The 121,896-nt window shown below is 34.2% G+C and overlaps 16 protein-coding genes across 23 annotated transcripts; 7 read left to right on the forward strand and 9 right to left on the reverse strand.

The window, feature by feature from the left end:
* Positions 1-54,101: 54,101 nt before the first annotated feature.
* Positions 54,102-59,305, reverse strand: Zip88e (Zinc/iron regulated transporter-related protein 88E). Its single transcript, XM_076374979.1, has 5 exons — positions 58,938-59,305; positions 56,187-56,214; positions 55,875-56,111; positions 54,909-55,076; positions 54,102-54,311 (listed from the first exon to the last, which is right to left on the reverse strand). Exons 1-5 carry the CDS (start codon positions 59,303-59,305, stop codon positions 54,102-54,104), a joined length of 1,011 nt encoding a protein of 336 aa, XP_076231094.1.
* A 1,611-nt stretch (positions 59,306-60,916) lies between these two features.
* On the forward strand, positions 60,917-66,120 carry LOC143177158 (putative ATP-dependent RNA helicase DHX34). The gene is made up of 15 exons (XM_076374969.1): positions 60,917-61,641; positions 61,725-61,891; positions 61,952-62,158; positions 62,235-62,367; positions 62,444-62,592; positions 62,673-62,905; positions 63,001-63,187; positions 63,261-63,455; positions 63,531-63,740; positions 63,820-64,188; positions 64,261-64,436; positions 64,518-64,628; positions 64,714-64,835; positions 64,915-65,173; positions 65,237-66,120. The coding sequence occupies exons 1-15, from the start codon at positions 60,951-60,953 to the stop codon at positions 65,511-65,513; spliced, it is 3,486 nt and encodes a 1,161-aa protein (XP_076231084.1). The 5' UTR covers positions 60,917-60,950; the 3' UTR covers positions 65,514-66,120.
* On the reverse strand, positions 65,796-67,954 carry Pig-v (phosphatidylinositol glycan anchor biosynthesis class V). The gene is made up of 2 exons (XM_076374970.1): positions 67,825-67,954; positions 65,796-67,514 (listed from the first exon to the last, which is right to left on the reverse strand). Exon 2 carries the CDS (start codon positions 67,269-67,271, stop codon positions 65,796-65,798), a length of 1,476 nt encoding a protein of 491 aa, XP_076231085.1. The 5' UTR covers positions 67,272-67,514; positions 67,825-67,954.
* On the forward strand, positions 67,920-68,671 carry LOC143177160 (succinate dehydrogenase assembly factor 4, mitochondrial). The gene is made up of 3 exons (XM_076374971.1): positions 67,920-68,175; positions 68,236-68,325; positions 68,405-68,671. Exons 1-3 carry the CDS (start codon positions 68,073-68,075, stop codon positions 68,572-68,574), a joined length of 363 nt encoding a protein of 120 aa, XP_076231086.1. The 5' UTR covers positions 67,920-68,072; the 3' UTR covers positions 68,575-68,671.
* Positions 68,672-72,438: 3,767 nt separating this feature from the next.
* On the forward strand, positions 72,439-79,950 carry LOC143177083 (DNA-binding protein D-ETS-6). Its single transcript, XM_076374860.1, has 4 exons — positions 72,439-72,583; positions 73,194-73,439; positions 77,971-78,235; positions 79,641-79,950. The coding sequence occupies exons 1-4, from the start codon at positions 72,439-72,441 to the stop codon at positions 79,948-79,950; spliced, it is 966 nt and encodes a 321-aa protein (XP_076230975.1).
* Positions 79,951-80,841: 891 nt separating this feature from the next.
* Positions 80,842-82,114, forward strand: Rps12 (ribosomal protein S12). The gene is made up of 4 exons (XM_076374785.1): positions 80,842-81,022; positions 81,259-81,393; positions 81,616-81,820; positions 82,019-82,114. Exons 1-4 carry the CDS (start codon positions 81,006-81,008, stop codon positions 82,085-82,087), a joined length of 426 nt encoding a protein of 141 aa, XP_076230900.1. The 5' UTR covers positions 80,842-81,005; the 3' UTR covers positions 82,088-82,114.
* A 137-nt stretch (positions 82,115-82,251) lies between these two features.
* Positions 82,252-84,156, reverse strand: Zmynd10 (zinc finger MYND-type containing 10). The gene is made up of 8 exons (XM_076374786.1): positions 84,059-84,156; positions 83,874-83,982; positions 83,515-83,801; positions 83,211-83,416; positions 82,971-83,140; positions 82,763-82,900; positions 82,434-82,666; positions 82,252-82,358 (listed from the first exon to the last, which is right to left on the reverse strand). Exons 1-8 carry the CDS (start codon positions 84,154-84,156, stop codon positions 82,274-82,276), a joined length of 1,326 nt encoding a protein of 441 aa, XP_076230901.1. The 3' UTR covers positions 82,252-82,273.
* A 608-nt stretch (positions 84,157-84,764) lies between these two features.
* Positions 84,765-86,286, reverse strand: Tango2 (transport and golgi organization 2). Its single transcript, XM_076374784.1, has 4 exons — positions 85,873-86,286; positions 85,417-85,666; positions 85,099-85,317; positions 84,765-85,021 (listed from the first exon to the last, which is right to left on the reverse strand). The coding sequence occupies exons 1-4, from the start codon at positions 86,012-86,014 to the stop codon at positions 84,805-84,807; spliced, it is 828 nt and encodes a 275-aa protein (XP_076230899.1). The 5' UTR covers positions 86,015-86,286; the 3' UTR covers positions 84,765-84,804.
* Positions 86,287-88,467: 2,181 nt separating this feature from the next.
* On the reverse strand, positions 88,468-90,303 carry LOC143176999 (solute carrier family 35 member G1). Its single transcript, XM_076374705.1, has 2 exons — positions 90,123-90,303; positions 88,468-89,763 (listed from the first exon to the last, which is right to left on the reverse strand). Exon 2 carries the CDS (start codon positions 89,759-89,761, stop codon positions 88,715-88,717), a length of 1,047 nt encoding a protein of 348 aa, XP_076230820.1. The 5' UTR covers positions 89,762-89,763; positions 90,123-90,303; the 3' UTR covers positions 88,468-88,714.
* A 1,457-nt stretch (positions 90,304-91,760) lies between these two features.
* On the forward strand, positions 91,761-97,700 carry LOC143177210 (terminal nucleotidyltransferase 4B). Its single transcript, XM_076375047.1, has 9 exons — positions 91,761-91,875; positions 91,960-92,369; positions 93,523-93,693; positions 93,960-94,317; positions 94,490-94,636; positions 94,786-94,979; positions 95,066-95,219; positions 95,337-95,475; positions 95,598-97,700. Exons 1-9 carry the CDS (start codon positions 91,840-91,842, stop codon positions 95,795-95,797), a joined length of 1,809 nt encoding a protein of 602 aa, XP_076231162.1. The 5' UTR covers positions 91,761-91,839; the 3' UTR covers positions 95,798-97,700.
* A 272-nt stretch (positions 97,701-97,972) lies between these two features.
* Positions 97,973-99,923, reverse strand: LOC143188808 (cytochrome c oxidase subunit 4 isoform 1, mitochondrial). The gene is made up of 4 exons (XM_076393258.1): positions 99,810-99,923; positions 99,095-99,307; positions 98,748-98,940; positions 97,973-98,197 (listed from the first exon to the last, which is right to left on the reverse strand). Exons 2-4 carry the CDS (start codon positions 99,299-99,301, stop codon positions 98,088-98,090), a joined length of 510 nt encoding a protein of 169 aa, XP_076249373.1. The 5' UTR covers positions 99,302-99,307; positions 99,810-99,923; the 3' UTR covers positions 97,973-98,087.
* An 832-nt stretch (positions 99,924-100,755) lies between these two features.
* Positions 100,756-110,752, forward strand: Polybromo (protein polybromo). 7 transcript variants are annotated; one of them, XM_076393002.1, is made up of 27 exons: positions 100,756-100,893; positions 101,542-101,656; positions 101,737-101,982; positions 102,062-102,190; positions 102,277-102,456; positions 102,539-102,983; positions 103,079-103,191; positions 103,260-103,358; positions 103,429-103,491; positions 103,590-103,742; positions 103,806-103,973; positions 104,065-104,231; positions 104,353-104,647; positions 105,865-106,070; positions 106,168-106,507; positions 106,581-107,165; positions 107,251-107,408; positions 107,480-107,652; positions 107,761-107,933; positions 108,063-108,134; positions 108,925-109,107; positions 109,349-109,471; positions 109,630-109,873; positions 109,954-110,104; positions 110,194-110,243; positions 110,328-110,445; positions 110,521-110,752. In XM_076393002.1, exons 2-27 carry the CDS (start codon positions 101,552-101,554, stop codon positions 110,735-110,737), a joined length of 4,956 nt encoding a protein of 1,651 aa, XP_076249117.1. In that variant the 5' UTR covers positions 100,756-100,893; positions 101,542-101,551; the 3' UTR covers positions 110,738-110,752. The 7 variants fall into 7 exon arrangements, with proteins under 7 accessions (XP_076249117.1, XP_076249120.1, XP_076249122.1 ...); XM_076393005.1 differs by having other exon boundaries at positions 103,590-103,739; XM_076393003.1 differs by having other exon boundaries at positions 100,800-101,036.
* On the reverse strand, positions 110,335-113,049 carry LOC143188644 (uncharacterized). Of its 2 annotated transcripts, XM_076393015.1 has the most exons (5): positions 112,943-113,049; positions 112,717-112,810; positions 112,560-112,658; positions 112,367-112,491; positions 110,335-110,463 (listed from the first exon to the last, which is right to left on the reverse strand). In XM_076393015.1, the coding sequence occupies exons 2-5, from the start codon at positions 112,781-112,783 to the stop codon at positions 110,452-110,454; spliced, it is 303 nt and encodes a 100-aa protein (XP_076249130.1). In that variant the 5' UTR covers positions 112,784-112,810; positions 112,943-113,049; the 3' UTR covers positions 110,335-110,451. The 2 variants fall into 2 exon arrangements, with proteins under 2 accessions (XP_076249130.1, XP_076249129.1); XM_076393014.1 differs by lacking the exon at positions 110,335-110,463 and having other exon boundaries at positions 112,159-112,491.
* A 166-nt stretch (positions 113,050-113,215) lies between these two features.
* On the forward strand, positions 113,216-114,829 carry LOC143188642 (nuclear speckle splicing regulatory protein 1). Its single transcript, XM_076393010.1, has 2 exons — positions 113,216-113,431; positions 113,524-114,829. The coding sequence occupies exons 1-2, from the start codon at positions 113,406-113,408 to the stop codon at positions 114,653-114,655; spliced, it is 1,158 nt and encodes a 385-aa protein (XP_076249125.1). The 5' UTR covers positions 113,216-113,405; the 3' UTR covers positions 114,656-114,829.
* A 251-nt stretch (positions 114,830-115,080) lies between these two features.
* LOC143188643 (serine/threonine-protein phosphatase Pgam5, mitochondrial) lies at positions 115,081-116,975 on the reverse strand. Its single transcript, XM_076393013.1, has 5 exons — positions 116,638-116,975; positions 116,088-116,266; positions 115,785-115,999; positions 115,595-115,725; positions 115,081-115,522 (listed from the first exon to the last, which is right to left on the reverse strand). Exons 1-5 carry the CDS (start codon positions 116,802-116,804, stop codon positions 115,372-115,374), a joined length of 843 nt encoding a protein of 280 aa, XP_076249128.1. The 5' UTR covers positions 116,805-116,975; the 3' UTR covers positions 115,081-115,371.
* Positions 116,976-117,406: 431 nt separating this feature from the next.
* Positions 117,407-121,264, reverse strand: Sas-4 (spindle assembly abnormal 4). Its single transcript, XM_076393009.1, has 3 exons — positions 117,891-121,264; positions 117,613-117,808; positions 117,407-117,535 (listed from the first exon to the last, which is right to left on the reverse strand). The coding sequence occupies exons 1-3, from the start codon at positions 121,262-121,264 to the stop codon at positions 117,407-117,409; spliced, it is 3,699 nt and encodes a 1,232-aa protein (XP_076249124.1).
* Positions 121,265-121,896: the final 632 nt, after the last annotated feature.

A 121,896-nucleotide genomic window follows, 5' to 3' on the forward strand; every position in this document is an offset into this window, starting at 1 on the left:
AAATATCAGTGGATCCTGGCAACCACTTGCGCTTCGAAGTCGCTTCTACTTTGACCTGTTAATTCCCTGCCAACTGTTTTAATTAATTCGAAGTGATTTCCAGAGGAAAAAAGCGAATTACCGAGGTCTGATTTTCGACCGCTTTTCCGAGCGAAATGTGACATCCTGGATGCTTCTTTTCTGGCGTGATTAAATTATTTAATAAATGAATTAATATAATTACGTAACTACTACCACATGTGCCTTTATAGTTCGCATGCAAATGTGTTCTAGTTTTAATTTTGAGGAAGAGAGGATTAGGGACACTTCTTGTCGTCCCTTATCCCTCGTTTTATAGAAGCAATCGATCCAAAGAGGTGAAAATGGATGTATGTGTATTGTCAATTGTATAAATGGGAGGCTATGTATATGTTACTTAAGTATCGTGCTAATTAATCGAAGCAATTAGGTTTTTAATAGAAGTGGACTCGTCTACCTTAATGAAATTGTATTTTAATGCTCGACTTATCTTTCCCTGTGTTTCAAGCTGTGTTTATATTGTTATAATATACTGTAGAAGAGGAACTTCTGCAAATTTTAGGTATTTTAATAAGAGATTGTGTTTTAAAAATTCAAAAAGTTTCCTAATTAAGTAGAAACTACTTACAATATTACTATTTACTATTATTGATACATGAAAGAAGTTGTAAAAATTAGTGACAGTGGATGAAAATTTCTGAAGCTTGATGCTCAATGCCTACAAAAGAGTCAGATGCTGAAACCAATAAAACAGTAAAAATATTCTATCAATTAGGAAATGAAGACTGAGTGCATTCGACGGAAAGATAAAAAGCATAGTATTGTTATCAGTATCACTGCAAAGCGTCTTATCGAGGAGACGTACGCAGCGCGGCGCACTCGAGGGAACTTAAAGAACCTTCCAAGGTAACACGCTAATTGCACTCGAAGTTCCCTCGTTGCCGAGGATAAAATCCATTAAGCTCGTATTGTTTACACGACAATCTTTCCTCCTTTCTGGTCCTATTTCGTTAACGAACGACGACGCTAATAACGAGCCAAGAAAAACCATGGAAATGAATGATAATAAACGTCTCATAAACTCTTAGAGAAGCCGTGAAGTGTCCTGTTGCTCGTAAAGTGGATCGCTTGGTCTTTTCTCGTGATTTCGTTTCGCAGTGCAGCTCCACTTTTTAAATTGGTATCCTCCGAGAACAGTTCCTGGATATTCAAATAAGGGGTAATTATTTTATCGTCTCCAGCTTCCATTTTACATCTGGAACAATTAGCTAGCTTAAATAGAGTAATCGAAATTATGATATCTACGTGGAAATTTGTATCTTCAGTATTTGTGTTTTATGTTTGCTGTTAGTGACTTCTTAATATTTTCAATTTCTTAGATTCTTTAAAACTAAGAACCTCTTTCTTGAACTTCGATCGACATAAAATTTCTGTTTCATTTCTTTAAAGAACATAACTCAGCACAGTGTCCACCTCGAAACTAGTTTATGAATTGAAATCAGTGGTGAACATTCTTCAAGGTTTCCCAAGAAACTATCTTCTACGAACCAAGTACCTGTCACCTACACTATAACAAATTAACTTCCAAGCTTATATGACTAATCACTTGCTTAATTCTTGATACAAAATTCGTCTCAAGCTTCTCTAACATAAATTCTCAACCTTAACGACTCCTCAACTAGTTCACGCACATGTAGTAATCTCCAATTCACAGTCCCACCTTATCTCACGATCTTAGCTTACGTACATTCGCATTATGAGAAGACGCAAAGTAAGGTTAAACCTGACGGACGATGCATGGGAAACGAGGTCGTACGTAGAGGCAATCGCGCGGTAATCCGCCTTTACCGAAGACGATGCTTTTCTGATACTCGAAGACATCAATGTTCTCGTGTTCGCGCCGCGTGATTCGTGACATCGCAACACGATACGTTTCGAAATGAGATCTGGGAGCAGGTGATCGAGCACCCGATCCACAACTCGCAAACAAACCCATATGACTCTTGCTTCCCTCCTCTTGGCAAATACACGCGACCCGTCTGCACCGCGCTACAGATGGGTAGATGTGTGATGTCACGCCGCGCGTATGTAATTAGTAACGTGCTGCTTGTAGCTGCTTGCACAGTGGAAAGGCATGATGTCGCGAGAGTCGCCATACATGTGCCAAACACTGTATATCTGTTAGACGAAGCATCGAATATTGTCGAGTGAGACAGTCATGAAGCTGATACAGCAAATTTGTTCCTATTGTGAACAGCCATGCATAAAAATATTGGGACTCTACTATAAATATATAGAATGAGTCGCGTAACTGTAAATTATAACGTGTAACATACAAAAATTGTACAACATTACAAAAATTGTAATTCAATTAATTCCAGATACATCTATTGGAAATTGTGATCTAGTCATTACTTTTGAGGGATGGTACAAATTATAAGGTTGAGGTAGTTTGAAATTTTTCTTCGTAATCTTCTTTTCTTCTCCAAAGTCACCGAGGTAGAAAGCAGTACTTACTGTTTAAAATACCGATTCTGTACTAAGGTTGAAGATAGTTAAGTTCAACGATCCTGGAAGCTTGCAGAGGGAAAAGAAAGAAAGAAGTATATCCTAGGTAATATTGTTAGACGGCTTCCGCGATATAGGCTAGCTCGTTCAGTGTCTCCGCGTACGTAGGTGGATATTCCTCGAGTGGTGACAGGAACCCTCTCAAGAATCTGATTATTGCAGCCTTGATGTTCGCCAAGGTTCAACCGAGAATTCGAAGCGAATACTTCAAAAGTTCAGCTGGTAAATGAGATTCGTCGTTGATCGTTCACGTGGCTTTTATTAAAATTTCTACATGAGTATTGATCCTTTTTACAGTGGCTCCTTAAGCAATGTTTACGTTCCATTTATTTTCCCTAGCTTTGTTATACAACACTTAAGAAAAGATAAAAAATGGAATTTGGAATTTTTGAAAACAGAAGAGCTGAATTAAAATATTGCAATAAAAATTACAGAAAGATTGAAGAAATACGATATTGTAAAATTTAGTACAAGCAATAAGTTTTTAAATTCGTGTATAACAATTTTGAAATGAATATTAGTTCTTCATACCTTCAGGTACAAAAAGAATATATATAATTTATAAAAATCCACTTTTTATCAGGCATATATATGATAAAATCTCTCTTCTTTATCGCCATATAAAGAACTATGTAATAAATATTCAGTCAATGATGAGATCACTTTGTCAATAATAGATATTCAACTAGGATAAAAAACATATATAAATGTTTTCAAAGATATTAATCGTGATACGTGTAAGTTTGATTATATTCTAGTTAGTGTACATTGAATTGCATATGTATCGTGAAACATCCATCGTCGAATGACTGAATTAAATCTGTCAGTAGAGACGGTAAGATATATGGTCAGACATCCAGCAGCTGATAATTTACCGACCTGAACTACTGTCGAGGATCCTCAACCACAGAAAGTTTCGAAGGAATACTGGCGCCAGCTAGGCAGTCAAAGAGGGAAACCTATAGAAAATTATCGATTTTTCTTCGCGAAGCAATGGGTTTTTAACTAAAAAGCCCAATAATGCAAATCTTATCGAATCATGATAAAAACTTCATACTTTTCCCTCGAGAAATCATGTGAAGAGATATTCTTTCATTCTTGTAAGACCTTCTCTTTTGTTGATCAATGCAAAACGAGTATAAGAAATAAAGTATCAAAGTATAATTACATAGATAAAATATAATTAAATAAATTTATGGCAAGAGAATTACAAACAGTACATAGGTCACATATGGTAAAAAATATCATGAAAAAAGTGAAACTTGATAATGGATATAAAATATGCAAACATACTAAAAATCAAAATTTCATACACAGTTTACAATATCAATCGCAATATTGACTATAAAAAATTCTGAACCTACTTCATATTTTCAGTATCACAAAATTTGCGTAACAGTACTCGATATCAAGTTATACACTAACACATATTTCCCACTTAATTATATTATGTATCAAACTATAACACAACATTTACATTATTCAGGTTACATCCAGCAAGCAAGACTGCTCACAGTGTTCCACTAACAAAAGCCAGTCCTTCACCGCAGGAGAGATTCTCTGACAAGGACGTGATCCGCGACAGAATCGAAGTCGACATAAAACCGAACATCGTCAGAAAGTTCCGTGTATAGAATACACCAGCAGGAATAAACCTACGAAGCTGGAAAGGCGATGCAGCCAAGGTAAGAGAAAAAAAGTGCTCATTACGTAGTCGCTCTGCAAAGTGAGGCACTTCGTATGAGCTGTCGGACGCTTAACGTTGTACCACTGCAAGCACGATTACGGACTCGTCATCGTTTCTCGCGATTTATCTCCATTCCGAAGTACAGTTTATGGATAGCGACTTAAACTCGCGGATCAACTATGCTTATAAAGGGGGATGCTGGAACGTGGAAGTCTGTGAATTGATTCTATTAGGATTTGCAAGAGTAGAGAAGTACTTTCGTAGTTGAGAGAATATGGTGTAGTAGAAGACTTGGAATGATTGTTTTTGCGAGGAATTTTTATAGATGTTCAGTCTCAATGGTGTATTCAGTGCTTTTTTTATATTGATTGATTTTTTTATATTGACCCAATTTCACAGTTTTTTAAATTGTAATTTTGAGAGGAATCTGAGGTAAGAAGGGGTTGAACTTGATCAGTAGTTTTTTTTCTAAATGTAATTGAGGTACCAAGTAGTAAGTATTTCAGTCAAAACAATGGAAAATGGTGCGGTTAAAAGAGATAAGAATTTAGTTTTTCAATATTTGCATCTAAGTCCAAAATTTTTGTTTATTAAAATCACGTTACGATCCCATAAAGAAGTATTGAAGCTAAAAAAATAAAATTTGAATCATGACAGTACTCATAATTCGCTAACAATCTGAAACACTAAAAAAGTAGAAAGGTAATGAAGAAAAAGTTTAGTATTGAAATTCGATGACTTTTTCCTATAAAATTCCTAAAACTTATTAAACCTTCTCTTCTGTACCACTACATCTCACGCACCACAATTTTAGTACAATCGCCTGCCTAGAATTAAACATAATAGCCACGGTACTATTCAGCGCACCAGTAGCTTCAGAATATTCGCTTGAAAAGCCCATAACTACCTCAGTCGGTACTTTTGCATATGAAAGAACTTAATCTCTGTAATCAGCAACCATCTCCAGCATTTGCATCGCGACAGGACGACCCAGTGCCATTCGTAGCATCAAAGTTAAAAAAAAAGGAGAGAAATAAAAAAACACGCCAGAATTGGTTCACAGAATCACGATCCAAATATTCGATTGCACTAAATCAGCGTGTTTGCTTTACGCATGGATTGCTCAAAATTCATTTTCAGATTTATTTTTAACATGCCCTTCAGGGGTGCGTTCGATTCACGTCGCGGTTGAAGAAATTTCCACGCTCCACGTTCGAAAGTTCTGCGAGCACGCGGGACTTTCGGAGCATGAAAGCGCAACGAGTGTATCTTCGTGCATTACATGCGCCGCATAATCGAACCATTTGCCGCCGAGGGCGCAATATTAACCGTAATTAGTTTCCGCGATGTTATTTCATTACGTCAGGGGAAGTTCGAGTAATTACTCTGTGAATGCACATGCCGAACGGTGGTGGTTCGATTGAAAACTTTGCTCTTACTGGCCATCAATATCCATTAAGAAACATAAAGGACAGAGGGTGCATTGGGCTCGATAATTTGTTTCGTTTGCCTCGCCTTTTTGGCCTGGCCCTTTGTAAACGAGGAGTTCAGAGAAGTTAATTCGATTAATAGAGGATCTTACATTAAGTGGTCAATTAGTTGACGATGTTAGAAATGGCGTTCGACTATTTTTTTTTGAAACGATACGAAATTTATTGCATAATGTAGCTACGGTGTACAGGTACACTTTGTACTTTGACAACAGGTGTTAGAAATTTGAAAGAGTGATTCTAAGTGTTAAAATAGAACGAAAATTAAGAATGATAAAATTCAGTTTTAGTCCTCGTTTTAGAATTATTTATTGCTGAGGAAACCCTTGTGTCTGACTCGTGACTTATTCTACTGGCTACGCTGTCCCTAACTTGGCTAATGCTCGTCGGCAGTAGAATAGGTCTCAAGTCAGACACACGAATCTGAAGCGTTTCCTCAGTAACTAATAACTCTGAACGAAGCATCGAACACATTTTCATCCAGAGTTGGCAATTTTAGAAACGTAACTTGAAGTACCAGCTTTTGATCTTTTTAGTCTATCCACTCCCGATCGGAAACGAAAAGTCATCTGTTGCAGAATGAAGAGGGAAAGGGGTTCTTTTACAAACGGATGTATCGAAAGTCTGTCATACCTCCGGAAGCAAGCTTTTACGATTCCTTACAAAGCAAATGGAAACGTGAGCGCAAATACGAGTTTTTTGAATATGCATTCCGTGCTAAAAGCACTGACCTCCTCCTGTGAATCGCGCGTTCAGAAACGCGCGTACAGAGACAGACCTAGCTTTGTGCAACGTCTCGACAGTTGTCAAACGTGCTTTTCGTGAAACTGTTCCGCGAATTTTCTTGTTTCCTTCGTGTGGTCGTTCAAACGATGTTTTGTCAACGAAGGCTTCCATGATAAATAAAACAGTAGCGCTACTTTTAATTTGTAAAAATTGATCGTGATACTCAACTGGAGATCTGATACTAGAGGCACTTGATATTTTATAGAATTCAGTGGCTAAAATTACAAGCATACACTGTTCGAGAAAATTATGACAAAAAAGTTTTGAGTAAAAATTGGTCGACTTTGACTGACGCTGACTCCATAGAAATCGTCATAAGATAATGATTTTTTTCTTAAATTAAAGCTTGAAAGCTTAAGTTTAAAGTGCCCCTACCACTGTATCCCTTTAAATCTGGAAACATGTTTGTTATATCAAAAATTGCAAAGTTTGATAAGATACATGGACTTACCAAAATTTTCCTAGTAATACACTTTGCTTCACTTTTCTAGATTAATTTGCTAGAATTTGACTCTTTTCTGAAAACTATCTCATTGAATAAAGTAAAGTATTTCTAAAAAAGAATGGAAGATGAAGCTTTACGTCGAGGAATCTCTCCTTCAGGTTTCCCAAAGTTTCTGAACAATCTTGACGATTTCTTTATCGTCACTTATTGGTGTAACACTCGACAATTTAATTGAGGCAAGGCATAGGTTGGATCCCTTATCTTCGCGAAGAAAGAACAGAGTCCTTTAGGAGGGAGTTACTAACCCAGATTCTCGGACGGTAGGTTCAGCTGGCCACCTCGAAGATAAGCTCTCTTCTTTCACAGAATGCAGATTAAGCGCCGATAGACGTTTAAGCAAAGCAAATTTGAAATTCATACCAGCCAAGATCGTTGAATACTATCAAAGGCTTCTAGAACGTTCGAATCATCCTCTTTTTCTTTAGACAAAATGAATTCTTTTAAGTGAAACGTATTTCGTACTTATAATTAACTATCGAATGCATAGATCACTCTTTGTCGCTTCTGCAAGCAAAGACGAGAATTACATCGAGAAGTGTCAAAGGAATTCTAATTTTCCTTGGTACGGAACTGTTCTCAATTCACGATATTACAACTTAATTTACATGATTTACAATGAAATTGCAAAATACATAACACAATTGCCAATATGCTTTTATAACTTTTAAACTCTTGTATTTTAAACAATATTAAATTCTGCTTTTATTTTTACGCAGTCTCTGCATAAAATTCGAATAGCAAATAATATCTCACGATTTATTCGACAAACAGTATCATATTTCTTCTTCAACGAAAATAAATTTCATTTCTCCTCGGTACAGTGAAATCCTTGTATCTAGACTCAATTTCCACATGAGAAAGATTATCTTTTTATTATTGAAAAATATACGTTAACATCCATTACTAGCGACTCAATTATTTCATACAAATTCTACATAAATAAATCTCTCTTTTCTTCCATGATATAATTTATTGACAGAGCGTAGAAAGACCGTGGATGTATAATCAAATGAAACAAAGTCAGTGGTTGTCGATATTCACGTGAAATTGTTAGCTGCATATCGTTTCGAGGCTACCCTCAATTCTTCCTGCGTATAATTGCTTCGTTAACTAGTCCACGATAACAAACTCTGTTCTGCCAAACTCATTATACAATTTGTCGAACTTGATAGTACGACAGTGTTCTGTGGTCAAGCGTAGCAAGAACCGGATACAATTATTGTAGCATGTGGAAGCCGCAATCTGTCGAAGTTGATGCGCGTTCGGTCTCGAATATGGCACAATATCGATCTCGATCAAGGACAGCCATTTACGACGTATAATTTGTATTAATGAAATGTTACCACTTCCGCCACGTGCTTCCGGTTCCATGTGGCGCAGCTGTCCCACCAATCTAAGACATGTAATTCTCGAAAGATGTATAGGTACATATTCGATATCAGGAAATGTGGCGACTATGGTCAATCAAATACAAATTGATATATAATACAAATTAAACCAACTACAAAATTTATTTAGAAAAATTGTTAAAGCCATTATTCTTAACAAACGTAATTTAGTGTTTTTCGAAATATACGTTTTTAGTAATATATTCAGATAGATGAATTTTTCTGAGACGAAGATATGCAATTTCACGTAAACAAAATGTGTACACTCGTTTTTTGTCAAAGGGCCGCGTTTATAGGAAAACTTGCATGTAACCTGTAACATAGAATGACTCTTTTCTCGTTTCTCTTTTTTGTACCTTCAGCCTCACAAAAAATTGTCTCTCGACTGCATTCTGTGTATGTAAAAGACCATATAAATTGGAACCAACGTTACATTCTTTTCTGAACTTTCCGCGAATTAAATTCTTGCTTAACAAAACAGATCATCACAAAAACTGATCATAAAAGAAAAAAGAAAATTATTTAGTATTTATTGAGCTGCGAAATTTCTTGTTTCATTATTCCTTCTTACCTCGTTCATTCATTAGTTATAATTGTGTACTGTATTGCTGGTTCGACTACTCTATTCGAGCAAAGACAAGGTTTATTGGAAGTATTCTATAAATAGTGGAATATTAGAGAAACTATCGGGACGATCGTGTAGATATTGTGTCAGTACAGTTAATCGAGCCAAGGATATCAAATTTTCCATTGGACAGATACGAAACGCATTGCTCTTGAATATTTTATATTGTACACGAAAACGTGAAACCCGCGAGTTCGATTATAAACGAACCATTCGACGAATGTTTTATTAAATGATGGATAAACTTCATCGAACGAAGTGTAAGATATCACGGAATTTATTATTTCATCCAGTGTACACGCAGCAAGAGAAGGAAAAATATCTATGAAAAGATTGGCGACTGGGGAGTTATAAAATGTAAAACGAGGGAGTAGGGAATTTATAAAATATTCTGTTTTTTTCTAGAGTGATTCATTACCGACAGTATATCCGAAGATTTTTCGTTTTTTTTATTTCGTGAACCATTAAAGTTTTGCTACGTGCTTTATTCCCTTCAAGGACCAGAAGATTTAAAAATTTGAAAATATAACTGTTTAAATATTCGACGTTTCGAACATTTAAAAATTTGAGAATTTAAAAGTTTGAAAATATAACTGTTTAAATATTTGAATATTTAAAAAATTTTTTTGAAAATTTAAATATTTGAATATTCGAAAATTTGAAAAATCCAACATTTGAAAATTAGAATTTTCCACATCCCTTTAGAGAGATTTAAGTTCATTATAATCGTAATGGCTACAGCTCGCTACATGTAATCCTTCGTCGTGATAAAGAAAAAGCGAATAAGAAGTGACAATGAGTGAAATAGCTCTGTGCATAATCAGACGCGTACCAGCGCGTGTGGTACAGGGCCACGGAATACAGGGAACAAGTAATCCAATAATCGCAGTACGAAGCCGATTCACCCCTCTAAGAAGCTTAGTTTTTACACGAGGGTGCTTCCATCTCGCTAAACTGCGTCCGCTTAATTGGTTTTTTGCGCATATGTTTATTAAAGGCCACTGTTGCGAGCTATCGTACCTCCACTGTGGCTCCTCTAACAGTCTGCTGGACAAATACACGGCGCAGTAACGAAAATTGACTGTTTTTGCGAAATCTGACAGAAAAAGTTATTACGCCGAGGAACAAGACACAATTTCATCGGGACGTGAAGTCTATTCATCAAATACATTCAAAGCATTCCAGGATATGGATTAAAAAAATATATGAAACCATCAGAAGGACCACTCGAAAGTTCTTCAATTAATTCGCAAAATGAAATATTGAAAAATCTGACAACATTATACTATTTTTCTCAATTTAAAGTGAAAGGGAATCAGTGATGAATGTTCCAGTTTTGCTTCTAACAGTCTCAAATATTAATATAATGAAAAAGAAATAGAAAATCTGGAAAATATAACGATCAAACTTTGAGTTTATATTCGATTAGAAAATGAAAGTTTGAAAAGGTCTATCGACAAAATTTAATTGCAGGTGGTTAAAATCGATATAAAGTAATTTTCTGAATTAGAATATTGATGTAATCAACGAGAAATGCCAAATTATAATGTTTGGAAATCATGAGCGTTGAAATTTCCCCTGAAAATGTCATGGATAGGAAAATGCAAAATTAATTAGTCGTAAATGTTAATGACACAGTGGGAGAGGTTTTAAAAGAGCAGGCAAAGAGACGTAACTAAGGTATTTATTCAATATTACGTCAAGGATTAGTGACGATGGAATACAGTTTCCTGTGAGTGGCTCGTGGCATTTGCGTGGTACAGCAAGTGTTTGCACTTGCAAATGCGAAGAAGTGCAACAGCTATTTCGTCGAAATGTGTTTGAAAAGTAAATTGCATTCGACAAACAATCTCCTAATGTTTACCTCGTCCGACGTGAATTAAAAGAATACATTATACCACCGTGATTTCTAATTTTCTTTGTTTTCCATTAAATAGAGAAATAAGTACTTTCACGCTTTGCTTAACAAAGTTCCCTCTAGCACGTGGGCTGCTGACCATGCACAATCACTAATGAAAAAAGAGCAAACAGTTTCAGAAAGAAATGAAAATTTTAATGAAGGGTTCAACTAAAAATGTGAAATGAATAAACTAGAATTGACTATTAATTTTTTCCAAGAAAATTAAAAATTTCTTGGGTATATTAAACAAGTAGATATACTTGAACAATAAATAATATCTTCAACTTTTCGTCAACCTTATTGAATGCCTCTCAGAAGTTAGTCATGGTAGCAAACAAATTTGTCACCAATTTTTACTCGAGATAAATTTATAAATTGTGTTACTTATGCAGCTACTCGATCCTCTACTTGCGCGAGCGGAATAAAAATGCGCGACAGCGCAGCTTCTCGCTGCATTTTGCGAGCAGAATAACTTGGGGGATTGCGACAATGCACTTGTTTCCTTATGCTCCACCTGTCATGCATTCAAATTGCGAATGCGACCTACGATACAAGTCGTCCACTGAATTTTCATGATGAGAACGACCTCGTTAATGAAACCATCCACTTTGTGACATTTTTTATGCTCTTAATAGCCTTGAAAAAGTACTAAAGTGTGTCGCATACTTTAACACCTTCGTTTGAAAGTGTATAAATGATGTAATTCGTTTTTATACAAAGGATTATGAATGATTTTATTACAATAATTTATGTAGTTGCAAATAATGTGAAATCCTTTTAAATTTAAGAACTTTCTAGTGTATACAATTATGAATGTTAATGATTTTATTATGCAATAGTAATTTACGATCATATATAATTGTGACTATGACGACGAAGGAAAAACAATTACTTATAAAGAAAGTTTTTTACAGAAATAGAATTCCTATGTTAGTCCTGGTACAACAAGTTAAAGGTCTCTCCACAGTACTCTTATCTATGTATAGACTATAGACTATCAGTACTTGGTCACAGTTCATCGAAGTATACATTTCTTAAAGAGCAATCGGTTCTAGCTTATAAAGCCTCATAGTGTTTTAATTTTTCTCTCCCGATGCTAATAGAATAAAAAATATTAAATACTAAAAGAATCATGATAAATCCATTTTTCTAAGCTTTCTCTAACAATGATCCACCTGCAGATAATCGTACCACCAAGATATCCATTTAACTCGTTTGCAGAACTCGCAGGAAAAGTGAATCACACTAATATGATGTACTTCAACACACGTTACATCTATATATCTCTTCCGATTCCACCATTTGGTCAAATACTCGAATGCAAACATTATGCAAACCAATGCAAATAGCGTATTGTAACCTAAACAATTTAATTCGCTAGAGGGTTTAGCCTCGTTTATCCCCGTGATTAAACAGTACGACTGGAGCTGTTCTAGGCATTCGCGTATTGTATGGCATTAATCAACGATTACGCTTTACCGAAACGCCTCGGTGTAATTCAATCAGGACCTGACGTGCTCCATTAGAAAATAATTGCGCGACTTCCAGCTGAATCGTGAAAGCTTCGTTCGGCGATTCTTTTCAGTTTGAGTGTCGTTCGACCCATTTCGGCTCGGTAATGGATCGACCTTGAACTCTGCCCTTTAAATTTCGAGCGAACGAATTATCGTATTGTGGACCGATTATGTAACTAAATAAGAGCATCGACAATAATATGTTATAATAATTCTGTGGTATTTCCAGTGAGAGTAGCTCTGCTATTTAAGATAGAAATCTTGAGCAGCTTTCTGCCAAGTCACTATTTGTTGCGTTCATTCATGAATATTTGGCGTTTAGATAATTCATATCTCAAATTTTCTTTCCATTTGGAGTGAGTGTAGTGAGTGAGTTTAAAAGTGCAAATGATCTCTCTTCTCTCGCGAGTCGTGATCTCTCCAGATATGTACCATAAGTTCATTTACGATTGGGACCAAAGTGCTCGCGAAGTAATTTCCCCAAATCTTCGAGTCACTCGTGCAGACGTTCTATCGCACTTGTCAGAGAGATTATGGACCCACAGTTTCGCGGGTGCCTGTTCAATCTTCCTTGAAAATGCGAGCACTTGCCTCTTTTACAGCCGACTTATTAAAATCGATTTTCCTGCTTGCATACGACGGCGATGATTCGCGTCCTACTCTCTCGCATCGCGCGCATGTCCGTCATATTTTTCTGCGGGAAATGAAGTACTTCGAGCTTGACGATTGGAATCCTATATTTCTTTTAAAAAACGCGAGAAACTACGGGGAACCTGGCGTGACATAAACCATGCTTTCAAAAACAAACTTGGTTAAGGTAAAAAGTAGAAAGAACCAGGGAGCCTGCGTTATTTGTTATTCTTATCTGAACTATACTATTTTTCACTGTGTAGTTTGACTGCTGTGCTGTATTTGCTAGGGAACTAGAACTTCTTGCTTTGGATTTTCACTTCGCCTTCGTATCTTTTTATTCAGACCATAAACTTCTTATTTGTATAACAATCTCAGTGGAGAAATTTGTTCAAACATTTCAGTCTTTCCAAAAACTCGAAATTTCAAGGCGAATATAAAAGAGTTCATTAAAAAATCTATAAAAGCACAATTTCAACGTTGCACAAGCTTTATTCTCTTCTGTTTCATTCAGTAAGCTTTTATTTCTCATTTTTCGTTGAAAATATTCTGCATACTAAAATGACATAAAATATAAATCATGAATTCCTAGCGTTCCGCCAGCTTTAATTGAATGTCGTAGGGGGTGAAATTTGGAGCGCATTATTTGTAAGCATATGCAATTGTTTTAGCGCATCTGCTCCTTCATTAATGAAACACGGTAATAGGAATCGTCCAGGCGTTCTAACTTCCAAAGCGGAATTTAATCTCGTTGCTTTGCCTAGCACGTGCTCTTCCGATTAAATGGTGCGCGCGCACCAGATAATGTGTGATAACGTAATTTACGGTATAGGGAAATACTGACATAGCATCATCTTGCTCGATTGAGAATTCATTATTTCGTTCATCTTCTATGCGTGGACATTGCTCTTAATTAATAAGTTAATTAAAGAAATTACACTGGGACGTAAATAATATTTTATCAATTCTAAAAACAATATTATTCTTTATTGCTACAGCATTCTCGATAACTACCTTTATTTTCTCGCTATTGTTACAATTACACGCTCGATTATTATCAATACGATCGTACGTAGTTCTTTATAGGTAATTATCCGCGACACACAATTGTGTCCACGTATGTACTCGTAAAATATTTTTCAACCTGAAATTATATCTCACAATGAAGCGACACTGAATGGGTAATTGCTAAAATCGAAAACAATTGAAGTTTTTTGTGAAACACGAAATACATCGCCTGAATGGCGTTTAATTTATTGTCCCTGTGTAAAATATAGAAGAACGTTTTAGAACAGTATTTTCGCTGTCGACGTTTGCTTCAAAACTGTTTGTCGTAAATTCATTCTTTACAAGAGCGAAAATGTTTGATGTGACTCTTGTGCCCTATTACCTGACTAAATTATTTAATCAAGATACTTTGAATATTAAACTAACTACGCAGATTTTCGAATTTAAAAATAACTACAAAGTAAATTTGTTTTAATTATTTTTTACAAGGGTAGTATGAAACATTTTGAAAATTTTAGTATAACTGTATTTATATCGAAAAAGTGGATATTCTAGATTTTAGTAGTGGCAACTGAAATTGCATTACCTTACAAATATCAACGCTTCTGGTGTAATAATGTAGTTGTCACAAGAGACATAATCGCCTGTTATTTGTCATTAAAAATGACTTACTTTCACACCAACGAATGTTCCAATTTTATTACCCACTATTGTACTTATTCAGCAATACAAAAGCTATTGAAAAATATCTAGAATACTACACATTATAGTTTAAAAAAGAAAACCCTTTTGCAATCGAGTCTCCTAATAGGAACACCCTTTACCATTTCAACTTCCAGTCACGTCTATTCCCACACAGCCTAAGGACTATTCATTGAGCTTCCTGCCTCCTTATCGTCGTGTTCGCCGTAAAGTCGCTTTATCACCGACCATTACAGATTTTCGTCTCCGCCACTCGACGTTTAACGTCTATCCATCTATCTCGGCTCGCTACGTCAAAACCTCCCCCTCGAGGTCTGGGTATCATGACTTATCGCCGCGATTTAATGTCGCATTTGTCGACCTCACCCCCTGCATCTCAATCCACTAGCCCCGATTCCTTCGTTGCGACGTTCTATTTTTATTGTCTAGCATACTTCGCAGATCTCTTCTTGCTCAGCCCTCCCAGCAGCTATTGGGGTCGGTTCTGTCGTGTTCGTCGCGCCCCGTCGGCGAACAGGGCAGCTTAGATAAAATGCAATTTCACGAGCAGGTGAAACCACAGGCCTTCGACGTGCCCTTCGAGGTAACCGAGTTCTTGAATTTCAAGGTTGACCACGCTAACGTTGCCGCGAGCCTGGTCCAGGGAAACTGATGTTTTGGATCGGGAACTGTCGATCGAGTTTCCAACGAGAAATTAGGAAGCCTTGATGGACTTTAACTATGCTGATCTGGTGGGATCTACAGTACCATTAAGTATTTGAAAAGTGTCATAACAGAAGTAACAGAAGTTTGAAATAGATAAACATACAAAAATTTGGGTTAGGTATTCATGTTACAGCTGTGAGAAATTGAAAATTATTTTCAGCTGAATTTCTGATCTTTAATTCCAACAAAACAGACTAAATCCATTTTTTTCGCTTTTGTATTTGTTTCGAATGGTGTATGTATGGTAATGTAGTACTTTTTAGTGAGATAGAGAGTCGTGAGTGATCGCTTGATGACTCTGTAATGTTCTCTAACAACTTTAGTGTCAAGTTCATTTTAGGTATATGATGCACAGTGTGTTTTCTTCCATGTGAATGGATTTACGGTGCAGAAGTAAGTTTGGTGTTAAACGAGTTTTATCGAGAGGAATATGTGAGAGCTAGCTTTTTATATGAGTCATATAAACCAGCCTTTAAGAAACGTGAATGCACTGACGTAAAAAAGCATGGGAACTATACTGTAGAACGCTGAACAGTAAACATGTTATTATTTCTTTACTGAGATATAATGTTCTAATATTGCAAGCTTATCTAAAGTGATTTTTACCCAATTGCTGGTAAATATTTTAAAATATTTTATGATAGTGTATCGAGATTCCAAGAAGAAAATAGATATCAGAAAATAGAGATTCAAGGCTTGCAAATATTGATAATGCCCTTTATATTTTGTTACCATCGTACCTATCTTTATCAGAAACTAAATGACATGTCGATACAGCATCATAATGGAACTAGATACAATAATAGTAAACGTGGAAATACTTTTCCTGGAAGATGTGACTTCTATTGGAAACCCAGATTCTATTTTCTTCTTGTGTTACTTGATATACTGCCACAGATATTTTTGATAAATATTTATTAACAAATAAATAAAAATCAGTTTAAGTAGACTTAAACCACTTCAAGTAATAATATAACAGAATATTTCTTTACTGATTCCATATTTAAAAAAGACACAAGCAATCATTTTGCATCTACTGATTCAGGGTCCTAAAATTAAGAATACTCAACACTGTTCTATGATGTCACCAATTATAAGTTATCCAGGTACTTCATACATCAAACTCAATATTCCTGTCTTCCCCAATTGACTCCAAAACCACAACATAGTGGCCATGTCCATCCTTCTCTTCCACCAAATCTTCTCCATAAAATCTCAAAACTCCACAGAAGCCCCAAAAATCCCAAAACTTCACCCCATCCAGCAACCGACTTAAAATACTTAAAATACTTGAAATACTTAAAATCCACCTTCGAATTTCACCCAATCCCCAAATATCAGTCAGCTAATTGTAAGAAATCTTTCCAATCCCCTTCCAAAAGAATGAAGTTCCTCAGACACGGTTACTCTCTCCAGTTCCCCATTTTCCAGCGAAAGAAAAGAGTCTCGCAGAACGAGCGAACTTTTCAATTCTCCTCCACGAAGCTTGGGATTCGTAGGCGTCGGTGGATCTTGGCGCGCGAGGACAGAGTCGAGAACTGTGTCGCGTGCTGGATCCTGTTTAGCCGAGCTCACAATGGACGAAAACAGAGGAGAAGGGCGGTTTCATTCGGCCTGTCGGGGTCGTCGTCGCGAATCGAGCCTGATTCAGGGAGCGAATTTCGTTCGTCGGGGAGCAGGGATGGGCGCGATGTTCGGTCGGCCATTGATTCGAGCTTATCGAGCCGCGCTAAAAGCGCTGACTACCCAATAAATCCCTCGCCTCGTCTCGCGACCGTTCTTTCAACCCCTTTCATTTGCAAGTCTGAAACCCTTGTCGATCCAATAGACGCAATTTCGGATGATTTCGTTCTTAATCGTGTCGTTTTCGAGTACACTTTAACGCTGGGACTACCAGCAATCGATGCATTGTTTTTCCTGTCCTTTCTATTGCGATATCTGGATTCTTGGTAGGTGCAGTTAAATGCACTTGGGCTTCGTTCTGGTTTTATTGGTCTAAACGTGGGATCTGAGAAATAGTGTCATTCATTTGTTCTCGTATGGTATTTATATGTATTTTATCTCGCTAGAATTGGACAGAATATCTTTGACGTTCTGACACAACTACCATCGCCAATTTAGCTATTTGCAAACTTTGTAGCAGGTTGATTGGACAAACAGTAGATTGAGTTACTAGCTATGTATTTTTACTACAGTAGAAGATATTTGTTGGCTCACTGCACATAAATCCGAAGTAATTTTCTTCAGATTCTATAGTTCACTGTGTGAACAGCTTTAAAAAGAGGATACGAGAGAGAAATTAGTGATTAAAAATCACGAAAAATCCTGGAAAATTGGGTAATATAAATTTAAATTTTGTTTGAATCCTTCCAGATCAATTATTTGTATCATTCTGATAAATTCTAGTGTTGTAACTATGTGACAATAAGTTCATTCTAGTGTCTTCTCGTGTTTGTGTCAAAAAGTATATTTGTAATAAGAAAATTAGAATTAGTAGAATTCGTGTATACAATATGTTCAAATTTGTTTTATCCAAGGGGTGAAGTTGTTCTCTTTGAATTCAGCATACACTTTTTACAGAAGATGGAAAGTGCAACCTTTGACAAAGTAAACAAGATACAATCCCAGTGGGTGTATTGACTGACAGCTATTTCTAGTACGATATTACAATCTGATGGGTAGATTCTAGGATTTACTATTGTTGCCATAACAGCGTATATTAGTAGCGTAGAATGGATGAAACGATTCGTTATAATACCATGATATTATGCAATCAAACAAAACTAATTACCCGAGAATATTCATTGGGAAAATAAATTGAATGATATAAGTACGTGGGAACATTTAATTCTTCAATTGTGTTTATACGTATTTGCATAATACCAGTATATTGATCACATTTCGATCATTATGAACACAGAAAGATAATAATGAAGAATAAATGCTTTGGGGGAAAAAAGAGAAATGAATAGAAACGAGATTAAAAGATTAGGTTATATGGTACAGTTGTTTAGTTCCCAAGGGCCCAAGACTTGTTCTCAATCGGAGCTAATACCTTCGAGGTAGCCGAGTTGGTACATTAACGCCAAGACATCAGCGCAAGGAGTTGGTCTGGGGGCAATTCTGTTTGTGAGTTTTGGGAGCTCTAGTGTAACATAAAGGGAGTTCTAGCATCATCTCTATGAAAATTAAATTCTATGTTTATGTTTCGCTCAAAGCCAGAGGAAAATTGCGTAACTTTCTACAAACTAGGAGTGAAAACGTTCCATTATATGAATGGTTAGCGAGAACGGTGCAAAATTACATCAACACAAAATGTAATGTATCCATTATTAGTGCTCCACAGATTAACATATGTTTGTTACATATTGGTTGCATTTGAACCTGAAATTTTAATGGACGGTTGTTATATCTATACATTAAATTACTGATGTTATTAATATTGATTGGTAACATGTTACACGAAAACCATTTTCAGAGTAATGAAGTTCCCAAACTAATATGGAAGCTGTACGGGTGAAATTGTACAAGGGGTTAAAGTGGACACCTTATCAGTATGATGGGCAACATGCAAGCTCTTTGTCATCCTAGGATTAAACCCCTAGGTGCTAGAACGCCCAAACTGCAAGCGCCTCGCTCTGTGTTTAATTTATAGGATTTCAGGAGATAAGGTTGACTCTTTCCTAGCATCCCCTCGAATCCCAGATAAGTGGCTCTAGGCTTTCTTAATCACCTACCCTATCATATATCGTCTTCTTGCCATCCTTCTTGGCTTAAGCTGCGTTTTACCTTCTGCGAGGCATAAGTAGTTATTACAAATTTATAACAAAATGTAGATGTAGATAAAATAGAATTTTGGCATGTAGAATCTCTTAAAATTTCTGATGCTACAGAATTCTGAAAATTCTGTTAAGGCACTTGAATCGAGCATACAATGTCTTATGATACTCCTGACATTCCATAAAATATGTATGAACATTAATACACAATATTTCAAAGTTAAAATCACTTGCTATAAGACTAGTGTATATTTTTTATCCCATGTCTCCTAGAGTCAAACATCCCACGTAGAACATGTACCTAACGCAAATATCGCGGAAATAATTGACGACATCGAAAATCGTTTTAACGTCGATGTTAAAGTGCTCGAATGACGATGCATTAATGTTGAAACGGCCTGTATAAACATGACCATTTAATTCAATTGCGCCGATGAACTTTACCGCGAGTCAAATTTAGTGGAAACCGCGGATTACATTTACGAAGGGAGGTAGACGAATGTATGTGCAACGATATCGAATGAAATTTCATCGTTATATCAGAACCATTCTCTCCCCTGCCAACCGATAAACTATTTACGAACTCATTCCAACGAAGATACGTCGCTAACGAGTTCCATTGGAACAGGCAATCTGCATAAACACGCGGCGGTTGCGGACCAGCGGGATTCGCGCGGGAAAAACCTATCAGGCCGCAAAATCGAGTGCTTAACGCGGCTGGGAACCGTTTCGACGAGAGAAACGGAACAGCTAATACATTCCTTCGATCAGAGTACCCTGGAAAGCTTCTTAATAGGATTTTTTCCCATTTTGCGAGGACAAAAGTTTCACGTTTGAGAAGAAGGAAATGTATCGCAGTTTCCATTAAGAGATACGTGGAATGAGCGAGCGAATTAGCATACCTAAAGCTGAGTCTTCACAACACGGTTTTAGGAAATTATTATTATATTTAAAAAAAAAAAAGACTATGTATATTTTTTTATGTAATATATAGTGTAAACCTAGCTTAAGAGAAGAGCTCCCCAAATGTGATGCATATTTTGTAAAATTTTTTTCATTTTTAAATATTCAAATATTCAAACTTTCAAAGTTTCAAATTTTTAGATATTCAAACTTTCAAATATTTTAACGTTCAAAGATTTAAATTTTCAAATGCTCAAGCCTTCAAATATGCAAACCCTTCAAGCTTTTCACGTACGAAAGACGCATTAAATTTTATTTCGATCAATAGTATGTGGCGATCGATTGAATCATATGCTATTTCTATTTTTATTTTTTAAGGAAGTACAAATTGCACTAATCGATATATCAAGCAGTGTACAGGTAGACAAAGGACCCCTATTATGAGACAGGCAACAGGAGACAGGTGAAATTGAGTGGACGGATTAATTAAATGTCAGGGGAGGATATATCACCAGAACCTTAGCCCCTCTATTCGCTCATATTCGCCAGGAAACGCTTGCTTTCGTCACGATGCTTAAACAGAATTTACTCTGTGGCGTGTTAAACACGTTTCTACCATAGGATTTGCAACGAATAATGGGTGACGTTTGACTTCATATTACCAACTGAATCTTCCGATTACCCATCTGGGTACATTCGTGAAAGACGAGAACTATGTGTCTCCTGTTATCAGAGAATTGAATTCGACTGAATCCTACACAAATCGAAATTAAAATCGCAATATTTCTTAAATAAGATTTTCGAAAAGTGTTAAGTTTCCAGAACAGATTCTTAAACCTTAAGCTGGGTCTACACTACATGTTATATAACAAAGTTATATAGCTTCTCAAAAAACAGAAAAGAGGAATATTATACATATATCTTTTTTCAATACAATTATCGAATGAAGTCTTTCATTCATCTACAAACACTAAACAAATGAACGAAATCGTATCACTGACCTGAATAAAATGAGCCCTTCTTAATTCTGAGAAAGCGCAGAGTCAGCTAACTCGGTGAAAGAAAGAAGACGTAACTTGAGTAAAAAGTTTGGATGAAAATTCTAATCGGAGCACGTGCGTTCTCCTCTCTCCTAACAGTTCCGACAAATTAGTTTCCAGAGAGGAAGTTTGGAGGTTTCCTGCCACCTCGGACACCATGCAATTTATGAATTTTGATCGGGTCGACCGTTTTAAGTAGAACAGCCAGAATTTCCGCAGACAAGGATCAGGAGATCGGATCGAGCAAAAGCGTCTGAAAGTTCGTCCTCGAGTGAAGTGGAAGCCCACTGAATTTACAAAGCTCGCGTCCTGGTCGATTTTACGATTCCTCGTTCGAGCACCGTCTCGAAATAAATCGTATAAACTAGCGCGCGACAGATTGTCGAGAACTTTTCTACCGATTGGAGATCGGGCTTCTCCTTACCCTGTTACGCCTGATTCTAGTGTCGTTGGGCGACAGATAATCGATATAGCTCACCATTGTTACGTTGTATCGATCATTTATATCCTGTCGACCTGAATTATTTAGTGTTTGTCACGTACGTGAAAGTTCGGATGGCTGGATACATCTGAACGTTCGACGCTGATCGGGCGTCGTAAAATCTGTTTCGTGAGGCGCGAAATGTAACTCGGAAGATGACTGGCATAGAGGAATAAAAAGAAAATCGTATCAGCATCCGTCTTATCTGACCCCGTTTCTAGGTTACAACGCGTTTTTATGGTAGAATCTTCTGAGAATCTTTGGGGCGGCGCTATTAAAAATTTTCTACGCGTACTGTTTTTATGAAGCAAGAGGTAATCCGTAAAACAGGACAAGAATTAGGGTGGGTCAGTTGTAAATCATATAAAAGAATCAGTTGTATCTAGAAGGTTTAATTAAAAGCGCAATTTAAAAGGAAATTAACTGGGAGGAATCTTTGTATCTCTTCTGGTTAAAGAGAATAGTAAGCTGAATTAACTTTAATAAAAGGTAATAGAAAATAATATCCAGTTTGCGTGAAGCACTTCATACTCTTTAGCAAATATGTGGCTCCATGTTGCATTTGTAATTTGATTATGCTTTCTGAATATTTGGTGCAGTCTCGAACAAGTTTCACGTACAGCTCCTACCTCTTAATAGATACTATAATTTGGTTAATTCTGAAAGGGGAGCTTCAATTTTTTTAACTACATTAAAATCTGTCGTTAATCGTCATACATATCTAGCGAATACTTTCAACAGTTCGCCCTTAATTGAACTGGATAATTGATTTTCCAGCATCGCGGAGCATATGGACGCGATGAGTTAAACTCTTCGACTAATGAATTGGACTTAGGCTATTAAATCTTGAACTGACGGAACGAACTTGTTATGGCGGTAAAATTAATGTCGAAGGAAGGAAGTTTGACTCTAAATGGGTTCAGAAATGCTTCCCTCGTTGTTCTTATTAGGTAACGCATCTTCTTGTTAACTAGTTTTCGTCAGAACTCCTGCTGGCATTTCTGTTTTCGGATTTTCGCTAAAACATTCACTTCAAGACGTTTCTGCCCTCGTGCCTGATTAAGACACATTTCAAACTAAAAACTAGAATATTTTTTATTCAATTCTATTTAAAAATATTAAATAATTCTAGAATTAGAATCTAATAATTTCACATATCGCACATGTATTACAAAAGTGACACAACTCAGAAAAGTATATTTTCCAAGGGAAGCAAAACATTAAATGAAAGTTATCTTACTCTAATAATTACTCTAAAAAATAGTTAAGCATTGCTTGCATTAAACAATTTTCTTGCTATTATTTAAATAACTTGTAATATACATTTGAACAACTCTTTAAATAAATTCTATAATTTTGATCTCTAACTAGTAAACCCTTTATAATGAACAGAGGTACATTTACAAAACTAATTTATAGCTGTAATTTGAAACTCACATTTTTTGAGTTACGTCACTCTTGAAGTATATGTACGATATCCCCATAGTACTTTTATGATGTTTTACTGGCTTAGAAAGGAAACTCGCGGAACCTTTTTATCGGAATGCAATATCGATTATTAATAAAAATCTTTTCGAACGTGCCTTGGGGTCAGCGGTTAACCTAGAGCTCCCTATTTAACTGAATTAGGGCTCCTAAGTAACTAAGTAACAAGGGTGTCCTCGGTGTCTGGGGAATCGAGAGAGGCAGACCAAGGGGATGGAAAATGGTCTGCTCGCGGAAAGGATTTTTCTTACCGAATACGGGGAACAGAATGGGAGTTTAACGGGAGGAAATCTCGGATCGTGTTATTACGTAAGGAGAAATGGAACATCCTCGATTCCGCGGAGGCTCGTCTTCCAAGAAAATCATTTTTCACAAACCCCGCTGTTCCTCACGCGATTGAAACATGAAGGCGCATTAAATTCGCGGCTGTTCAGTCGCTTCCCGCCCGTCGCGTGTATCCAGAGGCTGTACTACTGAAAGATTTGCGATCTAGACTGGGAAACTATTCTCGAGGTATCGGAGCTTTGGGAAAAATTGAAAAACGAATTGACGAGTTCGAAATTCCTTCGGATACGGCGTTCCAATAGAAACTCCTGTAAAGTGATCCTTTGTCAAGATCACGAAGGAAAGAAAACTTGCCTGGGAGTACGTGATGTGATACTTAATGCACTACGAGAACTTTCTTGCATTATTGTCGATTGTCGAACTTCTCATATTACTGTGAAGAATACCTTTAAAAATTTGTACCACGATGTTTCTTCTGTATGTGGATTTATGAACACCTCTGATCGAGTTTTTTTAGAATTCACTGTGTATTTAGGGTAGATACTAGTAGATAGACTTTGAATTTCTTTTTATTGTCAGATGTGTAGAGCTTTTTATATTATTATGGCATATTACAGAGATACTTATTTAACTGATTTATAGTACAATCTAATGACTCTAAGGAAAGTTCAGAAAACTTTAAACACTGCGTAATTAAAGAAGTCTGTATGGACTTTTTAATTAATACGAAATAAAAACTCCAGAAAAGGTTTTTTATATTTCTTTAGCCTCTTTGTCTTATCCATTTTATATTTATTTTTATGGAGAAAGTTGTGAATAAATACCGAGGAATATTTCCTGTTTATACGATAAGAAGAGATATTTACTCAGACACCAGGGAGCTTTCAGAAAAAGCTCGCTTCCTGAAACTTTCGAAATGACGAAAGCGACCCAGCCACGCTTCTGAATTTTCCCGCGAAACTGTCTTACGGTTCCCCAGACGAAATTTAGCAATTTCACTGAAGTAATTAAAATCTTCTCCAGTACTATTTGATTTCCCTTATTTCTCTGCTTTACAGTTTCACTGGCATACTGAAAAATGCGCCCCTCTTAATGCTGAAAAATCTCATTAACGAGGAACTAATACGCAACGCAGTTTCTGTCTCGCTGCAAGCAACAATTAATCATTATTGTACTTGGAGTCAACAACTTGGAATTTTTTAACTTACAGTTTTCAACAACGCGATTGCATTACTGTAACAAATATGCGGAATGTTGGTAACAGTTGGAAAAAGGAATTTTGAGAGATTTATAGAATTAATCAAAGTGAACAAATGAGTTCTACATACTGTGCTACTAAGAGAAATTCAAATTTTGTTGTTTTGAAATCATTATTAAGTTTTAATAAGGGAGTATTATATCAGTTTTATTCGTGATATTTTTATGCTTTTTAATACAAGCATATTTTTCAGGGGATGAAACTTCTAACAAGTGTTTCTTCAAGTGTTCTTTTACAACTTATATTCGTTAGAGTTTTCACTAATTTATCATAACTATCACCATTTTTTTACCCCTATTTACTCTACATTAATTCAAAATAAAATCAAACGAATACCTACAGTCTGAAACGTCAGTAAAATCATTATTTATCGAAGTGATCGACTACTGACAGTGAGTGCTGATCAAATATCGACTCGACTACTTTACTGTCGAGAGCTCAAAAGAAGTCAGTAAGTCTGATAGACTATAAAAAAAGACACATAAAGATGGCAGACACGTATTTTCCTTATTGGTCGAATTGGTCACACGTACTACTTCTACTTGTAGCGAGCCAACCAACCCTCTTGCCCCTATGCCATCTTTCTGGCATCTTCTAATCTCCCAGCAGTGCTGGAATACCCATTTCTAATCACCCGAAAACTGGCACACCAACTTCGGTTCCCCCAAAAGCGAGCAGGTGAACAGTTCTCGCCTAATCGGCGAAACGTCCAATTAGCAATAGTGGAATGACTGTTGGCCTACCTTGTGCATGCCTGTCCTTGTCCATTTCTCTCTGGTGCGGCTGAGAGTCGGCGTGTCACGTTTTCACCTCGGATCACTGCATCACGAAACTTTCCAACTTCGATCGATCCCTGATCTCGCACGTTCGGGCTCGCACGAATTATTTCCAAACGTTGTGCGCATCTGTCGCGCGCGAACCCGCTCCCCGGCGAGAGGATGAGTGAATTTTTGCGTGTTTATCGGGAGAAGGGGAAGGAGAAAGAGCTGACGAGAGAGGGAGAGAGAAGCAGAGGTGGAGAGAAAGAGACACGGAGACCTGTACTTGAAAAAAAAAATGAGGCAGGCGACACCTTTGACAAGCAGCGCAGAAAATGATGCAGATCAGCCGGCGCACATCCTGTATATTTATATCTAATCAAATTAATCGACCGAGCCGCTCGATGCAACCGCCACGATTTTTATCACTGATAGCCGACGCTCGAGCGTGGTTCCATGGAGGCTCCTTCGTCTGATCAACAGAAAATTCGTTAATTAGTCAACGTCGATGAAGGATGACTGGCCAGAGGGCTCGACGCTGGATCGACAGTTATGTTCATCTGTAAAGAGTCACGTTTATTTATTCGTTTATTCAAATAGGGAAGTCTGCGTCCACTGTGGCGATCTGGGTGTTTCGCGGCTACAGCTGATCAATGGAGGAAGAATGTGTTAGTAAGATCAGAGAACGGCTCGTGGCTCTTCCCCTCGCCTTCTATGGCGTCACTTTCACCGCTCTGAAAGCGAGAATTAAATCGGAGGATTCACTTTCCTCGCTCTCAATTAAAGTGGGAAGCCTTTGAGAACCGAATTCCTGGACTGATACACACGCTTTCGAGGAAATATGTTTTACAGGATTGGGGCTTGGAACGACGCAATTTTCCGTGCTCTGCGGCAGATTGGCATCCTTGATGGTACCCCCGAATCGCCCTCCACCCTTCACTAATTTTCCTTCTTTCTTCCCGTACCAGAGTGGAGTGTTACATACTGCTTTCGTGTATTTCTCTTTGGAATGTGAAGCTTAGAAAACAAGAATAGTAGGAATACTTGTTTGACCCTCGAAAATTAAAAAGGAGACTACAGTCGAACATTCCAGATCAGAAAAATTTGAATCTGTGGAGAGAGGAAATAATTGCACTCGAGAAGAGAGACAAGTGGAACTTTAGATCAGAAAAATTCGAATCAGTGGAGAACAGAAATAATTACACTAGAAAAAAAGTCAATTCAGAGTGTAATTTTGTTGCAAATTTTCACTCTGCAGTGCTCCCAAATTTCATAATACTCCACACATCAATTGCCTTCGACCCACAAATTTAAAATTCATAATCCTCTAGTACTTCAAAATGCATTGAGTATCCCCGAGAAAGGGGCATTAAGAATACGATATCTAATCAAATTCCAAAAAAGAAGATAAAACGGAGGATCAGATTCAACTTCCATAATTTAAAAATCCAGTGAACATCATTCGAATGCTTTTATTCCGTGGGCACGGTAATAAACCGAAAGTATAGAGAGACTCTGCAAGAAAAAATAGATCTACTTCCACGAAATAGCTGGAGGACCTTTTCAAGAAATTGTCGCGGGACAGTCACGTCCGAAGAGTAATTCTTCTCCCAGCGTTAAAGTTAAAGCGCGCAACGTTCGGTAACTGGAGGAAAGGACGCGTACGTCGGGTTAATGGGCGGCAAGATTTCACCAGGTTCCTAGTGTCTTTTCTTTCCCCCTGTTTTTCAGACTACCTTCCCGACCGTGAAAACGAAAAGGAGAACTTGATACATTGAGAAATAAGGGGATTAAAATCTTCCGCGTTGCAGCGTGACATAAAACCAACAGGAGCAGAAAATCACGATCCAATTAAGAGCAGAAAATGGAGAAGTTGTTTTCGGTTCCGTTGTGGCTCTCTTTAACACACCAGCTGTCACTTTCAAGCGAAAGGATATAATCGCAAGTTTCGCGTTCCCGTTCTTTTGTCAGCCATTACACTACTGCTTTAAAAGAAGAGACTACCTTTTTCGGCTCTTCTAAATCCTCGGGACTCCTAAACTTTCACCTGCCTAAATACTCTTTGAGATAAGGCCAGCCTTGGCCAAGGATGATATTAAAAGACTCTGTGCCTTGCTTAAATAGAAGCCTGCTGCTAAATTCCGAGGAGTCGGGTATTGAAAGTCAACAGCCGCAGCAGTTCACTGGTGCAAGATAAAAGCACCCATCTGGAACCCGCCAGAAGATAAACGAACCATATAAAGGACGATCAGAATCACCTCTCGAAGTGCCCGTAAACCATTACCAACCCTCGCGAATCTTTAAGAGCAGACGGAAAAAGGAAGTTCCACGTAAAGTATCCACTGTCCAGGAAGAAACTCCTACATCCAGACCTAACCCACCCCTTTTACATTCCCGTAGGATGCACCAGCAGAGTAGCAGAAGTGAATGCAAGACAAGGTCCAATCTTCCACGTCAGTTTTGGAGAAGAGCCCCTTCGATAAGCCATCAAAGGGCTAACTGAAGCTTCAGTTAAGGGATTAGTGGTGAAGGTTGGTCAAGGGAGACCGCAACACCTCGAGCGTGGAATAGTGGAGGCGACTCGAGGGTACAGGTCGTAGGATGCACATGCACGTGTACCAAAGACCCGGTCTCTCGATGAAGGACAAAAGAAAGCGTGTCAGAGAGAGTGTGTGTTACAGAGCGGGGATAACCTCGAAATAAAGGTGGCTCGCGGGAAGAATTCGATTGGACCGCGTTGGTACCGCGCGGTGTGCTCTCGCGTGGGTCGGGAGAAAGTGTACTCCGCGGGCAAGATGCAGCTCGACGGAATGACAGTGGCCTACTGAGGGGCCGACGCGCGGAACGGAACGCGGCTGGAGTCGCGGAACCCCGCGAAAATCGGATGTGCGTGCGCAACCCCCGAACGACGGTGGCGGTCGCTAAAGCATCGTCCACACTGGGAAGAGGCGATCGTTGGGGCTTTGAGGAAATTAGGTTTGATAAGATCGCAGATTATAGGGCTTCTTAGCTTATTTATCTGTTGTGTTCCAGGGGAGTTTCTTTAGTACAGCCCCTAGCCCAGTGTGAAGAAATTAGTTTGGTATGTATGATAATGAGATAGCGAGTTTCAGGGATTTTTAGGTAATTTTGTTGTGTTCGAAGAGAGTTTTATATTTCTTAAAGAAACGATGATCTGATCTCTGCGCGATATGAGTTATTCGGAATGACTATGTTGTAAATAATAATCCCTGTCGAATGAGCAGTGATCATGCACTCTAATTCCACTCAACGATTTTCAAAAGCTGGTTCTAGTGTGTCTAGACTCCAGTAAGAGTTAGTACAGCAATTTGTCGAGAGCTATTGTCGCACAGGATGCATAAGTTCTCTTCAGATTATTGAAGTTTAGTTGTGCTGGGTATAGTCAGTGCTTGTTTGAGAGACTATCTAGAGACTGTATGCTGTTAGCAAAATAGTGGTTGAAAGTCCACTCAAGACTGTAGGTATCTAGTTAGTGATCAGAGGAATCGATATTGGGTTGAATGGTGAAACAATACCTATGGAGTAGTACGTACATTCAATATTTGCCTTATAGATGAAAGAACTACAACTAGATTAAGAGAATTACATTTTTTATTTTACGACTGAAACAAATTCTGTAATTTGAACGATTTATTGAGAAGTGATCCTAAGTGACTTCTACCTCTCATGAAGACGTAGATACCTATGCTCCAGTACACTCTAAATATTCTTTCAATTTTCTGAAATCCACCACTAACATCTACACGTGGCAGCATCCACAGCAGTTCACTTACAGTACCGTGCCAAAGTCAATAATAGTAAAGACAAACACGATACGACATACGTATGCAAATAGTCTAGCGGGTGTCTCGGAATCATAGATCAAAACTTGGCAACTAAAGCTCGTCTAAAGTAAAACAGAAACAATCTTAATCAATTAACCATAGAAAACGAGTTACCTTTTCAAAGGGACTCCCACAGAGCAACTAAAGGGGAAGGTCTAAAAGTCTAAGCGATGGTAATCGAGAGGTTCATTCAGACTGACAATGAGTTCCATGATTGAAGCTTGAAATAATTCTCTAATTTGAATACAAATTACGATACACGATGCAATAGCAACCCCTGTGAACGAGAGGGGGACAGAGTTACTCGCTTAAAGCTATGTTATCACCGTGTCACTATCGAATGGAAATTCCTGATGCCCACCTATACATGATCATCAGACTTCCTGTAACTGGCTTCAGACGGAAATTGAACCGAAGTAAACACCGTTATATCGTCGATGGATACGTTCCTATTGCGTATCCAGAGCAATTCGTGATAAGTGGATCGAACGGATCTTATCGGAATCAGATTGCTGTGTGAACGGATTTTTGATTTTGTTTCCTCGGTTCCGAGGAGATTTAAAGAATACAGAATTCCTGTTACTGTTTCTTTTATTTTGTTTCGTGACTGCTCTTGGAGAGTTTATGGACAGAATATACAGGGTGGTTTGTTTGAATGAATACACCTAGGTTCTAGGCGAAATGTCTCAGCGATTCTATACCTCAGAGCCAGACTAACTCAAATCCTATTTTGTCATTTTTTAGGAAAGTCGAAAAGCTGATGCGATTATCTTTTCTTAACATAGTATTTGAAGTAGTTCATATTATTAAATTTCCTTCACTTGTAACGTAACTTCACTAAATTCCTATTATACTAATAAAATGAAGCAAAAGCAATAAGATCCTGTGAAAAACTTAATTTTGAGAAAATGGACTTGGGTTAGACTGGCTGTGAGGTACAGAATTATTTAGTACAATGTAGAATTCTTTGAAGTGATAAATAGTATTTTCTTTTTTTTTAATCACAAGATCATTAAGGTTTTTTAATAGATATTTGTGATAAAAATACAAATTCCATCTATAGCAACAAGATAAGAGAAAAAATCAAGACTCATTCATTTACAGAATAAAGCCTGTGAGGTGGAAAAGTGAGAAGGAAGATCAAAACGTCACCTTCAAGGGATGATAGTGAAGAAATGCTCAGACTAGGTACAAACTGGACACGGTTGTTGAGAATCAGCCCTCTAAGATATACCTAAAAGCAGAAGAGAGAAAAAAGGAATAATTTAAACAAGTAAGTACGTAAATCTTATTTAAACAAGTCTATGTAGTTATAATATTTGTTTCCACTCATCAAGAATTTAACAAGAGTGCTCGGCTTTGATTGAAAGGGAAACTATTTTTCTTCTCTCTCAGCAGCATCCCCTTGAACTTCATATATTAAAAGAGATCATTCTATAATCGATAGCTATTGTTAAAAAGGGTTAGGTCTGGGTTAGATAATTTCTCTCGTCGACCCATAAACTGATGTCAATATTATCACTGAATAATTTCCGAAACCATTCTTACGATATTCATATAGCATCGCGAACAAAATTTCATTTTCTAATCGCTCCACTGTCAGCTGATATCCATAATCTACCCCTCAGGTAAAAATAAAATGTGTCAATAGGTAGCTCGAAGGGAAAGTTTATTACACGCTCGTTAAAAAGTTCTAGTCGATTTACAAAAAGGCTGAACGTAAACATAATTATCGATTAGTGACTAGATTACAGAAGAAAAATGATGTTGTAATTTCAATAGAATTTTTCAATGATTCTGAATGGTGGATGAACATATTCCTAAATATGTACATGTATCGAGGTTTATGCAATCATCGAAACACATAATTAATATTATTATTTCATTAATAAGTAATCGCATCTCCTATGTCTCAACAGTTTTGTTACTTTGTCTCAACCTGATTCGATTCAAGTGATAATTGAAATCGTCCTAAGAAGTGGAACCGATTTTTCGGACGACTCAGTTTCTCAAGCGTGCATTGCACGCGCGAAACCTTCTAAACCTTACACTTTTCATGATTCGCAATTACGCGGTCTTGCGCGAAACATGCTAAAAATATATTACACTTACGAGACGGGGTGAGCTTGTATTTTGATACACTGCGCCATCGTATTAACTTTTATAGCACCGACACAACTTTGCCGAAGAACAAGCTCGGACCTGTTTCAAACCTTTTCCAATAGCCGACGCCTCACACTCTCTTTTCTTTTTTAAAAATGTATCAAGGACACTCTGGTAGGGATAATAAAAGACGCTGAAAAAAATTCACAAGATGGTTCTCCATATCACGATACAATGACGAACTAAAGGAACGTATAATAAATGGAAGGAACTCAAAAGCTCGAGGAAACAGGAAACACTGACAGTCGAATTGAAAATCGATGTCTATAATTGATTTATCGATTTCTATGATCTTAACGATACCTTGGCTAATCCATATTAAAAGCTGAATGAGTTCCTGAAAATTAGCGACAATCTTGTTCAATAAATTTGCCTTTAGCAAGTTTCTGACGCTAAATATTACCTCAGTGAGAAAAGTAGGAAAATACTTCCGAGTTTCTTCTTATAATTAATAAATTGTATAGCCTGATTTATTGGAAACAGGGATTTTACTTTAAACTTAAAACTGGACAACTTTTCTTCGACAAATTTTCCAACTTAGACAGACAATTTAAGATTCATCACCGAACAGGTATTCTCGGTTTCCAAGAATCAGCACCCTCAGTTTTCTTAAAGTGATATTACTTTCTTCACAGGTTTGATTTACCTATACATTTCATTATCAAAATCAAGAAACCATTTTTCCCAAATTGATTTTTCTGTGGTCGATTTTCTAACTCCCCGTCCGTGTCGATTTTTCAAATCGATTTATCCAAGAGGAATCAGCACCCTTAGGCTGACTCCTCAACAAAGAGGCTGAGCCGACGTAACGCGAATTTTCTAATCGACATAGTATTCCGAGGCCACGACCGCCCGCCGCCCCCGAGGGGCAGCTGCCCCGAGAAACGTATTTCCCAGCGACGAAGATTCCTGAACGTCAGAAGCGACCCAGCGGCAAAGGAACAGAGAGAAGGTGCCAGCCGTGGGCCCTAGATATTAATACGTGCACGACGCCGGTTCACTTTGTCGAGCAATGGCGTGTAAGATCGGCTCTCTGTCGCGGGTACACCCTCCAACACACACGTACGCGCATACGTCACTCTGTCCCTGTTGCAAGGTGAAATGCTAACTAAAGGGGATGTTTTAACGGCAGAGATAATAATATGCCGCGGTTCGAGGGGCTATTCCTAGACTACTGGCAGTTGGATGACGGTGAAAGCGCATCTGCCGCTGCTCGCCTCGGGGCAAGAGAAAACGAGGACCTGATACGAATCCGACGAATTAACGGACGATAAATGTTGCCCCCGTTTCGTAACCGACCATCGTCATTCCTCATCGATGCGAGCCACGATCAGTTTGTTCCACGCAGCTCACCGTGAAGCGATCATTTGGCGGTCGGCTGCATAGAATCCGGCTCAATGAGTTTCCAAAAGGGGCAACGCGATTAGCCTTGCTCACGTGCCGATTTACACAAAAAGCTGATGGGGAAAATGATCTGGATCGGAGCTGACTGTTCTCTGGTTGTTGCGTGGTGTTCTGTTTCGACAGTGGGAAATTGAGGGCGATGAAGGGAGCCGAGTTTTTTTGTGGGAGAATGAAAAGGGTGATTTGTCTGTATGGAGTGTTTTTGTAATTCGTGATTGATAGGTGTTGATATTGACTTTAATTTATTTTTCTGCTGTTTTGTTGTGAGATACGGTGTTTTAATTGAAGAGTAGAGTTGGGTCTGATTGTGAGGTACATTTTTAGATTTTAATGGAATGGTGATTTAAGTTATCTATGCTGGATAAATAAGTGACATTGTTATACCTGGTCTCTAAGAAAAAGGCAAGAATATTTCTGTGAAAACTTTAGTCATCCACAGCAAATGTCTTAAGTTTTTGGGCCAAATACTAGTTTTGCTTTAGAACTTCTGTATTTTAAAGAAGATTTGGATGCAAAACAGTGGAGTTAAATCTGAACAGTTTGCATTGCTATGTGTGAAAAATTTCGTCTAAAGACGGAACGCTGACAATGTAATAAGCATCCTCGCGTTGAGATAAGGATAAGAGGTCCCTTGGGACATTCACTCAGCGTCTGTTTACTAGGGTGGAGACAAAGAAGTTGAAAAAGGAAATGGATAAGAGAATGTGTTCTGCTTCGGACCTGTCGTCTTGAGACAACAAAGAACAAGCTATTTTGCCAGAAAATAAAATTTACTAAAGCCAGTTGTATTATAGTACAAGTAGAAGTATTATACCTACTTCTATTCAATGATATTTCGCATGTTTCCACTCAGCATGGAAATACCTCGGATCTCAGTTCGATTTGTAACATCAGAAGTTACCATACTATGTATATTAGAGTAGCTACAAATTGGGTATCAATGGTATTAAAATCGATACCTCTCAGCTGTATTTCCAAGGAATACACTGTGCATCTTCTACTCACGGTAGCCTAGATTCCAGTCGAGTGAAAAGCAATTTGAAATAATATTACTTCTCAGGATATTCCTCCTCGTTTACCTGGTCGTCGACATTACTAATTAATGCCAGAACTTCGAACTTTCATTTGCAATCTCTCCTGAACTCACTCTCTTCTAGTATCTTCTATAACCCTTCAGTGGTCAAGGGTGCAATTAGTCTCTCAAGTGACAATCATTTTCTCTCACTCTCAATAAACATATTTCTTGAATATCTAAACAGAAAAAGTATGTTGAATCCAAAAATCATATCAATTCATCTACCAAAAAGTAAAAAGAAAAACAAGCATAAAAATTGAAACTGGACAAGCAGCTTATTATCAAAATTCAGCTTTTTCTATTTTTGAGGGCGAGGAGAGGGCTATTTGAGAAAAATCTGTGTCACCAATAGTATTGTTTCATAATCTGCTAAAAACTTGATAAAACGAAATTTTCTGTAACTCCAACCCCTCTTGAGATATGGTACTCTATACCCCTATATCTCCCCTACCCTTTCATCAAAGTTTTTAGAACTTTAATAGCATCAGTGCCTCATATACAGAAGGTACTACATCACATGTTATGATACTCCAATAACTCAGTCCAGAGATATAAATCAAAATAGACGCATACATATATACATACATACGTACACACACACACAAACAAACACACGTCCATTCAGAATTTAGTCACCGCTTTTTTGGTATTTTCGGACTCAGGAAACCTCAAAGCGACAAGAAATTGAAAAAACCAGAGAAGTCAAAATTTGATTGATAACAATACCTCTCACTTTGTTATACAGGGTGGTCCACTTAAATAAGGCCATCTACATATCTATTCCAATTGTGATGATATAAAAAATATTTTATTTGATACCTTGAAGAAAAGCATCCCTTGCAGTATATTGATCCCTCGATACCATTCAAATTGCTTGTAAAATATTTGTTGGTGTCATCACAATTAGAAAAACAGATATTTAAGTGGCCTTCCTTAACTGGACCACCCTGTATTGTAACAGTCGAGAGAATAAAAGTAACGAAATACTAATACAGTACTCCCAGTAAATATCTCTCCCAAAAAAGGGAAGCCCGCCACTCTCGTTTTTCCAAGACGAAAAACTTGCTTCCACTGAAAATACACACCCGTAACTAGAAACAGATTACTGTCCACGTTTCACATCCCCTCGAACACAGCTTCGGCTTTGAAGTCCAGCGTTCCACCGCGAGATGTATCAGCGATTTACACCGAGTGTGGCACAGTTGCCATCCACCCCTCGCGACGGTGCACAGTAACGACGCTCCGTTTGTCCGAGAGGGTAGCACGTGCATGGATTCGTGCACAGTGACGTTTCGCTCTGGAATCGATCGGGATCCGCGAACTCATCGCGACAGCTTGAAATCGATGCAAGGGAAAAAAGGAAGACAAAAGGGAGAGGGAGAAAACGGTGCGCGGAACAGAGGGCTCCGCAAAATGTTCGAACCTGGCATTCAGGAGCTCGCTGTGGAAGTGCTCTCTTTCGAGCTGACCTCTGCTGAGGTTATTAACGCCAAAAATGGACCCGCGGAGCACGACATGTTTTAAAGTCATACCGCGTCTCCCTGCGTCCTCCGCGTTGAAAGGAACTACTGCTCGCGAAACACAGCGAAATTCGAGCAACGATTTACTTTGATACGGAAAGACGCACGGGTGAGCTGGCTTTGTGAGGAGGAACGAGTCGCGTTTCGAGAAGCTGAAAGGAAAATTAACCCGTTGCTGTTGGGACGATAACTCGGTCGTTTGTGGGGAAGGCAGAAGCATTGTGATTGTTAAGGGCGCCAATTAGTCTTCGTCATCCTCTGTAAATGTGGCTCTTTGCTGGGGCTTCTTAAGGGGTAATTAGAATGCGTTTTTAAAAAGAAATTTAGAAGTATTTGAGTCAGCTTAGTTCAGAGAATGGAATTACAAATGTTTTGGTTATTATATTCTTCTGAAGAGGATTAATGGGAAGAATATAAATGAAAGTGTTATTTACTGTTTCAAAGAAATCTTAATTGAATATCAGGATATGATATAATGAAAATGTTGGATTGAATATATGATCTATTAAAGTATTTGATTATTTCGACGATACAAATTTTAGAAGCATTAAATTCGGTTTTCTGGGGCTGAAAATCAGACAATGAAATAAATTTACGATTCAATTAAGCTCTTGTAACAAGAATGGGGAAAATCGAAAAAAAATTGTAAAATCGGGTTACTTCTGTTAATTCTGGTTAAAAGTAAATCAACGAGGTGAAATTACACTGTACTCTTTCACATTGGACAATCGAAAATGGAGATTACTTGCGAGATTAAATTTAATCCTTTTGTCTTTTGGTACAATACAATTGTACAGTAAATTACTTTTTTCAGTCAATTAGTACTATCTTTGAACTCTTTTTTTCTTCAAAATTTAGAAGCTTAACAAATTTTTAAAACAATCATCAAATTTCTGTCGTTAAAAACTCGGATGCAAGAAAGGTTCGAAATTAGAAATCAAAAATGAACATTTCATATCAAATCGAATACCACTTTCCACTCATACAGTATATTTTCCTACCAAATACAATGTTCTCAATCCTAACGATCACGTAATAATATTTTCACTGCTTAAATCACTATACACTGTTAGGATTTCAGCTTCTTTTATCACCGAGCAAACTTTTTTCGATCTTTATTCGAGTCACGGTTACATATGCACTCGCAATGAATATTCACAGCGAGAAAATTGCACAAACAAAATTATCCAGTAATTATAAAGCAATATTGATTTTTCTAGTTATTTTAAAATCGCGCCACGATGCTTGCTCCCTCAAATCCGTCATTTACTGTCCGAATCATCGCGCGTTAATTTATTTATGGGGATGAAATCCACGGGGAAAGCATTTCGCCTGATAAGAACAAGCGAAAACGGTTGATTGTGTAACGTGGAGGAGGGAGACAGAATTCTGAATCAGCCATGGTCTCGAACCAAGTGGCTATAATTGAAGTGGCCATCCGGAGGACTTCCTGGAATAATAGATTCAATTGGTTCCTGCACTCTGCAGTTCCTTCGGCAACACTTTCATCCTCGACCTTCCCACTGAGAGATTCAAGTGGATATGTATATATATGTAACCACTCCGATCGATCCGCGCATACACATACAGGGTGTAAAATTGAGAATGTTACAGCTTGTTGCCTGTGAAACTACAAGTCAAGCTAAATCTCTGTTCTTTAAGGATTACTAGATTTCTGGGGAAAGAGAGTCGAGTTGGTCTTCCTAAAAGAAGATATTCTTTTTAACATTGTGCTTCATAGTAACATCTTACATTTATAGAAAAGTTATATTTCCAATATTCAAATGTCTATAAAATAAGGATGTTGAGACGCCTATAACTTTCTTCTTTTGTTCCATTCAACTCTGACACCTAAAGTAGGAGAAAAATTGTAAGGCACGAGACCTGTACTATATTTTTAATTATCTAGGTCCGTTCACGCTTAACAATCTATAAAAAAAATAGCTAAAGAAGTATAGAATCCATTGATGTATAATGCATATATGTAATATTGAAGCTCCATTAGAAAATAGTAAATACAAAATACGTGCTAAATATTAGTTTACAAAAAGAGAAATTGTTTAAATAATAGATGGGTAAAACCTCCGTCAACATTGAGAATAATTTATTTAATGGTGAGACAGTTTTATATAAATCAGACGTCTTCAAGTGGTGAACTATTTATCTGTGTCTGGTCGCACACTGGACATTTCCACTTGCCTGTCTTCTCTGGCCCGAAAACGCTTGATGGATGTGACGCGGAAAAGAAACCTTTTTCTGCTGTTTAGTCCCTAGTTTCTTCTTTAGAACTGTGAAATAACTTTGCTAGCAAGTAGAAAGATATGTCACAATATTTACCAACATCTGATAAGTCAGAATATCCTAAATCTACTCGTTTGAAGAAATTTGAACTTAATAACATACAATCTCTTTCAAAATCAAGTTATCTCTAGAAAAGAAAGAACTTTGATTAGACAAGGTACTTAATAATATTCAAGAACTCACCTTTCAAATTTATATTCTACTTGATATTTTAATCATCAATCTTTAACATTAAATTTTTAAAATACAGTCAGAATTATAAGCAAATAACGCGTAAACGAAATATACTGCTCTTACGCTCGTCTCTTCATTGTTATATAATTCCCTTTGGTATTTAAATTCATTGACATCTGCATCGGAACGAGCAAGATGAATGCGCTGGCCGAAATCAACGTTCAATTAAAAGTGGCCTTCCCCTGGAACATGGCTACAGCCAATCTAAAGTCCGTCTCTCGATCGTTCCCTCCAATGAGAAATAGGACACCGAAAATGGTCGCGAAGATTGCAATTCTTCCCCATACGATTTAGCAGTAAATCATTCCCTGCCCTCACAAAAGATGCTTCACGTCGACGTTCCGCAATAGTAGACTGAAAAATTCATTCCTTCTATTTTTTTTATCTTTTTCAGAGCTTTTACTATACCATGCCATTTTCAGCTTCATCATCCCAGACGTACGCAATTCTGAATAGCCTATTCAAAAGTAACATACATTTAGAATATTCAGTAGCATCGATCGGGATTCAAAAAATGATTTTAAAAAACGAAAAAATATAAAAGAGGAACCAGTAGCTTTTGAAAAACCATATACTTTGGAATATCCTTCATTCGATAGCATTCCAGAATTGAATACACTTATTTATAATCAATTTTTACATTTATTAATTTTAGGAAAACATCTATATACCTATATCCCTTCATTTATAGTGTCTACAGTCTTTAAAAACATACAAACTTAATCAGTAATATATATATACTGTAAAAGAGAAACAAGATCTGTCGACAAATAATGTCTACAGGTATATCTGGGTACTCACAAATTTTTTTTATTATTTTTCAATTTCCATAATAGCAGTCAACCTAACACAAAACTACTAACAACCACACTAAGTCGATATACCCATTTCGAAGCGTGGTTGAATCGAAGGGTTAGAGGTTCCTTGTTATCTAGGGCGAGTACGATAAGAGGTCACTTCTGTTCACGTTGGTATGGTCGTTAATAAAGAAAATCGTCTGAAATTTGTTCTTAGTGGGAAGCGCTGTCACGGTGGCATCTGAGCAGCTCGTGAAACCGAGGGAGAGAGGTCAGCACACAGAGGGCAAAGTAAAAAACCTCCAGCTGGGTCCTTAATTCATTCCCCACGCGGCTGCTCTCCTCCCTCTGACCAGCCTGACCAGAACTGATAGATGGACCTTTTTGTGGATTGCTTACTGCGTATCTCGGTTTCCTTCGATATCCATCCGAGTCTGTGGAGACACGTAAACGGGGCGTTTTGTGATTTAATCGGACACTCGAGTGGCTTTCTTGCTCCACGGGGATGAAATATGAGGGGTGAATAATACTGCGGTTAGGAAACGTTTAGTTCATGGCGTGAGATGTAACTGAAACGACGATGATGGAGGATAAGAGATACGAAGTTTCTTTAGTGAATCATTATTGAATTTGAAAATTGTGTGAATGTAATAATTAATTTTAGTGGAGAAGTGGAGTTAGAATAGGACGTGAATTCATTGGAAAATTTCAGGTTGTGATAGTGGTATCTGATTTTGAATGGTATTACATTTTTCGTGTACCTATTCATTTTTATTTACAATAGACGAGAATTTCTATGCTTTAGAATATGTTGGTTTGATCGACCGATGGAACTAAATTCAGAATTTCAGTGCATAGACTTGAAAATTTTTGAGTCTATAGCAAGGATCAGCTCGTGCTCGACAATCCATCTTTGGAGCAAGGTGTCAATGCGATAGCTGTATTCAATGTACAATTCAGTTCGAACGATATGTACATATATCGGGGCCATTCTTCATCCTCAATATATTATCCCTTGTCTAAAATTATAGTAAAAGTCGATCTCTTCTATCCTCGCCAATGCCCTAAATTTATCGTATTAGGGAAAATAAGAATTATTGCATATCGACCTCAAACCTGTAAATTTGAAAATCTGAAACATGAGATGAGGAATATCTGTAAAATTAAATTCGATTCCCTTTCATCAGCTTCATCCTTGTACGCCTACATTAAACAAAATAGCACAGAGCAGCTAGATTTCTGGGAGAATTAAGATTAAAGTGTCAAAATAAATTCGAATCGTTTTGTACAATAACTAATTAATGAAATGTCACTGAAAATTATAAATACATATAAATCTACCTTTTCAGTGTATTTGTAAATTACCGAAACATTTAATTCTCTTTAATAATTATTCCTGGCGCGAAGATCAATTAAAAAATTCCATTACGCCCGAGTTAACGTTCTTCTAGTTAATTCCAGCGTTCTGGATTCCGCCATGGAAATATGAAGGGTCCATTCAATTCATTCCTTGTTTGTTCGATCGAAAAGTCGCCCTCTTTATTGAGGCGGCTTCCTCTCGTTCACCTTCTCGATCAACGTTTAACGATTCTAAAAATTGAAAAGCTCGCCAAAAACATTCTATTCGTTCAGTGCATCGAGAGGCATTTATACACTTCAACAAGCGATAGTAAATGAATGGTTTTGTTTGAATAGTGTCGAACAATCGAAACAACACACTATACCAATACTTTTCATAAATGTTACTATCCTAGTTATTGTAATATCGATCCAAAAATGAATGATGATTATTTTAAGTCAATTCCATTGAGAAAATTAGAAAAAATATATATTAATGAAATAATTCAAGTCTCATTCGATATTGTTTAAAAAAATCAGATCACAGTTCTTCTCTTAAATTGATTTAAACATTTAATGAGTAGGCTGCGAATCTTTATGCATTTATGGAAGATTTTAGTGTGCAAAATAATGCATAATCTATATAAATAATGATATAAGAAAATGTAGAAACTGTCGAAGGATAAGTGCATTTTATAATATTAGAAGTCTGAAACAAGTCTTTAATTAGCTTACATTTCTCTAATTTATTGTATGAACATGAAAGTTTACATAAACATCTGCAGTCTATTCATGAGTCTATAAATAATAATGTAACGCATTGAGAAACCATCGCGGTGAGCAAAAAGCTGCAACAGTTTGGTCAAGCTTCAAAAGAATGCTTGCACAGTAGATCTCATTAAAGCGCACCGCTTGACCCCGTATCATTAATTGCACAACGTCAAAGAGTTGGGCGAGAGTAGGAATCGCAGAGAAAGAAAGACGTCCCAAAAGTGGAAATGGCTCACTTGTGCACGTCCTCTTGTCGAGCATGAACGCGGATTACAATCTAAACCATCTCTCACAACGTCGAGCTATTCTGCTGTTAGGAACGACCACACACACCAGATACGATCTTTCGACTACTTTTCAGATTAATTCCTCTAGTGGTGTTTACTCTCGCTTTATTGTCTAATTATTTAACTAGAAATACCTCGTGTAGCTTTTCCTCGTCCTCATTTAACATGAAATTATTTCTCATTAAATATCTTATTAATTTCAGTAGATACAATTATTTTTTATTGCGACTTTATTATGGACTAATCGAAAAAGTGATCATCATATTTAGTATCTAGTTTAGTAGGGCCTACAATTTCGATGAAAAGTAATTGTGAAGAATAAATTAGACAGCCATTCAACACCCTCCTCTGATAATGAAAGTTTGAAGCTACAGAAACGTCACGACCAATGAATTTCCAGAGACACTCAATTTCTATGCAATAGCATTCCAAGTTACCTTGTTCAATTAATTACGCCCCGGACGTCGTTTTAATGTCCATCTTCCTAAACGTATAATGTAGAATAATTTGCATCCCCAAATTGACTGGCGCCAACTGAATATTAGCCAAGGTAAAAGTAATTAAAACCTTGCAATTGGATTGCGATAAGATTAACAGGGACTCCTCGACGAGATTCTCTCGAGTCGTTCCATCTCGAAGACACAGTTAGGCCAGAGCAGAATATTTCTTACCTCCTCCTATATGCATTGCAAACGACCTGTGCGATTAATTATTCATTCAATTCTTCCCTGTTATCCCGAAATCAGCGCTACATCTTCGCTTGTCTGCGAACCTTCGCGCTAGTTATCTGTTGCCAGAGTTCTCTCGTCCTACAACCGATGTTTGGAAAACAGAAATCGGGTCGTGGATTGATCCAACCAGACAGAAGGAGAGTTATTCATGAAATATTTGAGAAGCAAAGCGAACGTTGTTTTCTCTTTCACTTTATCTGGCATGGCGAATTCTCTGATGGTAATTCTCGGATTCGAAGCTTTTAGTTTGAATAAACCCTTAATTTTAAAGCACTTTGAGTAGGATTTTGAGCAACGTTATCGTGGCATGAGAGTTCTGTCTAGAATCTAAATTTTATGAATAATAATAATTCACAGGATTAAAAATGACGACTGGAATTTCTAATAGAAATTAATACGTAATTCCAGGAAATACTGCATAATAATTAAAATTTTATGTAAAATAGTTCCAAAAAATACTATTCATAATTGTGAGAGCAATTATGAAAGTAGTCTAACAATAACTAAAAAATCGAAGGAAGTTAAATTTATCATTTATTTTCAAATGTAAATCAACACAACGTCAAATAAATAATAAATTCAAGTTTCTTAGATTTTAAACGTAAACCACTTTCATAATTACCTACACAATTGAATATTTTAATAAAATATAAGTAAAAGGATTCCCCAAATGAATTTTTTCAAAATTATACTCCACCCTAAGTTATTTCCTGAAATTCTTATGAAACGTCTTCTATCAATGGTAAAAAATCTATTCGTCACTTTTTATTTCAATACAATTTCGTCCTCCACTGATTAATTTTCTGCATAAATGCCTACCAATGCAGATAGAAATTCTGAACCCAGAGATATCAAACACTGTCACAGTTATGAAACGCGATAACCATAAAAAGGCAACGATAACCAAGCAACTGGCAATCCTCGAGATAAACAATTATATAATTATTCTGTTCTATATTGAAGATTCCTGAAGTTCGATTACTAAATGCCTTCATCGCGAGGCTGAGTTCTCCCTCGTTTACTGGTCGTTTTCGACCCTCCTCTTCGCCTCCTCTCATTCCATCCTTCTCCTTCCTATCGCCTTTCGCTCTTCCATCCCCTTTCGTAGCTCTCCTCCGTCGCGATATTGGAGGTGAGCTAACCTAGACGAGTACCGATCGAACGATGGCATTCCTGAAGGGTGAGGAAGGACAGCCAGGATAATGTCGTTTAAAGGCATAGGCCAGCTCCATTAAAATACCAGTCGTTCCCAGTAAATCTCATCGACCCTTCATTTTCGATCTCGTGTAAAAGCACAGTCGAAGCTCGTCCCACGGTAACGAACTGTCCACTTATCTGGCGCGAAATGGGTTTCTTGATCAAAATAGGATCGATCCTATTGTGTTGGTGTTTACGTGTGTGGGTGGTGAAACGTGGCCAGCCGTGTACAGAAACGTGCGCGACTTCACGCCACGGTTATGAATCCTCCTCCAAAGTGTTGGTATTGATAGCGAGACCAAGACTCTGATTTGTCGAATTTTTATGTTTCATGAAATTGAATTTTATAATTAAACGACTTGGGATTAAATTTTCGAACGTTAATATATGGTGTAATATACTGGGATCGACGTTAAATTTTTTACTGCTCTTTCTTATGAAAACTTGTAACGCCTGATATAAGGCGACAAGGTATAAACCTTGTTCGTTGATCGTGAAGTTCTTGAATATTTCTACGGCAGTTTCAGAATTACGATCGAAGGAATATGACCGACGCCATTCCCTAATCGCGCTGCTTTACTCAGGCTGATAGAGTTCTGCAACACACAACTGCGTCAGTCGAAAGGAACATTATTTTGGTCTGAGCTGACCAATTTCCTGCTCGCCGAACGTGTCACGTCCGTGGACTAAATAGCTCGAGAAACTGGGTCCTATTAAATAACCTTGGATCGATAATGGGAGAAGAACGAAAGCAATGCTTTAGCATGGAATAGATTGCAGGAGCAGAGCGTTGGCAAAGAGGGTCCTAAATGAAAATTGAAACGAGACTAGAGAAAACAGTAAAATATTGAAAGAATATGAGCGTTAGAATTATGAAATTTTAAATATTTGAATTATCAAAATTTTGAATAAATATTCAAATATTCAAATTTTCAAATTTTCAAATTTTCAAATTTTCAAATTTTTAAATATTCAAATAAATATTTATAAACTACTAGGTGTTTTAAATACTTTATCTTCTAAGCAGCTAGTACATTAAAGAAATAGGACATATACACACTGATAATTCTAGCGTTCATTATTTGGACTTGGGAAAATTTCACTTTTTAACTTCTCAACATGCAACTAACAATAGCACTCGTAATAAAAAGAGCACAAGTAATATTCCATAAAAAGTGTTGTACTTGCCTGAAAAGGTTAAATGGTCGATTAAGTATAAAACTGTTTTTATGTGCGCCCTGAGATCATTCTCACTTACAGAGAAATCAGGTGATGTAAAATGAAATAAAACGGAGAGAATGGGGTAAAGTTAAGAATGGATCTCAGCTGGTAGTCGGGGATGAAAACTGATGGGGATGAAGCGAGGTAGATAGAAAATGGTGGCGAGGTGAAACGGGAATGCGCATATATCTCCCACGACGTGAGAAAATTCGAGGAACCTTTATCACTTTCGTTCACTCGATAAACAGCCATAAATATTTCTCGATATTGCGGATAATGAACGGCCATTTCGAGATCTGATCGGGTCTAATAAAAGAACTTTTTCCTCTGTCCGAAGATGCTCGGGAGCCAAGGAAGAAAATAGATTTTCTGTTTCTCACCTCGATAAGCCATTTATAAAAGCTGATTGTAGAAAATTGGAGCGGAGAGTAAATAAACGCGGTTTTAAATTCTGTGGAAGTTAAATAAAAAAAAAGAGATGAACTCGGGTAGCTAGAGTGTAGACAGTTATATAAATTAATAAACACTTTTAATTAATTATTCTGGTACTTGAAGATGCTTGTATAGGTGTACTTTCGTCGTAAGATCAACAGATTTGGTACACGTAGATATTTAAAGCACATGAGTGAACTATCGGCAGATGAATTGACCTCAGAAATGTGTCACTTGCTGTAAGCTCATTATCAGTGACCTATGAATCTCTTATGAACGAACATACTTCTATTATATATTCACCTCTTTAGACGACTTCCTTTCACACTTTTTAATCATATAGGACCTTGCATCTATGATAAACATAAAGGAATAATTTTACATAAATATTCCTCAAGATACCTTACTACAAAGAATACACCATCCTTCTCCACCAACCCTTATCAACCACCTGTATATTTCAAAATGCTGAAACCAGTCGAAAAGGGCCGATGAAAAATTTGGTTTGCAATCTCTGCTCCAACTTTTCAAACACTGCAACCACTATTTTATTAACAAACATTTATATTACAGAAAGAAGACTTAGAGACTAATAATAGATAATGTCTTGAACACAAAATCTGTCGTTTTATTTCTACACAATTCTCGCGATGCATGCTGCAAACTATTGCAAACGGAGAATCGTGCAGACAAAACGGCCGCAGGGAATCTATTTTACAAAGTGTCGAATGTGGAACCGAGTAAAATGAAAACATAAAATAAATAAACGTCAATAGAGAGAGTCAGCGCAGTAAAAGAGTAAAAGGCGTGAATAGGTAAACTGTTCCAACGATTCCTGCTGTAGAATGCAAAATAATTTACGGTTGAAACGGGATACATCGTAACGATATATCGATGTCGATTCTATTCGTCTGTCCACGGGGCGTGACGCGGCTCGAACGAGAGCTGTTGTTCCAAAATCTCGTTCCGCTTTATCTCTGTCCCGGCGTTAATCGAATTAAATGCTAATCTAACTAAGGAGCCCGCTAACGACCTGATGCTAATGAAAGTGATGATAATCGTTTACTGCGACGTGAACTTCGAGCACGCTCCTCTCGCAGGATAGGCCAAGATGGTTAATCGGTGGCACAACTTACGGCAAGTGGCGGTGGTTATAACGTGTCCTAATGGAGTAAATATTAATCCACTTAGGCTTTACTTCCTCCGTTGAGAAAATAGTGTTTCCTCGATACAAGCTCGATAGTACACTTGCATCTTCTTGAAACTACTTTTTCGTTTTTCGTATCTCTCGCCGCGGAAAAAGCAAATTCTAGTTCCTATCGGATAAGTAGATTGCGAATTTTTCATACAGACCTATATTTTCGTGAACACGGATAAAACATTGAAACTTAAATAAAAATTTTGTTCGTTACTTGAATACTATATTTTATATTTTACTTCATGCATTCATAATAAAATTCATAATATACAGAGTAATGAGTAAAAAATGTTTAATAAGCATAAGAATAATTCCAATATTCGCTATAACTATGCAGTTCAAATGAATGAGAATCTCATAACAGGTAATGGTCAAGTGTTTACCATTGACTAGGATAACAGCGATTTTATCACGTGTTAAGACACAGAAAGCAAAGCTCATTTACTTTGAAACATTCTAAATGAGTTCTAAAAAAGAATACTGTGTGTATCTTGTTGCATGACAGAATATCGATGTACAGAATGCATCAAATACAGATTGAAGCGTCTCGTCGGCTCAGCGGACTGAAACTTTCATCAAAAGCGCTCACAATTATATCTCGAGTACTGTTGAAGCTAACAACATTACTTGTATCGTTTTCTCTGGGAAAATTCAGCGCTGTTTCAACTTCCACAACCACGCTGATAGTACACGCGCAAACTGTCGGTGATCACCGCAAGCTGCGTCTCGTATAATTATTAATGGAGCATAGTTCACGTCCCATTATGGCTGTAACTTGTCCAGGCCTATTTGGCCTATCAATTTCGACATTTATTTAACCGCGACGAGGAAGAAGGGTCGCCTAATAAATCGGTTAAGTGAAACATAATTGCATGAATTCGATACATTTCGCGTTTCGGCTCGTGATGCAATTCCCATCAGTCGAAACGCTGTTTGCGTCAATACTATCGTTTCATTCTACAGGGTGTCGCAAGTATTTATTTAAGTATTAACAATAATAGGGGAGCACAAAGTAAACAGAAAGTTCTGTGTTATATTGCACGATCTTCCTTCATTTTGTGGGATTATACTAGGTGTTCGATAAGAGGTGTCAGAAATTTTGAGCACTGGTCCTATCATAAATATACAAGTAGATCGAAAATCAAGAATAACTCAAACTGTGTTTGGGGTTTCGTTTTAGAGTTATTGATAGTTTGAAAAATATTTAAAATTCGCGTGAAATGTGTCTGACTCGCGGTTTATTCTACTAGCTTCGCTGTGTCTGACCTAATGCACCCCAACAGTAGGATAAGTCCGAAGTCAGACACATTCCAAGTAAATTTCAGGCGGTTTGCTCAACTGGAATCTGAATCCCAAGACGCAACCGTGTCTATCTTCATTTTCGTCTTATTTTAGCACGTAAAATAACCCTTTAAAATTTCTGACACCTGTCGTGGAACACGCTTTCTAACACATTCATAGTCTTATGACCCACATATGGTTCAGGACGATTCAATTTAGTAATAACACAGATAGCCACGATCTTTATTACAGACATGTTGGTTCATCGAAGTTTTATAGTAATCAAATCATGGAAGGTATAATAAAATGTATTAAAACATTTATCTGTCGTCGCTGTTCTCCAATATGTCTGCATTATTATGACATCCTATAATTGTTAATATAGTATATCCACATGTTAAACTTCAAAGTATTGTTATTGGATAATGCTTCATCTCTTTTGAGCACTCTATCATCCTTGTAAATATTTTATTGTGCCTCGAAGACACCCTGTATATTATTTACGATCTCAGCTGCGGAATATTGATGCACCTCGTAAGTGGAAACAGTGCTGACGCTATCGCCAATCAATCAAGGACAACTTCGCTCTGTTGTCAATTAAAAGCGCTGAATAAATTATTCAAACAGGTGAACACGAAACATTGATGTATCAGCGTATATAATTAGGAGCACCGTTCAACAGTATAATTTGCTCACTTTTATACAATGTATGGAAATCATACAGCTGATAGAAAATTGGGGAAGTCGTGACAAGAATAAGCCTTGTCGAATTGTAAGATTTTGTTATAAGAACACATAGGTATTAATGAAAAATAAGTCAGTGTAATGAATCCTAAACTATTAAAAAGTTAATATGTGCAATGTGATGAATATTTTGTTAAAACAGAAATATTATTTATTGAACAAGAATTGAAAAAAAGACAAAAATTGACACAGGTCGTTTTTGTTATGACTTCATCAATAATTAGATTAAAATATTTTAGTTGACTGTCAGCGAAGTTGAATATTTTTTTAAACATTATTACTTGTATTCAATTTTTTCTTTTTTTATTTTTTTGTGAATACTTAATCCTGATATTATATTCCACATTCCAAAACATGTATTTCACGATTCCTTAACTTTCACTTTTACCCAGTGGAGATACTGATCAGTCTCCCATCGATTCATCAACGTTAAAAATAACTTACCAAAGATACGTAATGATCATGACTGACGAAATAACAAACCTCAGATGAAGTCTCCAGTAATGGATGCTCTCGTATTGTTCTCCAAAAATGAAACCCACGAATAGAATCCATTGTAAGAACTCTCTTAAGCGATGTTTCGTGGGAAACCAAATCTTGCTATAATCGCCTCTATTATTCTCTGAATGCCGTGTAATCATCTAGAGTGCCATTATTCACGATGATTCGAACGAGAGGCTAAGAATCAATAGCTACAATTGTCTTAAAAAGAAATCACTTTGCGTTCAGAAAGTATTTTGAAATTTTATATTAACAATTCAGTACATACGTTTATGATGGATGAGTAGTAAGTATTAGGCTTTAATCGTCCATTTACAATTTATTGAAACTGTATTAATACATCGAAAAGTATTAAAACCTAATATTAGTAAAATAAATAACGTGATACAACACTTATAGCTATATAAGCACAAAATAGATATGCTTTACAAAGCCATTTCTGTTTACCAGAAAAGTCAATTATTGGCATATATTTCCAATATATATTTGTCGAGTTTTATTTAATACTGCATGAAGAACACGATATTTATTGATGTTAATATGGACGAGATTAATCTACAGTCCTGTAAATATTGACCATCGCTGTGGGACGAAATACACTATTCGGTGTTCAAATTTCACGTCGGGTCACCAGATTCCAATTATAATGTAATCCTGAATAATTATTTATAGACTTATGAACGAAAGCAAATGATATTGGATTCGAAAACTATTGAAAATACAGTTTTAACTTCGTTTATAAAAGTTCTCATGGAGGTTGTTAATTTTTTAGTACACTCCGATATCAGCTTTCAATTATTTCCAAGTGAATAAGAATACCTCGTGCATAAAAGTTAATTGGAACGTAATCAAACGAAGTTACTTATTTCTGAAGTTTAAGATACAGAATTATGCAGTGCATTATAATTATACCAGAGAGAAGTAATTAAAAATATGCAAACAGTGCTCGAAAGAAAATCATTGTAATGATCTATACAAATAATGTGCGTGCAAATAAAAATAACGATCTCATCACTTGCATTTCGTATCTAATCGCCTGCTAGAAACAATTCGTATCTACATACTATACCAACAAATTCATACTACTCGAAGTGAATTGTTGAAGTTCAATTTCCAACCACGTGAAAGTAGGTCTCTAGATCTCCCGAGATTCGAAACGATAGCTGGTCGAGTTCAGGCAAGACAGTCTTTACTTTCCAAAAAAGTGATTGAACTCGTGATTTAAGGGAGAATAAATCGAAGTCAGAACTTATTCGAGCATGATAGATCGTAGACCGAATAAAAGTTGCTCGATTCAGATATAGCAGAGTGTGAAGAGTGAAGTGTCTTTCGAAAGTGGTGATCAGTCAGGATCTCTATGAGATTAGAACGGTCTGAAAATGGTATGATATGACAAACTGTATAGCATGATTGAAAAATATAGATCAAGCGAATAAAAGAAGAAATGCTATTATATTTTTTAAAATTGGCGCTGAATAAGTCTGCATGCAGGTTTTGGGCGCCTGTTGACCTGCAACCTGCCATGCGTATGAGTACTGTGCAGAGCTGGTAAGGTTGCACCAGGGACACGTTTTAACATAGCAGTAATTTTCGCTTCAGTTAGTAATTATAATTAGTTTGGCCAATAATACACTACATCTGAAAGTGTATATGAAATCAGGCGATTTTATCTGCTGCAATAATGAATCCACATTTTTTCTCTAGATGCAACCCTACCAGCTCTATACAGCCACTTGTACAAACCGCTTGAATCCAAGTAACTTGACTTCTGTAAACACAAACTTGATATCAAGTTATTTGGATACAAGTAGTATAGAGCTATTATACTAACATAATTCATTAATTTAATATAATTTTATTATTTCATATACAAGTAATAGACTTACACCCAAATATCTTTGTATCCAAGTAGCTTACTTTCAAGTAACTCGACTAATCTGAACGAGGCTCAACTTTCACAGGCTCAGAAATCAGGACTACTTCAGATTTCGCAGCAACCTTCGATTATCATAGCCATCTCCTGAAAATTGCACTTCCAAATGGAGTACAGCGTTTCCCTTCTACAATAAAAGCCAGCCCCTTAAGAAGCCTTCCAGCCAATTTATCGAATTTCCATAAAACGACCCACTTCCGCTTCACCAACGGATGGCCACGAACCTACGACCAGCAGTTCGTTTCCGGACGCGTGTAAAAGGACTGCGCGCCAGGAGCAACAGCTGGACCAAGGAACTTCGTTTTCAGGGCACGGAGCGATCGTTGCAATTTAAATCGCCAGACAGCTTTTAAACGGAACAAGATAAATTCCTCGCCGCTGCGCTCTAGCTTACCAATGCGATCGAAGGATCCAACGAAACAAAGGGTCTCTCGAGTATACACTCCAAGAAGACGCTGAGTTTAAGTTGCTCCCTTAATGGATTGAATTCCCGCCGTCTAATTACGTTTAAACAATGAGGGAAAGGAGTCTGATAAAAAAGGGAGGGAAAAAAACACTCGAACCACGCACTCGCAATTACCGCCGAGCTGTCGCGGGGTAAGAAGCTCTTCCACGAAGGAAAGCTCGTGAAAAGACGGACTCGCCTCCATTTGGCAAATTGCACGCCGCGGCGGAAACGTCGCGCGCTCTTTAAACGGCTGCGAATAATTAAGCTTTGTTTGGGACTGTTGCAAGCTTCAGGGAAAGAATGGGAAAGACACAACGTTGATGGGAGCAAAAGTTGTTGATTTCGCTCGACACGATGACGACGATTGTTCGACGCTCGCGAGCTTCCAGTAGCCGGAAGTGGAGGAATGGCGGAAAGAAATTCGAAGCGTCTGAGGAAATGCAAAGAAACTTTTCGAGCAATTATTGCTGTGAAGTGGAGGGGATGGGAGAAAGGTTTTAGTGATTGGGAGTTTGTGAAAGTTCGATGGTGGAATTTTTAAGTTGTTTGGGAACAATTTGGTTACTTTTTATCATTTTTCTTTAAGTATAGCAACAATTACCAGCTTTTGGAAATACTCTTAGAAAAATTTTCTAAAGAAACAAGCAACCTTCACTTTCTTGACTCCCATTCGAGAACGAAAGCGTCGCTGAGAAAATTCAATCCAGGGATGAGAAAGCAGAGACTTTGCTCTTTAAAGTGAGCCCAGGCTCATTGCTGAACGATATTTTTTCACAAGGTGACAGCAGCTTAAGGATCCACAATTTTTTCGACCGCTGGATCATTGCGTTATTCTGATGCCAGGATTGCGCTTCTCGCTCAAAGTGCTATAACTCGGTGAAAAAAAATCGTAACTCAGTTTTTAAGGTCTCATTGGAAAGAGAACACTTCAATCTTGAAATCTGCTGCGAAACGAGTCCAGAAAAAAATTTATCAGGTTTCATAAAGTAGCTTGAATTTGGGAAATATTCGAGGAAAGATCATCTCTTTCTTGGTCAACAGCCAAGTGGAAAATAATTTTGTGAGAATATATATATATCTTTGCTACTGACATTTATTACTCTTCTCAAGCAAAAACGAAGGACGACACTTTTGACACTTAATACCATTTTCACGTCGAGATCTCCATTGATAATGAGACAAATTACCGTGAAAGTATATTTAATATCCATGTACATATATGGTTGATCCATTTTTCATTACTTTTCGTACTGAGCTTTTATGGTGCAGTGGCTTAATGGAATATCTATCGTTCAATTAATTTTGCGAGAAATGTTTTAATTAAACGTATCCGCCCTGATGCGTTGCGATAAAGATTTTACGGTCTTCTAAAAGCGATAACGGAGGTAAAAATAACGAAAGGAAATTGAAAAATTTCGCTGCACGCTTCAGTTGTCACCGCCCATAAGAACAGCCGTCAAAGCGATGATAGATCCTCGGCTATCACGATTCATTTTTCATCGAACTTCACTCGAATAAAGCATCATTGCCATCTCCTTCCCTCGTCCAGAAAATTAATCATCGTGCTCAAGAAGTCTTGTAGAGACCTCATGCTCTTACACTCGTATACGCCCGAGGGCGATATTAATTAAGAAAGTCTGATTAAAATCTTGGGAGCGATGTTACAGCTTGCGATGAGGAATCGATCGTTTCAAAAATTGTTTAATGGATTATGAGACGGGTCTGATAACACGATGATAAATGTTACTTAGTAGAAACCCAGGCTAGGAGTAAGATTCTTACTGTAAGAGACTTTAATTGAACAATTTTTTTCTGTGGAAATGGTATTTGAAGGGAGATTTATTAGATTTCGATTATGATCTTGTCGATTGCTACCACTGACGACTCGATTTCTAGTATTGTTATACGAAGGTACTTACATTCAATTTTCCAATCGAAAAAGGTAAAAGAAATCTGAAGAATAATTTTTTTTAAATAATCGACTGATGATTTTGAAACAGAAATATTATTTTAGAAATATGAAAATTGATCTAATTTCAGGATAAAAAGTATCAAATCAGAGATTTCATAATCTTCGTAAGAATCTCTTTTCTGTTTCCTTGCTGTATTTCTTGCGACAATATATCATGTACCATCCACCACGATTTGTAATTCAAGCTTACCGCACGTAAACTGGATGAAAAACTTTGCTCGATGATAAGACAGCATTAACAATCCCATCTGTGCTCACGTTGGAGAATTTATATTTAAAAAAAGAAAATAGAAAGCGTAAGCTAAAGAAAGTTCTCGGACTTGTCTGAAAAATCTTGAACCTATTTCTTGGGGATTGCTTGGAGCTAACGTAATACGATGTTGAGGCAAGTAATCGTGGCAAGATGGATCTTGAAGGCACACAGACCCTATAGACTTCATCTCGTTAGAAGTTACCAGAGCAAAAAGTGTGGTAGAACTTCCTCTATGAAACCTCGCGCTTTGTACTGATTTCATTTTGGAGAATCGTTCTCATAGGGTCAAAAGTTTAAACAACACAGAATGAACCAATTCCTAGTGATGAATAAATTTCATGTTCTAATTTCATCATTGCTAATTGTTAATCGGAACAGCACAAGAAATGATAAAAGAAAGGTACAGTGACATTAATTGATCCCTCGAATATTACTCATTTCCAATGTCAATACGACATATTAATTCAGTGCCAATTAAAACGATATCTTGACAAATATATCATAATTAACACACATCAAACATTAAAATTATTAAAAATATTTTCCTCATTAATTTCATTGCATTTACATTGCCCGCAGGCATTCGCACAATTGCAGTTATTTTTTTTTTTATTAGTACATACAATGAAAGAACATCATCTAGACTAGAATGTTACATCGATTTTTTTATCGTTTGCCTGTTCCAATTTTGTACAATGTTTAAAATACGTATTCTTCTCCTCTCATCCCGTTTTTTTCGACCTCTGTCAATAAAGGTTTCCAATAGCGTTACATATTCGTATTTTTACATGGACAAAGAGATAACTTCGCGGAGAAATTTATTCTGAAAGCTGCCCATATTTCCCCCTTTTTTTTATTCATCTACCCCTTCCCCTCGTCTATTGGAATTTATTTTTCGCGCGATTTATTTTGCAAAAGAAGTACGTGTACGTTGAAACGTTCACGTGTCCACGTAGCTATTCAGTATAAAAATAACGACGAAGCCGAAGATCGCCGAGAAAAATTGCACAATGCCCGCGTAACGTCGCGGACTCCTGTGCCATCGAGCTCTTTCCCTGGGAAAGATTTCGCTAACTGTCACGTAGAGCAACGTTCCTCCAGCTAAGCCCTGCAGAATCGGCAGGATGACCTTGGTCCACTTGTTGTTCGCCTATATGAATCATGTCATTGCCTTTTTGTTAGATATGCTTACACTAAATAGCACTGATGTGATACTACTGTGTTTTAACATGTTTACAGTCCACCAATGCGTACTAATCCATTTCTACATTTAGGAAGGTAATATAAGATTCACAAAATTATGAAATAATCCACTAGGAAATAGTCTATAATATACAAAGTCTATAGGTACATCCTTTTGTCAGAAATTCAATAAACGTCTAAGAAAAATATCGTCAGAAATCATCTTTAAAACTGCCCTGATTCGTGTATGGGTCATAGGATTCTGAACGTATTAAAAGTGTCATATTCAGTGCTATAATCAGTGAAAGATGTTTTCTAGACTACACAAGTGAGAGTTTACTAAAATTTAATATTGTCAGAAAAATGAATGAAAATGCTGTACATGTATTTCAAATATCGCTAAAGTTTGTACCCAGACGTGGATCGCTAAAGTATAATTTTAATAGAATCGCCTGAAAGTATTTTAAACACGCGATCCAGAATGACAGACACGCGAGGGAAATTACTTTTAAAATTAAAGTTCTTAGGTGGAGGAGGAATTTTAATTTCCAAAAAGGATACTTACCCGGAACGTTAGCATTCCGATCCCTATACCAACTGCAGACCCAGCAGAGAACACGAAGATCGCTAATATGAGCCTAAGAAGGGTGCTATTCGCGCCAGCTAATTCCAATCCTAAACAGAAACCGACGACGAACTTATGGGAAGCCACTGCTCCGACTAGCAGAAACACCTGAAAATTAGAAATGCAAAAAAAGCGACTATCTATAGTGTATTATACTAAAAAATAATGCAGTTTACATAAATAGAGTTGGATATATTTTATAAATAAGTAAAAGAATTCCAGAAACGATATATCTTTCATTCCATTTAGATATCACTCCAACGAATTTGAGTGTATCGCTCTGTACTTCAATGCAAATTACAGATTACTTAAGACTTAAGTTATAGATGTCAATGACTGCAAATAAATATAACATGCCTATATCGTTAGCATGCTATGGAACGTGTACTTAGCTTGCGTGATTCACTAGCTAGTCATTAACACAATTATAGGATTGTATATGTATAGATAGGGAAACTCTTACGATCAGCTGATAAAACGTATCTGCCACGGAAATATGTACCGGGTGCTCCCAAAATATGGCTACAAATTTAACTGGATTAGAATCGAGCGAAACCTTAATTAACAAACATGCTATAGCATAACGATTTCAAAATTAGTATCCATTAAATTGATTCATATTATTATTATGGCATGGAACATACTGTGCAGAGCTGGTAAGGTTCCACCCGAGACTCATTTTAACACAGTAGTAATTTTCTGTATATAACAATAACGTCGATTCAGTTAATAGTTATGACTAGTTTGTTCAATAATACGCAAATCAAGCCATTCTATTTATTGTAATCATAATTTTTCCAGATGCAACCTTACCAGCTCTGTACAATACCTTTGAAACATCCCTGTACATGTATAGGAATAATACACCAGAGGGTTCGAACTTATTAAATATTTGCTGTGACGTACCTCAGACGTCGCTTTCTGCAAACCGATCGCTAGTCCCTCGAGGACAGAGTGCACTGTGAGTGCCAACAAAAGGCCCATCAGGGAGGCGTTCGAATCCGAGCATGGCTCCGTGTGATTCCCATGACAGAGAAACGTTGCCTCCTCGTTATTATAAGCGGGTGATGGTGCACTAGGCGAATATTGCAGTGCCCCATAAGTTGTACTTCTCCAGCTGTTGCTCGTCCCACTATGATTTGTCTGATAAAGTGGTTTTGGATTAACAGAGGATATGTGAATACCCCCGACGGACCCTGTCGACGTAGAGTAGCTCACCTGATGCGAGTGGCCCCTACAACGCTCTCTGCAATCGGGAAGACTGCTTTAGAATTATTATTTTATGAGTGGAATTAATTAGCGAACTCGACAGTGGCAAATCATTCGAGGGAAAACGTGTTAGCGATGTTAGCAGTGTCATGTATTTGTAACTTTTGGCTACTGAGTGTGGCAGTGCAATGTGCCAGAGAATTTGTCTAAATTCAAGGCTTAGATATATTCTTAGTCCAAAGGCAGGTTCAATTACTGCATAAAATCCAGGGAAGAATAATCAAATTCTGATTATCTTAACAGAAATATGAAAAATGCTTGAAATAAGTTAATTTGCTGAAAATGCACGAAGCTCTGACAGTATCAGGCTTCAAAACGAAAACACAGATTATATCGATATCAGCTTAATGTGTCCATCTAAATTGCATTGCAAGCGATCAATTATGTGCTGATTTAATTAATATCAGTCTGAAAATTACAGTAATGATAAACAGTTTCGTTATTAAATATGCATACACGTCTGAAAAATTGATTTCAATTTGAATATCTGGTAGAATCCCTAATTTCCACTTTTAGGAATTATAATTTTAGTATAATAAGATTAATAGATATGTGGCTGTAAGGCAAAACACCCTAAATTACAAATTTCTGTTTTCGAAATATTGGTGTTTAAAGTTTTCCACTTCCTTCCTGACCCTTTTCTCTTCCTGATAATACAGATTCTATATTCTAGATATCAATAAAGACTAACTCGAGTTTTTGGAAAATGTGACATAAATCATTCTGCCTTACAACCACAGATATATTAATTTATTAATATTATCCTCCACTGAATTTCTTTCCTACTGCATCGCATTAGAAACAAAAAAAAGACAGTATAAGAGTAAAAAAGAAGCACTCGCCAACGTTGTGTCAAATTTATAGAAGAGTCGATTCACTTCAAATCATATCTAAGCACCGCGTTACTCACTCCTCGATAAGTCAATTCTTTTATCATAATGTTCAACTGTCATTCGTTGTCCCGCGCTAAGATTATTCGAATGGTCGACGAAACGTCCGATAATATCGGAAGAGTAAGGAGAACAACACGATTAACGGTAGAGAACCTACAGCGCGCCGCTTCTATCGGCTTTCTCACTCGCTTTCCATTATCAGTCGTTTACCAACGACTCCGACCGTCTTATTGGCTCATTAGAAATGAAACCTCATATTCTCTGCGTTGATCAGTGGTTACCGCGTGATCGCATATTTAACCAGCATACGGAAATTAAAAAGTATCGAAGGAATCCAGGTCGTTCGTTCATCATCGAGCAGCTTTTGAAACGACACCATTGAACTACATTTTCTATGTGTGCGTCAGAATCTCTGCTGACAAATTCTTTCGTATTTTTCAGGAATCCTCGTACTCGAAGATATCTTCGCTAATTTCACGTAAGTATTTTCCTTCAGTGTGTTGAGATATTGTTAGACACATCTGTGTGTATAGTCAATGTTCGCAATCTCTCTTCGTATGAAGTACTGGTAACCTTGTTCTAGAAGTGTGGTTAAAAATTGAAAGACAGAATTGACGAACCGTCATTATCTACGCGCCAATAAAAATTCTCAGCCTCTTCAGCGTAACAACTTTGTAGAATACGATCAGACGTATAAACCAGTGGGCTGATAAGGCAAGCGAAAATTGTTCGTAGGAGATATAGAAAACTGAAGCAATTTTTTATCATTAGCTAGAACTAAGCAGAATATACCACTTCTTGGGGCTCGCGATCGTTAGATGAAGACTCATCTTCGAATTTACCAACAATGTGAGAAAGGAAATGAAGAATAACTGATCGTCAGATGAAGACGTACTCTTTCTCTTCATTTTTCAATGATTGTAAATAAGATTGATAACAATTTTTATCAGGTAATATTAGAAAAGAAATACACTACAGAAGGAATGAGAACAATTTAAAAAAGGATTCTCGTGAATGCGTTATGGCAATTAATTATTATGAAAATAGTCAAAGATAAGTGTAAAATAAGTTGAATAATATTATATTGAATCTAAAGATATTTAATAAGACTGAGAAGATAATTTTAAATAGGCTTCCTAAATAAATTACTGTATACATACATATATATCTATGTGTACCTTTATATGTGTGTAGGGTGTTCGACAGATGTGAAAAATTTCAAGAGCTAATTTCACATTCTGAAATAAGACAGAATAGCGTTTGACTTCATTTCAGAGTTATTTGCTGAGAAGACACCTAAAATACGCGTGAAACGTGTCTGACTCGGGACTTGTTCTACTTACTTCCAGTAAAATAAGTCCAAAGTCAGACATACCTCGCGGGAATTTTTGACGCTTTTGCAGCAATTAACTTTTTGAAGGAGACTAGTTCACACGTATACCTACATTTAACTTCTCATAAATTCGTGCATAATTACAAAAGAAACAGTGAAAACTCTTGGTAATCGTTACTTCGCTAGAAAATTTCCTGTTACCTATTATTTCTAATTCGTTTGAGTATACCTTAAATGAACACATTTACAAAATAAAATACAGCTTTTATTTAGCCTTGAAAAAAAGAAATAAATTCTCGAGAAATGAATAACCCTGAAACAAAGCCTCAAACGTGATTCCGTTGTTCTTGATTTCTCTCCCACTGTGCCACGCAGGATCACCTCTCAATATTTCTGCCAACTATCTTCGAGCACAAAGCTTACCGTGCTTACACCAGGGGACCACTGTACTTTCAACATAGCGCATATACGTACATCTCATTCCCCGCGGTCCAATTCCTGTTTTCGTGTCGCTGCGCGTGCTGCGAGCCCTGTACGTGGTCAACGTCGCTGCCCCAGAAGTAGTGAACGAACTCGTCGACGAGGTAGAGTAAAAGGAAGCCAGAGGCGAACAGCAGCTCCGCGTAATTGGGCATCGACTCGCGGGTCTCTGGCAGCATGTGGAGGATCGAGGTGGCCAGCAGCACGCCGCCGCCGAAGCAGAGGGTGCAGGAAAGCAACAGCCTCTGCTGTAGATCTCGTACGCGAGAGACGAAGCATGCTGGAGCGACGCCGACGACGAAACTGCCAGCCCCGATGGCGATCATCGAGGCGAGCTTCGCCTGGACCGCGGTGATCATCATTTTCCAGATGACGCGCGGTGATCCGTTCGCCTGACACTGGCAGAGACACTCGTCCGCGCGATTGACGCAAATCTGGCAGCCAGTGATAAGGTCAATCGGCTCTCGAGAGTGATACGGACCCGATCGCGGCGAACCTTTCCCCCCCTTCCTTTTCACGCTGGTGCCTCTTGAAAATCGGTTATCGAGGAAATTCGACGGGCAATGTGTCCGAAATATGGCCACTGTAGCGAGCACCGTCGTGATTGCATTATTTATCTGTCACCAACTAGTACATGACGATTGTATCGGAGCGATCTAGACACGGTGACGGGCGAAGTTTATCGATCGTGTAAAATGGCAGAGATAGGAGAGAACAAAGCTGCCCCGGAAGCGATCCACTGGAATGGCTTGGAGTTTTGTCTTTGATATCGATAAGGCGCAGCGATAAGGGGGTCTTAGGCTGGCTGTTGCCTTGGACTTTTCTTTCATTATGGGTTCGTGTTGATTCTGAGGGAAAGGAATCGTATCGATTTTTGTTGATTAATTCTGAAATTAGTCTTTTATGAAACGTGGGATTGCTTTGAGAGAATTTGTGGGATTTTAATGATAATCGTTGTATGAAATTTTATCGATTGATTGAAGTTTATGCAGACGTGTAGTTAGCGCCATCTGCACAGCGAAGGTCGAACAGATTGTACTTGAGATCCGAAGCTTATCGTTTGTCGGCAGTATAGGAGATTATGATAACGACAGTGGAGGATGAGATAGATCTTACGGTATCATTAGCAGAAACGAGAATTTTATTATATTAAGATGAAGAAAGAAGTGTGAAATACATATTTGAGAATAAAAAATTGATTTTAAATTTAGGTGTATTTTATCGATTGTAAATAAAGTATCGTTTGTGTCAAATTCTTGAAGTAGATGGCGCCATGAGATAAATCTGATAATTTTCCACATTCCTTGATTTTTTATTAATTATTGTCCGATGTAATAACATTTATATATTTTGTGTTTAATAGAATAGTAATTATTGGAATTTAAAAAGTCTTCTCAAGCATCAAATAGTCACCTGCTTCAAAAATCCATATGAACTACCTAAATATAAAATATAAAAAAAGAACAGGCAAAAATGTACGAGATGAAGAATTTAATTTCTTCTCAAATTTTTCTTCTATTCTGTTCTAAAATAATTGACTGAGTCAAGTCCTCAAATATTAATTATTGATTAAAGATACACCTGTAACTTGTAACTGAAACCACCTGTAACCATTTACCAGTTTCATGTAAAGTCAGAGTAAGCTTATGATTAGGAAATTGAACAAAGTGTAAAGATATGAATTTATACACATTATGTATATATGTATTTAAATGCACAAGTTAGGAGAAGCAACAAGTGTTTTTATATAAGAATAAATTGCGTCGTATTATTTAATTATAAAAGTTGGAGGTTATGTCAAGAACATATTAAAATATTTCATACTGCAAAATATACTGTAAAACTTTCATGCAACTTTTCGCTGTGTAATCAGCAAAATAAATAATGAATATTTAATAAATAAAAAATATGTCAAAATATGCTATAAGAAAAGTACATTGAAAAATAAAGAGAAGCTTTTTGAGGTTACATCATGAGATTTTTTTAAGTTGTTTCGTTTCTGAAAATATGAGTTCACGATACGAATTTCATAACAAATCCAAACGTCAGTACCATTACGATGATAGACGAAGAAAAGATAAATATGACACATCAAAATCACCCTGCAGAGCAAATTTTGATAAAGAGGATAGAGAAAGTCATTACTCCCAAGAAGCTTATAACAAATTTGATAAAAACCACGAAGATTTTTATTTCACCAAATACAAACACGAATTAAGTAAAATATTTTCAGGAAATCTAAATGTGGTGCAAGATGTTGAAGATTTTTGGAAGTTTGTTAATAAATATGAAGCTGTACAAAAGAAACTTAATACTCCCGATATTACACCTGACTTCTCTTTAAATACTATTGGGGTACCTAAAGTGTACCACAAATTGCACTGTATAAATTTCAAATTAAGCTTTAGTTTTAATGAATTGTTTGCAAGAGTTCCACCAGTTGAAGCCTTAACAAAAGAACGATTATTAAAGTTCCAAAATATAATTATTTTGTACTTGGACTTTAAGCAAAAGGAGAAGTTTGCTAAATTAAAGAAGCTCAGAGAATCCCAAGCAAATTTACCAGTTTATCAGTATAAGGATGAGATCATTGAAGCAATAAAAAAAGAACGGGTAGTTATCATAGCTGGTGATACTGGTTGTGGTAAATCCACTCAAGTGCCTCAATATTTATATGCAGCAGGTTACAACAAAATTGGTATGAGCAACAATTGTAGAATTAATTAAACGAATCATAATATTTTTATGAACATTGTTCATTTAATAAATAATTGTTTATAGCTTGTACTCAACCCAGAAGAATAGCATGTATATCTTTAGCTAAGCGTGTTGCTTTTGAAACACTAACAGAAAATCGTACTGATGTTGGCTACCAAATTCGTTTTGAAAAACAAAGAAATCAAGATACTAGAATTACTTTTATAACAGAGGGTCTTTTGTTAAGACAGGTAAAAATAAAGGTTTAATATATTAATTTCAATCATGTAACATGAATTTGCTTTTTGTAGTTATCTGGTGAGTCTGAATCATTGCCTTATGATGTAATTGTCCTGGATGAAGTACATGAACGTCACTTACATGGAGATTTTCTCCTTGGTATTATGAAGTGTGTTATTAATCAAAGGCTTGATTTAAAGTTAGTGCTTATGTCTGCCACTATTAATATTGAACTATTTAGTAATTATTTTGCGAAAGAAGATGCTAGAGTAATAGAGGTAAATAAATAGTTACTTATAATTGACAACTATTTACACATAACAGGTGTATTAATACAGAATGTACTCTATACAGGTTCCTGGAAGATTATATCCTATTCAGTTGTATTATAGACCAGTTACTATAGAAGATATTCGATATAAAAATGATAGATTCAATCCAAGTCCTTATATACAAATAATGCAACTAATTGACCATAAATACTCAGGTAAAATATAATACATAAACCTTTTTTAATAAAATTTGATGTTTAACTAATTGATAATACAAATCTGTGTTTTTAGCTGATGAAAAAGGCGATTTACTCATATTTTTAAGTGGGATGAGTGAAATCACGGCTGTCGTAGACGCAGCGAAAGAGTATAGTCTGAAAAAAAATAATTGGATCGTTTTACCACTTCACAGTACTTTATCTATCAGTGAGCAAGATAAAGTAAAATTTTGTAAACATATCTCTATCATAAAAATTGATATTTACAGTCATACAATAAACATTGCATTTTCTTTTTAAAGGTGTTTGATTATGCTCCTGATGGAGTGAGAAAATGCATTGTATCTACTAACATTGCTGAAACTTCTATTACAATAGATGGAATCAGGTTTGTTGCGGATAGTGGAAAAGTAAAAGAAATGAGTTATGATCCTACATGCAAAATGCAGAGACTCAAAGAATTCTGGATTAGTAAAGCTAGTGCAGAACAGAGGAAAGGTAGAGCAGGTAGAACAGGACCTGGAGTATGTTATAGGTATTATCAAAATTCGGATCAGAATATATATTCCACTAGGCTTTCATAATTTGGTGAAATAGAAATTTAAAATAAAAAGAAATACTTCTTTATAGATTATACTCAGAAGAAGAATATGTGGCGTTAGAAAAGTATTCTACGCCTGAATTACAACGCGTGCCATTAGATTCCTTACTATTACAAATGATAGCTATGGGGCTTCCAGACACACGAAAATTTCCATTCATAGAACCACCGCCAGCGGAACGCATAGAAAATTCTATATTATCTTTGAAAGAACATGTATAGTATATTTTTACTGAATATTTACTAGATATCCAGCTAAATACTAATCAGAGTACGTTTATTGCGATAGGGTGCTCTTACGGACAATGAAAAAATAACATGTATTGGAAAAACACTTGCTCGTTTACCTGTTGATATAACAATAGGAAAAATGTTAATAATGGGTTCAATATTCCACCAAGTAGAACCAGTGTTATCGCTAGCTGCTGCTTTAAGTATACAAACACCATTTACGAATAGAGCATATAGAGATTCAGAATGTGAGGTAATAGAGAATAACTTAACGATTTTAAGTTTTTTTAAATTCCATCTTTAAATATAATGATTCAACGCTTCAAAGACATCTAGAAAAAAGTTGGAATCTGATCATGGTGATCCAATAACGCTACTAAATGCGTTTAGAGAGTGGCTAGAGGTAAAGCAACAAAGTTCTCAAGAGTCTAGAGGTAGTGGAAGTAGCAGTAGAAAATGGTGCAAAAGAAGGGGTTTAGAGGAACAGAGATTTTATGAAATGACTAAATTGAGAACTCAATTTAAAGAGCTGCTTCAAGTGAGTTACAATCTAACATCAATTCACGAAATTTGTTATTATTAAACGATTTACTAATAAGATAATTTATTATTTACAGGATTGCAGTTTACTGAAAAGTCTTCCAGAACCTAATTCTTCTATGAGTAGTGCAGAACGAGCTATAAGGCACGGAGAATTGAAACTCTTAAAATCATTAAAGCGAACTTATAAACAAACTGCACCTCGAAAACGGAAACAATTAAAATTAGAATCATTTGATATAGAATTAGAAGATAATGATCATGATGATGATGAGATTGACATAAAAGATGTCGAATTTCGAATGAAAAATGATTCAAGTCAAGTCCAAAGTTTATTGTCAGCAGCTACTGCCTGTAGTTATAAAGACTTAACTATGTTAAAATTAATACTATGCAGTGGTTTATATCCACAATTTGCGTGTGCTGATGAATTTAATTATTGTAAGGTAATTTTATTGCCTGATATGTACATACTAACTTAGTCACTTATCAGATAGTAATCTAAACAAATTTTATAGTCAACTAGTGAACAATTGTTTCACACAAAAGCAAAACCATATATTGCTCTACACCCAATGAGCTTCTTTGGAAATCATCCACAAATACTGCAGTTAGACGAAACTGACATTGTATCAATACAAGGGTTTAAAAGTAAAACTCCTGTTAGTTCGAAACATGTAATAATAGCGTATTTGTAAGTTATCAATGATACTTCAAAGTGTTGTAATGAAGCACTTTCTAAACCATTATTGACTAAATTAAATCTCATTTACAGGTCGCTTTTAGAAACAACAAAGCCTTATCTAGTGAACACCCTCAGAATGCCAGCTGCACAAACGTTACTTTTGTTTGCACGTGAAATAGATACTAATAGCATATTCTCGATGTAAGAACACACTTATACATGTACTTATATATATTTATATTTCTAAGAAAGATACCTAATACATCAATATTTTCTTGTTTTATAGCATAACATGCGACTCATGGCTAACATTAGAATTTCCTGTACCTGACAGTGGTCAAACATTGCTGATGAAAGCCAATAAATTACGAAATAAATGGGATTTTTTACTAAATCAACAATTACAAGGTATTCGATTAGATATTTTTAAAGGTAACTACTCTACAGAAATAGTATATTAATATGAATGTGTAAAAAAATTCTGCAGATGCAAATGCTAGTAACGATGAGAAACAAGACTTCAGTGAAATAGAATATACACTTACTCAGGAATTAATTGAATACATGCATACCACAATCCCATATACAATAAAACGACTTCTGCCTGCTGATCTTAAGACAATATATGTTGGAAGTGGCAATAATAATATACCTATAAATCCAAATCCTTTTCAGTCTGATTTTACAGTGGTTCCGAATGAAATCAAAGGCGGAGTACGCGTGACAAACACAATTACATATAACTGGTAAATTATCGATTATATTTCTACAAATGAATTATAAATTATAAAATAATGTTGTATCTTTAGTTTAAGAGAAACTGAATGGAGTGAAAAGCTTTCTATAGAAATGTCGGAAACGGAATGGCATTGTCAGAATTGTGACATACAAGCAATCCTTACGAACATCGAAAAGTTGCAACATCAAGAATCTTGTAAGAAACAACATACAAAGGAAACTGAGAAACAGCCTGACAATGTGAAACGTAAACCCAACACCCAAGCATATGAATGCCCTGATTGTGCACAAACATTGTACCTGACACCAATCGAAATACTTAAACATAAGAAGTCACACATTAAATAGTCCTTTTTATATGGTGTGCAACTTTAAAGATTTTTATATCAAAGGTATATTTATATCTTAATTTATAACTAAGGTACGTGTATATTTTGCCACATTAATATATACGAATGTATTATAATAATTTACATTAAATTACATTCTTTATTACAAAACGATACAATATTTTATAAATTTTACATTTGTACATGTACTTAAATTCACAAAGACAAATATCTATGTTAATTGTAAAATTGTTGAAATTCCTATATAACACAAAGCTAATGTATACAATATACACATAAATTACGTCCATGGTAAGAAATTTGGAAACATGAAAGAACCTAGTATGGTGTACCCTAAAAAGTAGAAGATTACAAGTTTGTCTTCAAAACTATATTTCTTTTGCGTTAGAAAAAACACTTTCCATCTTGAAGATACATTTTTGTCATTTTCATATGCTGTGTCATTATCGCCACAAGGTTCGTAAGACATAATTAATGCACAATACCAGTATATCAATGGACTCGCCGAACTAATTAAACGTGTGCTTACTTGTATGTGCACAAAAAGAATACAAAATATAGTTAAGAATAAACCGTGGATAATAAAAACGAACATTTCAGGTGGATATTTCTTTGCTTCAATGAACTTCTTATTTTTAATATTTTCAATAAGTCCCAGCGTAAAACAGTACTCTCTATACTCAAGAAAGTATTCTTTTATGCATTTAATCATGATATACAGTATTGGAAATGCTAAAATAAAATTTGGTGTTTGCTTTATTTCATAATACTTGAACAATCCTACATTCCAATACTTCTTCTGTATAGAAGTATATGCTATTGGAATTTTTGCAGAACACCATTCTATTTTATCGCTACCTGGTAATATTAAATTATTTATTGTACCATAATTAATAATATGTTCGGGAATAAATGTCTGATTGGAATGAGGAATACAAAATAAAATATAATTGTATATTTGTAATAACAGAAATGGAACTATTGATATAATTATTGTATTGCACAATAAGCAAAGACTTTGTAATGTAGTTACTTTAAATATAAAACGACTTAGTGTCTTTAATGAAAAATTTTCAGACTTTGTTAACAAACCGTCACATAATTTTTTGAAGCTAAAATAAATTGGAAAACCAATATTAACCATACCATTTGATCTTGTAAAAATAGATAATCCTATAGGAAAACATACATATGGATTCAATTTAATTGATTCTAACATACTATAATATGTTAAATAGGCAAATAATGACTCTGAATAAATAGCTGAAAAGAATATGGAAGCTGGATTTATGCAATAAAGTATTGCTGCTTTATAAGCTACACTTTTCTTTTTTAATACTATTTTACTGAGATCATAAAGAATAACAGCAGACTTTACAAAACATACAGTGTTAATCAATACAGCTGCTACAATGATAGAGCTGTGAATATTTAATAAAAAAAATACTTTTCTTATAAAAATGGCAACAAGCTGAATTAGCTTGGGATATAATGGATAAAAAGCCAATACATTTTCATATGTATAACCATACTTGGCAATATGTATAAAATATTGACCATCCCAACGTGTGAGGCCATTAAATAGAAATGCAATTATGTTATCACAGAATGTAACTTTATCAGAATCATCAACAGGGCCCCTAAATGCATCAGCATGATGATCTGGGCATATGAGATTAAAAATGAATTGTAAAATTAAAATTGCTACTCTGCTAATTAGTGCAAACCAAACAACCTTCTTTCTTTCATCATACATTATTATTATATTATAAATAATTGTGTATATTCAATAATTGAGTTAGTTATACTTGTTCTTCACCAGGAAATTGAGTTTGTAATAGAACACATCTATATATGTACATTTTTAGACATACAATAATAAGTGAAATTCATTCCTCTTGGCTTCCAGCTTTTCTGATCACAGAGTGATAATATTCTGAACAATACTTTATATGTAAAATAATGCTTTTTATGTCCAGAATAAACATGATATGTGAAGCTAAAATGAATATTTAAAAAATAACTTTTTGTTGAGCTGTGATTTTGAGAGTTTCAAAACATATAATTAATGACTACACAGTTTATCTAGGAAAAAATATTCTTTTCTATACATTATTTATACATATAAATTCGAATATAACCTAAAATTTACATTTCTAATCTATATAAATTCAACTTCAAGAGAACATTGCAAAAAAAACTACCATTAGTCTATTAATTTGTATGATTTCTATTTAATTATAGAAAGTATAGTCTTTTACTACATATAAGTAATAAATTAACTATAAAACCATGACATAAAGAATTACCTGATGTATAAAAAAAAGATATAACACTCCACTGTAATAAATACAATTATTGTTGCAAAGGTTCTTTCAAGGATACATCCTCTGTCAAACTGAATGTGTTCTGTGTGAAAATTTCATAAATACAGTTGCATAAATTGATTATAGAATTTTCCAAGTTTATTAAATAGTATTCATTCAAAATTTATCATGCAATTATAGTGTTGATGTAACATAACCTTTCTTTCGAAATAAAAATATAGGAGTTCACGATGTTTAAGGTTATGTTTGTTAATGTTAATGTCGTAAGTCTTCGTAAATTGTTAAAAGTAAATAATGATTTTACGAAAATTTCAAGCAATTTCTTCTATACAAGTGAGTACTCCAAAAACTAAATATAAAAATAATTTTATAATATATTAATTTTTACTGCAGAATATCAAGTACTATTTTCAAAAGAAGATAAAACTGAGAGTCCAAGAATGCGCGAATTTAGGAAAAAGCTGAGAGAACGTACACCAATTGGTATATTTCAGATATTAAAACATATTTATTGAGATATACAATTATTTTGCGTTAATTGGTAAAATATCATGTATAATAGAGAAATTGGAAGAGCTAGAAGAAGGAAAACATCCTTATCAGGAAAAAGAACCATTGAAGCCATTTCCAAATAATACTAATCCAGAAACAGGTGAAGTAGGAGGGCCACGTGGACCAGAACCAACTCGATATGGAGATTGGGAAAGAAAGGGTCGAGTAACAGACTTTTAGACAATTCATTTAATAATGTTATTTAATATTTTCTGTACAAATAGGTACAAAATAATATTTTAATATTCTAGAGATACAATAAATATATTCTGCAAAACCATAATGCAATTATAATTGTCCTTGCGGTGACGCTTTTGAACCTACGAATTTTAAATGATCGCGCCTATGGGGTCTGAGTTACATGAATTTCAACTAGTATCACAAGTATCATTTCTAGATGGCGCCAGGGTACTATTTTCGTAGGCTGTTAGTTCCTAATTGACACCATTTGGTGGCAGCAATGGTATTATTTCGAAAAGTGTATTATTTCCTAGTGTAATCATTTGCACAATTTGAAAAGGAACCAAAATTTTGTAATTACAGAAAATTGTAATTTCATAAAGCCCAGATCCACAGGCTCCTTTTAGAATTTAGAGGTCACAAATTAATCAATTCAATTCAATGGTAATCATTGCCAGATGGCTACACGTATATTGTGGTATTTCACTATCCACGTATTAAAGAAATTTACTAAAAATTTCTTTTTTCAATAAATAAATAATTTTATTAGATACCACTTTTAAATAACATAAAATAAATAAATCTTTACAAAATCTCATTTTCAGTATTCTACAGATGCTTAAATACAATAGATAGTATTTTTCATAGACGACACTCGATCTCCTCAAAGTGAAAATTACCTACATACTGAAAATCATTGAGTCTATAATAATAATTTCTATATTAAGAAAAGAAGATAAGAACAAAATAAAACCGAAAGAACATTAGACAAGCTACAAAAATAAGAATTCACCAAAAGTGAAGCAACCAGGAAAATGTACTGTCCCTTCATGATGATTAAGTAAGCGTGATCAGCTGCTGTTCTCAGAACATTAGTAATCGCTAGGACAAAAACTGTAGCAATATAGGCTATGTACCATTAAATTTATTGGAGACCTCAATTTTGTAACATCTGGCTGGCTGTCATCTACATAGTCCTATCTTCACAGAACGTTTCTCCCTATATGAATGCACAATTTTCCATATAAATTCACTGTACAAGAAGAAGTACATTCCTCTTCATCTCAAAACGCATGAAAAAATCCAATACAAAACAATCCAACACCCTACTTTCTATCATCATTTTCCTACGAAATACAAATTCCACCCACATCGCCCCCAGCATAAACCAATTTATGTTAATACAATGTCAAACCAATTAACAAATCTAAGCACCCATTAACCATCCCATAGTCAAGGCAAACCACAAAATATGCTCTCTCAAAATCTAAATTCTCCAATGGCGCCTAATCAGTACCAGCTGCAAAAAATATGCGAACATGATAGATCCAGCTCGTCCTTCAGACCCACCAGCCAATAGAGTCTCTTCGACGCGGAGAAGTCCTATCTCAACTCGAACGCAAAGGATAAAAAATTGGCAACTGTTTCGAAAGGTTACGTGGCATCGTCGGCTCGTCCAGTGGATGGGATAAGAAGAAGAAGAAGAAAAAATAGGTAAAGATGGCCGATCGACCGTGATTCAGCGGTCGGCGATGCACGCCCTGGGACCGACCAGTCTCCTTCTCAGTTCCGGGAATCCTTACTCCGCCAATCGTGCCCTCAGCATTCGCTCCATTCACGAGCAGCGTTCGTCTGGAACGTGACGACACTCTCTGGGAAATACGCGCTCGGGATCCTCGCGAGTACGATCGAGCAGATCGATTCTTAGGGGCGTACGCGCGTGGTCGTTGCTGCTTTTGTTGAAGAAGCGTGAAGAATAAGTTCAAACTGTGGGGTGGACATTGAAATCACTGAAATATAGATTTATTAAGTTCTGTTGAGTCTCTGTTGGGTTTGAAGCTGAAGGTTGGTGTGATTTAGTTTTTAGAGGGTGTTTGACAACGAGTGTTTGAATTTTTAACACCTTAGGGACTAATGTGATTTCTTCTTACTTAGCGTTCTTAAGTAATTTGCGATAAAAGTGAAACAGAGGTAAATTTTCTTCTTCGGTTCAGAAGTGTTGATTGCAGAGAGACAGACGGTCCTTAAAGAAATTAATTTGTGGCTCAGTTTCCGAGTTATTAATTGTTAAAGATACCCTTGGAAGATATGTGAGATGTGTCTGACTTGAGGACTTACTCTATTACCGATGTGCATTAGTCAATTAGATATACAGGTGTCAATAGAATGAGTCCGCGAATTAGACAAATTTCACACATATTTTTGACGCTTTTTCAGTAATTAATAGACTGCGAATTTTTATGCATTTATGAAAATTTGAAATGTATAAAAAGGGAAATATGAAAAATAGATTTGATTCCTTTAACTGTGTTTATGAAAATACGAAATTGCATAAAAATCCACAGTGTAGTAATTAATATCTCGAAAAAGAAGACACCTGTTGTCGAAAACCATATACAGTAACTCTGTAGTGAGATGGCAAAACCTGATATGTCATGATTTTCCAATTTTTCAGAACACTGATTTTAAAGTTAAGTAAGCTCATGTGTCATGAATTGGCGCCTGTATTTTATCTTCAACTGCGTGACATACAGGTATCATTTTTCACAAACTGATAAATTTCATGTAGATATACATGGAGAAGTACATATCTCGATTTTAAAATATAAAATGACTTATCAGGTTTTTCCATCGGACTACAGAACTAGTATAAATCGAGCAGATCGATTTAGACAGAAGAATACTAAGAGATTCAGTATTCACAAATTTAAAGAAACATTTGCAACTTACCCATAGAAGAATATTAACTTTCTTCAATTTGAAAATGAACACGTTACGAACCAAGTCACGATTTCAGAGGTCTAATCAGATGGTGTGTGGTCTGTGTGGATCCATATCCGGGAAAATAATGTCGATGACTGGATAGTCTTTTTCATCTGCTTTCTCGGTTGGAACTGACACGACGAAGTCACTGTCGAGATTCACTGGAGAAATCGGCGGGACTCGATGACGCACGTGGCTCGCTTCCAGGAAACGCGAGTCATAACGATCTCTGTCGATGGGAATACCTTTGAGGGATTCAAATTCCCTGGAAATGGTTCGAAAGCAATTCTGAGGAATCGTGGGAATCGGATAGGGGGAAATATGAGATAGTGAAGATGGAATCAACATTCAATAGTAGATAGTAATGGGAACTTTTGTTATGTACTGTTGATTGTGGTTCAGTTCTAGTTAATTATTTTTCTTAAATCTTGGAGAAATTGAAATTTCTTGAGGAATACAGTGGAGACCAAATATTGACACTCTTACTAGAAAACCACCATAATACTTCAGAGGAAATTATAAAAATATATTCTTTAATTAGTATCTCGCAAATAAAAGTACCTTCAAATAGTACAAATTCATGCTTAAAAATATGGAAAAAAATATTCCCTTCAAATAATAAGAAAAGGATCAAAATACCAAGAAAAGAAGAAGAAATTCAACACCATTCACTGACTCATTTCATTTTCCGACAGAAGAACAAAAGCCTACAAATCGAAAAAAAATCGTGACAACTTAAACTAATATATTTCGTTCCAGAAAAAGAACTTGAATTCTACAGTTCAGAATTTGAATATAAAGAAAACAGTGAACATCGAACTTATGCATTACACATGTCGATGAATCATCCACAGTTCACCAAGATCGAGTGCACCGAGGAAACATGTTCGTCTGTTATCAGCGTGGAAACTTTGCTTCGACATTTCGCACAGGAAAACGAAGGCAGAAATAGAATCGTAAATCTCGAAGGTGAGAAATCGATGAGGACACGATACTCATAAGGAACACGCAATTTGGAGAAACGTTCAGGCGATCGAATTTTAACGCAGAGGACACGAGTCGCGTTCAGAAGCAGTCCTCCAGTACCGTCGTTGATGAAAGATGTGTGAATTGAGAATCAGCTGTCGAATCAAATTGAAATTCATGCCGTCGATCAAACGACAGAACGGGCTCGAGAGTGGAACGAGCGCTGAGAAGTTCTTAGAAAAAGGGGAAATGGAATCAGAGCCAGTCATGGTTCCGTCTGGTAAGACATTTTATTCAGTAAAGCGACTGAAGTATCCAGTTCAGCCAAAAATTTAGTAGAAATATTCATTTTTATAGATGCTATAAACACAGACTATTCAACATCAGATGTCAGGAATTTGAAAAAGTGATTCTATGTACCAAGATAAAATAAATAAAATACACGTGAAATGTGTCTGACCAGAGGACTCGTTCTATTGACATCACTGCGTCTGTCCTGGCTGATGCATGTCGCCAGTGGAATAAGTTCCAAGTCAGACACAATTCTCGCGCATTTTAGGTACACTTTTCATAATTAATAACTCAGAAATCATGCCTTATATTGAATTTCATTACTCTTAATTTTCGCCTTATTCTAATATGTAGAATCACTCCATAAAATTTCTGATACCTGTTACTGAACACCTTGTATTTGTTAAGTATAGTCTTGCAACTTATTACCCATAACGAATAACGAACTCACAGACTCTAATTAATATATTTCTTGTGTGAAATTATACTTTGACGATTTGCGTTTCGTTTGCTGAAGCTCATATAAAAAAAGACAATATTCAACAATCTAGGTACTAGATTGAATAGAACTTCACTAACACTAAATATCATTTTTGCAGATCCGTCGGAATGGAACTCAACGCACATAGCATCATGGATCTCATGGTGCAGCCGTGCGTTTTCCATAGAGCCAGTGCCAAGCGACGTCGAATTTCCATCGACTGGCAAGGAATTATTGAAGTTATCCACTGATCACTGGAAACGTATTCCTGGCGGAAGAATTTTGGCGCGACACCTTGGCTACCTTCAATTCCAAGCAACTGGCGTGGAGGTTCAGGATTTGTTGCAAGAAGACAAAATTAATGGTAAGTACAAAAAACGTGCTTCAAAAACCTGAAAAATTAAGCAGACATATTTTCTTCATTAGTAACAGCATGTCTCTTAATACAGTATCTTAAATATTATTAGTAGGTGAATATTTAAATTCCAGTTTCCATATTTACAAAATTCAATTTCATTTAATTTGTTCTTTCGACAACGTTTTATTGTTAAAAAAGCATAGAGTGGATCGTTTCTCTTTTTACTTCTTCTTCTTCTTCCATTCTTCTTCCCCAATGCGCGAAGTAGAAGATAAGCTCGAGAATATAGCAAAATACCGTCATCTGTTACGACGAAAGTCGCGTGAAAGTCGATGTAAGCATTACCAATACAATTGCCGCAGTAACTCCAAACGACACAGGATCCGTAGAGCTTAGAGAAGGTTAATAGGGGTCCTAGGCTCGGATTGAAAATGACCGGAAGCGGCTAACCGTTCCCTAGGGCTGCTGCTGGTCCACTCACGCGCCTTCACCGACCTTATCTAAAGCTTTAACGAGCACGCGATCTATTAGAGATAAGAACAGTCCGGCAGAAAAAGAAATATCGCAGGCGATAATAGACTCCTTTCCCTCTTTGTGCGTTTCTGGTCACCCCTGTCATTCGATTTGACGAAAGAATAATGATGATTGTATTTATGACTGGTCGATCACTTTGTTCATTTTATGAGAGAAATTAATAAATTAGTTACTTATTGGAAGAGTGCTTCCATTTTGAATCTAGTGTCAAGTTGAGGTCCTACGATACTGTTTTTTGAAATATTCATATTTAGGTTGAGAATAAAATAGTTAAGATAAATTTGAGCCTGAGATGTCTCAAAGAGATTCTCAAGTCTTATGCTACGTTTACATTAGTCAGACAACTCGGTTGTCTGACTAAAACTTGTCTAATCTAGACATAGCATAACCATTTCTGCGCAACAAGTCAAGGGTCACACCACCTTTTACGCCTTACATCCTCTGCATTCTTTCCACGCCAAATTCAAGCTTCAAACACACCCCCTCCCAACTAGAACAACGATCTTGCATCAAAGCAAAGACCGTATTTCCATTCAGTCGAGTCACGCGCTCCAATATCTACAACTGACCTCAGAGGATCAACCCTCGACTCTCCAAAACAATTTTCCAAAAACAGAAAAAAAGAGAAAGAGCTAAACTAAACTCTAGAATATAAAAAACCCCTCAAGAAAGAGCCAGAAGTCACAGCCAGAGAAGAGCAGAAGAGTGACGTGAAAGTCTCGGACAAAGAGAAGAGTTCCAGTGGAAGCATGGAAAAATTATTCGCCCGCAGAGGGTGCAGGGGCAGATTCCTAGAAAAGGAGCACGAACCGCCTTTCGTCCTGCGGCAGAAGAGCGGAGAAGAGCAGCAAAGTCTTGGCAGCGTAAGCCTCCGAGATATATTGTCCGTTTGAATAACGTTGTAGGTGCTCTTCGAAGGGGAGGAGGAGTGGAGGGCCCACTCCGCGCTGGCGGCAGCCGTTTATTAAACGAATCAGTGTTATCGCGGTGAGAGAGCCCTCATGAATAAACCATCGAGTGTTTAGGGCGGCGGAAAGGTGGTGGCATCAGGGGTTACGGCCTCGCAGTAACCGCTTCCCACCACCTCCCCTCGCGCCCTGACGCCGCTGCCGAGGGGGTGGACGGCGAACTGTAACGGGCCAAGGGTGGTAAGCTCGCCACGGGGTGCGACTATATTGTTTTCTTGATGAGCGCGAAACATCCCCCGAATCTCTGCCGTATACAGGATAATTTTACGCGTCACCCCGTACCGCGGAACTTTCACGCCACCTCGGGATACGTAGTAGGTACTTACACTTACATTTGGGTAAGTTGCATACTGGGGGGTTAGAGACAGCGTTTTTGGGGGTTTTATTTTCTTCTTTTTTGAGGTGAACAATTTTTTTATCGTTTTCGGAGTTCGGTTTTTGTGTTGTTTGATTTGAGATTAGTGGGTGGAGGGTTTTAATAATTATTTGGAATGTGTATTCTTTGGGAAATGTTTTTTAATGGTGTTCTTTAATTGTTTAGTTGAAGAGTCAATAATTTATACTTGATATTTTTTAGCTTGATGTAAAGTAGAACCTCGATTAACCAGGTCTCAATGAATTTTAGTATTTTATTTTATTTAGGATTACGTGTATGTACTTGGTGTAATTACTGGATTGTGGATTTTTATGCACTTATGGAAATTTTAAATGTGTGACAAGTTTAGGTTTAGGTCTAGGAAGTGACAACATGAAATTGCATAAAAATCTATTGGTCTATTGATGACGATAAAAGTGTAGTAGAAAATTGATTAGAACTTGCACTGTGATTAAATAATAGCCTACTGAAAATAATAAGATTAGGCATCAGGGGGTAGTTTAAGTTTGGCTCTCCTGTTAAGCCGTTCAATCGAATTAATCAATCTAATACAAATGTATCTACTATAAATAATATCCACAATATAAATTCAGTAATCATGAAAATATTCATTGAAAACCAATCGTGAATTACTGTAAACAATCAGTATTTTATGCCAGGTATTTTTCTAAAATTTCTAATTTTCATTATTATCATTAAAATGATATCAATAGATCTTCAACAAGTTTCTCGCTTCTTTACCTCTAAAATAAATCGTTTTCATTGTAGACATTTCCAAGTCCAAAAAGGCACAAAGAAAACTCAGTCAGAGTTGCTCTAAAAGTTGCCTAAACTTACGTGTCTCTCTGCTCTATGTGTCGACCTCCATGGGTACGCTGGCATTGGCCCTCGCGACAAGTGGAGTGGGTGAAGCTAGGGGTGCACTCGCATACAGAGGTGCAAAGGTATTCCGACCACGGTGGTCGGAGTGGGGCGCGATAAGGGCTGAAATCAGCGGGGGCAAAGGTCGCTCAGTTATTCTCTGTCCACCGCCTAGCACGTTTTATTCCGCGCGTATCCACAGTTTATCGGTATCAACAATCGAAATTTCATGCGACACGCTCTATTGTACGCTCCTATTTGCGCGTGTGTGAACTGTTAATCGCCTGGCACGTGCGTCGTTATTCTACAATCACTGCGATTCGATAATCGACTGAGAATCAGCGTGAAATCGCGCGGGAAATATTTAAGCTCTTAGACGATCTTAACAACAAAGTCCTCGTGTTCCTTAAACACTGCAAGCTATTCTATAGTTTCGCAAGTATTTCATTTGAATAACAATCATGGCACAAGAAACGACCGCTATTTTTGCTTTTGTCCGTGAAAAATCTTCAGGAGCTGTAGCTAAAAAAGGACCTCCTCTTTTGTAAATCAAACGTTATTAGTATAGACTGTTTGCTAAGAAGTTTCTGTAAACTCATCTTCAATTTTTGGTACCATCGAATATACGTGCTTAAAAGACACTTAAGGGAGGATAGCGACGATGGGATAGCTGAGTATGCAGTTTCGATAATAGGTTTGTTTTGTCACATATGTGCCCGATATTGATCAAAGGATTAACAATGGGCCTGTCGACCACCGTTGCTCACACGGTGAAGGATTAGGCTTACGATATCGTTCGACACGTAATGTGGAGGATTCAAACGCATCCGCTGCATCTTCAGCAGGACACCAGATTCCACCCTTCGGCGGCTGCAATCCTTTACAACGGTACCTGATATTGAACATATCAATTAACGAGTTATTCTGCTAATTACAGCCCTATTTCGATATGAAAATTCGGGAAAGGAAGAGTTGTAAAAAAATGTGCAGTGTTTTCTGTCCATAAACTCTATTATAGACATCGTGCTCCAAAGCAGAATCAAAGTAATTTAGAGATAAATATATAAATTATAGTCATTTCTACATTTTACGCGAAATTCTTCAGAAATTGTATTATTTTCTATTGCTAATAGCCCTTAATACTTATCTATCAAAAGTCGTCTCCTTAATCCTGCTATGTTCCTCATGAACCTTGCGTGAAGCAATGATAAACACCAGCATGTCATTATGAATACAACTAACAAGCTTTTAGTGCAACAGCAAGAAATCAGAAATGTAACTATCAATAACTATTTCAAACTTTTTTCTCAAAACTAAGAAACCTATTAAAAGAAACACGAGCCACAATTTGGTCAAAAAACACCCAAGAAACGAAGTAGGATTATCACAGAATAACAACATAAAGACACGCATAAAAGATAAAACCACAAATAAATTATCCACCACCTTGAATCATTTAGAAAAAGCAAACCACAAGATTTCATCCGTCTACCTGGCTCCGAAAAAGATATTCAGAGGTATGCTTAACGATTGCAACATCCTCAACGACCTCCTCCTCTCCCCTTCCTCCTCCCCCTCCAATATTGCTCCCCTCCTCCCAAAGAGGCTTAAGATTTGGTCATCGAGGAGACCTCGAAATACATACATAAATCGAGGCGGGAAAAAGACAGAGACGAGAAGGTTTATAACAGTTGGATGGTCGAGGAACCATTGTGCCTCTCCTCGAATCGACCTCTCTTGAAGGCAACGAGAACGATGGTCGCCGAGTACATGCGTGCCTCTGTTCCTTTGCCCACAGAGAGGTTCAGCCTCCTACAACGGACTTGCTCGCTGATTGGATCGACAGCTGGAGCCGGCGGTTCCGGGGCGGTCGGAGGCGGACAGGTTCAACTCTGGCAATTCCTGCTGGAGCTGCTCTCGGATTCGTCGAATTCCTCGTGCATCGCGTGGGAGGGCTCCAACGGGGAATTTAAGCTCACCGATCCGGATGAGGTCGCGCGTAGATGGGGCGAGCGGAAGAGCAAGCCGAACATGAACTACGACAAATTATCGCGGGCGCTCAGGTAAACGCGAATCTTTGAAAATAGTTAGAGAGAGGTCTGATTAAAAGTACAGTGGGAGCTTGTTTGTCTGAACGACTCGATGGTCAACTTTTGTTATATGAGCTTCTGGGTGAGTCTCTATTATCGGAACTGAGGTTGAGCGTGGTCTCGGTTATCCAAACGCGTTTCTGCGTTGTGTATAAGTCACTGACATGTACTGTTCAGAGCTGGTAAACTTGCATTTGGAAAGTATGGGGGTCTAATTGGTCACAGTGGATAGACCACGCCTGATCTCACGCGTACGTACTTTCGGCTGAAGAGTACTATTGGCTGAAGTGATCACAGCTACTGATGAGAGGTGAAGTCACAGACGACTCTAGTAGTGAAGTTAATTGGTGCGAGGGAGGGTCCCTTTTTCCCCTGTGTCGTCCCAGGCGCAAGTTTACCAGCTCTGAACAGTACAAGGTGATCAGTTTAACTGGATATCCTCTAATGATTGTTGGCAGCAGTTACGATACTGTCAGCATTTAGAATATATACTGCCAACAGTGCCAACACTCGACTTTCCACTTAAACTGACCACCCTGTACAATTGGTCTATGTACATACTGACACTCAGACAAGAAAAAGTGGTGGGGATACCACTGGACCTCCATTTACTGAACATCGAAACCTCTGTTATCCGAACTAAGGAAAGGTGATGTCAGTACTGGTGAACTTCTATTAATCAAAAAATTCTTCTATCCGAACTACCCTGTCTCCCGACCAGTTCGAATAAACGAGATTCCACTATGATTAGATTTCAATGTACATATGTAGATGTTGGAATTTGGAATTAATGCATCGATACTCGCGCCGTCTATGTGGAAGACGCAGCAGGTATAATCGACGCAAAAAGTTTGAATAATATTTATTTAAATCAATATAGAGATCGTATAGAGTGCAGGATTGTCGCGAAAATTCCCTTCTTGGGTATATTGGTAAAAATCTGGAGGTGGGGTAATAAAAACAGGTGTCCTATTGTGTGGTAGTGGCTTTAGACCCGAGCGAGACCTTAGCAACACAATACAATAGGATACCTGATGTTTCTTCCCCCACCTTCTAATTTCCACCACTATATCTAAGGATATCTATAAGGAGAATGATATCGTCAAGAGGATAATTCAGACATTATATATTATATTGTACACGTTCATTGCGGTAGAAGTCAGAAAACTGTCTTCTTGTCTCATATGTACTACTTAATAAGGAGACTCGACCTGTGCATACACAGAAATCTTTCAATGCGTCGTCTGACACGTTCAACGCGTGAACTCTTGTGTACCTCAGGTGCCAGATGCGTGAGCCACAGTGAACGTTTTAAATTAGATATTTCACGAATGATCATTATACATTTTTACTATCTGACGTTTTCTTTGTCTTGCAGATATTATTATGATAAAAACATAATGACGAAAGTCCATGGGAAACGCTACGCTTACAAGTTCGATTTTCATGGGCTGATGATGGCTTGTCAGACACAAGCTGGCATCACGTTGGAGACATCTCCGACCTCCCGAGGTACTGGCGCAAATTGTTACCCACATCGTTCACCTCACACTCATCACCTATATCCGACAGGATCGCCAAGCTCGCAACATCCATCGGTAGCACCGCCAACCCCAGCACCACCTCCACCACCACCGCCACCTCCACCGCATTATTGTTGGCCATATCGATATTCTCCACCGACATAACACAAGGAATTGATTATTTTACGTTTTTGTTAACGTGGGTTAACATTCCATGTAATCGTGGACGCTTTAATTGCGCATCGACGCGATCACATGTTACCTATACTGTTGACTTGATGAGGAGTGAACGAATAGTAGAGAGCGAAAACGAAAAGTACTCGATGTTCCTGAGACTCATTACTTGTATATTAGGTATAAGATGTGGGAGAAAGTTTGTACACGGAATAAATGTAACGCATAAAATGAGACTCAATTGTATATTTACTTGTCTATAAGAAATTTTTGTAAATATAAATATCAGGATGTTTAGGTGGATGTAATAGGAATAATATTGTTTTTGCAGAGATTTTCAATTAAATTTTTGTATTTATACGTGTCCTTTGATGTTGTAATGTACAGTTTTTGTAGACAAAGTTTTTTATTTGAACGCTATTGAAATAGACGATAAGTATTTAAAAGAAAATGAGGAATAAATGCCCCTTGAAGAAAAAATACTATTTAGTATGGATACCACATATAGTTATTTGACTACTTCTATTGTTAATGTATATAGAAATCTGCAGTAACTGAAGTCGATTTTTGGCAAGCTTCAGATTTGATGGAATTCTGCAGTAGCTGAATTTTGTTTTGATAGTCCTCAGATATTTTCTTCTAAAAAGTACAGCAGAAATATGTGTCAGTAATGTATTTTTCGTTTTTTTCTGTATAATCACTTTTTTCTATTTTTTCCTAGATGAAAACTATTTTATCGACTGTAGAATATATAGGTACCTCATCTATATTTCTAAAAATTAGCTATAGAGGTCGTATTAGATCAGTTTCTCGACCAATCGAAACTGGTATAGATAGAATCGAAGCACCGCGTGGTCAAACGAGCGCCATTTCTCTTTCTCTGTAAGAAAAGGTAAATGGAAGCACGCTGCAAGGCGATGCACTGGAAATCAGTTTATTCCAATAGCATCGATAGATTTTTTATGTGAAAAAAGTTCAAAATGTAAACCAGAACGTATAATCATTAACATCGTTTAATTATTTCAGCTCCCCAGTCCTCCAGAAACATGTCAGACATAGAAAAGTAAGTGTGTTTTGTATAATCATTTAACAATACATTTTATTTCATAATACAATAAGAATCTACGAAATTGAAATCACCTATTTTGTTCGACGTTCTTATCATAAACTTCATATTTGTAGAAGTAAAAGTAAAATCATTAATATTTACAAAGTCGGCGTATAACCTCAATTTTTGTATGTCAAGAATTTTTTATACTGAGTCATATATGTAAAATTTAACTATTTTCTTTTTTGCAGCGATGAAGTCCCCCCTGCGTTGCCAGCAGGAGGTGCGATGGACGTAAACACAGCTTTACAAGAAGTTCTCAAAAATGCACTTATACACGATGGTGTTGTACATGGTCTCCATGAAGCAGCTAAAGCTTTAGACAAGTAAGGTTCATTATACGATTCTTATATCTTAATGAAATAGATCAATGCAAACATGAATTTATTTTATATGATGATTTGTTAGGTTCCCTCTTCTGAGAATACCCGTTACTCAAAAATAAATAATGCTGTTGTCAACCTGTACTGATACCCTAAGAAACTAATATTTGAAATTTAGTCCATAATATTAGACGTTTACATTTCTTTTTTTTTATTTTATTATAGGAGGCAAGCTATGCTTTGTATTTTAGCTGAAAATTGTGATGAACCCATGTACAAAAAACTTGTTCAGGCATTGTGTAATGAACATCAGATCCCTTTGATTAAAGTAGACAATAACAAAAAACTTGGCGAATGGGCTGGCCTTTGCAAAATTGACAGTGCTGGTAAAGCCAGAAAAGTTGTTGGGTGCTCCTGCGTTGTTATAAAGGTATGTTCTTTATTATGGTATTTGAAATTAATTATACGTGAAAATGCTGTGTGATGAGATTTAGGCTCCCTCTACTGAGAGAACCCAATTATTAATAAATTATGCTGTAGCTAATGCCTTTCTGATATTAATTACATCATTTCATTCTCTTATTTTTATAGAGTATTGCTTGTATTTAGTTATACATTTTGATTGCAGGACTTTGGGGAAGACACTCCTGCAAAGGATGTGGTAATGGAATATGTCAAACAAAGTTCTGTACACTAAGATCTTTTAATAAAATATTCAACATAATTTCGTACGTATACTTTACTTAATCCATAGTTCGTTTTTACATAATATTTAACATTAATTAAAATTAATGTATAAATGTTTCGAGATAAATACATTTTTTTTTCACTGATGATGAAAATAGTGTAATTACTGATATAAGAAATAATAGGATGTCTTTAATCATTTCTTTTCTTCAGGTTCTACATTTTTTGTTATTTTATCACAAATGACTTTATGTTTTGTCCAGTCTTTTACTTGACATTCTCTGTTATGATGTATTGTTTAATTAGATTTTGAATTCAATAAGCATGAAGCAAAAATGTAAAACAGAAATTCATACCTGCTACAGTACCAAACTTCTTTGCATTTAGAGCAACGTTTCTTTGCTGTTTCGTGACATAAACAACATTCCTTAGTGTCAATACAATCTAATTTATCTAAATCATATGCGTCGCTTAAAATTTGTGCCGCATTTTTAACATATTCTGTATCAGTTGTGTATATGAATTTTGATTGATGCTTTGCTAATTTTTTCCACTTTTTATGATATTTCTCCATAATTGACGTTTTTATCTATAACAAATTTCAGTGAGATTAATGATGTAATTAATAAGTTCTTCTCATATGAATATTAAATCATATTAGTATTTATGAATAGTAATTTTTAACCTGTGGAATAAGTTCTACATTAATTGTCTGAGGTGCTTTAGATTGTGATGATGATACACTTAAGTAACTTAGCCATCTTTTTAATTCTATCAGAGGTGAAATTTGATCCAACACAGTTTCGTATAAATATTTCTGTAACTAATAGGTATACATACGTAATTTAATTTTTCCATGCATCACTTTTATCTGTACTCAAAAAATGATATACCTTTAACAATTGAGATAATCTGTGTTCAGTAATTTCGTAGTATGGTGCACATTTTGGATTGAGTAATAATTCACGTAAACCAAACCATACTTGTCCTTCTATTTTAGATATTTTCCCTTCTTCCCTCGATTTTTCTTTTTTCCAACCTGCACTGTATATCATATTTTCACCTGTAATATAATTCTATCTAAATCGGTTCACTTTGTATTACTGTATGCATGGAATGCAAAATTGTATCACCTTCCTCATTTTGTTTTTTCCATGGATGATTTTCAATAAGTTGAACGAGAAGATAGGGCACATCGTGCGTAGTTAACATTCGCGATATTACAGAAAGTGGTAAATTATCACAGTATTCCGCCAAATAACGAAGAATTGAAATGCAACGCATACCAATATCAAACTCAAGTTCTTCTTTTTTTTCTAGTATCTCTTCAAGACATGAACTAATTTTACGAAATTATATAATTATGAATATATTGTATGTAAAGACATATTTCTTTAAATAATGTAAAGCAAAAGTTACATTGTTCTAACAACTTACTTGGGGCCTTTCAGATTTTCGTAAATTTCTATACTTTTTGTGTCGAGAAGTAGAGAAACACATTTAACTGCATAATCAACAAGATCAAGAACAGAATCATCAATAGTTTCTGCGCTTTCGCAATGAAATAATACATTTTCCAATAAAGAAACCGCGATATTTTCGTGATAAAATATGGTAAAAAGCATAAACGTATTTTTCGGTTCAGTATTTAGTTCTACTAAAAGTGGAAACACTTTATGCTTCCATATGTCTATTTGAATAGCTTCGTATATTAGAATCGGTATCTATGAAATAGAACTTAATCAAAATCAGGAATCAACGTAAAAGATCATATAAGTTAAACATGTTACGATTACCTTTTTAAAATTAACAAACCATTCTTTAATGCTCTCTTCGCGTAATGCATTAATTTCTAAAACGCATTGTTGATTTAGTAACATTAATCTTTTATGAAATTCGAACCATCTGTAAAAATGATGAAGATGATTATCTTCAGCAATTAATATTATAGAAGATAGATATTATTTTCTAATAAATTAACCCCTTTGTTCCTATGTCTTCAAGATCAGAAGCTTGTAAGCTTTCTATGAAAGTTTCGGCTTCCCATGGCGAAATTATGTATTCCATACGACTTGACATTTTTATCAGAAGATAAGAGTAACTATAGATCAAAGTCAACCATTTGTAAATAAATATTTCGATGCTGTATCCTAGACGATATAACGTAACTAATAGTGATCAATAGTGATGAGCTGGTGACTATTGGAAATTGATAATTGTAAACTATGTACATACATAGAATATTGTAGAAGATAATGCACGAATACGCAGAATTTAAAGGATTTTTTTCAAAATATATGTATTTATTCACAAAATATTAAATTTTGTAATTAACAAAGAAACATACTTGTTTCTTTAATTTTCTTTTTATTGCCGCCATATAAAGTTAGTACATATACATAAATCTTTTTTTAATTTATTAACATTTGAGGAAATATTACACATAACCTATGGCCTTTACTCTCTATTAATCTAATTTAATTATTTGCCAAAGTTGCTCTAGAAATATCGAGCAAAATCTTTAAATAGTATATTATGTATTTTTATGACTTATTCTGTATGATATTAACAATATACTTAATTACAAAAAGAACATTCAAAATAATGAAACAGTATTTTATATTAATATATTATATTTTTTAATATTATTGTAAATATTTGGAACTAGTAACAGAGATAACATAAAATTAGGCACTGTTAGAATTTTTTTTTATTTTTCAACTGTCACTATACATTTTCAGGTTTTAAATTATTATTAAATATTTGCCGCTTCCATGTTAAATCTGGCATAAGTGTTTCCTCAACAAATGTTATTTCATTGTTTCCATTAACTAATAATATGGAGTGAGTTCGTGTACAATAGTCAGTACCAGATATACAAATTGAACTGAGTAATTCATAATGTTTGGGACACCGTTCTTGTAGTTCTGGATCAGGTAGATGTCTATGAATATTTAAAATTTTAAATATTAAAAAAGCTATCATAATATGCAACACATAATTTTTACAAATGTTACATACTTGTCTTTTAATTTCAAAAATTGTATCAATTCTTCAATAAGATCTGACTGATTTGGCACTTTAGCATTGTTAACAATATTTCTGAATATTTCTTTCCCTACTTCAACTTTTTTAAAAGGAACACCAAGGCCACTGTTGCTGAAACCTAGTACTGTATCCTGGCTTGAACATGGTCCAGTTGAATTTACAGCACTGCTGAGGTAATAAACACCTGCATTGCTGTGCACAATAAGTATCTTTAGTCATCTTCATTAAACTTATCTGTGTTATAATATTAAATAGTTCTGGTCACAACAATTTTGGAAATTATCTACATACTATAAATTAAGCAGGGTCAACATATAAGGATTATATGGCTGATTATTCAAATTTTCATTATGTAATTTCTCCAAATATGGAATTGCAGAATCAGTTGAAGTAATAAAATTATGTATTAGAAAACCTCTGCCTTTTCTTGGACTATCACTCAGCCCTTTTTCATTAGTTAGATTTAATATAACACCAACTTTTCCTGCTAGTGATAAAGCTAGCCAAGTTCCACCTTCTTTACCAGGTTCCATATCAAGTCCTGATAAATATGTAATTATTTTTATTTTAAACATAACATTTATGAATAATTTCAGTAAAAATAAGACTAATAATAAATAATGTACGTATTGAAGACTAACATCCTGCATGAATGAGTTACAATAAATATAAATGGGTATTGTTTTTTCTTAATTAATATAATTATGATGAAATTTCCAATATTTCCAAATTTGATTTTTTACATACCTCCCAAACAATCTGGATAATTTTTCCAATAATTGGCAGGTAGTGTAGGGCGTTTGAAATACTCATCACGATTTGAAGCCAAAATCAATCGATAAGATTCAGAATCAGCATCAGGGTTACGATAAATAAATAAGATGCACATAACTGATACAAATGAGATACTCCTTTCAAATACAAATACCACAGAACAGTGTGCCTTTATACCAAAGGTGACTGATGTTATAAATCATTTCTTTTATGTACATATCATTGATAAGATTACCACATATTTTTCAATTATGAATGAAGATAACATTGGAGTTAATTATTAGAAACATACAAATTAATAATGTACCAATATAACTGAGTATTGTACATTGAAAGATCACTCCGCTATATAATTTTTTACAATATATTTGAAATCAAATAGAGACCAATTAACTGATCAAATATTAAATAAATTACATGACTACTTATATTTATTTATTAATTAAGCGACATCGCCAGTTTCATTTTCATAGACGTACATATACACACATCAGTCAACATAATAAAATATAAATAAGTAGCCGAAAAAGTTTAACACTTGTTTAAATTCGTCAATACTTATATATAATCAAATACGTAGAATACAGCTTTGTATTCGTTACATTGTTGTATTAATCATGTCACTTTATGTAACTAAATATATGTATATCTTTTGAAATATTTGAAAAAATTTCTTGCTCCTATGTTAGATACGACATTACAGAACAATATTTATCATTTACATTTTTTACAGAACAACATTTATCATTTACATTTACATATCTATGACATACGTATTATAATGAAGTATATCACAGATCGACGTCTGTAGAAAAATTGTTCTAAGAAACGCGCCAATTTCAAAAAAGAATCGCGTTCCAATAGAAAATTAATTTTAACATTAGTTCAAGTAGTTTATTGAAATTAAATTGTTGATAAATTACAACCGATATTCAAATTTTTTAAATTTTAATATATGCTCTACATTTTTAATGAGCAAGTGAACGTAATGATAAATTTATATTTAAAAAAAAATTGTTAATTGTTACTTTCAATAATGACAACATATTATAAGGTAATAAATATCATATTGTTATAATTAAAAAGTTTATTTATTTTTACAAATACGATAATCATAATTTGAACACATTTGTTAAACCGCATTCACAGAATTTTTTGAAGTAAAATCAAATACAATTGTTTTTATCATACTTTGTCAATTTGGTAGAACTTATTTTCGAAGAATGTTCAAAGTTTTTTATAATGACTATGTTATACACATCTCGCTATTGCCTCTATTGTATGATACTTTACATATATATCACACTGGCGTGTAAAAAATACATTCTCGTTTTTTTTGCTATCAGTTAATATTCATCTCGTGCAAATAATTAATAGTACCAAACTGTCGCTAAGTTAGTTTTGTGTTGAGGTGCATATACACACTTTGTTTTTACGTGCAAATATAGGTAATAAAATCATGTATAGATACATAATCCTGCTATATTTATAATTCTATATATGATCACAAAATGTCTAAATTCGAACTTAATTTGTTTAGAAATAATTTACATAAGTTAAATTGAGGTAGCGTTTCTTAAACCTGTTACTATTATATTTCTTCACTGTAGAGAGAGTTAATTCAGTCCTATTAATGTAAAGTTTATAGTGTTTTAATATATATATATATACTATACATGATAACTTAAACTCTTAAAAAAGTTAATATTTATATTTACAGTTGCAAATTAGGATTCACGTAGGTGATGTTCTTTGAGTTTCTTTTATAGTGTTTCAAGTTTAAGTAACACTGACTCAGTACATTTTATTTAAAGCTTGAAAATGATTTATATGAATATCAATCACGTAACATGTTTCTCAATCTTTCAATAATTAGCAAATCACACAAATATGGAAATGACAATATATTATAATAAGCTCTTTCTAATAAATTACAAAGTTCGTTGATATTTATGCACTCTCTTATTTTAATGTGCCTTATTTTAATTAAATTACGATATTGGTATTTACATGACAAGCACTTTAGTATTTGTGCACTGTGCAGAACATGCTTTAAGATAATTATGAATGATATTAAATAAATATTTATCTTAGAATATGTAAAATAAATAATAAATTTTAGACTAGTATACATAATAACAATAATAGCGTCTTTAAGGAAACGCGATTATAATCGTTTGTAAATTCCCCTATCACAATGTCAAAAATTTGCAAAAAGATATTTTATGGAATATGTTTTGTAAAAACAACTCAGTTTTCAAGAACTCTGTAGTTTGTTTTTTCAAAAAAAAATGTCATGCATACTTAAATATTATATACTAAAATGTATAAATTTTATTTGAGTAATATTTCTATAATGACGATTTAAATTTTTCTGTTTCTATTAAATTTTAGTTGTAAATAATCACTGATACTTGTATTTGCATTTATTATATTTAAATGACTAAAATAAGAGAGACAAATTGGCATAAAATGTAGCTGTTTGTTTACTTTTTCTACTATTCTATAGATGCTAATAGTATTTATTTATATGTTTATATCAATATATTTATCATGAATTTAAAGTACTTGAGTTTTATAAAATCTAAAGAATTTGTTTATGTTGAACAAGTGTACTATCTATTTACTTTCATAACTCATGTTTAAACAGTTAAGATATCGTTTTGGCCATATGAAAGAAATTTTGACTTGTTCTATTCCTTAAGTTCTGTTTCCTTATAAATTGCATTATTTATCAAAAGCTTACTATAGGCCAAAATTATTTCAATATCAATAATCTGTCTTTAATAAAATCAATATTGCATGTTCTTATAATCTACATCACCAAAATACCTAAAGACTTTTTAACACTAGATGTTTCTGGCAACGAAAGTGCCCATTTTCTTAAACCTGTTAGTAAAACTGAACTTGTGACTAAAACTGCTCCTCCTACTGAATAACGGTTTGGTATTTCATTAAAAAATAGAACTTGCCAAAAAAAGGCAAAGACTATATCTGCTGATCTTGCTATAGCAACTGGTCCTGCTTGTTCCATCTGTAAAGCTAATGTTAGTAATATCTGACCCCCAAAACTGAAAAGTGCAAGTGCTACAACCAAAAGTCTGTCAGTACCGCACCGAGGTAAACAAAGTGCACCTATTGCCCAAGAAATAATTATTGTCTGAATCAAGGCAAATGATCCAAAGTTTGTCATTATTACTGAAAAGTGAAGACCTTTTAAAGCTCTTAATAAAACATATGCATTTGCGCCAAAAAGAGTTGCAGAAAAAGCTGCTACAGCACCCCATAAGTCTGCATGTTCCATTGTTATATGTCCATCTGATAAAGATTCTATAGTATGCCCAAAGATAAGTGGTGGACGTGTTATCAAAATTACACCAATTAATGTTAGACACACTGTAATAACATTAAACAACCCACAAGGTTCTTTCAAGAATATTCTTGCAAATATAGCTACAAATACAGGAACAGAAAATACAACAACAGATGCATCAGCTAATGGCATATGTCTGAATGCGTAAAAGCTTAACATGAGGCCAGTGGTCCCTACGAAACTTCTTAATATTAGCATTAATCTACGTCCTTTTGGAAAAGGATGCTCTCCCTTATATATTACAATAGGTATTGCTGGTAGCAGTACACCCACAAATCGAAATGCTGCTAGTTCCATTGGATTTACTTCTACTAAACCTTTCACAATAACGCTGCATAAGGAGAAAAATAGCGAAGATAGTGTTGCCAGTATTAAACCAAGATAAGGACATGATTTACATATCAGAATTGAAAATCGCTTTTGCCTTGTTGTTACATTATTTTCACCATCACCATCAACTAAATGTTGTAATTCAACGTGTTCTGACATGTCTGAAAAAAAAAATATAGTAAATAATTCAAATATTCTAAATGCATAATTTGTACACTACAAGTGTATGGTTATATCAACATGTTATTAGTAAACTGTATTATCACTAAATTAAAAATAACAATAATGATGACAAAGTGTGATCAATTTTCGAAATAAATAGAAAGTAAAGATTCTAGTGCAATTGTTAACTAAATGCAACAAAACGACTAAAGAATAAGATATAACAGTTTAAAAATAGTTGAAATTCCTGAAATACATTCACGAAATTATGAATATCACTCGAATAATATTTGTATCACACTTGTCTTCATTAACATTGATAAATATTAATATTAGTAACGTTAGTAAATTTACTCGCCTATAATAAGTTTAATGAGTAATTGATCACAGAATATCAGTGTATTAATAAAATTATATAACAGTTAGCATAGTGTATTTATGAATAATGTGGAAGACAGAATTAACTTAGGTCTTTTTCATTCATTATCACCAAAGATATTTATCACATTTTCTCTAATTGCTCATTATCTCAGGTGAGGTGCGAGATCACGTTGCCACTCACGCGAAGTAAGCTATTTGACACAAATCACAATGAAGGGTAGGCAATTTGTCATAAATGTTTAAATGCAAAGTTTCATATTTTCCTTTGATATTTCTTTTTTACATGTCATATACCTTCAGTTCTTTAATGTGCTTATCTAAATAAATATGATTTTTCTATCGTTTTATTCATAATATAGCAATAAATACATTTCATCGTTTCACTGCCACAGCAAACCTTGTCTTTCTAAATTACTAGATTCTATACTATGAAAACATTTAAATATTTAGTTATAAAATAACGAATACTTAATAAAATATTATTGTTCTATAAATCTTATATTTATTAATATAAAAATACTTGTCTCATTTTGCTGTATTAAAACTTTTGAATCTTAAACTGTTGATACACACATAAAATTATTACGTTTTAAATATATGATTTATCGTTATTTTATATATTTAATACAATGAATTCTGTCATAAAGTGGAGATAACTAGCGAAAAAATTGTAATACTTCTTGCTGGTTACGTTACAACTAGCGTCATTCAATAACAGGCATTTACTTCCCCTTTTGCTGAGTAAATTCTACGCATGCATTTTGGGATTTCCCGAAATTCAGCATGGGTATGTATCCGTATCGTATCAAAAAGCTCAGAATCAGATAGAAAGTGAAACATAATATTCATTGTCATCATTAGAAAATAGTGTTGAAAGCAAGAATAACAAAAACAAAAAGGAATCTTGGCGTCACCTCTCTGGAATTTATTAATTTCAAATTTCATTATATATTGTATTATTGGTGACGTGTAAGTATACAATACTCAAAATATATTTGTTATCACAGCAATACCTTGAATATTCTACTTGATTTCGAAATAATTGACATAAATCGAGATACATTTTATTACAACAAGAACAAGGACACAACTCCAAATTTTGCCATTTTTTAATTATATCAATGTCATAGCAAATGAACAATATAATATATTACAGTAGATATTCATCAAATATTATAGGCAAAATTACTTAGAGGTGTCAAACATAATCCCAGACCGCAGACCGATTACGACATTTATCGAATACAGAAACCTGACCACATTTCATTGATCTACATGTAATTTTTTTTCATTTTCGTGAAGTCTATGGGAATAGAAACACATAATTATTTTGTCTATACCACAGAAAGTTTATTTGATAAAAAGATAATTATCAAAAACTGTTGATTCTATTTTTAAAAATGAATCTCGAAAAAAATATATAAACTACACTCCACTTTCTTTAGCAAAACTCAACAAAGAATAAAACAATTAAAAGTTCGCCCTGCAAATATAAATTCACTCGCAGAAGTTTCAATAACGCTATAAACGAAAACATGTAATCATCGATTCACGTAAATTGGAAGGAAATAAGTTTGAATATTACTGTTACTTGAAAATATATTATCTGGTAGAAAAATACCTGCGAGAACCGTCTACTATACGTAGCCCTCTATCGATAAGGTGCGGGAGGTGATGGTTCTGTACAGGGGCGCATGAAATTCCTTCTAAGATGCTGTTGTTCATTGATCGTATGTATGAATTTCATAGTGTTCGCAGGTTACAATAAATCAGACAATTTTTCAATTAAAGTTGAATTAAGATTGATATTGTAGTGTAGTGCGCAAGGACGATTAATCGTGAGACACGGAATTGAGAACTATTTAATGGATCCGACTATCGGTTGGTATCAACCGGAGCAGTTCGGCCCCGCTAAGGATTTGTGGTTACACATTTGGGAAGCTGAGAAAGGTCTCGATATCTTAACGCTGAAGAACGACTCGTCGTCGAATGTGATGGGTGTGAAGCTTCAACAGGACTTCATATCATTGGATTCGCTGAATTCTCGAACAGGGGACCGTATGCAGCATAACACTTGCAACAACTATTATAATCCGTCGCGTAGGAAAGGTGATAATCGTGCTAGCACCTACGGCATGAACTACAATTACGATGCCTTGGTTGGTGAATACGGTGGCTGTCCGTGGCGTGTACCCAATAAACATTATTCGAAAGGAGTTATTGGGTGAGTAACGTTATCAAGTGTCAATTTATTATTTATCTCGAGGAAATTGACCTGCTGTATTGCCCGTGATTCGTCCATATGGGCATGGTTAAGGTTATGTGTTTTCCACGCTCGTTTACAAATAGAGTAGACCAGGACCCCTCTTGTACTGGACGACGTTACGAATGAAAATTTGTTTTCGTTTCAAGAGGACGAACTGATAACGATCGAGACCATAATTATGTGGAATAGTTGATTGTTCTTGGTGTTAGTTCAGTTGTATGGACATAGTCTTTAATCTTCGCGAGTACATAGAATGATTTTGTGAGCACACGTGGATGTTTATGTAATACGATTATTTGTATTTCTATTTGCAATATTTTGCATTTCTAAGAATCGGAAGATAATACTCGGCTGCAGTAGATGATTTTTGAGATAGTGAATTTTTTTTATATTACATAAGTGCTGTATGTGTGTGTGTGTGTACATTTTGTTATACTTTGTAATTGGTAGTAGGTAATAATGTTAACATAACTTTAATATAATTGGCAGAACTGTAAACAGTATTGCCTTAAGATTAGAGTATTTACATTTTGTCTTTTTAGTATACTCTTTAAGTAGAAATTAAAACACAAGTTATGTTTAGTTCATATTTGAGTTGCAAAATAATGACTATATTTTGTTAATTTTTTAACATTTACACTTCCAAAGTATTATACCAATTTATTCTGCTTAATTTTTTATTTTTTACGTGGCCTATTATTATTGTTTTTTATCCACTGGTTACTTATCTTAAAATTATAAAAGTATTAAATCCAATATTATTTATTGTTCACATTTTAGTAGTAAATTATATAGGATATAAAAAATTATGTAGGGCTTAGATTACAAGGTTTTTACAACAAAATTTATACATATAATAATTGTTTCCATTAATTTTGTGTTTTCAAAAGTTATATGACTATAAATGGAAATAATAATTATCATTAAATAATTTTAAAATTAAAAAAAGCTCTTGAAAAACAATTGTATAACTAAAATGTTATACAAATTATTATAGTAGATAAAAAATTACTGATATAAAAATATTAGAATAGTTTTTTTGCAGTTCTTTGGAATTGTTAGAATAAAAACATTAAAAAAAAATTTCTAATTTATTATTTTCCATATGTAGATTACACGAAGAAATTGAAGATTTTTTTGCATATATGTGTCCCTCTAATGAAGAACATAGCTTACGAATGCGTGTTGTCAAAAGGATAGAACAAGTAATATATGATCTCTGGCCAGATTCTAAGGTTGAAGTATTTGGCAGCTTTCGCACTGGTTTATATTTACCTACAAGGTACGTATCATTGTACATATTTAAAAGAGAATGTAATGTGTTCACATGCAAATTATGTACATATATGTACATATATATATTATTTAAAAATTCCATTTTTATTTAAATCAAATTATAAAATAATTAATATTTGATTGGAAATAATGTAAATTTTTCTTCCAAAATAGTTGAATTACTATAAATAAGACTTTAAAAATAAGTTTTAAGACAATATTGTACAGTACCAAGTATTTTGAGTGTTTAGAATTTCTTGTTTTTCTTTCCAGTGATATAGATTTAGTTGTAATAGGAATGTGGACAAATCTACCACTACGTACCTTGGAACGTGCTTTGTTGGATCAAAATATTGCTGAGCCATCCTCAATTAAAGTTTTGGATAAAGCTAGTGTTCCAATTGTCAAGTTAACTGACAAAGAAACTGAGATTAAAGTAGATATCAGTTTTAATATGAATAATGGTGTTAAATCTGCAGAATTGATAAATTCTTTCAAAAAGCGATATCCAGTATTGGAAAAGCTAGTTATGGTATTAAAGCAATTCTTATTACAAAGAGACCTGAATGAAGTTTTTACTGGTGGAATCTCTTCTTACAGTTTAATACTTATGACTATAAGTTTTTTACAGGTAGGTCATTATAATCTTTTTTCTAAGTAGATAATAAACGAAAAATAATTGTTAGAAATAGTTTTGTAATGTTGAAACATAACTTGCAACATTGATATGTTTGTTATGTGTTATATGAGAAATAGATTTTCATTGGAAGTAATCGTACCACATAGAAAAATTTTAATTTCAGTTACATCCCAGGCAAAATGCTTATTGTTCAAATGCGAATCTTGGGGTGCTACTAATAGAATTTTTGGAATTATATGGTAGGAAATTTAATTATGTTAAAACAGGAATTCGTGTAAAAGATGGTGGTACTTACATATCTAAAGAAGAGGTAATACTGATATGCTTAAAAATATATTATGATCTGGATTGATCAGAACAAAATTAAAAAATTGGAAATGATTACAAAATCATGTAATTTTGTTTTGTTTTGTTTTGTTTCGCTTAGCTTAGCTTCTAATCATATGCTGTGTTTTATAGGTTCAACGAGATATGATAGATGGTCATCGTCCTTCTTTATTGTGCATAGAAGATCCACTTACACCAGGAAACGATATTGGTCGTAGTAGTTATGGCGCTTTGTACGTAAAAGATGCATTTGATTGGGCTTATTATGTCCTTTCACAGGCAGTTAGTCCTTTAAATATTTTAGTTAACGATGCAAATAAAGTAAGGTACGATTTTTCTTTCATTTAAAACTTATATCTATTTTTTATGATAATGTGTTATTAAATATTTTTTAAAATTATGTTCCATATAGTATACTAGGAAGAATAATTCGCGTAACAGATGAAGTAATAGAATATCGAAAGTGGATTAGAGAAACATTCCCACTACCTTTAAGTGAGGTAGATTCACTGTCAAGTTCAACTGGATCCGATGCATCAACACTCTCTGCTCCAGCTAGCGATACGGTACAAAATCATAATTTATTGAAATATAGAAAATCATTACCCACTAATTGTAAAATACCTCTAATTTGTTTCAATTAATTTTAAATGTCTATTTATACGTTCTTTCTTTGTTAAAAGGATTCTGAATGTAGTCGCGGTAATTCTCCTAACACTGGTGGGAAAGGCGAAGATAGAAATAAAGAAAGACATGTATATAATAATCAACATACTCATCACCATTCACAATGGAAAAAACCATTTAAGGGGACTGCTCACGGTATAACTATTTTGTCTTTGTCATTTAGTATTCAATATGTTGAAACTATGAGTTTCAATTGAAAAACGTTAACTTTATATTAATTATAAGTATTTAAAAAAATGTATATTTCTTTATTGCAGGTAATCACCATCATAGTTCTAGAGGAAATTATCATCATCGTGGAATAAATAATAATATAAGTGGGCAGAACAAAGTAAAACATTCTCTTCATAGCAATGGAAGCAATAACAATAGTCATAGTCCGAGTTCAAGGCCACAAACCGTAAAACGAAAAAAACAGTGCATCACACCTCGCGGCACTGGAGATTGTGTACGGTGATGAAACGTGCAAAATAATGTTGGACTTCATTTGTCACTTAAGTAGCGAGCTCAATATCATTACCGTGTGGTGAAAAGACATTGATTAACTTTCATCATACGCAATTAAATTATCCTTTCCATTTTAGTGTACAGAGGGGCTCAGTGTCTATAATAATGAGGAGTTGTTAAACTCTGCGTTTCTTTCCTCTTATAGAGACAAAGAAATGCTCCGAATATAGTTAAGTTTCATTTCACCAGAAACATTTTCTGTTCTGTACGAAATTTAACATACCAAAGACGTACAGAATTGTAATATAGATCGATTCAGTTTTACTTAATTGTTTTTTTGCATTACTGCACATATTACAAAGAAGCATTGAAAAAATATGTAATATTTTATTAATTATTGTTTATAAAGTTACAAGCTTATTACAATTTTTAAATAGCAATTGTGTTCATAACCATGATAAACTCATTGTAATACATTTATATAATATGAACGATATATGCGAAGCTTATTTACAGTGCAGTTTTTTTAAAGATTTCATGAAGCTGTAAAACAAACTCTAATGATGATGATAAAGACTTAGTTTTCTATATGGAACTATATTCTTATAACAAAGGGGTGACAGAAAAAAATTGGTGATATTGGGACTTACCTATTGTAAATATTGTAATATACATTATCAAACATAGAAAAATAAGTCTAAGAGTTACCTACTGAATTTTTTTTATTTTGTACGTACCTAAGATAGTGTTTGTTACAATAATTTTATCATTTGAAGTCATGGATATGTCCATGTATATATGAGAATTATCTATTTTTTTCTGTAATATGTAAGTCCAGTACTGTTGTGAAAATGTTTTGGTATATTTTTCGGATTTTAATAAAGTTATAAGTTCGTGTGCTGGTGATCAACAAATTTTGAATAAACATATTTTTGAAAATACTAACTTAATTGCTGAGGAAGAATAATATACTTTAGATTTTTACACTGTGTTCTTTGAAATCGTAATCGTGCATAATGCTTTACTTTTTATACAGAATTACTGATTTCGTAACATTAGCCTGTAATTTTTAGTCTCCCCTGAATAATGATACATTATTTTTATATTATCAAATAATAGTAAGCATACACGTCGTGATCAAATGTCAAATGAATTCAATGCACGAATCAGACATTGCATTTAAGTATTTTCTGTATTATTTTTTAAAACTGAGCAACATTTCAAAAATTTTGTATATGACAATACGTAGAAAGGCCTTGATATCACTGAGAACTCCGAATGTTGTATTGCGAAATTGTCTTGTTACTTAATATCGAAAATTACATTCCGTTATTCGACAGAAACTTTTGTTTGTCAGATTCAGCAGAAGAAATAACTGCGTTTAATATAACAAACGTTTACCAATTAAGAATCTTTGTCGGGAATTGCATTTTGTGTTAATACAAGTTGTAATATAATTCAAGCAGTGTCTCCTATTAAATTCAAGTGCAGAGATAAAAAAAAATCATTAGTATTTACTCTCCCTCAAGTTTCATAATATTTGCGTAGTATTGAGTATTATTCAACGAAATGTTGTTTACAAATATTATAAACTGTGATTCAATTTTATAATTAGAATGTCAATTGCCTGTTGCAGCATACATATATGCATGTATACATGCATATATGATGTACGTATGTATGTAAACACTAAAATGTGGATCTTACATTTTCCAAGCTATGTAATTATTATTATTGTTATTGTTACTACAGTCAACTAGTCTGCAGATGGTATTACAAATTTTTTCATTCAGAATCAAATTTACATAAAACCTTAACATTAAACATTTGCGATTTATGTTTGTCCATCTTCAGAAATTACTGAAAAATGTGTAAGTACTCAAATTTAATAAACAGTGATAACAGGTTTCATTGTGTCATTGTTGTTTTTTTTTAAATAATTATAGTTTACATCAAGAATTTTATTCTACAAATGATAATTATTTATTTATACAAAAATATTATATAATTTACCTCTCTACATAAATAGATTAATTAAAACTTGATTAAAATAGAATAGAATCTCAGGCAAAATGAGAACAGTCGCTATTTAATAAATAATGTTTGTATTTATTGGATCTATAAATAAAAATGTGTGTATACAGGTGTTATCTCTATGATAACATAATACAATAAAACTCAATGATTACAATAGTAACACTTTATTAAATTTTTCTTGATAACTGTACATAAAACAATATTATTAAGTGTTACTGTATGATATCTTTTTCTACTATGCTTCAAGTATAAATGACTTAGATTTATGGTTTAGAGCTAATTCCAGTGATAGGATTCATTTCTAATATTTTCATACGTTCCAACTGTGCAAGCCTGCGATCTTCGTCGAATGTAATTGGTAATGGAGGGAGTACTGTAAAACGTTATTAGATGAGTATCTAAATTCTAGACCTTTTAAGTAATTAGTAATTGTACTTTAATTAAAATAATCCTATTGTTTACATATATTTTCTGGAATTTTTATTCTATTAAGTTTTTGAAAGAATGTTAGACGTTAAAGTAGGACGAAAATGAAAAATAAAAGTATGTGTTCGTCCAAGAATTTCCTATAAGAGCATTCTCAATATTGCGTATACTGGTAAATTTGACTCTCGACAACTCGCAATAGTTGTATTCTCTGATCGACACATACTCATAAAATTGCATTTGAGCGTTCATTTGCTAATTATAAGTATTTAAAGAAACTGACGTAAGAAAGCCGCGCCTCTCAGCTGCAGTGGAATAGCTCGACTCTTATTGGAAGCTTGATGCCGTTCAATTTGCCGAGTTTTAGGTGAACTTTGTTAATTTTCAAATGCTTACAATTAACAAATGAAGGATCAACTATAATTTCGTTATTCTTGATTTTCGTCTTATTTTCATAACTGAAAATTTTAAAATATATGTTTTATATTTATACATACCATATTGTTTGAAAAACATGCACAACCACAAAGTTAATGCCACACCCATAAGTGTTATTCCTATATCTCCTTTCCATTCACCTGAAGGAGCATCTATTTCAGCAAATGTTTGACAAAAACTAGCACGATACAATGCTTTTTTTTCTTCAATAGACAATTTCTTCCAATCCCCCTTTTCTTTTTCCCTTAATGCCTATAATAAGATTAAGATCAAAGTAATAAGTTTCACTTAATGTAGCCATATATTTATGTGTACTTTAAGTATTACATATTATGATAATTATAAAAATTGTATAAAGTAATAATTACTTAAATATATAAAATAGATATACAGAAGGAGATTATACCATGACATCTGATGTATTTGCTTTGAACCTAACTGCAGGCATGGGATAATCAGTTCGATCTAGATAAGTTATTTCTCCATTGGATCCATAACCTACTATATCTCTATTTCCAATTTTGTCATGAACCTCGACAGCAGTAGACGACATTCCACGAACATTAGCTGGAATTTTTTGTCGTAAACACGACAAAAATAATTTGCCAGCCATTATGTGCTAAAATAATACAAATTTTAAATAAATTACAAATATAAAAATGAATTTATTAAAAGGTACACATGAAATAATGATTGTGGTAAAATAGAATTTAAAGTATATAATCATTCATACAATCTTATCATAAATAGAAAAGTATTCAAATACTAGTAAAGTATTTTGATATTTTATATACTTTGGATATAGAAATTTATTCACCTGCTACATGAATTATACAAATAAGTATAAAAACACTACAAATAATAGCCAACTTTCAAATACTCCATTATACATTTGTGTATACATTTATAAAATTGCTTAATTTTCCAAATTATGTTACGTATTGATTCGTGCAAAGATTCGGTTGTTACCTAACCAGTGTAAATTGCACAAAATCGACATAAAAGAGAATATGGAATATGTTCCAATTTGTTCAAGTTAGCAATTATCTACATAAATACCGTAATCATAGTCATTGTTAATAGGTACAATTAATAATATAACGTAATATATGAAAACTTACTTTCCTTCGACGATACGCAGTTCGCTGCAGAGTAAAATGGCTACGAGTAGGGTTAGTTCACAATTTGGTCATTCACGAGTGATACGTATTACTAGTACTTACACATATATACAAAATCGAATTGTAAGATATCGATATATACCTGTTTTTAACGTCAATTTTCAAGCAAACGCGATTTTCACAAAAAAATATAAAATTTACAAAATTTTCCTTAGATTTTGTGTTAAAAAAGTTAAATACATATAAACAAAATAACTTTCTGTCGATATTTTTTTAGCATTTGTTGAATATTTCATTTCTAAAGAAAAGAAATGTAATCATAATTAAAGTATGTTTAAAATTTATAAAAAATTCTTCCTAAAATGAAAATTATAATTACATATACAGGGTGGTCAAAATCAAATGATCAAAATAGGTGGTGTCATTTTAGTAGCCTATTCTACTTTTTCTAAAGAAAAAAAAAGATTCTATAAACAGAAACCTAGAAACTCTCTCTTTTCAAGGATATAAACGATGTTTATTTACGATAGTATATTTTAGGAATGCTATAAAAGATATCTAAAAAAATGATTGAAATTTCTTCTGCGCTAATATACACTTTAACTAATCCAATTTCTGAGTATTTCCAGGCTATCAATAATTATCGTAAGCTAAACCTTTTAGAATTCATCAGAAATACAAATCCAAAGGAGTTCGGTCGGGGAAGCATACAGGTTATGCAAATGGTCCTTTTCTGTCAATCCACCAATTGGTCTAATTGTTATAAAGATAGTTATAAATTATATTTCAACATGAACATTTCTATTCTATCTTATAATTAGCCTTTTGATGATTCTCCACTGAACGATTCATATGAAAATATTTGAATTCTATCTTATCGACCGAGAATTATGAAGTAGTCTCTATTTCTGGCTATAGGATCGTACAGTTCGCGCGATTGTAAACTCGCGGTTGCTTACGGCATGACGTTAGCCAAGTCGTGTGTCATGGTGCGTTGCAGATGAAAAGCGTACTACATTTGTAACGCTTTTATTTTACATGCTGTATTTTAATGAACATTTTTTTGTACAAGCTTTAACGACAGGTGAGGATCCCAATGACGGATAACACGAGTGCATCGAGAGAAAAACAATAACAGTTGTGGGCGAACGAAGTTCAACGATGCCAGTGAGGTTTTGATATGGCGGCAAATTTTAGCCAGGCGGAGATTCGTTATAAACTTCGTTGGTACCGAACGGTTTTTCTATTGTTTATTCAGACGCGAGGTTGATATTATTTCCGCGTTAAATTCCGGCCGACAGTGTGCCCAGTTACGATATTACATGGAAAAATTGAAACCTTGTGCATCCTCTGCATTTTGAAGCACAGTAGCGACATATCATGGCGGCGAAATTTTCTTAACTGCAGTTGGTCTATCTCGATTACTTTCATACCTAATACGCACGTAAAGGAATTCCTTTGTAAAGTAACACACTTAGCAATTTTATATGTTATACAGAAAATTCGTCCCGTGAGATTTTTATTTTGCGTTGAAATTTTTCTGTGATCCAAGTGATGTAGTTATATTGCATTGGCTCAGGCACATAACATGTAGCTGAAGAGTTTTCTGTATACACTTCTTATAGTGACACTAGGATTTAGACGTGAAATTGTGATGTAGTAGTTCCATATTGATACAAGACAGTGGTGTAATTTGTGTTTGTATCCATGTTTATCTTTCCTATTTTTTAAGATTATTCAAGATGAACAAGCGTCGTAGAACATCTTCAGTTGCAAGTCGAGGCACAGAAGACGATGGTGATGATATACCACCTGAACCAACAAAAAGAAGAAAAAAATTAGATCCTGTAAGTTGTTTTATATATTAAAGGAACTCAGTTTTTGATTAATAATTAAAGGTAATCATTCTTTAATTTAATATATGTAGAGTGACTTGTGCCAACAATTATACGATGTGCTACGTAATCAAAAAAGGGAGGATGGAACATTGTTGTGTGATGCATTTATACGTGTGCCTAAACGCAGACAAGAACCTGGTTATTATGAAGTTGTAACAAATCCTATAGACCTATTAAAGGTTCAACAAAAACTAAAAACTGATGAATATAGAGATATGGATGATTTAGCAGCTGATATTCAACTTATGGTTAATAATGCTAAAGCTTTTTATATGGTAATGTACATTAATGTAAATTATTGAATACATGTATGTTAAGTGAGTACTTACTATAAAGATTATTTTTTAAAAACAGCGTACTTCTCCTGAGTATAAAGATGCCACTGAGCTTTGGGAATTATGTGTAAATACAAAAAACCGTATTATGGAAGAATATGAAGACCCAGAGCCTAAAGGAAAGCTTATATTAAAAGTAGGACGACTGGTAAGTTATACTATGTACAATGCAATATTGATGTATTATTATTGTATTGACAAACATGAAAAAAATATATTATGTAAATTACATAGGCTCGAAAAGCTACAACGAAACAAGATGATGCAGAAGACACATCTGAAAGTTCTACAAATCCTGATGAGGAGACAATGCAACTTTTTGAAGATCTGTTTGCAGCAGTTATGACAGCAACAGATCCAGCTGATAATAATAGGCCTTTACATACAATGTTCCAACTCAAGCCATCCAAAAAAGTTAGATAAATTTTTACTGGTGAAGCATTAATGAGTTTTCTTCTTAAGCAAATGTTTTATAGGAATAATATTATATTTTCAGTTGTATCCAGAGTATTATGATGTAATTGAGACACCAGTAGATTTGAAAACGGTTGCTAGAAAAATTCAAGAAGGAGTTTATAGCTGCGTCGCCGACATGGAGAAAGATTTAATGTTAATGTGTCGTAATGCTTGTCAGTTTAACGAGCCTGGATCTCAGATTTACAAAGATGCTAAACTTTTGAAAAAGATTATCACTGCAGCAGCAAGAAAACAGGATAGTGGATTAAGTAGCAGTATTCCAAAGATTGCAACAACGGCGCCATCAACACGAAGTAAAAGAGGAAGTCGTACTATGGCACAATCTTTAATTGCACAAACTGCTTCGTTACCGGATGAAGATGAAGAAAGTGACGACGAAGATGAAGAGCCTGCAGAAACTGAAGAAGCTGACAATCCACAATGGCAGCTATTTCAAACTATACGGACAGCGCCTAATAATCAAGGTATTTTGAAATCAAATTTATGTATGATATTATCGCAGTTTAACGGTTATTGTTATAATAATAATAATGGCGGTATATTTTTTAAATTTGTACAGGAGTTAGAATGAGTGAATATTTCTGGAAACTACCACCGAAGAGATTATATCCTGACTATTATAAAATGATTAAGAATCCTATTTCTTTATTACAAATACGTACAAAAATAAAGGTAAGTAATAAAAATGTATGTACTTTATAATTTGTAATTCATTTTCATTTTATTCATAACTCTTGCAGAAAGGTCAATATGGGACTGTTAGTGAAGTAGCTGGTGACATGAATATCATGTTTGAAAATGCAAAAAAATATAATATTCATACCTCTAGATTATACAAGGTAATCAATTAGTTATCAATTAGCTTAAAATTTTATTTGAATGTTATTTACTTATGTTGTAAATTTTTAGTGTGCTGTAAAGTTACAAAAAATTATGCAAGAAAAAGTGCAAGAGCTTTTGGAATTTGATCAGGTAAATACAATTTTATTGAAATGTACTATCTTTTGTAATATTCTTTATATATTTTAAATAATTTTGATACTAATTTCTTTTATTTGTTATTTGTACAGGACTCAGACTCGGATAGCGAATTTGAAAATAGTTCGCATCAACCTAAACTAATTAAGCGTGCTTCGAATCTGTTAACTCGTGGAAAATATAAAGATAACATACCATTGAAGAAAAGATTGTATGCGTTAGTTAAGTGTGTCATGGAATACGTTGTAAGTAATTCCAATATAAATTACTAAAATAAAAACATATCAATACAGAGGATTATTTTACAGTGCGAAGACGGTCGACAACCGATGTTAATGTTCATGGAAAAGCCTTCTAAAAAATTGTATCCAGATTATTATCAAGTCATAGCAGAACCCATTGATATGTTAGCTATTGAAGCTAATATAAAAGCAGAGAAATATCAAAGTGAAAATGAGTTAATACAAGATTTTAAGGTACATTTTAAATGTTTTTACAGTAAAAGAAATATGTATTTTGTATTTTTTATTGAAATATTTTATTTTACATTGTATATTTACTTTTCAGTTAATGTTTAACAATTGTCGTCAGTACAATGAAGAAGGTTCTTTAATATATGAAGATGCAAATACTTTGGAAAAGGTTTTAATGGATAAAGTAAAAGAATTAGGTCCTTTACCAGAAACACCTAAGCCAACAAAATCAAGTGCATCGACGCCGACTAGGAATGTTGGGTATGTAAAATTTAACGTGTGTAAAATTATAAAAATATTTATCTTTACATATAATTGAAACGGTATTTTTACTATAATAAAAAGAATACGTGCACGTGATATATATGTTTACAATATATAGGAGACCTAAAAAAGTTGTACCGCTTCACCTACAAAAATTAAAAACTATGTATGATACCATAAAAGACTATCACGATGCAAAAGGAAGACAGTTATCTTTAATTTTTATGAAATTGCCAAATAAAAACGAGTACCCTGATTATTACGAAGTCATTAAACAGCCAATGAACATGGAAAAAATAGCTTCCACATTAAAAAACAATGGATACGACAATTTAGACGAACTTGTGTCGGATTTTATATTAATGTTTGATAATGCTTGCAAATACAATGAACCTGATTCACAAATATACAAGGTTTGTACACTCATATGCGTATATACATAATATAATTTAATATTCATTTAAGCATTTGGTTTGGCATTTGACTATATTAAATAACAGAAACAGTTATACTTTTCTATCAATAATTCATGATACAATAATAAAGAATTTACTGTTGGGATTGATAATATTCTTTTATAAATAGTTTTCATTAAAAGACAGTCCTGTACTTTACAAAAATGGAATAAAAATGAATCGTTATTTGTGGGAACAAATTTATGTCTAATCTTTCTAATATGTAGCAACTGCAATTATAAACAATGATATGTCGCATAAGTAATTCAATGATTCCAAACTAAATGGTTAAAATAAATTAGCATTTCAAATAATGAACTCTACTAATTTTGAAAAATGTTGCTCTAAGAATATAGGTATCATAATAAATTTTTACTTTGAATTTGGGTAAAATAACAAACAATTTCTATTTTCTAATACTTAATTTTCTAATTAACATTGCTTATTAATTTTTTATTTACAAAAGAATTCCACCATTTTCTGTTTCAAAAGATAGCTTAAAAAACGGTTATTAATGTTATATTCAATATTTTTTAAATTATGATATAGCAACAATGTACCTTACGAATAATACGTAAGACGGAAGTTGAATTGAAATTTCGCGCTAAAACATGGAAAGTCCGATCTGTTTACGATTACAGTTTTTGAGGTTACGTGAAGTTTGCTTCCTTCATAGCTTTGTCGCTTCGTCTGATTTAATACAAGAATTTAACGCGATAACAAATGATTTTTACCTGTAAATGTATGTAATAGTAAAATTAGCGTTAATATGCGATTGTATCGCACTGATGATCATAAATTAAATGCATCTACTAATTCACTGTAAATGTTGTGACTTTACAAAAGTTTTTTTATGGGTGTACATATGTTCAGAATGTTCGAACAAGGGAATAGCAATAGACAAGGAAGCAATGTTTCCGCGCAAAAGACATTAAAAGTCCGACCTTGTTTTATCCGTTTAATGAGAGACAAGGAAGTAGATCAACGTTTATCAAAAAAATCTAAGAAGAGTGAGACAGAAGTAATCAATTACTTCATTCTTTTTAAACTGTTACTCATTAATAGTTTTTTTTCTTTTTTTTTTTTTTTTTTTTTTTATTGATTTTTTACAGTGAAAGCTAATAATACTAATATATACAAAATATTATCTGTGAACAAATGAAATGATGTTCTAGGATGCTTTGATTTTACAACGATTAGTTCTTCAAACTAAATTACAATTAAGTGAAGATGATGAAAGTGTCCCTGATGTATCTGCTGCAATCCAGGAAATATTGGCAACTATTTTTACTGCTCTTTACAATCATCAAGATGAAGAAGGAAGATGTTACTCAGATTCTATGGCAGAATTACCAGAACATGATATTGTTGATGGAAAAAAGTAAGCTTGTTTTTGATATGCATTCAATATTATTTAACTGTATTTACAGAATATGATTTTCATTATTGACATAAATTTCTTTTGTCTCGAATAATAGAGTCAGAGGATTATCATTAGATTTAATTAAAAGGAGATTAGATCGTGGAGTTTATAAACGTCTAGATCGGTTTCAAGAAGATGTGTTCACCTGCTTAGAAAGAGCTAGAAGACTGTCACGAACAGACTCACAACCTTTTGAAGATAGTGTAGAACTCCAAGCATTTTTTTTACGTACTCGTGATGAAGTAACTCGTGGTGGAGATTTATTGCATTCACCAGCACTTAACTATACTCTTCTCGATCTTTCTGCTCAAGTCGCAGAGCTGAAACGTGTTAAACAACAACAAGAATTAACATTGCCTAATGAAGAAGAAAGTTGTGATGGAAATGATACAAAAGTATGTAGCATCTGTCATAAAAATAATCTAAAGAAAAATATTCTTATTTATTTGGTGTCTTCATTTTGCTTAGGATTCTGAAACAAATGCTAATACGGAAGGAAGTAATAGCGATAATGGTGGTTCAATGAGTTTTAATCAAGAAGTATATAGAGCCGGTGATTTTGCGTATATAGAACCTACAGAACGAGGCATGGAATATAGTGTTGTCCTTATAGAACGTTTGTGGACAAATGCAGAAGGCCAACAAATGTTATATGGCAATTTATTTTACAGACCAAGTGAAACTTATCATGTAGCATCTAGGAAATTTCTTGACAAGGAACTATTCAAAAGTGATGCTCATGTAGCTGTACCTTTGTCCAAAGTAGCTGGCAGGTGTTGTGTTTTAAGTGTTAAGGATTATTTTAGAATGCAACCAGAAGGTTTCTTAGAAAAGGATGTATATGTATGTGAATCTAGATATTCTACAAAAGCAAGAGCATTTAAAAAGATCAAAGTCTGGAATTTTGATCCAGATCATTTAAAACTAGTTTCAAGAGATAAGCCTTTAGAACCAAAGAGGGTAATATCAGTTTATAAGGAAAGATTAGAAAAACACAAAGAAGAAATCGCAGAGTTAGAAGAAGGTGAAAAACCGACAGAAAAAGAAAGACCTGTAAGTTACATTTATAATAACCATATTATTTATAATGAATCTGTATGTCAGTAAATAGTCTCATCTCATGTATCTTATCTTATAGAATGTGATAGTATATAATCCAGATGACACAGAGAATACCTATTACGAGCAATACAATACATGTGCGGGTTCTGTAAAAACCGGAGATTTCGTTTATGTAGCGACAGATGGAGGTAGACAACAAATTGCACAAATTGATGCTATATGGTCCACCAAAGAGTATGTAATGTATTTTAATATAAATTACGTAGAAGTAATAATATTAACAATATTTTTGCCTTTTATTTTAGTGGAAAGTGCTACTTCAAAGGCCCATGGTTATTAATGCCTGCAGAAGTGCCACATACTCCTACAAAATTATTTTATAAACAAGAACTTTTCTTATCTACTGTTGATGGTACTCACCCTATTGTAGCTATTGTTGGAAAGTGTTCTGTTCTTGATTATGGAGAATATATATGCAGTGAGTACATTAGATAAATTCTAATAAAATTTAATCAGGTTAAAATTGAAAAATGTATAGTTTTCAAAGGAGTATAGCATTTTTGTAACAATTTAATGCTTTCAATAGGTCGACCTACAGAAATCCCAGAAGATGATATATATATTTGCGAGTCGTTGTACGACGAAAGCAAGAATCTTATGAAAAAACTTGGGCAGGAGGGTTTAAAAAAATTCAGTCACAGTACGGCAGTAACTGAAGATGAAATTTACTTCTTCCGAAGACCTATCAATCCTGCTAAGGTCTGTAAAAAATTTGAAATATTTGAGCTAACATTATACACGAATGTTCGATAACAATAAGTAGCCCCACTATTTTGACGTGCAACTAACTAAATATTATTGCTTTTGCATGTGATGTGTGTGTTATAGGTTCCGGGCGATGTGGCTCAGACGCAAAATCAAGTCAAGTCTGTTACTCCTAGTTCAACTCAATTTGAAATGGTAATTTCTACTGATAATTTTCTTACGTTTCGTTAACAATATGACAAAGACGCATGTTCTCTTCAAATCACACGCAAGCTCATATAAACATAGTTACAGATTGATATCGAATTACATAAAATGAAGCTGCATTTTAGGTTTACTTAACATATACATATGATTTGCGTGTGACGAAGGCCTTGTACCAATTTGTATCTGAGCATGTTTCTCATTTTATGCCGGCATATTCGTTTTACTTTACTTTGTTCCTTTCTTTTTATTATCATTTACATACATATACATATATATTTTATGAGATTATGTTCTACATAGCATTCGTAGGCCTAGCAATTATTTTTCATGGATTTAAATTCAGAGCACCTGTTGGGTTTATCGCTAATACATATATATGTGTATATATATATATATATGATATACGTAGAATACCACCAAAAAGTCTCGCTTCCATGTCACTCTAACCCAATAATATAAAAACGAAAGGTATTGCTTTAAAAGGAATGCATACAGTACTAATATTTAAACGTGTAAGTTTTTAAACTATTTGCAAGGATTGAAAAATTATGAAATCTTGGTCTTGGAGTTGGAAAGTCACGTTAAGGAAATACAGCGCGGTATTTGAAATTTATTGGAAAATTCTTCTAAATCTGACGATATCTGATTGAAAAAAAGGGTTTACGTAGATAATATAGCTTTGTGCAGGATTGTTATACTGATACGAAGTATTCACAGAATATTCATGATACTACATTCGGTAACGGATAATGAACGTAACATAACATAAATGGTATAGGAAGCATCACCATTGTTACCGAAGCTGGAACCCGATGTGCTAGGCATGGGAGTAGGATTAGGAGTGGGAGTAGGAGTAGGAGTTGGGGAGGACAGCATGGACGCTGGTGGTCCACCGTCCGTTGGATCCGCAGAAGCTCAACCGGTGCTCTCCAATACTCAAACTCCTGTGTCGACTAAGAAGGTAGGCCTTATCGTGACATTATTTGCTTATAAATTTATCACATACTGCGTTTTATTTGTTTTATTTTATTTTTGTTTAGAGAAATATGCCAGCATATCTTTATTTTTTTTTGAAATTTCTGCACCGTTCGAACATCTTTTCTAACATAGAAGGATGATTAAATGTTACCTTTAAAGGTGTAATTGTTAAATATCGTCTCTAGGACGATGACAGTTTGTAATTTATGTTTTCTTCTGTTTAGAAAACGGCCGGTAAGAAATTAGTTACGGGCTATATTTTGTATTCAAGTAAAATGCGAACGCAGATTACGCAAAACAATCCCGAATCGTCCTTTGGGGAAATTAGCAGAATTGTTGGCAACGAGGTATTTATTTATTTTTTACTGTTCATTTCCAAGTTAATGTTAATAGTCTATTTACGAAGGAAAGTTCGACGATTAAACTATAAGATAATACATATTACAAAAAAAAGTTAATCATTTAGTTAGATCCATTTTCTAATTAAGTGTTTTTCTAATTTCAGTGGAGGAAATTGCCAGCGGGTGAAAAACAGGCATGGGAAGAAAGAGCAATTAAAATGAACGAAGACGGAGGCCAACTTAAAGGAACATCCGTTTCAGTGGGTACTAATTCTGTGCAAGATGTAGTATACGAATGCTGTTGGGATAATTGTGATTGGCAATTTGAAGATATGACTGATTGCATCGATCATTGTATCGCCGAACAGAATGGACACGTACAATCGTCTTTCGCTAACGCTTCTAATGGTACGTATTCTATTATGCTTTACTTCAATACCATTGATAGTTAATGAAGACTTTATCGAAGAATATTTATTTCCTAACAGATGTGGAGTTTCAATGCCAGTGGCGTGGTTGTGGTCGTACGAAAAAATCTGTACCTCCGTTTCCTAGTGTACAAAGGCTCGCAAGGCACGTGAAGGAAGTACATATCCTTAAATCAAATGGACGTATAATACCTCCTTCGGAAAGAAGCAAGTATGATATCAGAAACTGCTTCACCATTATAATACATCAATTATACATTTCTTTGTTTTTCATTTTTATTGTGTTGCTATTCTTTACAGAAATTACATGGCATCGAAAGGCCCAACGATATTACCGCCAATGGAGACAGGTAATTAATTCGTAATAAATAGAAATTAGTATTCACAGTAAATGTGTAGTATACATAGTTATATGTAAAATATATTTACTTTAGAAACATCGGCAGCTGCGACGCAGACAAGTAATGTTCCTGCTACCAAACAACCAGAACCAATGTTTGTTGCTGTTCCTCCAAGACCAAGTCGTGTATTACATTCAGACGCATATTTACGGTAAGATTATTCTTTTTGCTATTCGAATTATAATTGAAATTATATATATTTATAAAAACATCATTTAATTTGTAGGTATATTGAGGCATTAAATGTAGAAAATCGGTACATATCAAATTGGGATAAACAAATGAATGCTAACTCTGATAATACACAAATTCCTGATGTAACAAAATTGCCTGCCGAGTGGTTAGGCAATGGTGTAGGCAACCATGGAAATGTGGTGAACGCCTTATGGACACTCAGGAACATGATGATGCGAGATGTGTTAGCCATCAATAAAACTTTATAGTTTATAACTCGTTAAGATCTATAATCTTTAATAATTCGATGCTACCTTAAAACTACAATTTTCAGGTCCGTCGATGCTAGATGAAAGACTGAGAATTATTATTTGAATATCAGTATATTTATACTTTCATATTACATTTTTTTTGTTTCATTTCTCATTTTGAATTAGTATTTCAAACATAACTTAATGGTAGCACGTCCTTCAGTGATTTCTGGTTTGTAATTATTAAGAATAATTACAAAAGTCATTCTATCATCATTTGGTTATCACCAGATTTTAGATCTGCAGAATATTGACTTGAAAAGATTTGAATTTAGTGAAATACTAATTTTAACTTCCGACTAAGTTTCGATTTTCACTAAGTGAAAATGCTACGTGCATTATTTTCGATACATCGTCTATAGATCTGTTAGGCGTAGAAGAATAATGTTACAGTGTAAGAATCGCCATTTTGTACATACTTTGCTATTCTTAATTTTAACGTTTCATAAAGAAAAATTTTGTATTTTGTGTATCGCGCATTATAAAAGTGTGACTTGAAGATTCCTGTATTCATAATATAATATTAAGCTGTACATGTAAATATAAAATAATGCACTTTAGAAAACAAATTTGACATAGACAAGAATATTACTGTATCTATGTGTGTTAATTCCATTTATGTAACATCAATGTAATATTCATTCACTTTTCTAAAGAAACTTTTATAGGAAAAGTAAATTTAATAATCATTCGTAAATTTATTTGTAACATTGTCTTTTCAATATTTTCAGTGAACGGTACTATAAAGCTGTACATAATTAGATATGAAAATAACTTTTTACAATGTAACATTCTGCAGAAGTTCACACAAACTGCAATCTTGAATATAAAAAAAGATGTTTGCCATCAAAAACGTGGTACACATATAGAGAACAACGTAAGAATCTATTTGTACGAATAAATTCATTATTTAAATAATAACTGTGTGTAATCGTGGTTTACTACATATAATTAATAACTACATTTTGTCAGCGTATAGATAAAAGTTTTTCGTTGCTTCGTATCGTCAATTTTTGTTATTAAAAGGCAATACTTTATTATTACATTCTGTACAAATGTATGAAACTCACATACGAAAAAGTATTTTTATTATGAAAGAATTAGTAAATGTGCAAAGGAATTGATTGAATACAAGTTTATTCATTTTTATGTATACAATACGTACGAAATTTAAGTTTGTTATGTTATATGAATTTCCTATGTAGGAATTTACAATATAATTTTAAACCAAAATATTATATTAACAGTTTTCTTTATTGATTATTTATATATTTGCAAAAACTTATTAAAAATTTTAACTAACATGATGTACGTAATTTTACGCTTTGTATATTTTTATCAATGCTATCTTTTTCTAATGTCTTTTTTTACTCTTTGGAACATTTAGCAATTATTATTTTACAGCAAAATGAGATATATTATTTAAATCGTTTCACCTAGCATTGACACACGAATATGTTAGAACAAAGTTTTTTAAAAGTGCCAAAGCATTGGAAAAAATTCTTGCTATTATTTTTTTACTTAAAAAGTAAGATCTCTAATTAATAGGATGAATTTTATAGAGCGTACAACTTAAAAGTCGCTCACCCGCCCTCCGTGTTGCCAGTCTCCCCATTTCGTTGGATCTTTTTCGCTATCTGGTATTAATTCCCCGCTACTTGGATCAGTTTCCACCAGCATTAAATCCACAAAACGTTCTTTCGGACCGACTTCTATTTATACAATATGCAAAACTAATCCTTCCTATTTCCTTCATTTAAATCAAATATATTGTGCTTACTTGGTATTGGCTGCAATTTGAGTTTTTTATGAAACTGTTTCATTCTTGTAGATTCTTCTTTAACGTCTGAATCTGTTTTTCTCACTTGCAATGCAACATCTACGAAGGTTAAAACATTAAAGTTATTTTGAAAATTGAGATTAGCGCCATTTCATACTTGTTACAATTTGTCTAGATCGGCATGCTAGCGGTTTTGTAGATATGTTAATTAGAGAATGAAACATGTTGATGATAATACAGCTCAGAGATGTCTGTAATTTAAAAATATCCTTATTCGTATATTTTACTGAAATGATAACGAAAAGGTTTGAAAGTTTAGAATGTTCTTTTGTTATATTTTTAACAAAACACTTAACGAAAGTGTATATTATTTGAGTATATACATTTTATTACGTTTATTCTTTTTGTTTTCGAAACTCAGAAATGACACTTCAAACGCATTTTTGTCTTGTTTGAGCGTGTAAAATATAAAACGATCTTCTAAAATTTTTGACAGCTTCTAATTATCTAAGAAAGAAGCGCCATCTTCAATATTTTTGAAGCATGATATAAACATCAAAACGTTTATATAATTTTAATTAAAAAGCTGATAAACATTTACGTATACATGCATATTTTCTACTGATATAAGTTTTTCCACCTTCTACTCTTTTTATAGAACGTGGTTAGTACTTAAATTTGAAGAATTTATTCTGGTTTATTAGTAAATGAGACAAGGAGGTTATGTGTACATGTTTTTATATTTATACATACATACGTGTGACAGTACTTAATAAAACAACTATATATTAAAATTCGTTGAAATTTTAATATTACAAGCACTTTGAAAGTTATTACATTATAAATATGTCTAATAACAAAGAAGAGAAACAGTAAGTTGAATTGAAAGTTTTTTATCGTATGTGTTATAGGTTATGAAATATTTAATATTGATAGAATAATTGAATACTGTAAATAATTCTAGGTATGGTTTAATTATACCAAAGAAACAGCCACTAGCAACTCCAAAACCCACTAATATATTTGCGGATGACAATGATTCAGATGAAGAAGATGGTACTGATTGGGTCAAGAAAGCTCTTAAAGCAGAAGGAGAGAAAAATAAAATGAAAAAACAGACTAAGCTGAATATGCAGAAAGCTTTACAGGAGGACCCAACGATATACCAATATGATGAAGTATATGATAATATGGAACGTACAAAAACTCAGTTGAAAGAGGAAAAAAAAGCTGAAAAGAAAACACCAAGGTATATTCAGTCTCTTTTAAAAGCTGCAGAACGAAGAAAAAGAGAGCAAGAACACAGAATAGAAAGAATGGTACAAAAAGAACGAGAAGCAGAAGGATCCATGTATGCAGACAAGGAGAGTTTTGTTACATCTGCTTACAGGGCAAAATTGGAAGAATTTAAGAAGCTAGAAGAAGAAGAATCTCGAATGGATCGGTTGGAAGCTATTGCAGATGTTAAGAAACAACAGGATATGTCAGGTTTCTATAGACATCTGTATGAACAGACTGTTAAAGGTCCAGAAGAATCAGAACCCAGTAATAACATGAGTGAAAGTAACGCTGCTGTAGATAATGAAGTAGAAAATGTAGATAAGAAAGAAGCTACAATTGCATTGGACAAAGAGCAGAATATCAGCAAAAAAACAAGAAAAGTTAGACAATATAGGCAAAGAGTAACAGAAGAAGATAGTGATACAGACACTGAAATTCAACAAAAATTAGAGGAAAATGAAACACTAGTTTCTTTGTCCGAAACACAGAAAAATGATGATAAAGATGTAGCAGAACCTGATAGCAAAAAACCAAAGCAAATTGAAAATCCTAAACCTGATGTAATAATCAATGAAGTTACAACAGAAAATACTTCAGATATAAAGAATAATGAAAGTGAAAATAATGTGAAATGTGAAGATAATGATACAAATGATAATAAAATAGAGGATCCCAAAGTTACTGCAAAAGCAAAAATAGAGGCAGAAAAGAAAGAACGGTCAAAAATTTGGGAAAAGAGAACAGTTGGAGCAGTATTTGAAGCAGCATTACAAAGATACTATGCAAGAAAAGCAATAAGATTATCTGGTTCATAGTTGTAACTATTACTATGTTTTCCCAAAACTGTATTCATAGTACAAAATACAAATTTTTGTCTCTTATGGTAATTATAACATACAAATTGTACAAAATAATTTTAATACAAATTTGGAAAAATGTGTAAGATATTTACCATGAGTATATTAATGAATTAATAATACAGTAGATTCTGTACAAAAGTGTATAAGCAATATAAGGGACCGTTCACAAAATAAATTTATAAGTTGAAAATATGTATAAATATGACATATTTATGTTATGTACTGAATAAAAAAAATATAATGAACTTAAAATGATCCTTGCAAGTATAAACTACTAAAGGCATTTATGTACTCATTATAGCACTATTCCAATTCTTACATAAAAAATGTATCTCGTCATAATTTCAACAAGTTCATTCTATTTCTTCCATTCAGTGTGTATTATTGCCATTTGTGACATCAAAGATACAGAAAAAAAATTCATGTAAATACAAATACTTTTTATCAGTCTTTGAATTGTTTTAGATACTATAGATAAATTTTGATTACCTAAAAGGAGCTGCTATATATAGAATGTTTGTGTTCTTTTCTATGAAAATATTACATTACTTTTGTGAATAAAATTAATAAATAAAAACATATTGTTTTTATATGACATACAATTTTGAGATTATGAACCTAAATGATATAAATGTTTTTTCACTATACAAAATATATAAATTATATTAATTTTAGCTAGATGACATCAGAGTTGGCTTCATATGGCCTGATTCACCATAAGCTAATAATGCTACTCTGCCAGTAGGGTAAATAGAAATCCATGTAATACTTGCATGATTTAAACAGAAACGCATCCAACCTTCAGGTGGGAATTGCAATGCTCTGAAATAAATTAAAATTTTAAGAAAAACATCTTATTTATAGTTTAGTAAATAAAGTATATGGATATATTACCGGCATACAAAATATCTAATAACATTTGCATGGCAAACAAGAATAGTATATGAATCTTTCTCTTGGTTGGGATCTGCACGATGAAAATGTCTTCTAAATGCAGCTTCTATCCTAGGACCATCTTCATAAAACTGGAATATTTATATATATTTTGTTTAAAAGATTCAGTTTCTTAAAGCAATTTGCTTACATGTATTTCAGACTTCCAATGACCAATTGGTGGTTCAGGTGGTATAGGTGCACCTTCAGTAAGGAATGGATCATCCTGTACAGCTACATTTTTAAGACTTTCTTGTATTATCTTTGCAGTCTCTTGAGCTCGGGTCATTGTTGATCTTACAATTAAACTATATGGAAAATCTAACTCCTTCAGCCTTTTTCCTGTTGCCTCAGCTTGTTGTCTACCTTTATACCAATATGAAAAGTTTATTACAATTAATATCCTTCTTGGCTATTTTTAATAATACATAAATTACACATATTAAACACTAACCAAGCTCTGTGAGTGTTCTATCTGCATCTGTTTTGCCTCTAATATTATATTGTCCATGACGAATTAGAATTATATGGCGAATAGCTTTTGCTTTCTTTGTTGCTAACTCTGAGTTGTATATATTTTCATCAGACTCGCTAATTATTTTCATTGGCTTTACTAAGCTTTTTGGATCTCGTCTATAACATTGCAGACATATCATACATTTATTTATAAAATAATAATAATAAAATGTTAAAAATAAACAGAAAGTGATTTATACATGAGTAGGGGAATAAAAATGCGAAGTACGTGTATATAAGTATATTTATACGTTTGTATATTATATAGTTATATTGTATTAAAGTGAAAATTTATACGAATGTTAAAATTCTAGGCACATGACATTGCAATATCAAGAAAAAACGAAATTTCAGTAACATTTCTTTATGAGCAATAACCATTAAGTATAAGAGAGAAAACAAATCCTAATTGCATATCAACATTAAATTATACAAGTTCATTGATATTTCTTATCAAAAATAGTGATAAAGATAACAAAGAATATAACCTATCCCAATTGTGGTTCCATTTAACTGATGGGTTTGAATTCGTCGTCCAAGAATTATGTACCCGGAAAAGTTCTTTATCACCATAAACGTGCCAATAAAATAACGTTGCACCAGTTAAAGCACCAAAACCTGTGGTCCATTTTTTAAAACTTGAACTTATGGGCATCGCTACGATAAGTTAGGTACTACACGACTAACTATCGAAGTTTAAATCCCGCGATTTCTCATAACGACAGACGATTTGAAACAAGTTCCCTAGCGCTTCTGTTCTTGTTGCTTTTTAAACGTTACAATACCACTATTTCACAAAACACAATTGATATTTAATGACATTTTAATTGATACTTAATTACTTTCAAAATGTCTCACTCCTATTTATTATTAGTGTATAGTTCTGTATATATATATAACATACACCCTCATACAAAATTTAAAATTCTAGTTTCTTAATCGTGACGAAAGTAAATAGACAACGAAAAGAGTAAAATAAAATAATTTTAATTGTACAATGTAAAAATTAGTAAATAATTTGATATAATATTAAAGACATATTTCATTTTACAATGTTATAAAAATATACAATAACTTTTTTGTATTTACCTACTTACGACTATTATTTTAAACATCGTTTATGTTTTAATATAATTATAATTACAAGTATACAGAAATTATTTAAAATATGCATCATATACATAACTGTAATAGAATCTTTGCATTTCTATAAATACTATATATCTGATCGCACTACAACTACGTTATTTATAATTTCTATTGATATAAATCCATTAAAAGATTACCATCTTTATCTTTAAGACGTATTCTACCATTTGAATATCGTGTTTCTTGAGTACCATCAGGATAAATAAGTTTAACAGTACCATCAGGATACTCTCGCCTCTAAAATACATAAAAATGATCAAGTAAACTCATAATAAAAATATTTATTTAAAAGTTTATGTATTACTATTTGATACCTTATGGTCTCTAGTATGAATTTCGCGTTGTCCATTTGGTAAAGTCAAAATTTTTTCTCCATTAGTAAAAGTTTGAATCAATGTACCATCTGGCAGTGTCCATTTTTGAGAACCATCTGATTCCAAAATTCTTACTGACCCATCTGGAAATGATACTTCCACTGTACCATTATGTGATCGTTTTTCTACTTGACCACTATGCAATAAATAAAAAGGTTAATTAATTTATATTTTTTCTTAATATTATGATATATATCAGATCAAATATAAAGACTTACTCAGCAAATTCTAAAATTTCTGTGCCATCTGGCATTGTTGTATGCCACGTACGAGTTGATGCATAAAAATATTTGACCTTTCCATTTTTATTAGTTTCACGGACATCTCCATTATAATATATTAACTTGATTAAACCTTGATCTGGGAAAATCTTTTTAACATTTCCATTTGGATACCAATATTCAGTACGTCCATCAGGATATTCAACTTGTCTTACACCTTGTTTATCAATGCTAGAGGTAGTTTGATGAGATGTACTTTTCACGTGTGTATTTAACAATAATTCATCTGATGATGTCGATGTTAATTTTTGATTTTCGTTTTCCTGGGCTATTTTAGTAGGAGATGTAAAATGCACATAATCATTTTCTTCATGTGGTAAAACATTACTAGTTGAATTAATATGATTACAATGTGTAACATTAGAAAGTTCACTTGATCTTTCAAAATCATCTTCTAAAGTATTTATTCTATCGTTTATTTTCTTCAACTTATCATTCAAATTAATTTTAGACATATTAATGTTTTCTGACATTTGTGGATGTTCTTCATTTATCAAATCTGATGTTGCTTCTTTAATCAAGTTTTCGTATAAATTCCGTTTCTTAGCTGCATCAATCATATTTATCTGAGAATTTTGTAATCTTTTGTTAGTAGCATCCTTATTATTAGAATTATCTTCTATATCTTGAATATCAATCATACCAGTTGCTTTCATCATTGGTTCTATCAATCTCTGATCACTATCTGATGATGAATTATCATTACTTTTTTGAGATTCCTTATTAAATTGTTTATTAAGTTGTTTATTAATTTGATGAATTGTTTTTGTATTTGAAGAAGTTCCACATCTTCCTTTACCTTTAACATTAACTTTTTTTAAATTTTGTAATCTCTCTATCTCTTGTTTCAATTTTGAATTTTCCATTTTTAATATTCTCATTTGACACTTATGTGTAGATTGTGCAGCATTCCACCTACTTTCTTTTATATGCATTTCATCTTTTAGTTTTTCTACTTCCTGTTTCAAATTTTGTATCTCCTGTCTTTCTACTTTACTTTGTTGAGCTTTCTCTTGTGAATCTCGCATCCTATTCTCTAATGCAGCTTTCTCGCGTGTCAGTTTTTTTCTTTCTTCTTGTAAACGATCTTCCATTTGTTTTATATTTTCTTCCAAAGTCTTTTCTTTTTCTGCATATTCTTTACGTAAATTTCTATGATCTTCTTGCAATTTTTTACGTTGAATAGATAAAGCTGTATTTTCTTTACGGAATATAGCAATTTCTTGTTCTAACTCCAATAAACGACTTTTCAGAAGTTCTGATTTAAAAATTGTTTCATTTGTTTCTTGTAAAGTTTCTTGATTTTCTTGACTTTCAGTTGTAGATATAGTATTATTACTGCCTACACATTTATCTACTTTTCTATTGTCATCTTTATTCAAACATATTTTGGAGTTTTCAGAATTACAAGATGCATTGGCTTTTTGCAATATTGAACTTTTCTCATTGTATTCATGTAAAATACTATGTTCACTGTCAGATAATTGATTGGTACTATCTAAGTATTCTGATTCACTATCATGATAAATATATTTATTTGTATCTTTATGACAATTAAAGGTATGCTTTTGTTGTATGGTTTCAATACTTTTTTTCTCACAATCTATTTCTTCTTGTATATTACTGCTTTGTACTTTAGTTTCCATCATTGTAGGTGATTGTGATACTTGAAATGGAATTAATACTGTTTCTGTGTCAGATGTTTCTGCATTTAAAGAGTCATTCCAAACTTTTTCATCAGAGAAATTTTGTATTATGAATGATTCAGTTGATATACTAGATGTATCTGTTAATCCAATAGTTTTGTACTCATTATATTCAGAAAATCTAACATGTAAACTAACATCTGTTTCATTATCATTCTCTTCATGAGAAATATCAAAAGAGTTCTCTTGAGTGTACATAGACTGAATTTGCTTTTTTAATGGAGTATGTCTTTTCTTATTATTTTCTTTAGCATCTCGTTGTGACGATTGTTGGTTCATAACAAATGCAAAGTCACAATAAGAATCATTGTTTTTATTAGAAGTTGTATATGTAACAGCTTGATTACATTTCAAAGCTGATTTGTCTATAATATTTTTAAGTAGTGGATTAGTTTGTTTTATCTTAAGCATATTACTTTCTGCATCATGTCCTTTCTTCCTCATTTTGTAAGGCGTTGATTGCTGTAAAAATGCAAGAACTGCACTAGATGTAGAACAAAAACTAGAATTTTCTGCTTTTTCTTCTAACAATTCAAATATTCGCATTTCTTCCATTTCTTTTTGCGTTATGGAATGAATATCTGATGTATTTAAATCAACTGTGCTCTTAGCTTCAGTAATGCAATTTTTCAATGGTGTAACTGAAGTACTAGATTCAGACTTACTACGGGCTTTCTTTTTTGGTAAAGGAACATCTTTTAAAGACAAATGTTTTTTTGATAAATTTGTAGATTGTGCATTTTTCAGTGGCTGTACAGTTTTTGAAGTCTGTATGATATTACTATGCCTAGACTTGTTCTTAGAATGCTTAGAATTAGATTGTGAATTACCAGAGAAAGATGCACTCCGTGATCTTATTTTCATTGTAGGAACTTGTGGTTCTTTATGTACTTTAAAGCGAGATAAACCTTCTCCTTTTTTTAAAAACGGCTTTTTAACTTTACTTATTGAATCATTATTCGACTTTTTACAAGATTCATTTTCTGAATCCTTTAATTTTTCTTCAAGTAATGTATGAAAATCTTTTTTTGGAGAAGGGATTGGTATGTCATCAATAGAAACATGATTAATTACTAGACTATTAGAAGACAATGGTGCTACTCCATCCATAATGAATTGTTCTATCTCTTGTTTCTGTTTTGTACAAGATAACATTCCATTTGTTCTAACAGTAGATATTGCTCTTTCTTCAAATGACCCTTTCATACGATTAGTGACAGCAACTGTTTTTTCCACTAATTCGTCTTGAGAAGACTGTTGAGAAATTGTATTTTCAAAACTATTTACACTCTGATTAATAAAAGATTCATTATTTACCAATTCTCCATAATCTTCTTTTTCTTGTGATCTATTTTTTATCTTTACTGTGTCTTTATTACTACACTCAATATCTGTTTCAATTACATTTGAATTATTTTTATCTAATGTACTCCCATTAACATCTAGTCCTTGCAATGACAGTTCAAGGGCTTTACATATACAATCTTGCTCTTGACTCAATATTTCTCTCTGTATTTGTTGTTGTTTCAGTAAACGTTCTTGTTGTTCTAATTGCCATTGTCTTAATTTTTGTAAACGTTCAACTATAGATGCTTCTAACTCCATATTTTTAAATAATGTGCAATATATATTAAATTTAATGTATAAAATGAGCTGATAAAAATATAATTGTGCATACACTTAAAATATTACATCTATATAAGAATATAAGCTAATCCATAACATATTTACATAAAAATTTTTCAATTAACTGTTCTTACTTCTTTCCTCAATGTTTTTTCTTCACATTCTTTTTCTTTATCATATTTGAACAAAGCATTAAATAATAAAAACCACCCGCCAGCAAAGTTCGTTGAAAAAGAAATATATATAAGTCAAAAAAACATTTAATACTGGTCTCTTAGTAAGTATTTTTATGTTTTAATAAATATATCCATGTTCCTTTAAAGAAAGAAAGGTTACAAAAGCGACAAAAAATATATTTCTAAGTAGATTTGTTAAAAGAATGTTCATACTTTTAAATAAACGCAGAAAATACCTGCCCTTTTAACAAACCGTTTGACAGTTTAAAAGTGATATGTATAGATCATATATACACACCATGGTACACTAGTTGACCACTTGTTCACTTCACCTTTGTCTCCTGAGAAATAGAATAAAAAATAATATTCGCATCTAAAACAAGATTTTATGGCATAGTCCACAACATTATAATAAAAAAGTACACACTTGTATAT

The sequence above is a fragment of the Calliopsis andreniformis genome, chromosome 3, assembly GCF_051401765.1.
Source record: "Calliopsis andreniformis isolate RMS-2024a chromosome 3, iyCalAndr_principal, whole genome shotgun sequence".
NCBI lineage: Eukaryota > Metazoa > Arthropoda > Insecta > Hymenoptera > Andrenidae > Calliopsis > Calliopsis andreniformis.

Excerpts from the sequence above, each read along its gene's own strand:
- Zip88e (XM_076374979.1), bottom strand. The coding sequence starts at position 59,305 with ATGATGATCACCGCGGTCCAGGCGAAGCTCGCCTCGATGATCGCCATC. Across the intron at positions 56,215-58,937 it reads TGGACCGCGGGGAATGAGAT|AGAGCGTTGTAGGGGCCACT; the intron begins GTACGTATATGC and ends TCCCGATTGCAG. Across the intron at positions 55,077-55,874 it reads TGCAGAAAGCGACGTCTGAG|GTGTTTCTGCTAGTCGGAGC; the intron begins GTACGTCACAGC and ends TCTAATTTTCAG.
- LOC143177158 (XM_076374969.1), top strand. The coding sequence starts at position 60,951 with ATGAGTTCACGATACGAATTTCATAACAAATCCAAACGTCAGTACCAT. Across the intron at positions 62,593-62,672 it reads CTATCAGTGAGCAAGATAAA|GTGTTTGATTATGCTCCTGA; the intron begins GTAAAATTTTGT and ends TTCTTTTTAAAG. Across the intron at positions 65,174-65,236 it reads AACACAATTACATATAACTG|TTTAAGAGAAACTGAATGGA; the intron begins GTAAATTATCGA and ends TTGTATCTTTAG.
- Pig-v (XM_076374970.1), bottom strand. The coding sequence starts at position 67,271 with ATGTATGATGAAAGAAAGAAGGTTGTTTGGTTTGCACTAATTAGCAGA.
- LOC143177160 (XM_076374971.1), top strand. The coding sequence starts at position 68,073 with ATGTTTAAGGTTATGTTTGTTAATGTTAATGTCGTAAGTCTTCGTAAA. Across the intron at positions 68,176-68,235 it reads AAGCAATTTCTTCTATACAA|AATATCAAGTACTATTTTCA; the intron begins GTGAGTACTCCA and ends TTTTTACTGCAG. Across the intron at positions 68,326-68,404 it reads GAGAGAACGTACACCAATTG|AGAAATTGGAAGAGCTAGAA; the intron begins GTATATTTCAGA and ends CATGTATAATAG.
- LOC143177083 (XM_076374860.1), top strand. The coding sequence starts at position 72,439 with ATGTGTGAATTGAGAATCAGCTGTCGAATCAAATTGAAATTCATGCCG. Across the intron at positions 73,440-77,970 it reads GCAAGAAGACAAAATTAATG|AGAGGTTCAGCCTCCTACAA; the intron begins GTAAGTACAAAA and ends CTTTGCCCACAG. Across the intron at positions 78,236-79,640 it reads AAATTATCGCGGGCGCTCAG|ATATTATTATGATAAAAACA; the intron begins GTAAACGCGAAT and ends TTTGTCTTGCAG.
- Rps12 (XM_076374785.1), top strand. Across the intron at positions 81,394-81,615 it reads GCAGCTAAAGCTTTAGACAA|GAGGCAAGCTATGCTTTGTA; the intron begins GTAAGGTTCATT and ends ATTTTATTATAG. Across the intron at positions 81,821-82,018 it reads GCTCCTGCGTTGTTATAAAG|GACTTTGGGGAAGACACTCC; the intron begins GTATGTTCTTTA and ends TTTTGATTGCAG.
- Zmynd10 (XM_076374786.1), bottom strand. The coding sequence starts at position 84,156 with ATGTCAAGTCGTATGGAATACATAATTTCGCCATGGGAAGCCGAAACT. Across the intron at positions 83,983-84,058 it reads GAAGACATAGGAACAAAGGG|ATGGTTCGAATTTCATAAAA; the intron begins GTTAATTTATTA and ends TCATTTTTACAG. Across the intron at positions 82,359-82,433 it reads GAAGTTTGGTACTGTAGCAG|AGAATGTCAAGTAAAAGACT; the intron begins GTATGAATTTCT and ends ACATCATAACAG.
- Tango2 (XM_076374784.1), bottom strand. The coding sequence starts at position 86,014 with ATGTGCATCTTATTTATTTATCGTAACCCTGATGCTGATTCTGAATCT. Across the intron at positions 85,318-85,416 it reads TTGACCCTGCTTAATTTATA|CAATGCAGGTGTTTATTACC; the intron begins GTATGTAGATAA and ends TATTGTGCACAG. Across the intron at positions 85,022-85,098 it reads TTTTTGAAATTAAAAGACAA|ACATCTACCTGATCCAGAAC; the intron begins GTATGTAACATT and ends AAATATTCATAG.
- LOC143176999 (XM_076374705.1), bottom strand. The coding sequence starts at position 89,761 with ATGTCAGAACACGTTGAATTACAACATTTAGTTGATGGTGATGGTGAA.
- LOC143177210 (XM_076375047.1), top strand. The coding sequence starts at position 91,840 with ATGAAATTCCTTCTAAGATGCTGTTGTTCATTGATC. Across the intron at positions 92,370-93,522 it reads TATTCGAAAGGAGTTATTGG|ATTACACGAAGAAATTGAAG; the intron begins GTGAGTAACGTT and ends TTCCATATGTAG. Across the intron at positions 95,476-95,597 it reads ATTTAAGGGGACTGCTCACG|GTAATCACCATCATAGTTCT; the intron begins GTATAACTATTT and ends TCTTTATTGCAG.
- LOC143188808 (XM_076393258.1), bottom strand. The coding sequence starts at position 99,301 with ATGGCTGGCAAATTATTTTTGTCGTGTTTACGACAAAAAATTCCAGCT. Across the intron at positions 98,941-99,094 it reads CAAATACATCAGATGTCATG|GCATTAAGGGAAAAAGAAAA; the intron begins GTATAATCTCCT and ends ATCTTATTATAG. Across the intron at positions 98,198-98,747 it reads CATGTTTTTCAAACAATATG|TACTCCCTCCATTACCAATT; the intron begins GTATGTATAAAT and ends AACGTTTTACAG.
- Polybromo (XM_076393002.1), top strand. The coding sequence starts at position 101,552 with ATGAACAAGCGTCGTAGAACATCTTCAGTTGCAAGTCGAGGCACAGAA. Across the intron at positions 103,974-104,064 it reads AGTTAATACAAGATTTTAAG|TTAATGTTTAACAATTGTCG; the intron begins GTACATTTTAAA and ends TTTACTTTTCAG. Across the intron at positions 107,653-107,760 it reads TTATGGAGAATATATATGCA|GTCGACCTACAGAAATCCCA; the intron begins GTGAGTACATTA and ends TGCTTTCAATAG.
- LOC143188644 (XM_076393014.1), bottom strand. The coding sequence starts at position 112,783 with ATGTTTCATTCTCTAATTAACATATCTACAAAACCGCTAGCATGCCGA. Across the intron at positions 112,659-112,716 it reads ATCTAGACAAATTGTAACAA|ATGTTGCATTGCAAGTGAGA; the intron begins GTATGAAATGGC and ends TAACCTTCGTAG. Across the intron at positions 112,492-112,559 it reads CAAATTGCAGCCAATACCAA|AAGTCGGTCCGAAAGAACGT; the intron begins GTAAGCACAATA and ends TTGTATAAATAG.
- LOC143188642 (XM_076393010.1), top strand. The coding sequence starts at position 113,406 with ATGTCTAATAACAAAGAAGAGAAACA. Across the intron at positions 113,432-113,523 it reads AATAACAAAGAAGAGAAACA|GTATGGTTTAATTATACCAA; the intron begins GTAAGTTGAATT and ends AAATAATTCTAG.
- LOC143188643 (XM_076393013.1), bottom strand. The coding sequence starts at position 116,804 with ATGCCCATAAGTTCAAGTTTTAAAAAATGGACCACAGGTTTTGGTGCT. Across the intron at positions 116,000-116,087 it reads TAGAACACTCACAGAGCTTG|GTAGACAACAAGCTGAGGCA; the intron begins GTTAGTGTTTAA and ends ATTGGTATAAAG. Across the intron at positions 115,726-115,784 it reads ATTGGAAGTCTGAAATACAT|TTTTATGAAGATGGTCCTAG; the intron begins GTAAGCAAATTG and ends TAAATATTCCAG.
- Sas-4 (XM_076393009.1), bottom strand. The coding sequence starts at position 121,264 with ATGGAGTTAGAAGCATCTATAGTTGAACGTTTACAAAAATTAAGACAA. Across the intron at positions 117,809-117,890 it reads GAAATTTTAGAATTTGCTGA|TGGTCAAGTAGAAAAACGAT; the intron begins GTAAGTCTTTAT and ends TTTATTGCATAG. Across the intron at positions 117,536-117,612 it reads TTCATACTAGAGACCATAAG|AGGCGAGAGTATCCTGATGG; the intron begins GTATCAAATAGT and ends TATGTATTTTAG.